We start from the raw sequence: 144,179 nt of genomic DNA, 5'->3' as shown, positions 1-144,179 counted from the left end.
CCCTGAATCCAACCCACAAAATAACTTGATAATATATATAAACTAGTGTAACTTTAAAGATTAATATTCGCACAAAATTGTCCATGATAATTCACAGGACAATGGCATCTTCAAACAATAATTTTAATTGGTAAAGATTAATAACAACACTTTTTACTTCACTCTAACTCCACTCTGCACAAATATATATGTGTGTGTGTGTGTTTGTGTATCAAAACCAAAACCATTCCAATTCAGGCAGTGTCCATCTTTTTTTTCTTCCTACAGTCGACAATCATCTCCTTGGTTTTGGTGGCATTGAGTGCGAGGTTGTTGTTGGTCCATGATTGAACCCTGCTTTCAATCTCCCTCCTGAATGCTGACTCGTTGCCCTCCTCATGCAGCTCATGACTGTGCTATCGTCAGTGAATTTGTAGATGGTGTCGTCATACCAAGCCATGCAGCTATAGATGTAAAGCGAGTCGAGCAGGGGTGAAATATGCAACCCTCTGGTGTTTGGGAGCTGATGGAGATTTTGGAAGAGTTGTTCTTGACAATCCACACTAATTTGGGCCTGGAGATGAAGAAATTCTGGATCCAATTGCACAGTATGTTATGGAGTCCCAGGACTTTGGAATTTGCTCATCAGCTTTGATGGGAGGATGGTATGGAATGCCAGACTCTAGTCAATAAAGAGCATTCTGATGGATGCACCTTTGTCGTCTGGGTGTTTCAGGGTTTTGGCAGAGCCAGTGAAGATGGCATCTGCCATAGGTCTGGTACTGCATTAACCAAATTGGAGTCGATCCATGTTGCCCCTTGGACAGGAGCTGATGTAGTTCAACACCAGCCCCTCAATCCACCTCATCACTGGATGTGAGTGTCACTCGTCAATCATCATTTAGGCAGGTTACCCCACTCTTTGGAACTGGTATGCCACTCCCTGTCGGAGTGAGATGTTGAAGATATCCATAGCCAGTTGGTCAACACAGGTTATCAGTCCTCTGCTGGGTTCTCCATCCAGGCTTGATCCTTTCCTTTGATTCACTCTCCTGAAGGCAGCCCATGTTGTCATCTTTGGTTACTGATAGCAGCGGATCATTAAGAGATGTAGTGGGGGAGGGGAGATTTGCGATGGTTCTTCCCTGTACTAGTGGTCATATCAGGTGTAGAAGGCATTGAGTTCATGTGGAATGAGGCTTTGCCGCCTCCCATTGCACCAGATTTGCTTTTGCACCACTTTATGTCATTTAGGCCCCTGTCACAGCTGATGGGTATCCTTCGTTGTTTCCATTCTTGTGCTGAATCTCCACCACCGGAGAGATGGCTTTCCATGGTTCGTATTGGCTCCTTGTGTATCTCTATCACCAAACTGTGATTTGGCTCTCAGCAATTTCTGGATATTGTTGTTCATCCAGGATTTCTGGTTGAGAAAACTCCCTGAACAATTTAGTGGGGATACCCTTGTCCACAGCTGTTTTGATAAAGTTTGCTATGGTCCTGGTACAGTGATTCTGTTCCTCAGCTGAGTTCTTGAACACGATCCAATCCAGAGACTCGAGGCAGTCCTGCAGCTGGCTTCCCTCACGTGACCACCTTCTGGTTGTCCTGATCTAATAAGTGTTGTGAGCAATTTTAGGCCCCATTTCTAAGAGAGGATGTGATGGCCCAGAGGTGGTTTACAAGAATGATCCTGGGGATGAGAGGAATAATGTTTGAGGAGCATTTGATGGTTCTGGGCCTGTACTCGCCCGAGTTTAGAAAGATGAGGCAGGACCTCATTGAAATCTGAATATTGAAAGGGCTGGATGGAGAGTATTTTGCCAGGAGTGGGAGAGTTTAGGATCAGTGGGCACAACCTCAGAATAAAAGGATGTCTGCTTAAAACTGAGATGGAGAAACCTTTTCATCTAGAGCAGTGATTTTCAAACTCCCCCTCCACCCCACCCCCAACCCCACCCCCTCCCCCCGGATCATATTCTACATAAACCTTATGCCAGAAGTGCTCTGTTAGTAAAGGATTATTTAAAGTGGGAGGTGAGTTGAAAGAAAGTTTGAAAACCACTGTTTTAATTGTACCTCATTGACTTGTTCTGTGCGTGGTTTCATAACTCCAGAGGAAATGGGCCAATGAGAACTTTTCTTAAGCAATTTTTTTCCTTCTTAATTAGGTCAACAGCAGTCTTTCTCAGCGTTTTTTTCCATTCATATGCCACTTTAAGCAATCTTTTACTCATTTTTCAACACTCCAAGGAATAAAGTCCCAACCTGTTCAAACTTTCCCTGTAGCTCAAATCCTGAAGACCTGGCAGCGTCTTAGTAAATCTTCTCTGCACTCTTTCAATCTTACTAATACCCTTCCTGTAGCTAGGTGACCAGAACTGCACACAATACTCCAAATTTGTCCTCACTAACAACTTATGCCACCTCACCATAACTTCCCAACTCTTATTTTCAATATGTTAATTAATGAAGGCCAAGGTAACAAAAGCTCTCTTTAGAACCCTGTCTTCTTGTGACACCACTTTCATGGAATTATGCAACTGTGTTTTATCTCTTGCTGCCGATTTGTATAACTTCTCTGTTCAATTTCATAATGTTGGCTTCTGGACTATTTTATTGTGCCCTTGATGTAGAGCGTTCTGGCAGGGCAAAACAATTTTGTTTTCTTTTGTCAGGTCAAATTTTGTCACATTGATCCAAAAACAAGTATTTTCACCATTCCTTCATTTCAGATTCTCTGCAGCTGTGGTATTGTACCTCACAGTGACGGCATCATGTTTGTCTTGTTTATCCTTTACCCCTCCATCCTGACAGATGTGTTGATCAATGAGTGGACTCCACTCATCCAGCACCACTGCCATTTCTGCTGCTTGGGCATTTCATCCCACATATTCAATTTGTTATTTCCCCTCTTCTTTTTCTCAGTGAAGAGAATCAGGTTTATTTGATCATCTTTCTGAATCCCAGTGAAAGGTTATCGACCTGAAGGTTTCAACTCCGATTATTTTTCCAGTAGATGACCTGCTGAGTATTTCCAGCACTGAGAGTTTATTTTACTTTCTTGGTGTTTTACTGAGTGCTTTGAATGGGAGAAGAAATGTGGGTTGGGTTTAAGTGGAGAAGTCTCGATCATGGAGTGGATTTAGAAAAATAGACATAAAAGGGGAGGGTGCATGGAGATAGTTAATTCATCTTTTGAAATTGTTTTTTGAGCTATGATTATTTTCTGATGTACGCGCAGTGTTCAGAATTAAAAATTTATTGTGATGAACATGTCAGAAAATTTGCCGTTTTGTGGCAACAATTTAGGTGCAAATATTGTTTTAAATTACATTTTAAAAAAAGAAATCCATTTGTGCAAAATGAAGAGTAAGTGAGGGAGTGACTGTGGTTCCTTGTCCATTCAAAAATCTGATGGCAGATGGGGAGAAGCTGTGTTTGTACCATTGGGTGTTCGTCTTCATGCTCCTGGACCTGTTTCCCTGGTGATCACAGTGTGAAGAAGGCCTGGTCTGGGTGGCGAGGGTCCTTGAGGATAGAGGTTGTTTTCTTGAGACTCTGCCTCTTGGAGAAATCCTTAATACATGGGCGAAGGATGAAAGGGGAAAAGTTTAGTGGAAACATGAGGGGGAGCTTCTCCACAAAAGGTGGTGGGAAAGTGGAACAAGCTCGTAGCTGCATGAGGAAATGTGAGCTCAATGTTAGCATTGAAGAGTTTGGACAAGTTCAGGGATACGAAGGAGATGGAGGATGATGGACTGGATGCTTGTCAGTGGGACAAGGCTGAATAAGAGTTTGGCACAGACTAGAAAAGCTGAAGGGCCTGTATCGGTGCTGTAATGTTCTGTGAATCCATGGAGTGATGCACTGGGTCGTACATCTACAACCCAACAAAACTACCATGGTGCCTGCACAAAAGCACACAATATGCAGCACGTAATGACCAAATGAATAATCTAAATAAATATATGTAGAGGGCCAAGCGGGCACACAGCCCACGTTGTGAACCGTCGGTGACGCGGTTCTCCGACGTCTCGCAATACCATAAAACAGACCACTGGGCACTCACCCATTTAATGGACCACACGTGCACGGTGCTGCATGCCGAGGAACGGCACGTTGATCTGTGGTGTCTTCTGCGGGTAGGTGCAGGATATTCACAGGGCTTAATTTAAACCTGCTGGTTCCATGGATCGATAGCAAACTCTTAATAATGTCTCACCATGTCTTATTTGGCAGCCTATAATATACCCCAATAATAGTACCCTCATCCTTCTTATTTTTTCATTTTACCCACACTGCCTCCCTCGATAAGCCCTCCAGTCTCTTTTATCTTTCTCTGGATTCTAGATGTTGTAAGCCAAGAAACATTTTTGTAAATCTTCTCTGCACTCTCTCCACCTATCTCTATCCTTCCTTTGACAAATGAGACCAGAACTGAACACAATACTCCAAACCTGGCCTCACCAATGCCTTCAACAATCGCAGCATCATTTTCCAGCTGTACTTTATGCTATGATATATGAAGGCCAGTTTGCCATAACCACCCTGTCTACCTGGCAATCCACCTTCAAGGAACTCTGTACCGTAACTCCAAGATCCCTCTCTTCCTCTGCATTCCTCGATGCCCTTTCCCTTAACTGCATATGTCTTATTTTGGTTATTTTTTCTGGAATGCAGCAACTCACACTTGTCGACATTAAATTCCTTCTGCCATCTTTCAGTCCACTTTTCCAAACAAACCAAATCCTGTAATCTAAGAAAACCTTCCTCACCATCCACCACTCCCCCTATTTTCATATCATCTGCATATTTGCTTACCCAGTTAACCATCCCATTTCATTCCCCAACCACAGATCGAACATTGCCCCCCCCGTAGTGGGCATCTCCACATACTGCTGCAAAAAGTAGTCCTGAACACATTGTTTAAACTCTAAGCCATCCTGCCCTCTCAGTGACTGTGTTTCCCAATCCATGTTAGGAAAATTGAAATCCCCAACCAACACCACCCTATTCCTACTGCAGATGTCAGCTAATTCCTTGCACATTTGCTCTTCTAGTTCTCCCTTCCCATTTGCCAGACTATAATGTACCCCTATAATAGTAACCTCACCCTTCTTATTTTTTAGTTTTACCCACACTGCCTCCCTTGATGAGACCTGCAGTCTTTTGCCTCAGCACCGCTGTAATATCTTCCCTGACAAGTAATGCGGAATATAAAAGAAGTCTGTAAAGTTTGAATAAAGCCGTCTTGTGTTGACTAACGTGGGTATGTGTATGACTTTAGTAGCTGTACCCAAGTTGCCGCCAGAAATGGTGAGCCCCGAATGCAAGATTCAGCCGAAGCTTGAATCTCCAGTGATCATGGACACAACGACTGCAGCAGCTGCCACCACGGCTGCAGTTCAACCAGGTTCTGCCTATTTCTCCTGGAATTGACTAGACATGAGCTTTTAAATATGGAGGGCCTGAGTGACAGGGATCCATCTGATCTAATGAATGAGATGCTCGTATTAGCAGATGGCCATTCTCATTGTTTACTTTTTGAGATTCTATTCCTGTCCAAACTCCCGGGTCGTGTCGCAATACCAATCGTTAACATGGATTTCTGCCATCCCCATGATGTAGCGTGGGAGGCTGACAGGCTCGATCATTCTCCAACGCAAGCATCTGCTCACAAACAGCCTCTTTGATCAGTAGATCCATCTCCTGTGTCCTACAAGCCTCCTATATCTGCAGTTCAGTTAAAAAAGGATGAATGCACGGACAGGCAGTGAGAATGGTGTTTCTACCATCGCCAATGGGGAAAAAAGCACATAGATGTGTACCGCCATTTATCTATTAGAAAAAAAGGCAGGAAATGAAAAGAACGGCTGCCAGTTGGGGCCTCGACAGCTGGCACAAGTACCGACTGGCCTATTGTATCTTCAAGACGACGCTGGTAAGTACAAATATCCTGCCAACCTATTTTGAAAAAAACATATATATAACAACACCTGGCTCTGCAAGCAGCAAATGGAACTACAATTCCCTGCTTTGGCACAGGACGGGTCGCAATTGGGAAAGGAGGTGCAACATTCCTTTGGAATTGCATATTGTCTTCATTTGCACAGGTCATTTTGGGTGCAGATTTTTGAAGGTCGCATGACTTGCCAGTAGACGTGAAGCGGAGGAAATTGGTTCATGCCACCACTTTGAAAACATACCCACTGGTCTGCAGCCAAGGGAGAGTTTCTCATATTGGGGTGCATATCCTGCACAAAGATGCCTATGCTGCCCTGCTCAATGAATATCCTGCTATTATCTCTCCTAATTTCAACACCTCCAAAACAGTCCCATTACATAGACGCTTCAGACCCGCTGATTTATGCCAGTTCTCGTCATCTTCCAACTGATTCACTGCGGCAGGCAAGGGCAGAGTTTATTGCAAGGGAGAAATAAGGCATCATTCAGTGCTCCAACAGTCCTTGGGCATCACCGTGACACATGGTACCCAAAATAACAGGTGGATGTAGACGCTGCGGTGATTACCGTAGGCTCATTAACTACACCCGACAGATACCCTCTCCCTCATATGCAAAATTTCGCTGCCCATCTGCACATTTTCCATGTTTTCTCCAAAGTTGATCTTGTCAAGGGATACCATCAGATCCCGGTGTATAAGGAAGACATTATTATTCCTTTAAGGCCATTTGAATTTTTTAAGGATACTATTTGGGTTGAAAAACGCCGCTGAAACTTTCCAGCATCTTATAGACGCATTAGGCAGAATCGCTTCCATACACTTGGACGACATCCTCATAGCCAGTCAAACTGAACAGGATATCTCCAACTGCATTTACGCCGGCTGTTCCAATGGCTGGAGGAATTTGGTCTTCCCATCAACCCTAGCAGATGTCAATTTAGCAAGTCCACCATCGATTCCTGGGACCAAGATCACACCTAACGGTGTCTTTCCCTTAGCCAGCAAGGTAGAGGCAGTCCATGCTTTTTCAACACCTATCACGATTCAGGGCCTGCAGAAATTCTTGAGCACGAAAAACTTCTATCACCGGTTCATTCCAGCAGCTGCTGACATTCTTCGACCACGGTTTCCGATCCTCACCACAAAGCACGGGGATGTTCCCTGGACAACAGAAGCAAAGGTTGCGTTTGTGATGCCAAAGACGCTTTAGTCAACGCAGAAATGCTCCCCCATCCTAACCCCAACACATCCTTGACATTTAGTCCTAATGCCTCGAGTACGGCCATGGGTGTGTTTCTTGAGCAGTATGTCGATGGCCATTGCCAACCCCTCACATTCTTTAGCAAACATCTATGGCCATCAGAGATGAAATATCGTGCATTGCATCGAGCCACAAGGCACTCCAATTTGTTTTGGAGGGTTGGCATTTCACTGTGTTCACAGACCACCAGCCACTCGTCTTTACCTTCAGCAAAATAACAGATCCATGGTCGGCAAGACAGCAGGGCCACTCTCATACATTTCAGAATTTACCACGGACATGCGCTATATTTCTGGTAAAAACAATGGCATCACGAATATTCTGTCCAGACTGACTGTATATCATATTCAGGGTGACTTTGATATTCCTGAATTAGCCAGTGTCCAGGCAATGGACCCCGATGTTCAGGCATACAATACGGCCATTACTAACCTGGACATACAGCATGGGGCAGCACAACTGGGTGGCCAACCTTACTTTGTGACATGTCTTTGGGCTACACTCGACCAGTGATTTCACCATCTTGGAGGCAATGCCTTATTGACCAGATACACAGCTGTCTCATCCATCCATCAGAACATCTGTCAAGCTCATGTCAAATAAATATGTAGGTCATGGACTGAAAAAAGGTGTCGCGCCATGGGTCTGCACATGTACCTCCTGCCAGACAGCCAAAATTCAGTGGCACACTAAGACACCTCTTCAAACTTTCACAGCATTATGAAGGCAGTTGGAACACGTTCATGTGGACCAGCTTGGATCATTGCCAGTATCTCAAAACCTGAGATATATTCTAACATAACATAACAATTACAGCACGGAAACAGGCCATTAGGCCCTTCTAGTCCACACCGAACCAAACACCCCTTTCTAGTCCCACCTCCCTGCACAATGCCCATAACCCTCCATCTTCTTCTCATCCATATACCTGTCCAACCTTTTCTTAAATAATACAATTGACTCCGCCGCCTCTATTTCTCCTGGAAGAGCATTCCACACGGCTACCACTCTCTGAGTAAAGAAGATCCCCCTCATGTTACCTCTAAACCTCTGCCCCTTAATTCTTAACTCATGTCCTCTTGTTTTAATCTTTCCTCCTCTTAATGGAAATAGTCTATCCACATCCACTCTGTCTATCCCTTTCATAATCTTAAATACTTCTATCAAATCCCCTCTCAACCTTCTACGCTCCAAAGAATAAAGACCTAATCTGTCCAATCTCTCCCTATACTCTAGATGCTTAAACCCAGGTAACATTCTGGTAAACCTTCTCTGCACTCTCTCCACTCTGTTTATATCCTTCCTATAATTAGGCTACCAGAACTGCACACAGAACTCCAAATTAGGCTGCACCAACGTCTTATACAATCTCAACATCACCTCCCAACTCCTATATTCCATGCAATGATTGATAAAGGCCAGCGTACTAAAAGCCTTCTTCACCACCCTATTCACGTGAGTTTCTACCTTCAGGGAACGATGTACCGTTACTCCTAAATCTTTCTGCTCTTCTGTATTCCTTAATGCTCTCCCATTTACCACGTATGTCCTATTCTGATTCTTCTTACCAAAATGAAGCACCTCACACTTATCAGCATTAAATTCCATCTGCCATTTTTCAGCCCACTTTTCTAAGCAGCCCAAATCCCTCTGCAATCCTTGAAAACCTTCTTCATTATCCACTATTCCACCTATTTTAGTATCGTCTGCATATTTACTAATCCAATTCACCACCCCATCATCTAGATTATTAATGTATATAACAAACAACAATGGGCCCAATACAGATCCTTGAGGCACACCACTGGTCACCGGCCTCCAACCTGACAGACAATTATCCACTACCACTCTCTGGCCTCTCCCTTTCAGCCAATGTTCAATCCATTTGACTATCTTAAAATTTATACCTAAAGACTGCATCTTCCTAACTAACCTTCCATGTGGTACCTTATCGAAAGCCTTACTGAAGTCCATATAGACAACATCCACTGCGCTACCCTCATCCACATTCCTAGTCACCTCTTCAAAAAATTCAATCAGATTGGTCAAACATGACCTTCCTCCCACAAATCCATGTTGAGTGCTCCTGATCAGACCCTGTCTATCCAGATGTTTATAAGTACTATCTCTAAGAATTTTCTCCATTAATTTACCTACCACAGACATCAAACTTACAGGCCGATAGTTGCCAGGCTTCCTCCTTGAACCCTTTTTAAATAACGGAACCACATGCGCAATGCGCCAATCCTCCGGCACTATCCCCATATCTAATGACATTTGGAAAATTACCGCCAGAGCCTCTGCTATTTCCTCCTTCACTTCTCTCAATGTCCTGGGGAAGATCCCGTCTGGTCCCGGAGACTTATCCACCTTTATATTTATATTTATATTGTTGAACGTTTCACGCACTGACCAGAGGCCATCTCGTTGCCATCCAGTGACATTGAGACAAGTGCCAGAGCATTCATTGTCAATTGGATGACTAGATTTGGTTTTCTGACTCACATTACTTCACACCACGGAGCACAATTCACCCACAGTCCAATGGCCTAATAGAACATTTCCACCGGCAACTGAACTCAAACTCAAGGCCTGACTCACCGGTCCCAATTAGGTCAACGAGTTGCCATGGATTCTATTGGGAGCGTGCATGGCTCCAAAGGAAGATATGTCTGCATTGTCCGCAGAGATCGTTTATGGTACGGTCCTTACATTTTCATGGGACATTCATTTCACAGCCAACTCTGATCTGAATGTTCTTCATCAGCTTTGACATGGTGTCATGATCAGCAAACCTTTTCCTACCCACTGGCATGGATCCCCTAAACAGAATATGCCCCCACCACTCCTGGACGCTGATTTTGTTTTTGTGTGCAGACAGATCCCAAGAGCGCCGTTACAATGAACGTATGAAGGCCCTTTTCGCGTGTTGAAGAAGGATGAGGTTGTGTATACATTGGACATTGGGGGACATTCACAGCTGTTTCTGGCGACTGTTCGAGGGGGGGGGGGTGGTTGGTGTAGCAGCTGTCTAGTGGCCGAGCTGGCAAAGTTCTTTGGCAGGCGTGCAAAATAATGAGACAGACAGCTGGAAACTCATCCATTTATTTGACCGCTCATGCATGGTGCTGCGTGCTGTCGAATGGCACCTTCTCTGTAAATTCTCCTGCCAGAAGGTGCAGAACATTCACAGGACTTAGTTTAAATCTGTGGTCCCGTGGATTGGCAGCAAACTCATAATGATATCCCAGCTTGTCCCATGGAGCCCGGGACATGCTGTAAATAAAACAAAGCCTGTAAAGTCTGAATAAAGCAGTCGTGTGTTGACTAAACTGGTGTGTGTATGTGTGTTGCTTTAGTAGCTCTATCAAAGTAGCTGCTACATATATAAATATTTTGGGTGATTATCGCACTTCTAGCTATTCCCTAGCCTGTCAGTCCTGATTTTGATGATGGACATGGTTATAGATGCTGTTCACTGGATGGAAATGGTCATTTTATAATTCCTTGAGCCCTATTTGAACAACGCTCCCAGTAAATGCAATCTAAAGAAGTAAGGGAGACCCCAATGATCCTCACAACTCTGCATAATTCCTGTCTGATGCTTTACAGCAACTAGACCATCCAATGATGCAGCCAGACAGGAGACTCAACTGCACTCCTGTAAAATCTCAAGATAAGAGCTGTTGGCCTTAACCTCCTCAACCTCCTTGGGAAGTGTAGGTACTTCTGACAAATAAGGAGGTGTGATTGTTTTGTGTATTAATACATGTGCGGTATGGATGGGAATTTTACGTGATTGTATTGTCTATTCTTGCTGTTTAACAATCTTTAGTGGATAGAAGTAGTCATTGTACTTTAGGATGTAAAATCATGTACAGATTGTCATAAAATAGCCATTTGGCCCAGATGTCTATTCAGTCGAAGAATACTTTCGACCACAGGCAGATTTTGAACAATAACCCCATTCATTCTGCAACAACTGCCACTTAATTTTGCCAGTTGTTCAAAGTTAAGCTCTATGGGGAAAACACCACTGTCAACTCTTCTACCTTAAAGGAGTAAATATATTGAAATGGGCAGTAGATCAAGAGATGGAAACAGTGAAATCAGACAGAGGTAAATGGCTGCTTAAAATTAGAAACATTCGTGTTCATGCTATAGAGTTTAAGGCTGCCCAGGAGGAATATAATGTGTTTTCTATAAGTTTGTTTGCCCTCACCCTGGCGAAGGATGGGGCCAACAGATATGTTGCTGGAAGGGTTCGGGAATTAATATTTTAGGCCACAGGAAGCTCAAGGTTCGATCCACAGAGCACAGGTGTTTAGCAAAATGGCCACCCAGACTGTATTTGGTCTTGCGGATATCGAGGTCAACTAAGTCTACCAAATATAGTAGATTAGGTTCGATGGGATGCATGTGAAACATTGCCTCACCTCGAAGGTCTGATTGTGACTTTGGATGGAGGTGAAAGGAGATGTAGGGACAAGTTTGGTAATTTCTGCAGTTCCAATGGGGAGTGCGTCAGGTGGTGGTGGGAGGAGAGGGTAGTGCTGTCGAGGGAGTCACAGAAAGACATAACCCTGTGAAAAGAGGATATGAGTGGAGCAGGTTAGATGTAGCAGGTTATAGGATGGTGCTGAAGTTGGAAGTGTCCAAGGATAACATGTCAAATGTGGCAGCTGATGGGTGGTAAGTGAGAAACCTAAGGGATTTTGTCATTGTTCTGCCAGAGCGGAGGTGGGGTAAGGGCAGAAAAAGAATTTGAGATAAGGGTGTAGGCTTTATCAAAGACAGTATGGGGGAATCAGCATTTATTGAAGAAATAACATATTTTGGGTATCCTGGAGTAGAAGTCCTCATCTTGGGATTTTTACAGGCCCAGAGGACCCCAAAACCTAGCAGCAATAGAAAATCACCAAGACAAATGGATACTTAAACAAACATCATTTTTAATTATCTTTGAACACAAAACAGGATCAAACTTTAATTTAACACTATTAACTTAATAGCCTCACATTACCCCCTTCTAATTCTAAGTGCCGGTGTATTTAATGTGTATAAAGTTCTTTGAAACAACTCCAAGTTCACCGGTGTCTATCAATTATTAAACTGTGCACAGAATTCAACATTTATGAATTTTCACCAAGCTCTGGTACTTAAAAGTAAATGTTTACCCCTCCAGGAAGGCTCTTGTTGGTTTCAGAGAGGACTTACTTGGTCATTGGACACACAAAGACTGATTCCCTCTGATCAGCCACTTTGGAGTCTTGCCAATGAAACCCATCAGGGTTTTCCAAATGATAACCTCTTCTGCAGGTCAACATAGAGTTCCCTTTGTTTCCCTTATTTCAGGTGAAACACTCGAGCCAGCTATTTCCTCTTGTATGGATGACAAAGTTTTGCAACAGGCTGAACTGAGAACTCACAACCCGTGTTCAAAATGGGTTTCAACAAGATGCCAGCTTGCCATCTCACTCTCTCTCTCTCTCTCTCTCTCTCTCTCTCTCTCTCTCTCTCTCTCTCTCTCTCTCTCTCTCTCTCTCTCTCTCTCTTAGAAAAAGTCTATTTGGTGTCATCTCTCTGCTTGCAAAACCACATGAACTTCTTAGAACAGCAAACTGGAACATGCTTTTGAAATTCTTTAGCAAAACAGTCTCCTTGTTTTGTCTTTGCAAATGCTCTCAGTACCTGCATGACTCACTCTCAGCAAAGCCTTTGCAATTTAAATAAGAGCTGTTTTGTGGAGTGTTTGTGTTTGTTTGTGACCTAAATGACTCCTACAATCCATCTCTTTCAAAAACATATCTTTGTACAATGTAAAATGTATAATCTGTCACAGGACAAATGCAGTAGAGGAGTTGTGATAAAACCAATGGTGTCCTTGCAAACAAAAAGTGGGAAGAGGTATACAGTTAGTTCTGGTGAGTGGAGTTTGTAATAGTTGAAACGTGAAACTCTCTCTAGTTCAGGAGACAATTTCACATAAAATTGCTTTTTTCCTGCTGTAAGGTAGACAGATTCGCCATTGGCAGAAATTGCTGAAATGACTCTTGCAGTCTGAGAAAGAAGCAAAAGAGAGTAATGCTCTCCCCCCCCCCCCCACCCAACCATCCCAAACCCTGGGCCAAGTCACTGAGGGTCTGTGGATTCTCTTTCAATGCTCACAGACCAATCCAAGTCATTTGCAATGTGAGCTCCACTTTTTAACCTCTGACACGATTAGGAACCATTTAGCACCCACTCGTATCCCAAGTCTGATACCTGATACACTTTTAGCCAGTTTTGAACCAGTCTCTAGCAATCCATAGCCTAGTGTGAGTTCCTTGACTACTTTGTCCAGAAGCCCATAGCCTGCATGGGTTCCTCTCCTCAAGTCACCAACAGCCTGCCACCTTTGTGGGTCCTTCAGCTGCAAAACCCCTCACTGGTCTGCTTCCATAGTCACTGACTCATGGAATGAATCCTCTGCTTCTGAGATGTTGATGGGGTGTGGTCTTTCTGTTTTCTGGTGCCCTGGACTAGTCGTCCGCTTCCCCAGATTTCACAGTGGCGAAGAAATCTAACAAATCTAAATAAAAAAAAATTAACTAAGAGGAGAATCTCACATGTGTGGAGGGATGGAAAGGGCATTATTACAAATTGAAGCCTGATATTTGAATATTCAGGTGCCAAATTTGCAAAAGCATCGAGTATATATTTCTCAACCTATATGTAATTTTTCCTAAAGGAATACAATTTTGAATTTTTGCATGTCATCTTAGCATCTCTAAAAATATATCTGATTTCCAAGTAAGTGCAATACATTTCCTCATCACTGCAAATGCTAATTTAACAAATTTCAATTGATATATGAATAGTTTTAATTTGGGCCTTGTTCCTTCAATATTTCCTAATAAAAAATAAAGTTGAATTTTGCGGAGAAACAACTCCTGTAACTTGTTCCACAAAATTTGTAATTTTCCCCAAAAAGATTTCCATTTGGACAAAGCTAAGTTGAATGCAAAAAAGTTGTAACATCTTCACCACACCTCAAACATTGATCTGATCATTCTGATTTTAGTTTATTCATTTTCTCTGGTGTAAGAAGTAACTGTAGAAGAAAAACTAGTTGTGAATTCCTTCCTCACTGCTGCAGTGTGGAACGATGGTCAATAGTTCCAGACTGCTGAGTTGAAGTGAATTAATACAACTCCCCTGGATCACATGATCTCTGTTTCCAAATCAGCTTCCTGTAGAGCTTTTCAAATCCAAGTGCCTGAGTTACTTGACTCCAGGTGCAGCTTTCAGATAAAATCCTTGCTGACATCTGCTACATGACTGATGTAAAAACAATTATACTGAACTAATTTATATCTTATATTGAGATCCTTATACGGATCTACCCATATTTGCCAATCAATTACAATATTCAGATCCATTTCTCACCTTTGTCTGGACTTATGGACACATCAAAGTAATTTTTTAACAATTCCTCTTTATAAGGAATTTCTATTTCAGTACAACATGGTTGGTCCTAACTTATCCTTCAAATATGCTCTTGGGTGGAAATAACAAAAGAAATTGCTATGAGTTATACGATATTTATTTCTCAGTTGCTCAAATGACATTAATTGACCCCTTTCATAACAATCTTCAACATTTATAATCCCCTTACGAAACCAGCTATTCAGAAATTGATGATGCTTTGAAAAAGGCGAGGATTTTGAATCATAGCCATTCTGGGTGATGTACATCCACTTAAACCAATTTCATCATTTATTTTATTCCATATATTAATCAAATGTTTCAACAATTGTGTATCTTTATCACCAACCATTAATTTCTATTCCCACTTGTCTATAAATTCTTCTGCTTTTCCTCTCTTCTATTTTATTTGATACAATTTTAACCCATGGCAATTATTCCCTTTCAAACAAAGAAGCAAGAAATCTCATTTGAGCAACTGGACACTAATTTTTAAAATGAGGAAGCTGTCGTCGTGTCAATGTAGAATTTGCATTGAGAGAAACGCAGCTGTCTTTAGTTACCTTATTGAATTGGCTAAAATGGCAGAACATGAGAGCAAATGTCCTGGAGGAGTGTGGGTCACTTGTAACATGGGATTAATTCGGAAATGTGTTCACATGAAATAAACTCATGATGCAGACTGTTTTCTAAGAATGGAATGCAAGAGGAAGGTTGACTAGGTCTCCAGCAGAATATAGATTACAAGATATAGGAGCAGAAGTCAGCCCACGGACCAACTTTCTCCCCTTAACCCTTGATTCTTTGATGAATCAAATACCTGTCAATCTCTGTACTAAATACACCCAATTACCTCAGTTCCATAGATTCATGACCCACTGACACAATCAATTTTTCCACATCAGTTTTAAATTGACACCCTTATATCCTGTAATTATGCTCTCTTGTCCAAGCATCCTCCACCATGGGAAACATCTTTGCCAAATGGACTCTGTACAGGCCTTCCATTATTTTAAATGGCTCTGAGGTCCCCCTTATCCTTCTGTACTCCAACTAGTACAGTCAAAGAGTCGACAATTGTTCCTCATACACTAACCCTTTCATTCCTGATATCATTCCAGTAAATCATCTCTGGCCTTCTCCAACACCAGCACATCTTTTCTCAAATATGGCACCCAAAACTCTAAACCTGATTGAATGGAAAGGTAATTCTCTAATAACACAAACACAACAGTTAAATGATATTATGTCTTGTTGAAAATTACAAAAAATTATTAAAGAGTCAAATAAAAATTTCAAAAGATGCCGTGGCTCATTTATGGACTCTTATCATAACCTAAAGAATTCAGGTTGTTCTGCTGTGTTACGAGACCAGAAGATCCCAAAACCCACAGCAATAGATATTCACCAAGGCAAATGGTTACTTAAACAAAAGTTGATTTTAATGATCTTTTAACATGAAAACAGAATTACACTTTAACTTACTTACTTTACCTAACTTATCCCCCTTCTAATTCTAAGTGCACCTGTGTGTAAGTTCAGAAAAGTTCTTTGGTTCACAGTCCAATCTCACTTCTCATTCATCCAAGTTCACTGGTTGCAGGCCATTCTTATACTGTGCACAGAATTTAACATATATAAAGTTCACCAGGTTTGGTGCTAGAAAGGTAAATAATTACTGTTCAGAATGGTTCTTGTTGGTCTTCAAAGAGAGGTGTGTTGTTCAGGGAAGTATTAGGGTGTTTTTGACTCAACGTTACAGCATCTGAGGTCCGTTATCTCTTCAGAAAACCCCTGATAGCTTTAGCATGGAGCAGAGCTGAGCCAGGACTTTGCAGGTGTTTAAGGGAGTGTGAGGGCAGGGTTTGTTCTCACCAAATGTCTCTGCTTGAAATCAAGATTCAAACCATTTTGAGGAATACAACAGGAATTGTTCAACAAGAGCCTGGTGATCCCTGAGGAGTTTTCTTTCAATAGTGGACATTATTTTTTCTTTTAAAAAGTCCATTAATCTTCCTGATGCAGATCTTTGTATTTAACTTTCAGGTTGCTATCTGTTGTTAACTTGGAGGCCTTTAATGGGGTGACGGGGTAGAATCTTAGCTTTAACCAAGCAGTTCGCTTGCAATTTTCCAGCTGTAGGATGCGGTGCAGTTGCTTGCAAGTTTAGCAAGTGGGATTATGATGTGAATCTGCAAGTCACAGTGTCATTTTTGTTTTTGAAAATGCCAAGGTGAAAATTTTAACTTTGGTCTCCTTGGTTTGCCTAAGTTTACAGAGAAGACAGAGTTGGATGCCCATTTGGCGAATCGGCTGGGCAAAGCAGAAAGCACAAAAAATAATGAAGCAGACTGAAGTGACATTGAACCCAAACCCAGGTAAAGAATTTAATTTTGTGCTGTGTACTTAAGAGATCAAATGATTTGGGCTTTTAGTGGTGACCTATTTAAATGAAAAAACTCTGATTAGAATTGAAGTTTATGGAATGTTTGGAAGTTACCAAAAAAAAATGGAGCATATAAATTAGATGTTGTAATTAAGATAAATGAACAATACAATGAGCCTGGTGTCACAGTATCTGCCTCCCTCTACCATACATCACCATTAAACCTTCTCCCCAATATGAACCTGATGTCACAGTATAGGCCAGAATTTATTGTACATCACTGTTAAACCTTCTCACTACAGTGAATCCGGTGTCAGCAGTATCTGTCAAAGTTAACTGTACATCACCTTCAGCATTCTTCCCACTCTGAACCCGGTGTCACAGTTTCTGTCCCAGTCTACTGTACATCACCATTAAACGTTCTTCGCACTGTGAACTTGTTGTCACAGAATGTGCCACAGTTTAATGTACATCTCGTTAAACATTCTCCCCACTGTGAACCTGGTGTCAAAGTATCTGCCACAGTTTATTGTACATCACATTAAACATTCTCCCCACTGTGAACCTGGTGTCACAGTATCTGATACAGTTTATCGTACATTACTGTTAAACCTTCTCACTGCTGTGAAGCCAATGTCACAGTAACTATCTCAGTCGTCCATATATCAGCATCTCTCCACTGTGAATCTGGTGTCACTTTGCCTGCCACAGTTTATTTTACATCACCGTTAAATTTAATCCCAATGTGAAAGTGGTTTTCACATTATCTGACGCAGTTTATAGAACATCACTGTTAAACTTTCTCACGACTGTGAATCCTGTCTCACAGTTTCTGCCTCAGTAAAGTGTACATCAATGTTAAACCTTCTCCCCCCTGTGAACCTGGTGTTACAGTACCTGCCTAAGTCTACTGTTCATCACCGTTAAAACCTACCCACTGTGAACCTGGTGTCACAGTATCTGACACAGTTTATCGTACATTAATGTTAAACATTTTCACTCTCGTGAACCCATTGTCCCAGTGTCTATCTCAGTCCACCGTACATCACCGATAAAAATTCTCCCCCCTGTGAAGCTGGTGTCAGAGTATCTGCGTACGTCTATCGTACGTCACCATTAAACATTCTCCCAACAGTGAAAACAGTGTCACTTTCTCTGTCACAGTTTATCATACAGAACTGTTAAACGTTCTCCCCACCGTCAATCCCGTCAGTGTCCCAGCATCTGCCACAGTTTCTCGTGCATCACCAGTAAATCTTTTCCCCACTGTGAGGCCGGTTTTACTGTACCGACCACAGTTTATTGTACATCATCATTAAACCTTCTCCTCACTGTGCACCTAGAGTCACGGTATCTACCTCAATTCACCATATATCATCATTAAATTTTCTTCCCACTGTGAACACAGTGTTACAGTATTTGCCTCAGTCTACCATACATCACTGTTAAACCTTATTCCCCACTGTGCACCTGGTATCACAATATCTATCTCAATTTACCGTACATCACCGTTAAACCTTATACACAATGTGAACCATTTGTCAAAAGTTCCTGCGAGCATTTATCATACATTAAGTTAAACCTTCTCCCCACTGTGAACACTGTGTCATAGTATCTGCCTCAGTTTCTGTACATTACCAGTAAACCTTTTCCCCACTGTGACCCCTATTTTACTCTACCTACCGTAGTTTATCGTACATCACCATCAAATCTTCTCCGCTCTGTGCACCTAGAGTCACGGTATCTTCCTCAATTCACCATACATCATCGTTAAATCTTCTCCCCACTGAGAACACAGTGTCACAGTATCTGTCTCAGTCTACCGTACTTCACTGTTGATCTATCTCTCAACTGTTAATCCAGTGTCACAGTATTTGCCACATTATATCATACATCACCGTTAAACATTTTCCCCACTGTTGATCTGATGCCACAGCATCTGCTGTAGTTTATTGTACATCACTGTTAAACCAACTAACGACTGCTGTGAACCCGGTCACACAGTATTTTCCTCATTCTTCCGTATAGCAACATTAAACCTTCTCCCCTCTGTGAACCCGGTGTAACAGTATCTGGCTCAATCTGCCGTACATCACCATTAAACCTTCTCCCAACTTTGAACCTGTTGTCACAGCATTAGCCACAGTTTATCGCACATCTGTTTTAAACCTTCTCTCTTCTGTGAACTAATTTTCATGGTATCTGCCAAAGTTTACCATACATCACTGTTAAACCTTCTCACTACTGTGAATGCCGTGACACTGTATCTGCCCCAGTTTAACGTACATCACTTTTAAACCTTCTCCCCACTCTGAACCCAATCTCACAGTATCTGCCACAGTCTCCCTTGTATCAGAACTAAACCTTCTCCCCACTGTGAACCTGTGTCATGCTTTGTGCCGGAGTTCGTTGTACATTACTGTTAAAACTTCTCCCCACTCTGAACCTGGTGTCACAGTATCCACCTCAATATAACTTATATCACCCATAGACCTTCTCCCCACTGTGAACCCGGTGAAATAATATCTGCCTCAGTCTTTTGAAAATCACCATTATAATTTCTCCCCACTGTTAAATCTGTGTCTCTGTATCTGCAACATTGTTTAGCGTGTCACCTTTAAACCTCTTCCGCACTGTGAACCTGGTATCACACTACCTGCCACAGTTCATTGAACCTGAATGTTAAACCTTCTCACTAATGTGAACCCGGTTTCACAGTATCCGTCTCAGTCTCCCATCCCCTCTGTGAATTCGGTATAACAGTATATGCCAGAGTTTATTATACATCACTGATAAACCTCCCCACTGTGAACCGGGTGTCATAATATCTGTCTCCATGCACTGTACATCACCATTAAAGCTTCCCCCCACTGTGAACTGAGTGAAACATTTTCTGACACATTTTATCATACAACACTGTTAATCCTCTCATTGCTATATAACCATAAAACCATATACAGCACAAAACAGGCCAGTTTGGCCCCATTAGTTCGTGCCGGAACAAATCCCCACCCTCCAAGTTCCACTGACCAGCACCTGGTCCATACCCCTCCAATCCTCTCCCCTCCATGTAATTATCCAGTCTTCTTCTTCTTCTTTGGCTTGGCTTCGCGGACGAAGATTTATGGAGGGGGTAAAAGTTCACGTCAGCTGCAGGCTCGTTTGTGGCTGACAAGTCCGATGCGGGACAGGCAGACACGGTTGCAGCGGCTGCAAGGGAAAATTGGTTGGTTGGGGTTGGGTGTTGGGTTTTTCCTCCTTTGCCTTTTGTCAGTGAGGTGGGCTCTGCGGTCTTCTTCAAAGGAGGTTGCTGCCCGCCAAACTGTGAGGTGCCAAAATGCACGGTTTGAGGCGATATCAGCCCACTGGCGGTGGTCAATGTGGCAGTCTTACATTAAATGTAAATAACGTCCCTGCTTCAATCACCTCCGCCGGAAGCTTATTCCACATCCCAACCACCCTTTGTGTCACAAAATTTCCCCTCGTGTTCTCCTTATAATTTTCGCCCTTCAACTCAAACCATGACCTTTGAATATCCCCCACTCTTAACTGAAAAAGCCTATCCACGTTGACACTGTCCCTTTTAAAATCTTGAACACCTCCATCAAATCCCCCCTTAATCTTCTACGCTCCAGAGAAAAAAGCCCCAGCCTGCTCAACTTTTCTCTGTAACTCAAACCCTGACATCCTGTCAACATTCTCGTGAACCTTCTCTGCACTCTCTCTATTTTGTTTATATCTTTCATATAATTTGGTGACCAAAACTGGACACAGTACTCCAAATTTGGCCTCACCAATGCCTTGTACAATTTCATCATAACCTCCCTGCTCTTGAATTCAATACTCCGATTTATGAAGGCCAGCATTCCAAATGCCTTCTTCACCACTCTATCTACCCGAGTATCAACTTTGAGGGTACTATTTACCATAACTCCTAAATCCCTTTGTTGCTTTGCTCTCCTCAATTGTCTACCATTCAATGTATATGACCTATTTAGATTTGCCTTTCCAAAATGCAACACTTCACACTTATCCGTATTAAATTCCATCAGCCATTTCTCAGCCCACTCCTCTAGCTTTCCTATATCTCTTTTTAAGCTATGGTAATCTTCTTCATTGTCCACAATACCACCAATCTTTGTATCATCTGCAAACTTACTTATCCACATCACTACCCCTTCTTCCAGATCGTTAATACATATAACAAACAATAGTGGACCCAGGACTGATCCCTAAGGAACTCCACTAGTTACTGGCCTCCAATTTGACAAACAATTTTCTACCACTACTCTCTGACACCTCCCATCCAACCATTGCTGAATCCATTTCACTACCTCCTTATTTATACCTAATGCCTCTACCTTTTTACCTAACCTCCTATGGGGAACTTTGTCAAAAGCTTGACCAAAGACTAAATAGACACATCCACAGTCTTCCTTTTATCAATCTTTTTTGTAACCCCCTAGAAAAACTCTATAAGGTTTGTTAAGCATGATCTACCCCTGACAAAACCATGCTGACTTCTACCGATCAATCCCTGTTCTTCCAAATATTTGGAAATGCCATCCCTCAGAACACTTTCCATTAACTTCCCCACCACAGACATCAGACTCACATGTCTATAATTTCCAGGCTTACATTTGGACTCTTTCTTAAACAGCGGAACAACATGAGCCACCCACCCTCCAATCCTCTGGCATTACCCCCATGACCAGTGACATCCTAAATATCTCTGTTAATGGCCCCACTATCTGTACACTAGCCTCCCTGAGTGTCCTTGGGAATACTTTGTCCAGACCCAGAGATTTGTCCACCTTTATCTTTTTTAACATTGCCATCACTACCTCCTCGGTTATCCTTATATGATTCATGACCTCCCCACTATTTTTCTTTACTTCAACTGGTACAATATTTTTTTCCCTAGTGAATACCGAGGAAAAGAAATCATTTAAAATTTCCCCCTTCTCCTCTGACTTCTAACAGAGCCTACCCTCCCTATCTAAAGGGGACCAATTCTATCCCTCACTAATCTTTTACTTTTAATGTACCTATAGAAACCCTTTGGATTTATTTTTACTCTGTCTGCCAAAGCCTCTTTGTGCCTCTTTTTGGCCTTTCTAATTTCTTTCTGAAGATTTTTTCTACACTCCTTGTAGTCCTCTTTCAATTTCTCATCACCCTGCTGTTTATACCTCTTGTACACCTCCCTCTTTCTCCTAACCAAATTTCTAATATTCCTCGAAAACCAAGGGCTCCCTATGACTTCCAGCCTTTCCTTTGATCCTCACTGGGACACATCTACTCTGTACTCTCAAAATTTCTTCTTTGAATATTCTCCATTTTTCATTTACTTCCTTTCCTGAAAAAATCATGTCCCAGTCAATACTCCCCAAATCCATTCTTATTCCTTTGAAATTTGCTTTTCTCCAATCCAGAACCTCAACTTTAGGCCCTTCTTTGCTCTTCCCTAAAACTACCCTAAAATTAATAGAGTTGTGATCACTAGACTCAATTTGTTCTTTAACATTAACCTCAGACACCTGACCTATCTCGTTCCCTAACCGGAGATCCAGTATTACACCGTCCTGAGTCGGTTTCTCTACGTATTGATTAAAAAAACTATCTTGTACACATTTGACAAACTCTAGCCCTTCCAGCCTCTTACTGTATGGGTATCCCAATCAATGTGAGGGAAGTTAAAATCTCCCATGATCACTACCTTATGTTTATTACACATATATGCTATCTCCTTACAAATATGTTCCTCCAATTTTCTTGTCCCATTTGGTGGTCTATAATACACTCCTATTCGTGCCCTCATGCCTCCTCCACCCCTCAATTCCACCCAAACAGCCTCACTGGACGATCCCTCCAAACCATCCTGCCACCTCACAGCAGTAATGTCCTCCTTCACAAGTAGAGCAACTCCTCCCCCTTTTTACCCCCTGTTCTATCACATCTAAAACATTTGTATTCTGGAATATTGAGTTGCCAGTCCTGTCCCTCCCATAACCAGGTTTCACTAATTGCCACCACATCATAATTCCAAGTGCCAATCCAGGCTCTAAGCTCGTCTACCTTGTCACTCTGCTTTTTGCATTGAATGACATGCATTTCAGTATCTGTCTCAGCCCACTGTACAACCACATTAAACCTTCTCCCCACTGTGAAACTGATGTCACAGTATCTGACACAGTTTATTGGACATCAGTATTAAACATTCTCACTACTGTGAAACAGGTATCACTGTATCTGCAACATTGAATCGTGTATCACTGTTTAACCTCCATCCCACTGTGAACCTGGTGTCAAATTATCTGTCTCAGTCTACTGTACATCACCGTTGATCTATCTCTCAACTCTGAATCCATTGTCACAGTATTTGCCACATTATATCATACATCACCATGAAATCTTTTTCCCCACTGTTGACCTGATGCCACACCATCTGCTGTAGTTTATTGTACATCACTGTTAAACCTTCTAACTACTGCTGTGAACCCGGTCACACAGTATCTTCCTCATTCCTCCGTTTATCACCGTTAAACCTTCTCCCCACTGTGAACCCGGTGTAACAGTATCTTCCTCAGTCTGCCGTACAGCGCTGTTAAACATTCTCACCTCCATTAACCTTGTGTCTCAGTATTTGCCACAGTTTATCTTATATCACCGTGAAACCTTATTCCCACTGGAAACCTGTTGTCAGATTTTCTGCCCCAGTTCAACATACATCAAATATAAACCTTCTCCCCACTGAGAACCCGTTGTAACTGTGTCTGCCTCAGTCTGCCGTACATCACCATTAAACCTTCTCCCAACTGATAACCTGGTGTCACAGTATCAGCCAGAGTTAATCGTGCATCAATATTAAACCGTTTCACTTCAGTGAACTCATTTTCCTGGTATCTGCCAACATTTACCAAACATCACTGATAAACCTTCTCACTACTGTGAACCCTGTGTCATAGAATCAGTCTCAATCTACCGAAAATCACTGTTAAACCTTCTCCCTAATGTGAACCCACTGTCACAGAATCTGCCTAATTCTACCATACATTAATGTTAAACCTTCTACCTACTGTGAAACCGGTATCACTGTATCTGCAAAATTGAATCGCATATCACCATTAAACCCCCTTCCCACTGTGAACCTGGTGTCACAGTATCTGCCCCAGTTTATCTTACATCACTGATAAACCTTCTCCCGACTGTGAACCCGGTGTCACAGTATCTGCCCCAGTTTTTCTTACATCACTGATAAACCTTCTCCCCACTGTGAACCTGGTTTCACAATATCTGACACAGTTTATCGTACATTAGTGTTAAACCTTCTCACTGCTGTTAACCCAGTGTCACAGTGTTTGTGACAGTTTTTCGTACATCTCCGTGAAACATTCTCCCCACTGTGAAGCTGAGGTCAGATTACCTGCCTCAGTCTGCCAGATACAGCACCGATTGCTCTCAGCCAAAGGTGCTGTAGTTGAGTTCAGGTGGCCAGAGGTATCTGCTCAAGAAGGCCAGGGGCTGCCATTGCCCTTCAATGAATTGCTCCAGTGCGCCCCCTACTGCTGTGCTGGAAGCATCTACTGTGAGAGTGGTGGGTGTCTCTGGCCTGGCGTGTACCAGAAGGGTGGTGTTGGCCAGTGAGTCCTTGGCCCTCTGGAACACCTCCTGGATGTCTCTGGATGCTCTGCTCAGTGGACCACCCCACAGTATCCCATCAAGCCTAGAGTCTCTGTGTCAGCAATTCTCTGCTGACCACTGGCTGATGGCTTTGTGGTCAAATGTGTTTGTCTATGAAACCATTCCCAGGAAGGTGAAGGGGCAAAGTCTTGCTGACTGGGACATTGAGTGGCACCCGGGCCAGACCAATCTTTCGCAACACCTGAGCCAGGTAGAACCTCAGCACATAGCGCCATTTGGTGCCCTTGCACTTTGGTTCCATGCACAGCCACACACAATGATGGCCATGCTGGTTACACCCTTGCCCCCATTGATTGACCATGTACATGGACCCCCACATGAATAGGAAAACTGTTTTGAGAATTGCCAGGGTGGAGGTGTGGGGATGCCCCACATGTAGCAGTACCGAGAGTTCCTTGTACCTTGCAACTGATCATCAGGTTTTATCTGATTGACAGAGTTGGGCATCTTTGTGGTTCTCCCTGTCTCCTGGAGCTGGGGGTCTCTGTACTGCTCCCCATCTCCTTGAGTTGGTGCATTGTTCTCCACCAGCCCCACAAGACAACCAAGACCCTTGGATGGAGGGCAGAGGTGCAGAGAGATCAGTGAGAACATGGGTAGTTTCAACAGTGTGGGGACCATCCAGGTGCCTGATAACAGGAGGAAACCAAGGGGAAGGCGAATGCAGGACATTTATTCGCAAGACATTGCGAGAGAGTGGATTCCTCGAACTCCTGAGGGGAGAAGGTGCTGATCGATCCATTGGTTTAGCTGGGCCAGGGTCTTGATATGGCAGCTGACTGGAATTGTCAGCGGGATACTGAGACTTGGGAGAGGAGGGGAAGGAGGGTGCAGTAGTGTTCTGACGAGAGAGTGCTGAGGGAGATGCAACATGGGTGGAAACTCAAGGCAAGGGACCCCTGATTGTTTGCAGGGATGGGATTTGTAAATAGACTCATAGATATCCAGCACAGAGCATCTTTGTCCCCCTGCCATCAGGAAGGAGATATGGAATAAAAGCAGGACAGCCAGGCAGCTTCTTACACAGGCCATGAGATTGACAAGGCAACATGAACTGGATGGGAGCAAAGAATAAAAACGGGGAGAGGAATATGGACTGAATACAACAACTCAGCCAGCAGGAGAGAGGGGCCGAAGAGCCTAATTCTGTGTTGTCTATCTGGACCAGCCTTTTGCATTCTAGCTTTAAAAAACCCAACCATTTTTAAATTTAATAATAATGGTACAGAATGAATCAAGAGACAAGATATCTGTCCAGCAGCGAACGTCTAAAGCACTTCCTGAAACGGAGGCTCTGAAACCACAGGGAGGTTCTGGCCGGAATGAGGCCCGACTTCTGCTAGAAGGAGGAGAAAAGAAGCAGGGATAATGTGGGGAAAGGGGTGGGGAGGGGAAGGGGTAGGGATGGCTTCCTCCGTTTACCTCTCCTTACCTCCACCCCGTTCCCTGTCTTGCGTAAACTTGTACTTCTCACTTTGTTCGTTTGAGATTGGTCACAGTGTTTGAGCTACCGAAATAAAATAGACACCCACACCGAGAGCAGTTCAGTTTAAACAAATGTTTATTACAAATTCAAAAGCGGATTTCAAACTACAATATGCAAGCCCTTCCCAATTATACTTATCAACGCCTGGACTGGTCCCAACTGCCGAAGCGAGGCAACGACTGCACACTTGTCGTAGGTTGTCGGTCGCCGGTAGCAGCTTCTCCACCTCCCTCGACTGGGACGTTAGCTGGACTCCAGAAATTCTTCTTCTTGCTGACGGATGTTGCCACTTCTCAGAGAGTCTCAAACTTCAGCAGCGGGACCATAGCTTATATTACCCGAAAACTGCTTACCCAAGCATCTATTCCCAGCACAGTAAGAAAGATAAGCGAGTAAGCTAGCATGTTAGGCTTCGATTGAATAACATAATTCTCAGCTTATCACTTTGAATACAATGGTTATTTTGCATCAAGGCAAGGCCTCTGACAGTCTGTGACCAAAACAAGCAGGAAGATTAAATGTTCTTGGTACACAGATGTCCTTTTGTCAGATAACTGCATCTCTGGCCCCTTGGTGGAATTTAGCTTATGTCTGCTGATTGTAAAAAACAAGCAGGTTCTCAGCCTTGCAGAAGCAAAGTCTGCAAAAGTATAAAACATGGTTTAAATCTTCCATTACATTCCCCTCCCCCTTTCCTTCCCCGCTCGCCTCCCGGTTCCCCTCCCCCTTCCCATTCCCCTACTCCTAACCTTAACCCCTAACAAACCTTAACCTTAACACTACCGATACCCCCTATCACTACTCTTCGTCCCCTAACTCTACCCCTACTCCGTCCCCTAACTCGATCTCTACCCCTATGCCGTCCCCTCACCCCAACCCTAATCCAACCCACCTTCTCCTAACCCTCACCCTACCACTACCTCCTACTCCCTTCCCCTTAACCCAACACAAACCCACATCCCCGAACTCTAAATCTCACCCTTAACCTACACCTAATCCGAGCCCATGTCTCCTAACCCTAACCATAATGCTACCTCTATCCCAGCCCTCTCTAACTCTAACTCTACCCACCTTCCCCAACCCAAACGTAAACCCTACCCCTATCCCCTACACCTATCCCCTTCCCCTAACCATACCCCTCACCCATACCCACACCCCCAACACTACCCCTTACTCTTACCCTTACCCCCTTCCATTACCCCCTTTCTCCTACCCCCTTCCCCTACCCCTCCTTCCCCTAGATTAAGGTTGGAAGGAGAAAGGGGAGGGGGAAGGGGGAGGGGGAAGGGGAGGTGAAGGGAGGAGGGCTGGGGTTAGGGCAGAGGTGTGAGGGAAGGGCAAGGTGAGCGGGAGGGGGTTGGGATCGAGGAGGGGTAGGGGAGAAGGGGGGGTGGGTGAAGGGACATGGAAGATGCAGGGAATGGGGTTGGCAGGGCCAGAGGGAGAAGAAGGGGGAGGAATTCAGGACATCATGATGTTATCTGACCTCTGATCAGCTGGGATACGAGGTTCTTCTGGACTTGTGTCTTGTCTCTGAGATCGCTCCTTCTCCTGGGAAGAGAAATATGGGTGATAGAGATGCTGTCTGCAAAGCCTGATCACGATGACTTTGGAGGGTCCCAACTCTTCCCCTATCACCCCCCTCCCTACCCCTGCACACTAGGGCCTTCCCCCTTCCTCTGCTTTACCTGAGGAAGTGTGTTTTGGAGAAAACCACGATCTATCTCTGCAGAGCTCAAAGCACCGTGTCTCCATCAGGCAACACCCTGGTTCACCACGACATGGCAGCAAATGCTGGACAAATCATAGATGGATTGGTTGAATCCCTTCAGCTGACCCATATGAACCTACCCCACAACGATATTACCCTTTCCTCCCTCACACCAGTACCTTCTGTTTTTCATTTATTCCTGACCCCATATTAAAATCATTTTCATGCCTTTTATGGACCAGCCTCCACTACTACCCCTGGCAATGCATTCCAGGCACCCACTATTTTCTGTGTGAATAAAATATACCCCTCACATCTTGACTAAAGTTCCCTCCTTATTTAGACGTCCTCTGGTATTCTCGCTCCAGGAATGCAAACAATATTCCAAGTGTGGTCTGACTTGAATTTTATACGTCTGCAACGTTACCTCTCAGTTCTTGAACTCAATCCCCTGACTCCTGAAGGCCAGCACACAATACACCATCTTAAACTCCCACTCAATTTTCATAGCAACATTGAGCGATTAATGGAGCAGGATCTAAATATTTCTCTGTCCTGCACACTGTTCATAATCCTGTCACTAACCAAGTGCTCTGCCCTCACGTTCTTGTAATCCGCATTCAATAAAGAAATTGGTCTATATGAAGCTACTTTTATGGGTATCCAACCTTCTTTGGAATAACTTTTATTCGTGCCCTTGAAAATGACTCTGGAAATAAACCTGGACCAGTTGCTTATTTAAGTACATCTGTATTTACAGGATTGAACTCCATCTGCCAATTATCTGAAAACTGGATGACCTATGACAACCTTCTACACTGTCTACAACATCTCTACCTCTGTGTCATCCCCTGACGTACCCACCCTTTCACTCCCATCATCATTCATAAAAATCACAAAGAGCAGGGGTCCCAGAGCAGATCCCTTTGGAGAGCCACTAGTCATTGTTCCATCTACTACTACCCTCTGTTTACTGCAGATAAGCCAATTCTGAATCCACACAGCCAAGGCTCCATGGATCCCATGCCTCCTGACATTCTAAATGAGGCCACTGTGAGGACCTTGTCAAGCACCTTACTAAAATCCACATGCAGCGCATACACACCTTTACCTTCATCTATTTCCTTTGACATCTCCTCGAAATACTCAATTTGACTCGTGATGCAGGACCTGCTCCTCAGAAAACTATCCATGAGTTTCCCCAGCATGTTTGTGCATTGCCCTCGGACCCAGCATCTGCAGACTTCCTGGCCAGTCCCTCCCTTACCCCTTCCCAGAGCTTCCGCATCCATTACAACATCAAACATTGCTGCCCAGTACAGGCCCTTTGGCCCATAAAGGCTGGACTGACCTTTGTAAACGTTCTCCACAACCAACTAACCCTTACCCGTACCACACCCATAACTATGGGTGGATAAAATATCCAATTAACTTCTTTCTGAAATAATGCATCATGAATTTTATGTTGATTCCAATTTTGAATAACTTTTCATAATTCTAGTTGAGCTCCTGTAAAGTTAGATCCATTATCAGAACATAATTCTTTGACTTGACCAGGTCTAAGAATAAAACGCTAAAGAACATTAATAAAAGAGTCTCTGTCAAGCAATGACGCTACTTCAAAATGAATTGCTCTCATAGTCAAACACGTGAAAATAACTCCATATCGTTTTTCAACACTTCGTCCTCACTTTACTTGCAAAGGACCAAAATAATCAACTTCCACGGATGTAAATGGGAATTCATCAGGTGAAACTCTGTCCTGTGGTAAATCTGCCATTTGTTGTTGTCTAGGTTTTCATTATCTCTGTCAGTCACAAAGAGATGAAACTTCATGATTTCATTATTAATATATTTAAGCACTGATGGGTAGACGTGTGGTTCCACCCTTCCCCAGTTAGACTATTAAATGCTTGTAAAAGTGGTTAAAAATACTGTTTATAGACTTTGGAATAGTGGAGGATCGAAATGGCTGCAAATGTGAAAAAATCGAAAACTCAGTTACAGAAGAAATTACCTTACAAAGTGTTCAAGAATCGAGGCCTAGTTCAAGTTGAAGCAACGGAGTTGTCAACTGGAGTCCCCAAGTCTCAGAGGACTCCTGCCCGGCTAAGTATCTCGTCGGTACCACTTGCGCTATCGCAGGATGGCGCCAGCTCAGTGATGTGTTCAGCGGTTTCGACTCATGCACTCGTGAGGGCGGGCCAGCAGAACACAGGCGTGAGGGCGGGCCAGCTGAGCGAGGACAGGCCCGTGAGCCTGCAGCATTGCCTGGTGGTCAGGAGAGGTACAGTGTAGCATCAGAAGACGCACCTGCGCAGTCGGTGGCCCTACCAGGCATGCACAGTGCGTCGAGGGTCCACAAACCTTTGGAGAAGGTGTGGGCTGTGGGGGAGCCTGAGCGACGGTGAACTGACGAGGTCGACACACTGTTGTCGGGTGTCCAGACCTGCAGCAGCACCGGAAGAGGACCTATTGCTATGGAGGAAGAGGATGCTCAACTTCATTAGAACTTGAAGAACTGGGGACTGAGGCAAAAGAAGGTCGGCCTCAAATGGAGGTTATGGATCCTGGACTGGATTCTGTGTTTCCAATTCTGGAAGGGATTGCTCAGCTCATGGAAGTTATGTCAAATATGTCAATGCAGATGACTCATCAGATGACTCAAGGATTTTTGGAAATGAAAACTCAAATGAACACTGTGTGTGAAGAAATAACTTTCATGAAGCAAGATATTAATGTAGTTAAGAGTGATGTTACGAGATGGACACGATCAGTGGATACTGTGCAAGATCATTTTAAAAAGATTGTGGAGGCTTTTTTGAATGCAAGAGTCAAGTGGAGCGTAATAGAGATAAAATGGAAATAGTGGAAGATCCTTTTGTAGATTGGGGGATTCAGAAGAAGGAATTATTGAAGTTTGACATTAGAAAACCAAAGTCGTAGAAATAATGTTAAGATAGTAGGTCTTCCGGAAGATATGGAAGGTTCGGATCCGGAGAAGATTTTGAAGAAATGGAACCCAGAAGTGTAGGGCAGGTAATTCATTCCGGATGGACTGGAATTAGATCGAGCAAACAGAGCGTTAAGGAAGAAACCGTTTCCAGGCCAATTACCACGAGCAGTTTTGATTCGCTGTTTTAAATATCAAGACAGAGAGGTGATCCTTCGATTGGTGGTGCAGAAAACACGGCAAAATCAGGATCCACTGATGGTTCAAAATAATAGGGTTTGTTTAATGCAGATCTGAGTCAAGAAATTATCAGAAGAGACCGAGAATTTAATTCAGCCTAAGAAGTATTGTGGCGAAAGGGATATAAATTTGCTTTTAGTTATGCGGCAGTATTGAAAGATTTTTATGGGAATTTTCAATCTCAGTTTTTTGAAAATGACCACGATGCTTTAATATTTGCAAATTCATTGCCAGATGTACGAGGAAATGGGCGATCTTCACCATTGTCACCGAAAGGAAGGGTCAATGGGAATGGAAATGGGAAGATTGGAAAATATGGAAAGAATGGGAAAAAAGTTGAATTGACGCAAAGTCTTCTCGATATTGATGATCCGGAACAATCATTGGGATTGGAATCACTGGGTTGAATGTTTTTGTTTCAGGACTTTGTAAAAGTCTGACTGGGGATGGGTGACACTGAGTCCTTTAGTCACCTGCCACTTGTGGACTTTACCACACCCAGATTTTTAGGGGACTGCTACTTTTGAGCAACTTGTTTTGGGATTGATTTTTCTCTATTTTTGGAATTTTTTAAATAGGTGGGATTCAATACAGTGAGACTTAGAAGGGGAGTATTATTTTATAGTGGGATTCACATTTGTGAGAAGGTTTAACAGTGATATACTATGAACTGTGTCAGATACTGTGACACCAGGTTGACAGTGGGGAGAAGGTTTAACAGTAATGTACGATAAACTGTGAGATACAGTGACACCCATTCACAGATGTGTAAAGGTTTAATGATGATGTATGGTAGACTGATAAGAGATACTGAGACAATGGGTTCACAACATTAACAAGGTTTAACAGTAATGTACGATAAACTGTGTGAGATACTGTGACACCAGGTTCACAATTTGAATAAGATTTAACGGTGAAGTAAAATAAACTGTGACAGATACTATGACACCATGTTCACAATGGGAATAAGGTTTAACACTGATGTAAAATAAAATGTGGCAGGCAAAGTGACACCAGATTCACAGTGGAGAGAGGTTTAATGCTGATGTGTGGACGAATGAGATCGTTACTGTGACATTGGCTTCACAGCAGTGAGAAGGTTTAACAGTAATGTACAATAAACTGTGTCAGATACTGTGACACCAGGTTCACAGTGGGGAGAAAGTTTAACGAGATGTACGATAAACTGTGTCAGATACTGTGACACCCATTCACAGATGTGTAAAGGTTTAACGATGATGTATGGTCGACTGATAAGAGATACTGAGACAATGGGTTCACAACATTAACAAGGTTTAACAGTAATGTACGATAAACTGTGTGAGATACTGTGACACCAGGTTCACAATTTGAATAAGATTTAACGGTGAAGTAAAATAAACTGTGACAGATACTATGACACCATGTTCACAATGGGAATAAGGTTTAACGCTGATGTAAAATAAAATGTGGCAGGCAAAGTGACACCAGATTCACAGTGGAGAGAGGTTTAATGCTGATGTGTGGACGAATGAGATCGTTACTGTGACATTGGCTTCACAGCAGTAAGAAGGTTTAACAGTAATGTACAATAAACTGTGTCAGATACTGTGACACCAGGTTCACAGTGGGGAGAAAGTTTAACGAGATGTACGATAAACTGTGTCAGATACTGTGACACCCATTCACAGATGTGTAAAGGTTTAACGATGATGTATGGTCGACTGATAAGAGATACTGAGACAATGGGTTCACAACATTAACAAGGTTTAACAGTAATGTACGATAAACTGTGTGAGATACTGTGACACCAGGTTCACAATTTGAATAAGATTTAACGGTGAAGTAAAATAAACTGTGACAGATACTATGACACCATGTTCACAATGGGAATAAGGTTTAACGCTGATGTAAAATAAAATGTGGCAGGCAAAGTGACACCAGATTCACAGTGGAGAGAGGTTTAATGCTGATGTGTGGACGAATGAGATCGTTACTGTGACATTGGCTTCACAGCAGTAAGAAGGTTTAACAGTAATGTACAATAAACTGTGTCAGATACTGTGACACCAGGTTCACAGTGGGGAGAAAGTTTAACGAGATGTACGATAAACTGTGTCAGATACTGTGACACCCATTCACAGATGTGTAAAGGTTTAACGATGATGTATGGTCGACTGATAAGAGATACTGAGACAATGGGTTCACAACATTAACAAGGTTTAACCGTAATGTACGATAAACTGTGTGAGATACTGTGACACCAGGTTCACAATTTGAATAAGATTTAATGGTGAAGTAAAATAAACTGTGACAGATACTATGACACCATGTTCACAATGGGAATAAGGTTTAACGCTGATGTAAAATAAAATGTGGCAGGCAAAGTGACACCAGATTCACAGTGGAGAGAGGTTTAATGCTGATGTGTGGACGAATGAGATCGTTACTGTGACATTGGCTTCACAGCAGTGAGAAGGTTTAACAATAATGTACAATAAACTGTGTCAGATACTGTGACACCAGGTTCATGGTGGGGAGAAAGTTTAACGAGATGTACGATAAACTGTGTCAGATACTGTGACACCAGGTTTACAGTGGGGAGAATGTTTAACAGTAATGTACGATAAAATGTGTGAGATACTGTGACACCAGGTTCACAGTGGGGAGAATGTTTAACAGTCATGTACGATAAACTGTGTCAGATACAGTGACACCAGGTTCACAGTGGGGAGAAGGTTTAACAGTAATGTACGATAAACTGTGTCAAATACAGTGACACCAGGTTCACAGAGGGGAGAAGGTTTAACAGTCAAGTACGATAAACTGTCAGATACAGTGACACCAGGTGCACAGTGGGGAGAATGTTTAACAGTAATGTACGATAAACTGTGTCAGATACTGTGACACCTGGTTCACATGGGGAGAATGTTTAACAGTAATGTACGATAAACTGTGTCACATACAGTGACACCAGGTTCACAGTGGGGAGAAGGTTTAACAGTCATGTACGATATGTTGAGGTAGATAACGTGACACCAGGTTCACAGTGGGGAGAAGGTTTAACAGTAATGTACGATAAACTGTGTCAGATACAGTGACACCAGGTTCACATGGGGAGAAGGTTTAACGGTGATATACGGTAGACTGAGGCAGATACTGTGACACCAGGTTAACGTTGTGGAGAAGGTTTAACGGTGATATAATGTAAATTGAGATATATACCATGACACCATGTTCACAGTGGGGAGAAGGTTTAACGTTGATGGACGGTAGACTGAGGCAGATTCTATTACACCAGGTTCACAGGGGGAGAAAGTTTAACGTTGATCTACGATAGACTGTGGCAGAAACTTTGAGACAGGATTCACATTCTTGAGAAGTTTAACATTGATGTACGATTAACAGTGTCAGATACTTTGACATCAGGTTCATATTGGGGAGAAGGTTTAACGGTGATGTATGGTAGAGGGAGGCAGATACTGTGACACCAAGCTCATTGTATTGTTCATTTATCTTAATTACAACATCTAATTTATATCTCCATTTTTTTGTGACAACTTCCAAACATTCCATAAACTTCTATTCTAATCAGATTTTGTTCATTTAAATAGGTCACCACTAAAAGCCCAAATCGTTAAGTCTCTTAAGTACACAGCACAAAATTAAATTCTTTACCTGGGTTTGGTTCAACGGCACTTCAGTCTCCTTCATTAATTTTTCAGACCCTCATTTTGTGCTTTATGCTTTGCCCAGCCGATTCACCAAATGGGCATCCAACTCTATCTTCTCAGCTTGACCCAACGTCTCCTCTGTAAACTTAAGCAAACCAAGAAGACTAAAGTTAAAATTTTCACATTGGCATTTTTAAACACAAAAATGATGCTACGATTTGCAATTTCACATCAAAATCCCACTTGCTAAACTTGCAAGCAACTGAATCGCATCCTACAGCTGGAAAATTGCAAGAGAACTGCTTGGTTAAAGCAAAGATTCCACCCAGTCACCCCATTAAACGCCTCCAAGTTAACAACAGATAGCAACCTGAAAGTTAAATTCAAAGATCTGTATCAGGAATATTAACGGGCTGTTAAAAAAAAATTATTTCTGTTATTGAAAGAAAACTCCTCAGAGAACAACAGGCTCTTGTTGAACAATTCCTATTGTATTCCTCAAAATGGTTTGAATCTTGATTTCAAGCAGAGTCATTTGGCGAAATTGTTGGTCCAGAACAAACCCTGCCCACACACTCCCTTAAATACCTGCAAAGTCGTGGCTCAGCTCTGCTCCATGCTAAATGTATCAAGCTTTTGTGAAGAGATAACGGACTTTAGATGCTGGTTCGTTGAGTCACAAAAACATTAATGATTCTCTGAACAACACACCTCTATCTGAAAATCAACAAGAACCTTCCCGAGTGGTAAATATCAACAAGACATAATATCATTTCACTGTTGTGTTTGTGTCGTTGGAGAATTCCCTTTCCATTCAATCAGAATTGGAGTTTTGGGTGCCGTATTTGAGAAAAGATGTGCTGGTGTTGGAGAAGGTCAGAGATGATTTACTGGAATTATATCAGGAATGAAAGGGTTAGTGTATGAGGAACAATTGTCGACTCTTCGACTGTACTAGTTGGAGTACAGAAGGATAAGGGGGACCTCAGAGGCATTTCAAATGCTGGAAGGCTTGCACAGAGTACATATGGCAAATATGTTTCCCATGGAAGGGGATTCTAGGACAGGAGAGCATAATTACAGGATATAAGGGTGTCAATTTAAAACAAATGTGGAAAAATTGATTTTGTCAGTGGGTCGTGAAACCGATGTGAGATCATTAAGGCAGAGATTGACAGTTATTTGATTAGTCAAGGAATCAAGGGTTATGGGGATAAAGCTCGGGAGTGTGGGTGAGTGGAAGAATGGTGGAACAGACTCGACGGGCCTACTTCTGCTCCTATATCTTGTGATCTATATCCTGCTGGAGACCTAGACAACCCTCCTCTTGTATTGCATTCTTAGAAAAAAATTCTGCATTGTGGTTTTATGTCATGTGAACCCATTTCCGATTGAATCCCATGTTACAAATAACCCAATGGAAATTCTGCATTGAGAGGACTGCAGCTTCCTTATTTTAAAAATAGTTATGGAGCAGTTCAAATGAGATTTCTTGCTTTTTTTTTTGAAAGGGTTAAAATAGAATCAAATAAAATCGGAGAGGGAAAAGCAGAAGAATTTATATACAAGTGGGAATCAAAATTAATAGTTGGTGATAAAGATACACAATTGTTGAAACATTTGATTAATATATGGAATAAAATAAATGATGAAATTGGTGTAAGTGGATGTACATCACCCAGAATGGCTTTGATTCAAAATCCTCGTATCTTTTTCAAAGGATCATCAATTTCTGGATAGCGAGTTTTGTAAGGGGATTATAAATGTTGAAGATTGTCATGAAAGGTGTCAATTAATGCCATTTGAGCAACTGAGAAATAAATATCATATAACTCATTGCATTCTTTTTTGCTATTTCCAACTAAGAGCATATTTGAAGGGTAAGTTCGGACCAACCATATTGTACTGAAATAGAACTCCTTGTAAGAGGAATTGTTAAAAAAAATTATTTGATGATGTCCTCTTTATTACAAGTAGGAACTTTCAAATGAGGAGTTCATAAGTTGAGACAAAGGTGGGAAATGGATCTGAATAATTTAATTGATAGGCAAATATGGGGAGATCCATATAAGGATCTCAATGAAAGACATAAATTAGTTCAGTGTAATTGTTTTTACATCAGTCATGTAGCAGATGTCAACAAGGATTTTATCTGAAAGCTACACCTGGAGTCAAGTGACTCAGGCAGTTGGATTTGAAAAGCTCTACAGGAAGCTGATTTGGCAATAGAGATCACGTGATCCAGGGGAGTTGTATTAATTCACTTCAACCCAGCAGTCTGGAAGTATTGACTAGAGATCCACACTGCAGCAGTGAGGAAGGAATTCACAACTAGTTTTCCTTCTGCAGTTACTTCTTACACCAGAGAAATTGAATAGAATAAAATCAGAATTATCAGATCAATGTTTTAGGTGTGGTGAAGATGTCGCAACTTTCTTGCATTCAACTTATCTTTGTCCTAATGCAAGATCTTTTTGGGGAGAATTACAATATTAATGGAACAAGTTATCGGAGATTTTTTCCGCAGAATCTGATCTTATTTTATTAGGAAATATTGAAGGAACAAGGCCCAAATTAAATATATAAATATATCAATTGAAATTTGTTAAATTAACGTTAGTGGTGATGAGGAAATATATTGCACTTATTTGGAAATCAGATATATATATATATTTTTACAGATGCCAAGATGACATGCAAAAATTCAAAGTTGTATTCCTATGGAAAAAATTACATATTGATTGAGAAATATATACTCTATGCTTTTGCAAATTTGGCACCTGAATATTCAAATATCAGATTTCAATTTGTAATAATGCCCTTTCCATCCCTCTGGACATGTGCGATTCTCCTGTTAGTTACAATTTTGTTAGATTTCTTCGCCACTGTGAAATCTGGGGAAGTGGACGACTAGTACAGGGCACCAGAAAACAGGAAGACCACACCCCACCAACATCTCAGAAGCAGAGGATTCAATCCATGGGTCAGTGACCAAGGAAGCAGACCAGTGAGGGGTTCTGCAGCTGAAAGACCCACATAGGTGGCAGGCTGTTGGTGTCTTGAGGAGAGGAACCCACGCAGGCTGCGGGCTTCTGAACAAAGAAGTCAAGGAACTCACACCAGGCTGTGGAATGCTAGAGACTGGGTCAAAACTGGCTAAAAGTGTTTCAGGTATCAGACTTGGGAATTGAATAAGTGCTAAATTGTTCCTAATTATGTCAGAGGTTCCAAACTGGAGCTCACATTGCCAATGACTTGGATGGTCTGTGAGCATTGAAAGAGAATCCAGAGACCATCAGTGACTTGGCCCAGCATTTAGGGTGGTGGGGGTTGGGGAGCACTCAGTCTTTCTCTGACTGCAAGAGGCATTTCAGGCAATTTCTGCCAGAGGTGAGTCTGTCTGTCTTACAGCTGGAAAAAAGCAATTTTGTGTGATATGACACTTTTTAATTACATGACAGTAAATTGTCTCCTGAAATAGAGAGAGAGGTTCAAGTTTCAAACTATTACAAACTCCACTCACCAGATTATACCTCTTCCCACTTTTTTTTTGCAAGGACACCATTGATTTTATCACAGCTCTTCTGCTGCATCTGTCCTGTGACAGATTATATATTTTACATTGTATATAGATATGTTTTTGAAAGAGTTGGATTGGACGAGTCGTTTAGGTCACAAACATATACATCCACTTCACAAAACAGCTCTTATTTAAAATGCAAGAGCTTTGCTGAGACTGAGCCAAGAGCCTTTGCAAAGACAAAACAAGGAGACTTTTGCGAAAGAATTTCAAAAGGAGGTGTAAATGGAATATTGTTTTTAAAGCAACAGATGAATGGACTCAGAAGTTTGGGTCTGGTGCAATCATCTGGCTGGTACCAGTTTGCTGTTCTAAGAAGGTCATGTGGTTTTGCAAGCAGAGAGGAGAGACCAAATAGGCTTTTTCTAAAATTGAGAGAGAGAGAGAGAGAGAGAGAGAGAAATGGCAAGCTGGCATCTTGTTTTGAAGACGGTTTGTGAGTTCTCAGTTCAACCTGTTGAAAAACTTTGTTGTCCATACAAGAGGAAATGGCTGGCTAGAAATGATGTTTCACCTGAAATAAGGGAAACAAAAGGAAATCAATGGTGACCTGCAGAAGAGGTTCTCATTTGGAAAACCCTGATGGGTCAAGTTTCTTTGGCAAGACACCAAAGTGGCTGATCAGAGGGAATCAGTCTTTGTGTGTCCAATGTGCATGAAATCCCTCTCTGAAACCAACAAGAGCCTTCCTGGAGGGTAAACATTTACTTCTAACCACCAGAGCTTGGTGAAAATTCATAAATGTTGAATTCTGTGCACAGTATAAGAATTGATAGATACCGGTGAACTTGGAGTCATGTCAAAGAACTTTATGCACATTAAATACACCTGCACTTAAAATTAGAAGGGGGTAATGGAAGGCTGTTAAATTAATAGAGATAAGTTAAAGTTTGATCCTGTTTGTTTTTCTGTTTAAAGAAAATTAAAACCAATGTTTGTTTAAGAACGAATGGTGTTATTGTTCAAAATCTGCCTGTGATTCTAAGTATTCTTGGACTGAATAGACATCTGGGCCAAATGGCTATTTAAAGACAATCTGTACATGATTGTACATCCTAGAGTACAATGACTACTTCTATCCACTAAAGATTGTTAAAGAGCAAGAATGGACAATACAATCACATAAAATTCCCATCCATACAGCACACGTATTAATGCAAAAAACAATCACACCTCCTTATCGGTCAGGAAGTGCCTACACTTCCCAAGGAGGCTGAGGAGGTCAAGGCCAACGGCTCTCATCCTGAGATTTTACAGGAGCGCTGTTGAGTCTCCTGTCTGGCTGCACCATTTGATGATCTAGTTGCTGTAAAGCATCAGACAGGAATGATGCCGAGTTGTGAGGATCACTGGGCTCTCCCTTTTTCTGTAGATGACATTTACTAGGAGTGTTGTTCAAATTGGGCTCAAGGAATAGTGCAAAGACCATTTTGATCTAGTGAACAGCATCTTTAACCACGTCCATCATCAAAATCAGGACTTACAGGCTGGGGAATAGCTTCTTCCCACAGGCTGTTAGATGGATGAAAAGTATCCTGTAAGTGTGATAATCCTCCTAAATATTTATTTATGTAGCGGCTACTTCGATAGAGCTACTAAAGCAACACACACACACACACACACACACACACACACACACAAACACACACACACACACACACACACACACACACACACACACACACACACACACACACACACACACACACACACACCAGGTTAGTCAGGCTTCTTCTATTTACAGCATGTCCCGGGCTCCATGGGTCAAGGTGGGACATCATTATGAGTTTGCTGCCGATCCACGGGACCAGAGCTTTAAATTAAGCCCTGTGAGTGTCCCGCACCTTCCGGCAGGGGAAATCACAGATCAACGTGCTGTTCCTCGGGACGCAGCACCACGTGCATGCGGTCAATTAAATGGATGAGTACCCAGCTGTCTGCCTTATGATTTCATGTGCCCGCCAAAGAACCTTGCCCAGTCGGCCCGCTTCACAGCTGCTACAACCCCCAGAATCGTCACCAGAAAGAAAAACACCAGCTGCATGCACCTTAGGTGGACACCCTCATCGTCTGGGATGGGGGCACTGAATGGGTGAAGCGGGATCCACATGTGCAGTCTGTCCAAACTAAACAGTTGAGAATGTCCCCCAATGTCCAAAGTATACTAAAATCCATCCTTCTTCACCACGCGGAAAAGGCTCTCATACGGTCGTTGTAACAGCACTCCTGTGTACTGTCTGCGCACAAAAACAAAATCAGCGTCCAGGAGTTGTGGGGCACATTCTGTTAAAGGGATCCAAGCCAGTGGGTAGGAAAAGCTTTGCTGATAGCGATACCATGTCGAAGCTGCTGAAGGATATTCAGATCAGAGTTGGTTGTGAAATGAATGTCCCATGAAACTGTAAGGACCGTACAATAAACCATCTCTGCGGACAATGCAAACATATCTTACTTTGGAGCTGTGAGCACTCCCAAAAGAACGCATGGCAACTCATCAACCTAATTGGGACCAGTGAGTCGGGCCTAAAAAGTGGACTTCAGTTGCCAGTGGGAACGTGGGTGAATTGTGTTCCGCGGACTGAATTAATGTGGGAAAACCAAATCTAGCCATCCAGTTGACGATGAATGCTCTGGCCCTTGTCTCAGTGTCACTGGATGGCAACGGGACGGCCTCTGGCCAGCGCGTGAAATGTTCTACAACTGTTAGAATGTATCTCATGTTTTGAGATTCTGGCAATGGTCCAAGCAGGTCCACATGCACGTGTTCCAACTGCCTGCATACCGGCAGGAAATGTTGAAGAGGTGGCTTAGAGTGGCACTGAATCTTGGCAGTCTGGCAGGAGGTACATGTGCAAACCCATTGTATGACACCTTTTCTCAGTCCATGCTATACATATATATTTGACATGAGCTTGACATATGTTCTGATGTATGGATGAGATAAGCTGTGTCTCTGGTCAATAAGGTGTTTCTTCCAAGATGCAGGAAACATTGGTCTAATGTAGCCCAAAGACATGTCACAAAGTAAGGTTGGCCACCCAGTTGTGCTGCCCTCTGCTGTATGTCCAGGTTAGTAATGGCCATACTGTATGCCTGAACATCGGGGTCCATTGCCTGGATACTGGCTAATTCATGAATATCAATGTCACCCTGAATATGATATATAGTCGGTCTGGACAGCATATTCGTGATGAGATTGTTTTTACCAGATGTTATCCAAGTAGATGTAAGGGAACTCTAAATCTCTGTCCAAAGTGTCTATAACCCGCTGGCAGGTTTGAACACCATTCTTCAACTTAAGTCACATCCTAAAACATTCGAAAAGCCCAGAAGGGATAATAATCACCGTTTTAGGAATGTCTTCCTCATGGATGGGATCTGATGGTATCTCATGACAAGATCAACCTTGGAGAAAGCACAGAAATTGTGCAGATGGGAGGCAAAATCTTGCATATGAGGGACGTTAAGACAGTGGGTCTTATCCTGAGATATGGTCTGCTGGCCTTCGTAAATCATAGCATAGACTAGAGTATAGCTGGAAAGTGATGCTGCACTGTTTAAGGAATTGGTGAGGCCAGGTTTGGAGAATTGTTTTCAGTTCTGGTCTCCAAATATAGGAATGAAATAGATAAGGTGGAGATGGTGCAGGAAAGATTTACAAAAATGTTACGTGGCTTACAACATCTAGATTACAGAGAAAGATTAAGGAGACAGCAACTTTATTCATTGGAACGTAGACGGTTGAAGGGGGTTATGATAGAGGTATTCAAAATTATGAAAGGAATAGATAGACTAGACATGAGTAGACTCTTTCCCCTGAGGGCAGGGGAGTTTGGAACAAGAGGGCATGAGTTCAGGGTAAGGGGGCAAAACTTTAGGAGGAATGTTAGAGGATGTTTCTTCACTGAGAGAGTGGTGGCAGAATGGAATGATCTTCCAGAAGAGATAATTGCGGCAGGGTCCTTTCTGTCATTTAAGAGAAGGTTGGATGTGTACATGAATATCAGGGTGTTGGAGGGATGTGGCCAGAGTGTTGGAGGGGAAAACTAGTGGAGTTGTTCATGTGAACTGGCACAGACTCAAAGGGCCGATATGGTCTGTTTCTGTGCCGTAATCTGTCATATGGTTATATGTGCTGGGCTCCACAGGACAAGGTGGGACATCATTAAGAGTTTGCTGCCGACAGGTTTGAATTAAGCTCCGTGAGTATCCCACGCGTTCTGGGAGGAAGAAACGTCCATATCCTCTGCGCATCCAGAGATGCAAGATGTCGCCAAAATCTTTGGCCTGGCGGCGGGCCAGGAGGAGCGCGAGCATGGAATCTGACCCGAGCCTGGCTTGACTAAGGAGATGGGGGGTGGGTGCCCGAATGCGAGCACGGTTTAGCAGGAAGGCGACTGACAGTATGCAGCGGCCCATCTGGAGATGCTCCCCTGCGTGCTACTGAGCCTCTCAGCATGGATGAATGTTATCACATGCAGGAAATTCTGGATCAGAACCACAGTCTGGCTGCCAGGTATGAGGTGAAGGAGGACAACTCAGAAATTCGAGAAGAAGAGGAAGAATTACTACTTGCTGCAGTTGGACTCACTGAAGGAAGGCCTTAGGCTTTCAGAACATCTCCTTCTCCAATGAAAGCTGTTGTTTAACCACAGACACTTTCCCCAGTCTTCAAGGCCCCTGCAACAAGGATGGAAGTCAAGTTCATGTCTACAGAACTGATCCAACCAAATGAAAAGATGATGTCTTCTATGACCTAAAATTTTGAAACTTTAAATGATCAATTTGCTGGTATAAAGGAAATAATGGCTGGTATGTGTGAAGAAATTACATTTATTAGGGGGCGTGGCAAGATGGCGTAGGGAACAGACGTGCCTTCCAGACCTCTCCTGACTCTGATTTATTGTTTTGTCTTTAGGTGCCCGTTAAAGTTCTTTTAAAAGTTCATAAATAATAAGAGGTGTTGGATTAGTGCCTAATCGTTTATATGCAAAGAAAAAGGTAAAAGAAAACATCAACAGACTGTTAAAAAACTACATTTTCCGAAAATGTCTGAGCCTACTTGTTTACAAGAAGCCAGGACTCAGCGTAGAATGGATCCAGAGGAAGACGTACAGAGTTTGGCATTGAAACTCCATTTTATGCCGGTGAGGCACTCTGAAGGTCGCACTCAACAGCTTTCAGAACAAAGGGCTGGACGGGTGCCAGTATTTCACACAACGGCCACTGTGAGTGCTGTTACTGAGACTTTGACAGTTGAATCAGCTGCGGCGCTACCAGCTGGAGAGTTAAAGAGCTGTCATTCAACTGCTACAGTGGTGGCGCTGCAAAATGCATCTTCAATTACAACGGTTTTTCCAGACATTGATTCAGTGAAGATGATTAAAGAGATTTGGCTTAAAGATAACCCTGATCTTCAGTCTCCTGGCATTGCTGGGGGGACTTTGAGAGGGATTTTTATACAAAGTCAAACTGCTAGAAAAGATACTAAATTAAGGGAAGGGACAGAAGATCCCGTGGTCTCTAAGGAACAGCAAGACCCCATTATGCCTGAATCTACTTCTGTTGAAATGTCTGTTAAGGATCTTGAAGATAAGATATATTCTGTATCGAGTCACTTAGCTAATTTTGTGAACCTGTTTATTTCCAAGATTAATGCAATGGCGGAAGTCATTAATGGACCTTTTAAGCTTGAAACCATTGAAAGATTTGAAATGCGTGATCAAGGTTTAGTCGATGCACAGGATCAACTGCAAGATGAAAATAGAATAATTGAAACATTGCAGATCCAAAATAAAAATTTAGCAAAAAAGTTTGATTATTTGGAGAATCAATCTAGACGGAACAATGTGAAAATTGTTGGTTTGCCAGAAGGCATAGAAGGACCAGATCCAAGAAATTTTTTTACTGAATGGATTCCACGAGTGTTAGGACAGGATAAATTCCCTGAAGGTTTAATACTAGAATGTGCTTATAGAGTTTTAAGAAAAAAATCTTTTTCAGGACAGAATCCAAGATCTGTTTTGATCTGTTGTTTAAACTACTGTGACAGAGAGACAATTTTACGTACGGCTATTAGAAATGCCCAGCAAAGTAGATCTCCTTTGATCGTTCAGAATAATCCTGTTTTCTTCTATCAAGATTTGAGTCAAGAAATTATGTTTCAACGATGCGAATTTAATTCTGTGAAAGAACGGTTGTGGAAAAAAAGACATAAGGCAACATTCAGGTATTCTGCGGTACTGAAGATTTTTTAGGATGGAAATTAGCCAAAGTTCTTTGACAATCCTAAAGAGGTTATGGACTTTGCTCAGTCTCTACCAATCATGCAGTTTCAGGAACGATGTAGTCCTTCAAGGTCTCCAAAGAGAGTAGAGATGTAAGGTGGGATCCAGTTTTTTAAAAGAAATGAAAGCAATGGTGATAGAAGTGGTAACATTGATTTAAAAAAATAAATCTTTTATCTTCTATTTTTGAGAAGAGTTTAAATAGTTTAAATAATGATGATAGTTTAATGAAATGGGAGTTGGTAGAGGGAACTGGGTGGGCACTAGTTTCCAGAAGTCATCAGCTACCTGTGAGTTATCTCACACCCAATATTTTGGGGGAGTTACCTCTTTGGACGGTTTAAACAGGAGGAGGTAGTTGTGACCTCTGACCTGTTTTTTTTTTCTTTTTAATTTTTGGGTTAAGAAGTGAAGGTTTTTTTTATTATTTTTTAAAATAAATATTTTTTTAACTCTTTTTGTTTTCTGATTGTATTTGAGAGGGAATTAGGAGGTTTTTTTCTCTCCTTTTTTTCTCTTTTTTTTGGGGACGTTTTCTCTTTTTTCTTTCTTTTTTAAGAGGATGATGTCACAGAAGATAAAAGTCAAAAATTGAGGATGTTGAATTAGATGAAGAGGAAGATGAGGGGAAAGGTGATAAGAATAAAAAGAAGAAAATTAAGTACAAATACATTGAGGGAGAAGAGTTTAATAAAATTAAGTTAATTTCGATGGAGAATTTTGAAGATGTTATAAATGAAGCATATGGAGAATTTTTTTAAGAGTTTGAACTTTTTTATTTTTTTATATAAGGGGAGGGGAAGGGAATAAAAAGTTTATCTGATTGTTTTTCTAAAGGATGCTTTTGTTCTCTCGATGAATTATAAAGGAAACTTGGTATTAATGGAAATTCTGTATTTATGTATTATTAATTATGATTTTTTGTATAACAGGTATGTGGTTGATATATGATTTTAATATTTGAACTTAGTTTTAAAGTGGATTTCATTTGTTAAATACATGTATTATGTTTGATTTAAATATATGTTTAAGGGTATTATTTTAGTATTGATATTTTTTTTTGTTGTTAGTAATTTTTTTGTTGTTAAGTTTTATCCTTTTTTTGTAAGTGGGGTTTTTTCTATTTTATTTACAACATTGTTAATTAATTCTTCACTCTTTTTTTGGGGGGATTGGACTAATTTTAAATTAGATGATTAATGTTGTGTTATAATTATTGGGGGGGGTTAATTTGTGTAGTTTAACGATGTAGTATTCTAATTTTTATTATCTTATCTTTTATTATTTTTTTAAATATAATTTTTATTTTATTCATGTCATAAAATTTTAAATAAAGTTAAAAAAAATGACTATGGAAAGGATATCTTTTTCTGCCTAAAAGTGGACCACCACTCGAGTCCCGACACTCCGCATCATCCCACTACTCATCCATAGACCAAAGAAGTGTTGGTGCAGACTCCCCCACAGACACACCTCCACCCTCCCAGTCGGCAACAGTGATGACCGGCACAGAGGGTACCCGGGCTCTGCACTCACCACCTCCACTGATGTCACCAAGCTGGGGAGCCCCTGGACCTTGAATGGCACCCACTGAGTAGGCGGCCACAGTGCCTACCCCTGGCTTCCTACCACCTGGTAGGGCTGCCATTTCCCCACATACGAGGTGCCCTACATCCACTCTCTCGATGACCTAGGGGAGCACCCAGCCTTTGGCAACCACTGCAACAAGAGGGCCTTTACTGCAGCTGAACTGTTCTGGATGATCGCCTTCCGCAAATATGGCACCGCATGGCTCTCCAACGAAATGACCTGGTTGGCCACCCTCCTGGAGATGTTGGCCAATGAGACAGCAGTGTCCCTGCACCAAACAAAGGACACCCTGACCTGAAGAGTTGTGGAGCTGAAGGAGAGACGTATAGTGGCAATGCCAAATCGGATGGTCCTGGACTACTTGCTGGCAGCTGTGCTGTCATTGGCCAGGAGGGCCGCAGCTACATTCCCAAGGAATCCTCTAACATCACCCAGCTGACTGACCACATTCGGGACTCAGTGGCCAAAATTCAAAAATCCAAGGACCAGATCCACCAGCATCACCACCTCATGGGGACCCTGGGGGCCATTTGGCTCCACGAGGGGCATTTGGGTGACTATCGTTCATTGGGGGATTGCACTTATTTTTGTTATCATAGCTATAGTTATTCCATGATGTGATTGTCAATTTATAGGCACCTTTGCATTGCCCCGTTTGACCTTCTTATTACCTGTCGCACTTTATTGGCAAGCAGCATGTCTTCCGAAGGGGTGGATTGTCATGGAGAGGTAGTGTCCACCACCTGGTGGCGCTGCTGTACTCCTGTTCGGTGGACATACTACCTGTCAATCCAGGTCAAAGACTCACTCCAAGCCATCAAGGTGACCCTTGCGATTGGCCCACCTAAATCACCAGGAGCTGCAGTCCAGGCAGCCCGGCTAGACTCAGCCCTGACCTTCACCCAATTGCCCCACCTAAACCACCAGGAGCTGCAGTCCAGGCAGCCTGGCCAGACTCAGCCCTGACCTTCACCCAATTGGCCCAGGTGAATCACCTCGACTGACCCCTGCCGAGCCCCTGAACTTGGCTTCGAGCATTGGCCACAGCAGTCAATGGGGCCCAGCCTTTCCCGAGTGATCGGCCCTCCCAGCACAGTCCCCCAGAACTATAAAGAACCATGTCCCCCTTTGTTCTGCCTCTTTCAACTCATTGTGGCTAGGAAGTAGCACCTTCCACACTGGGTTGGGGTGAGTCTCGAGGTCAGCGAGGAAGAGCCGTGTCCATATCGGTCAAGGGGTGGGAGCTCACAGTATCACCTTGATCCTGAATGTTGAATGTGTAAGTTCATGTAATTTCCCCCAAGCTCTGTCGGTTTCTCCCTCCTAATTAGAAGTGTATATTTACTCCCTGCGTACTCTGTGTATAGAGGTTTGCCTAACATATCGACCCTGTTGTCATGTTTCCATCCCCGATATAAAAGTGTGCTTTGTACCTCCGCTTTGGTCTGATTCTTAACGTTTGGGACCCACATGAACCCGACAACAATGAAGGAGGGGAAGCAAAGTATTTTATCAGTAAATGGAGAGTCAAATTACTAGAAAAAAAGACAGATAGATCCGATCAGAATGTGGCAAGAAATTAATGTAGGTTTATGGAAAAAAGGTAGGGATCTCAAGAAAAACACCAGTGAGTAAAAATGTGTTATTGCCTATGAACAGAGGGAATAGAATATTAAATTTGTGGGAAGAAGATTTTATAGACATCAAATATAATATGGGGAAAAGGATTTATATTAATCGAAACAAAGGTGGAAAGAAGATTGAAATATACAAATTCAAGAAGAAATAGGGTCAAGATTGTTTCAAGAGTGTTATAAATATGATTTATGTCAATTATAAAAGTACAATTGTCTACATCAATTCTGCTTTACTCCATATAAATTAAATGGACTTATCTCCAATTATTCCGAGAAATGTTTTCAATGTAATCAGGTGATCGGGATTTTTTTTTCCATTCAGTTTGGATCTGTGTAAAAGTGGAAGAATTTTGGAAGGATTTCAGTATATTATTAGGACAAATTATGAAGATAAAAAATCAAAAAGACACAAGAATATTTGTGCTTGGTCAACTTTATGAAGCAGATACAAAACTGAAGTTGGATAAATATCAAACAAACTTTCTGAGTCTAGCAATAGCAGCAGTGAAGAAATGTGCAGCACTAACATGGAGAGCAGAGAGATTTGTAACGAGGGATGGGACATTGAAATGCAAAACTGTGCCACCATGTAACCACATAACCATTTACAGAGCAGAAACAGGCCATGTCAGCCTTTTGACTTCGCAACGATTCACTAGAACAACTCCACTAGCTCAATCCTCCCATTCTCCGCCAATATCCCACCAACCCCTTCACCTCCATGTACACATCCAACCTTCTCTTAAATGACAGAAGGGACCCTGCTGCAACTATCTCATTCGGAAGAACATTCCATTCTGCCACCAGTCTCTGAGTGAAGAAGCATCCTCTAATATTTCTCCTAAAGTTTTGCCCTCTTACCCTTAACTCATGGCCTCTTGTTCCAACCTTCCCTATCCTCAGGGGAATGAGTCTGTTTATGTCTAGTCTATCTATTCCTTTCATAATTTTAAATACCTCCATCAAGTCCCCTCTCAGTCGTCGACATTCCAATGAATAAAGTCCCAGTCTCCTTAATCTCTCCCTGTAATCCAGATGCTGTAAACCAGGCAACATCCTTGTAAATCTTCTCTGCACACTCTCCACCTTATCTATATCCTTCCTATAGTTCGGAGACTAGAACTGAGCACAATACTCCAAACCTGACCTCACCAATGCCTTTAACAGCTGCAGCATCACCTCCCAGCTCCTGCACTCTTTCTTTGGCTTGGCTTCGCGGATGAAGATTTATGGAGGGGTAATGTCCACATCAGCTGCAGGCTCGTTTGCGGCTGACAAGTCTGATGCGGGACAGGCTGACATGGTTGCAGCGGTTGCAAGGGAAAATTGGTTGGTTGTGGTTGGGTGTTGGGTTTTTCCTCCTTTGTCTTTTGTCAGTGAGGTGGGCTCTGCGGACTTCTTCAAAGGAGGTTGCTGCCCGCCGAACTGTGAGGCACCAAGATGCATGATTTGAGGCGATATCAGCATACTGGCGGTGGTCAATGTGGCAGGCACCAAGAGATTTCTTTAGGCAGTCCTTGTACCTCTTCTTTGGTGCACCTCTGTCTCGGTGGCCAGTGGAGAGCTCGCCATATAACACGATCTTGGGGAGGCGATGGTCCTCCTTTCTGGAGAAGTGACCTACCCAGCACAGTTGGATCTTCAACAGCGTGGATTCGATGCTGTCGGCCTCTGCCATCTCGAGTTCTTTGATGTTGGAGATGAAGTTGCTCCAATGAATGTTGAGGATGCAGCAGAGACAACGCTGGTGGAAGCGTTCTAGGAGCCATAAGTGATGTCGGTAGAGGACCCATGATTCAGAGCCGAACAGGAGTGTGGGTATGACAACAGCTCTGTATACGCTAATCTTTGTGAGGTTTTTCAGTTGGTTGTTTTTCCAGACACTTTTGTGTAGTCTTCCAAAGGCGCTATTTGCCTTGGCGAGTCAGTTTTCTATCTCGTTGTCTATCCTTGCATCCGATGAAATGGTGTAGCCGAGATAGGTAAACTAGTTGACCGTTTTGAGTTTTGTGTAGCCGATGGAAATGTGGGGGGGGGGGGCTGGTAGTCATGGTGGGGAGTTGGCTGATGGAGGACCTCAGTTTTCTTCAGGCTGACTTCCAGGCCAAACATTTTGGCAGTTTCCGCAAAACAGGACGTCATGCGCTGGAGAGCTGGCTCTGAATGGGCAACTAAAGCGGCATCGTCTGCAAAGAGTGGTTCACGGATAAGTTGCTCTTGTGTCTTGGTGTGAGCTTACAGTACTCCAAACCTGGCCTTACCAATGCCTTTAACAGCTGAAGCATCACCTCCCAGCTCCTACACCCTACACTATGATTTATGAAGGCCAGCAGACCATATGTCTTCTTAACTACCATGTCTACCTGGGAATCCACCTTCAGTGAACTCTGTACCATAACTCCAAGATCCCTGTTCCTCTGCATTCCTCGACCCCCTCCCCTTAACTGCATAGGTCCTATTTTGGTTATTTTTTCCAGAATGCAGCACCTCTAACTTGTCAACATTAAATTCCATCTTCCATCTTTCAGTTCACTTTTCAAAACAAACCAAATCCTGTAATCCAAGAAAACCTTCCTCACCATCCACAACTCCCCCTATTTTTGTATCGTCTGCATATTTGCTTTCCCAGTTCGCCATCCCCTCATCCAAATCATGAATATAAATGATAAACAACAGGGGACGCAGCACCAATCCCTGAGGCACACTGCTCGTCACAGGCTTCCATCCTAATAGAGAGTTGTCCACCATGACTCTCTGCTGTCTTTCTCCCAGCCACCTCTGAATCCATCTCACTATCTATTAATCCATAGTGATGAACCTTCCTAACTAACCTTACATGCAGTACTTTATCAAAAGCTTTACTAAAATTTAAATAGATCTTGTCAACCGCCCTACCTTCATCCACATTTCTTATCACCTCTTCAAAAAACTCAACAAGATTCATCAAACATGATTTTCCCTTCACTAACACATGCTGGGTGCTCCCAATCAATCCCTGCCTATCCAGATATTTGTACATACTATCTCGAAGAATACCCTCCATAACCATCCCCACCACCGAACTCAAACTTACTGGCCGATAATTACTTGGCCTACACCTACTGCCTTTTTTGAACAACAGAACTACATTTGCAACCCTCCAATCCCGCGGCACCACACCCTCCTCCAGTGAAATTTGAAAAATCGCTGTCAGTGCCCCTGCTATTTGTTCCCTGACCTCGCTTAAAGTCCGGCGAAAAATCCCATCAGGACCATGAGACTTATCCACCTTAATTGACCCCAGAAGCTCCAAATCTCTCGCTTTACTAATCCCTATCCTTTCCATAACTAAACCATTTACCTCTCTGATCTTGTATAGCCCAATGTCCGTTTCCCTCGTGAATACAGATGAGAAAAATTTGTTCAATATTTCTCCATCTCATACGGTTCCTGACATAGTTCACTGGTCCCATCATCCAGTCGACCTTTTCTATGTTTAACCCTCCTTTTACTGTTCACATATGTGAACAAACCCTGAGGATTCACCTTCGCCTTATTAGCTATAGACACATCCCTTTTTACCTATCTGCTTAATCCCTTGTTTTTTATATTTGGTGTAGATCTACCTCTTGTCCCGTACCAACTTCTTAATTTCACCAGAAAACTATGGCTCCCTCAAACCTTTAGTCTTCCCCTTTGGCCTGATTGGAACATAAAGATCCTGTACTCTCAAAATCTCACCACTAAATGTCCCCCAAATTTTTTCTACATCCTTTCCAGGAAAAAGTTCAACCCACACAACTCTCTGCAAATCCCTTCTCATTTCTCCAAATCTGGCCTTCCCCTACTCGAAGACCATCAACCTCGGACCCGACCTATCCCTTTCCATCATTAAGCTAAAGCTAATGGACCCATGATCACTGGATCCGCAGTTCTCCCTAACGCACACCTCTGTCACCTGCCTCATTGCATTCGTAAACAACAGATCGAACACTGCTCCCCCTCTAATTGGCGTCTCAACATATTGCTGCAGAAAGCAATCCTGAACACAATGCTTAGCCATCCTGCCCTTTTACTGACTGCGTTTCCCAATTGATGTTTGGAAAATTGAAATTCCCAACCAACACCACCCTATTTCACTTGCATATCTCACCTATTTGCACATTAACTCTCCTAGCTCCCTTTCTCCATTTGGAGGCTTATAATATACCCCCATAATAGTAACCTCACCCTTCTTATTTTTCAGCTCTACCCACACTGCCTCTCTTGACGAGCCCTCCAGTCTACCTTGCCTCAGCATTGCTGTAATATCCTCCCTGACATTTAATGCCACACCTCCCCCTCTTAATCCACCAACTCTGTCACATCTCAAGCAGTGAAATCCTGGAACATTCAACTGCCAGTCACAACCTTCTTTCAACCACGTCTCGCTAATGGCCACAACATCATAATGCCGCATGTCAATCCACACCTTTAGCTCATCCAGCTTCCTTACTACGCTCCTCACATTAAAATAAATACAACTCAGGGATCTCCTACATCCTACCTTCTGAATATCCTCCTTTCTACTATTCTCACAATTTTCACTGCAACATCTGTTTACGACTTCCTGCTTTTCTTCCCTCAAATTATTTAAACTTGTCCCTTTCCTTATCCTACTAACCCTCACCCTATAACTCTTGCCCTTTTTCTTTTTTCCCTACAGAGGTTGACACCACACCTCTGCCCACCATGGTCTGACTATCCCCCTCCTCAGTATTCAAGGTGGAGTACTGATTTCTGAAGATTACAGACTCGGGTGCTTGCACATGAATTTGCCCCCTTCCTTTCCTCCTCCTAACGGTAACCCACTTCCCCTCATCCCGTGAGCCCCTGGGCGACCACCTGCCTGTAGCTCTTGTCTACGATAGCCTCATTTTCCCTAACCAGAGTAAGGTCATCGAGCTACAGCTCATGTTCCTTGACCTGGTCCTTCAGGCCACACTCCTTGTCCGTGATGGCCTCACTCTCCTTAACCAGAGGGAGGTCTGGTTGTCTGTCTCTGGATTCTCTGCTCAGAGGATCACCCCGCATTATCCATCAAGTCCTGGTATCTCTGTGTCAGCAGGAATTCCGTGCTGACCACTACCTGATGGCTTTGTGGTCAAAATGTTTGTCTATGAAAACTTTTCCACAAAGGTGATGTGGCAAAGTCTAGCTGACTGGAACATTGCACCAATCTTTCAGAACATCTGAGACAGGTAGATCCTTGGTTCATAGCGGCACTCGATGCCCTTGTACTTAGTTTCTATGCTCAGTCTGATGCAACCTCACACGATGAAGGCCACATTGGTTACGCCCTTAACCCCATTGTCATGGAATATATATTTGGGAGAATCTGGTAAAATTAGAGTAGGTTAAAGACATACACACATTTTAAAACATATTTTATTTGAAATACTGAAGAATTCATATTCAGTTACATCACAGAAACTATGGAGAATGCTATGCACATTTCACAAGTAGCTGCAAATTGAAATGAGGTCATGAAATAACTAGACCATTGTTTTGGTTTGGAGACAGGCTGGCTGGTTGAATATCTACAAAGTGCTGAAAGAAAGGTCACCCCTGGGTTTTGTTTAGCTAAGACAACAGCTTGACCAAGAAGGATAACTTCTGTTGTTTTCTGAAAAAGGTGGGGGGGGGGTGGTTTTCAAGTGAGAGAGTCACATGCAATCTCAGTTGGAGTGAGAGAGAGAGAGAAAGGGGTGAAACAAGCTCTCTCAGCCAGAGTGTGCATGGCATTGAAAGCAGTTGAACAGTGCAAGCCAGGAGAATATTGTAGGAAACAGAAATCTCAAGAGTGGCGGATGGCTGGAAGTGCTATCTGTCTGATGTTTCTCTCGGAATAAGTGCAACAGGAAGGAACACTGTGGTAGCCTGAAAGAAAGAGGTTATCATTTGGAAAACCCTGATGGGCCAAGTTTTATCAGCGAGACATTGAGGTGACTAATGGTGGTAGCTCAGTTGTGGAAATCCTGGAACAACAAATCTCTCTCTGCAAACCCTACGGAACTTTCTTGAGTGGCAAAGCCTGATGAACTTTATACATGTTCAATTGTGTGCACAGTATTAGAATTGCCTACAACAAATGAACTTGGAAGAATGAGAAGTGAGATTGAACTGTAAACCAAATAACTTTTCTTAAATTTACACACACATCATACACGTGCACTTAGACTTAGAAGGCGATTAAGGTTAGTTAGGTAAATAGAGATAAGTTAAAGTTTGATTCTGTTTTCATATTAAAAGATAAATAAAACAACTTATTTTTAAATAACGACTTGTCTTGGTGAATGTCCATTGCTGCTGGGTTTTGGGGTCCTTTGGGCTCATAACACCATAGTCTGGTGACGTACATGGATCTCCTTCCCACTCCATCCATTTTGGATCCCCACATGAAGAGGGAAACTGCTCTGGTAATCGCCAGGGCAGAGGTATGTGGGATGGGCCACGCCTGCATCACATGCGGCAGTACCGAGAGCACCTTGCACCTGATAACCAGGTTCTTCCCCATTTCTGAGAGGGAATGTCATTCCCACACACCCAATTTCTGGTGGACCTTTACAATCGGCTCTGACCAATTCTTGTTGCATGCCTTGGCCCCTCCAAGCCAGTTCCCCGACACCTTCAGGTAGTCAGATCTGACTGTGAAGAGGACAGCGGACTAATTTACCAAAGTGCATTGCCTCGCGTTTGTTCCAGTTTACCCTGGAAAATAGCATTGTATACTTCTGGGCCCAGCCACTTCCAGACTTGTGTACAACTCAGCCGTTCTCCCAGAACTGTGGGTCTCTGTGCTAGTCCCTGTCTCCTGGAGTTGGGAGTCTCTGCAATGTTCCCCATCTCACAGAGCTGGGGGTCTCTACATTGCTCCCTGTCTCCTGATATTGGTGCTTTGTTCTCCACCAGTCCCACAATACAACGCTGACCCCTGGACGGAATGTTGAATTACAGAGGGATCAGTGAAAATATGGGTAGTTTTGCCAGGGTGGGGTCCATACAGGAGCCTGATAACAGCAGGGAACCTGTGGAAGGGGGATGGAGGGCATTCGATGGTGCACCAGCAGGACACTGCTGAGGGTGCGGATTCCCTCGGGCTCTCGAGGGTAGAAGGCGCTGGTTATTCCAATATTTTAGGTGAGGCAGTGTCCAAATTAGAGCTGGCGCGGGTCAGCAAGGGTCGACATAACAGGTGCCTGGAACTGTCATGAGGATTCTAAGGGCTGGTAGAGGTAGGTAAGGAGGGGGTAGTTGTGTACCGACGAGGGATTGCTGAGTGAGAGGCCACATGCATGGGACTTCGAGACAAGGAGCCTCTGATTGTACAGGGATGGGGCCTGTAAATAGACCCGCAGACATCCAGCACACAGCATCTTTGACCCACTACCATCAGGAAGGAGATATGGAGGAACAAAATCAGGCTGCCAGACAGGGAAATAACTTCTTCCAACAGGCCGTGAAATTGACAATGCAATGCGAGTTGAATGGGTCCGTGGAATGAAAAGGATGAGAGGGATATGGACTGTTTGCAAGCAGCTTGGCCATCAGAAAAGAAGGGCCAAAAGGATGGTTTCGGAGTTGTCTATCTTGTCCACACTTTTGAGTTGAATCCTTAAATAATTCATGACAGGCTGGACTATCATTTTAGATGGAAATTTTAGATTGACACATGCAGCCCGGGAACAGGCCCTTTCAGCCTCTGAGCCACAACCACTCAATTACACCAATGACCTACAAACCCCGGTATGTTTTAAATGGTGGAAGGACCAGGAGCAACTTGTGGAAATGCACGCAGACACAGGAAGAATGTACAACTCCCCAGAGACAGTGTCAAATTTGAACCCGGCTCGCTGGCCCCTTATCAGCGTTTTTCTAACCGCGGCACTAACCTCGCCACTCTCAATTATTCCCAGGGTTCTTCCTCCTACTTTCCATGAGCTGTGATTGCTTCCAATTCCAGTGCCCATGTTTCCCTGAGACTCTGACCCCTGCCCAGTGACTCTGTCCCTAATGCCTCTCCCTGGACAGATGATCACCAGTCTCTCCTGGCTCTCACCCAAATTTTCTTGCCCAATTCCACCACCTACAACCCCCTCGTCATGGCCCACCCACTCGCCCACAGGGCCAAGGGTAGCAAGGTGGGGGAAGGTCCAGCCTGTAGTCACAAAGCTTGTCGAAGGACAAGTGAGAGCAGGAGTCCTGGGGCAAGAGGTGAAGGGCAGTGTGTACTGTAGCAGCCAGCTACACAGGGTCACAGCCTCCAGGGTGGGGGGAGAGAGAGAACTGGCTCAGATGGGACAGATGTCCCGGTGCCAAGGGTCAGGGAATTCCCGGCTCGCTGGCCCCTTATCAGCGTTTTTCTAACCGCGGCACTAACCTCGCCACTCTCAATTATTCCCAGGGTTCTTCCTCCTACTTTCCATGAGCTGTGATTGCTTCCAATTCCAGTGCCCATGTTTCCCTGAGACTCTGACCCCTGCCCAGTGACTCTGTCCCTAATGCCTCTCCCTGGACAGATGATCACCAGTCTCTCCTGGCTCTCACCCAAATTTTCTTGCCCAATTCCACCACCTACAACCCCCTCGTCATGGCCCACCCACTCGCCCACAGGGCCAAGGGTAGCAAGGTGGGGGAAGGTCCAGCCTGTAGTCACAAAGCTTGTCGAAGGACAAGTGAGAGCAGGAGTCCTGGGGCAAGAGGTGAAGGGCAGTGTGTACTGTAGCAGCCAGCTACACAGGGTCACAGCCTCCAGGGTGGGGGGAGAGAGAGAACTGGCTCAGATGGGACAGATGTCCCGGTGCCAAGGGTCAGGGAATTCCCGGCTCGCTGGCCCCTTATCAGCGTTTTTCTAACCGCGGCACTAACCTCGCCACTCTCAATTATTCCCAGGGTTCTTCCTCCTACTTTCCATGAGTGTCTGGGACACTGCCACCGGCAAGGAGACTGGACCACTGCCCTCCCCACATCACCACCAAATGGGGGTCTCAGGAGCAGCTCAGGTTCCAAGGCCTGTCAGTGGGGGAAGGGGGAGGTTTGGGAATTGGGGAGGGGTAGTTCTGAATGGTGATCGAGAGGATCGGTCCAGTGGGAGGACAGTCATGACAGACATGAGGGCTGGGGCTTCAGGACAGATCCCGTGGGGAGGCAGGAGCTTTGGGGACCAGCCGGTGGGGGACAATGGCTTTGGAAATGGACCTGGTGGGGGTCAGGGGCTTTGGGGAGAGACCAGTGGGTTTGTCGGAGGACCTGTCGGGCAAAAGAATTAGTGACAGACCAAGTTGGGAATGGCATTGGGGATGGACTCAGCAGGAGATGGGCTGTTGATGGACCCGGCGGGGATGCGTTTGGGAATGGATCCGGTGGGGGATGTTATTGGGATGGATCAGGTAGGGGACGGTATTGGGGTTGGACCCAGTGGGGGACAAGATTGGGGATGGACCCAGCGGGGGGTGGGATTGGGGATGGACTCGGAGGGAGACGGGATTTTGGATGGACCCGGCGTGCACAGAATTGGGGATGGACCCGGCGGGGGACGGTATTGGGGACAGATTCAGCGGGGGACGGTTTTGGGGTTGGACCCAGCAGGGGACGGGATTGTGGATGGACCCGGCAGGGGATGATATTGAGGATGGACCTGGCGATGTCAGTTTTGGAGATAGACATGCTGGGGGATGGACCCGGCAGGGGACTGCCCATTGACTCCGTCTTCAATGCCTCACACCGGCCGGATTATCACCGTTCTCTTTCCCAGGTCTCACCCAAACTTTCTTACCCCAATTCCACCACCTACAAACCCTTGTCATGTCCCACCCACTCACCCACAGGGCCAAGGTTAACTAGGAGGGGGAAGCTCCTGGCTGTGGGCACACAGCTCGTTGAAGGACAAGTGGGAGCAGAAGTCCTGGGGAAGAGGTGAAGGGCAGTGTGTACTGTAGCAGCTAGCTGAACTGGGCCACATTCTCCAGGATGGTGGGGGGAGAGAGAGAGAGAGAGAGAGAGGACTGGCTCAGATGGGATAGATATCTGTGTGCCAAGGGTCAGGGGATTCCCCAGCTTTGTGAAGGTATGGGACACTGTCAACGGGAAGGAGATGGAGCACTGCCCTCCCCACATCTCCACTGTCTAGGGGTCCTAGGAGCAGCTCAGATACCAAGGCCTGTGGGTGGGGGAAGGGGAAGGTTAAAGAACTTTGGTGGGGTAGTTGTGATGGGTAATCGATTGGAGAGAGTCCCAGTGAGGGAACTGGTCTGGTGGGAGGACAGACCTGATGTTGGGCCTTTGGATACAGGTGAATTGGCGTGGGGGACGGGGACAGGGACTTTTGGCTGGGCATGTTGTGGGACAGGGGCTTGTTGAAAGCCCTGGTGGGAGACAGGAGCTCTGGAGACGGTCCAAGCAATGGGTGGAGCATTGGGGATGGGCCCAGTGGGGAATAGGGGCTTTGTTGACAGGCCTGACAGTATTTTGGGGATGATCTCAGCAGGGGGAGGGGTTTGGGGACAGGCCTGGTGGGAGATGAGGGCTTTGGGGAAGGGCCAGGTGGGTGACAGGGGACAGTATTAGGGAAGGACCCAGAGGACAAACCACCCCTGGAGCTCTGGTTCACCTCGGGTCACTCACCTTGGCCCACGGACGTGCTTTCAGAGATCTGCGGGAAGCTGAATTCGTTGCAGTTTGGGTTCATCTCCCGGATCTGCTCCCTGGATGAGGTCCGCCACACCTGTTGGGACAGAAATCACCTTCACTACTGGCTCGGGGTGGGGGGAGCAGGAGGGTGACAAAGGGAGGGAATGCAGTGTATGTGTACCAGGTCATGGACATGGGACGAGCCCTAGAACTGGGGTAGTGGTGAAGGCTGAAACGTTAGGGGCATTTAAGAGGCTCTGAGTCACGTGGATGAAAGAAAAATAGAGGGTTATGAGGGAGGAAGGGGTTAGTTATTTTTATTTTGGTATGAATACATCGGTCGGCACAACATCGCGGGCTGAAGTGCTTGTACTGTGCTCTCATGTTCTATGTTAAACGTGTCCTGTCAGTCTTTCAGCAAGCGGATATGTCGGGGAAGGACCGCTGCCGACTGGCATATTCCAGGCTGCAGGGGTAGATGCTGAGGGATGCACGGAGGCTTGGCATAGCCAACACGAAGGCACTATGGGGATGGATCATAATCCTTCCATAACCGTGCACTGAGAGGCTGAGACCAAGGGGAACTCCTCCAACAGCAGAGGGGGGCAGTAACCACACGGTATCAAAGTGGTGGCAATGAAGGTAAACAGAGACGTATGCAGCAATGTGCAGTGAAGGGAATATCTGGATACAACAGGAGGAGGAGAAAAGACTTGGAATGGTCTTCCTCTTTGGAAATAATTTGTAAATAAAGTCTATTTTGCGGGGTTGGGGGGAGGGGAAGAGAAAAGCCCTACTCAGTCAACTTTGCTTCATGAGATACATTCTCCGATCCAGAAAATCTATTCTGCACCCGCTCCAGAGTACAACATCAAATTTATTACCCTTGGATAGCACAAGTACGACCTGATAAAACAGAGTTCTTGGGATAAACATACGCAAACACACAACCAAGCCCTCACACAACAGACAAATGATACATGAGCAGCACGTCCAGAAAAAATTACTCGATATTGTTGAATAAATAGCAGAGTCGAGGAGTATTTGTATGAGCAGCTCATCAATCGTTCCACGTTCTCCCTGCCTGGAGGAAGAGGCTGTTCCTGGGCCTAGTGGTACTGGCTCTGAAATTCCTGGATCTCTTTCCCGACGGGAATAGCTGGATGATGCTGTTGGCCGTGTGAATGGGTGCTCGATGATTTTGTCAATGATCATAGTGGATCACATTGATATTTGGGGTGGTGAGGGGGTGGGGCAGTGTTGCTCTAGCCCACTTTACGTCCTGTGGATTGACCTCTGATCATTTTTTAAAAATATTATTTATAAATAAAATCCACAAAGGATTCACAAAATTAATAATAACACAAATAATATATAAATACACTTGTCATAGTTAAAAGAAAGAATAAAAAAATCCCCCCCCCCATTAAACCACCCCATCTCCCCTCCATCCCCTTTCTAAAAGAAAAAGAAGAAAAATGAGGACAAGGGACCCCCAACAGGAGAACCAATTACTTTAACGTTCCTTTTCAAAAACTGAGGCCTTAAGGAGAAAGGGAATGTTAGAGCCACCTTTGTAAATATGGGGTCCATATTCTTCCACAATATATGGTTGAGGCGGCCTGCTCACCAGGACGAAAGCCAGTACACAAGATGGATGACGAATGCGGTGACTACACAGATCCTGTGGCAACCAATCATCTTCGTCCCAGGTGACATCCCGCACAGTGGGAAGCAATGAGCAATGACGAGAACACCCACCAATCCGAGGCTGGCTTTGCCATCTCGAAAGACCTGTCATCAGTAGCGGGAGAGTATATAAGCAGAGCTGCCAGTTCAACGAACCAGTCTTCGACTTCGACCACGGGTGTGTATCATTCATTCCACACATCATGGTGAGTGTGCTGGATATCGGTGCGAAGGAAGAGACTTTCACCATTGACCACCTCAAACCAGCACATCTGGACATTAGCAAATTCACCCCCCACGACCCAGATATAGGCGACCGAAAGCAGCGAACAGCGCTGGTTCTAGGGAGGTGGGGCATCATGCTAACTGGGATGCCACCCTGTACACAAGATGGCCGACGAATGTGGCAACTGTTCAGAGTCCACGGGGACCAACAACTTTCATACCAGGGGACAACGCACACGGCAGGAATCAACAAAGAAGGGAACACCGAACAATTGGAGGCCGGCATGGATGTGACATCACTCCAGTCGACAGCAGCAGGGAGAGAATAGAAGCAGAGCTGCGAGTGTAATAAAGGAGTCTTTGACTTTGAATGTTTGGGCGTGTGTCCGCCTTTCCACCCATCACAGTAGCGCGCACGCTCAAATTTCACATCGAATGGTCTTGCTCATCTTACATCGGGAGTCACGTGTACAGTTTCCTTACCTGAAGCATGAGAAGTGCACAAAGATCGTCAGATTTGTTTCTGGGGTGTTTTAAGCAGGTGATAGAAGGAAAGTTTGAATGTGGATCTCTTGGTCGTTGGTAAAAAGGGAGATGACCTTACAACATTATGAGAGGACACAGCAGCACGGATCGAGAGAGGATAATGCAAAGGAGCCGAACACCAAGTGTCACAATTTCCCAATAACCGATCAGCTGCTTAGACTTTAAGAAATGTCTTCAATGAAAATGTAATATCCTTGGAATTCTCTCCGCTTTTGAAGGTGCATTTGAAATTGGGATCCATGGACTTGTGATGAGTTTATTGCCGTACCCACTCGTAGAGGGATCATATGCATTGAACTTAGATGTAGATACTTTAAAAAAAGTAGCACACATTAAATTGGAAACGGTAATAAATATGAAGGAAAGATTGAGAATAAAGTCTCCCTTGCAGTTGGGGTACAATGTATTTCTTGAAATCAGAGGAATCCTCGAGCCAGGACAAAGTGATCCTGTGTTTCCCAAGGATTTGATTGTTGTTGGATTAGTAAAAAGTGGAAGGGCCGAAGGGTCTTCTGATCCTTCGACTGCTTGATTTGTCTTCTGATGCTCATTGGGTTCACCTGTGTATTCGCTCGCTCGCTCGCTGATTGGTTGCTTCAGTTACGCGAGGCAACGGGTTGATTCGGTGAGGCCGCTATTTGATTGGACGCTGAAGTCGGGTTGGATTGATGGGCGGTTTCGCGGGCTGATTGGCTCTTGCTGTGAGGAGGCGGGACATTTGCGGCAGCGTCGTCTGCTCGGGGTCCGTCGTGTCGCTTCTGGCGCGAATGGGAGTAAGTTGGCGGAGGCGCCGGAACCTTCCACAGCCGCGCGGTCCAGGGAAAGCGGGCGACCCGCACCCCACCGGCCCCACCCGGGAGCGGCCGGTACCGGCGGGGTGTTTGGGTGGAGCCGAGGTGTCGGTGCGAGGCTTGATGCCGCCGACAGTGCGAGGCTGGAGGCCGCGGGGTTACTTGCAGCGGGAAGGGGCGGGGCTAGGTGATTGGCATGTCTGGTTTGCGCATGCGTGGTGAGTTCGCGCATATGTTGCAGATACGCATGTGCCGATTGAGGGCGACGAAGCGAACCCTTTGCGCAAGCGGCAACTGAACACTGGCGCATGCGCACAGAAATTAAGATGGCTGCGCCCAGCTAATGGACCCTGAGTCACAAAGTCAATCCTATGACTGTTCTCGTTTGTCAAATCATTTGATTTTAAAAATAGGCTCTAAGACTTCAGGGCTCCTCGCACGGGGGCAAAACCCCGACTTGCGATCATTGTGGGGTCTGATTGAACCTTAGGTCTACACTATGGTCGCAGGTCCGGGAGGACCTGTCGGGGTCATTGGGTCGCTGAGGAAGGGATGGAAAACCAATCCATTTTTTGCTTCCCAATGCTCATAGAATGTGTCTGATTCCATCCGTTTTTCCTGTTGTTGTATCACATTCTTCATAAAGTTAGATGTTATTTTTTAAAGTTGTGTCACCTGAACAATAATGCTCCAATCCTTCTGATCCTGACGTACCATGTGTTTTAATGTTTCTCAGTTACTTGATCGAATGCCTTAAAAAAATAGGGACTTTGGTGTTAAAAATACAGAGTAAAGATTTCACCAATCCTTTTGAATTTATGATCTCTGGGATTTCTCGTCAAGTTTTCTATTTAGGTTGGTGTATCCATTCGTAGCATCCGCTGCGGCAGCGCTACCAAATAAAGAGACATCCAACCAAGGTGAGTGTAAAACAAAGACTGGCTTTTCTGGTTTAAATTCCCCACGTGTGCTCACTGGCCCACCCACTTCTGGTGACGTACCCCTGACTTCCAGCTGGCTGGCCGCTACGCGGAAGTGAAGGGCATCTCAGCCTGCACATGGTGCAAGGCCCAGGCTCCTTCTCAGTGGTAAAGGGGACTCTGTGCCATCTTGGACTGTCCAAGTGTTGCAGTGATTTGGCCTTTTTTGCTTGCCCAGTTGCCTGGTGCGCTACAATATCAGTGTTGATAAGGGGGAAATTCTTTCAAAGTTTTATTCACTTTTATTACAGAATTCTTCCTAGTATATCTGTGTAACATTGAAAGTTATGGGTTTTCATGAACAGGGATCATGATTTTACTCATAATTTGGTGAGCCAATGGATAGGACAGTTTTTGCTCATGCCCCATGGGAAGCAAAATAAAAATGAAGTGACAAAATTAGAAAGGTTTGTTGACCCTTCCTTTTAAGCAGGATGTCAGGATAACCTTCATGTTGCTTGCTGAATTAAAATGTGATTTGTCAGTTCTTAATGGCAGCTGCCATATTGGCATTGCAAGGAGAGATGGGAAATGGGTCAGGTCCTTGCTGGTCCCAGTAATGCAACGTAGAAAGATGTCACGGGGCTGAATGTGGTTTAGGGAGGGAGAGGGTATTAATTTTTAGGAAAAGTATGTGGCCAGCCACCTATCAATATTTTTTTATCAAATAGAAATTCCTGCTGGTAGAAGCCATTTCCTACTTTGAACAGGCCCAATGTCATTATCCAAGCAGATATTGTTAAGAGCCCAAAGGATCCCAAAACTGTTAGGTCTGCTTTGTTCATGAATGAGTGAGACAAACACCAGGCTGAGTCGAAATCAGGGTTCTTTGTTCTTTATTACCGGATTGCAACACTTGCGACTAACAAAGTTAGTCGGAGAATGCATTCTGCCGTTATCAGCAAAATGGTGATTTTTTATACCCTTGGATACATGCTTAGAACATCATCATATCATTACTTGTCCAATGACTAAAACTGTTGCTATCCTTTCCCTGCTAGCTTCCTGCCTCTCAATCCATCAATGTCTCTCTTATCTTATAAGTACAAGGATGCATTCTGTTACTCCTTAGTACTGGGTGACTCCTTCTCCGGTCCCATCTCATGATGTTTTACCTAACAGGAGTACAAGGACACCTCCCCTTCTTGTTACTGCCCTGTACAGGGTAACTCCCTACACATTCCCATCTCATGATGTTTTACCTTACAATCCCTCCTTTGTCCTCTTTAGAGGACAATCTCGCCCTGACTATGCTACCACCGCGTTACATTAGTTCGCCTATTATTGCCAAGCTCTATACGGGTTCTGTTCACAGGGCAGTTCGGCTGGTGGGCGAGGGCTCCCCCAACCCTCCTTTGCGTACACCCCCCATCCGTCACCCCGATCCCATTGCCCGTTTACAAGTTTCATCCCATTTGCCCCCAAGCAAAAAACTAGCTAACCCCCCGTACATTAGTAAATTCCCAAGTTAACATATGGTCTACAATCTAATTCATAATACTTGTTCTACAATCTGATTAATGATGTTTGTGTTACAATCAATGTTATAATATTTAGGTTACAAGCAAGGTTAAAATTATATGTGTAACAATCTAATTCACAATCCCTCCTTTCCATCACATTCCCCTTCAGACTCAAGATCGATCTCAGCAACTTTCTCCGCCTCCTGTAATGTGAGATAGTCTTGCTCCACAGCCTGCACAGCTTGATATTTCCGAGGCAGTTCATCACGGTCAGCAAAGGCTCTCTCTATGGTCCTCGTGACCAGCGTTCGAATGCATGGAATACAACAACAGCCACAAGTGATAAAAATTGATACAGAAATGAACAAACCCAGCAAAAGTTGTCCTAACAATGTGCTCCATCTCCCAAACACTCCCTGTAACCAGGATAAAACAGGATTGGAGACTCCAGACTGGGCTTTTAATTCTTTCGCCAATGCCCTAAGTTTCGTTAACCCCTTAGTGAGTGATCCATCTGGCCCTGTGTTATTAGAGATAGAAGTGCAGCATAGATCTCCAAACATAGCACACACTCCACCTTTCTCTGCCAGGACCATATCAATCGCTATCCTATTCTGAAGTGTCATAAGGGAAGTTTCTGACAGTTGTTGATGTATTGCCTCAACAACGTCCCTGGTCAAATTTGCAAGGCGCTGGACATTATAGTGAATAAGGTTGATCCTATTAACATTCTTATTTACAGTGATGGGAAATATTGCACTAAAAACAGGAAAGCTTTCAAACCCAGCTGCAATCTCATCGGCTAATTTAAATTCGTCCGGAATATTCCGGGCTTGGCCAATGGCATCAATCCATACCCCATCAGGGTTCCTTCCTCCCGGCCCCAAGAGTCCAACACTCCTCCTTTTTCTCCACAGCCAACTCTCTGTGTGGCGCAATTCTAGGGAATCCTCGTCTCCCTCCTGCCTTTTGACAATCAGCACTGGCGCATTAAGGGTTACTAGAGCACACCGACCATCCTAGTTAGCGGGGAGCCAGTTGTACAGCACTCTTCCTCCACAAAACTCATCTGTGTAGTCATTCAATCTGCTACAAGTCTCCTTAGTTTCAGATTCATTTTTTTTGTTATGGGACCTCAAAATCATCCCCTGTATATGTTCATGATAACCAGTAACCTGTTTGGCTGCCCTGTCAGGCACCCATGTGGCGTTTTCCCTGCTAATAGTAGGTCGTCTACATACTGAATCAGTGTAACATCTTCCGGGAGCTTTAATTTCATTAGGATTTCGATAAGGGCCTGATTGAACAGTCCTGGACTGTCCTTATAACCCTGAGGTAATCTAGTGTATGTGTACCGATGTGCTTGGTAAGTGAAAGTTAACCAGTCTTGGCATTCCTCAGCTAAATTCAAGCAGAAGAATGCGTTTGCCAGATCAATGACAGTATAGTATTCGTGCTCCGGACTCAGAGCCCTAAGTGCTACATATGGGTCTGGGACTGGTCTCCCGATGGTCTTGGTAGCCAAGTTAATCTCCCGGAGGTCGTGTACCATCCTCCAGTCTTTTCTACCCTGTTTGGGAACAGGCATGATGGGCGTGTTCCACATACTGTCAGGTGCCGCCCTTAAAACCCCTGACTCCATTAACCCTTCTATCGTTCCTTTAATACCCTCCTCCTGACTGGGCGACAAGCGGTATTGTTTTCTCCATATTGGTTTCTGCCCGGGGTTGGCCAATTCTAGAAATACCTCTCCTTTTATTACTCCCACATCATAGGGCCCCGTTGTCCATATATGTGGACTCAGATTAGAAAGATATTTGTCTGAGTCTCTGTGATCAATATTTTCTCCTTCTATGGCTCGGTCTCTTTCTACTTTCTCATTCACTACCTGGTCCCATGCTTCAATATTCAGTCTGACAAATTTTCCTCCCTCCGGGGTGGAATATCCCGGGATTTCTGTCTACCTGTATTCACACCCTATCGCTTCCTTTACCATCGGACCCAGCTGTCGAGCGTGATGATCTTTGTCAATACCCAAGGTCACATGAGGCACACTTTCTACTCCTAAGCAGAACCACTCCATTTGTTCTTCTGTCATGACAACCATAGCAGCTATTCCCTCCTTACCTACAAAGATAAATGGACAATGTATCGTTTCTGTCTTCCCTTCTTTTAGAGAGTCCCACCTCTCCTCATATTCCTGGTCCGGGTGGATGGTGTAGTTTAATGTAACATGCATAGGATCTAGTGGATAATGGTAATCCCCATACCGAGGAATACTGGCCCTCCACTCAAAAAACTGTTTAATCAGCCCTGGGCCTGGTTCATCATACAGTAGCCGACTCCAGAAAATACTAACCTCCACAGAGTCTTCTGAAGCGTTAGATGGGGTCATTACTATAAACTGTCCTCCCCTTCTTATTGTATCCCCTGGGTATGTTAACCGAAGGCCCTTCTCAGAACATTGTATGGTTATTCCTAGTTTGGTAAGAATGTCCCTTGCTAATATATTAATAGGGCAACTTGGCACAACCAGGACAGGCGTTTTAACCCTTTGTCGTCCAAATGTCATGTCGATGTTATCTGTATAGGGCTGTGTTTCCCTTATCCCGGAGAATCCTATTGTAGATAATGTTTTGCCCGAAAATGTGCTCCCTGGGGGTTTTTTAATCACTGTCGTAACTGCTGCCCCTGTGTCAACCATAAATTCAATTTTTTCTCCATTTACCGTCCCCCAAATTTTTGGTGGCTCCCAGGGAGGCGTGATTTTTGATTCTCCAGGGCACCTTCAATAATCAACTTCAGCACCTTCCTCAATATAGTCATTACACTGAGGTGCCTGGACTTGTTGATCACTCTGCCACCCCCCGATTCTCTGGGGCCCATCAATGTGTCCACCCCTACCCCTTGCTTGTCCTCTTAAGTTTCCTCCTCTTCCCCGATAGCCTCTCATAGAGGGTAATCTTTTTCCCCTTGCTCTCCCAGCCTCCGGACAGTTCCGCTGGTAGTGTCCAGGATTTTGGCAGTACCAGCATACTGCATGTTCCCCTCTATACATTGTACCTAGCTGTCTTTCCCAACCATTTCTTACTTGGGGTCCCGGATTTATCACTGGCCCCATGACCTGTGGGACTATCTGTTGGGCCGCTAATTTAACCCCTATATGTTCTATGGCTCTCACCAATTTATCGGTTGTCTTGTCCACCTCCTTCTGGGACGCACTTTCTGACTTAGCATGCTCTGATTGACGATGTCGTTTGATTGCATGTGTCAGGTGTCTTTTCCACAAATCCTCTGACATTGTCTCTAATCCCACAATGTCCCTTAATTTTGCTTGAACCGTAGCAGGTAGTCCGTTTATTATCCCATTACGAAAGTGAGCCCTTCCTAAGGGGCTGTGGTCGGGTCTTTCTCCAGTCCCTGTTTCCCATAAGTCCCATGCTCGAGTGAAATACTCGTGTGCAGTCTCTCCTTCCTTTAGTTGAAGGGTTACCAAGGCATCCAAACTATAGGGTGTAGGAAATGTTTCTCTAAGTGCTTCCCAAAATTTATTCCGAAGTGGGTTAAATTCTATTTCATCCCCCAATTTACTGCTTCTTACAATTTTCTCTATTTGCTTCAGGGCCCCTTCTGCCTTTAATTTTATCATGATAGTTCTGACATCTGCGAGTGCTAATTGTTCTTGGCAGGTTTCTCGCTCAAAACAAGAAATCCATGGACTAGCCCCATTACTCAACGGAGGTAGTTTTTTCATTAAACTCTCTAAGTCCATTCATGACCAGGGTACATATTTTTGAGTTCCCCGTCCCGTGATCAGTAATGGGCATTGATATCTCAATTTTGGGGATTTCTGCTCCTTCTTTACTCTTGGCATGCATTTATTTATCCCACCTTGTTCTGACTCTTCTTCGTCACTGTCACTGTCCCTATCAGCTTCCAATGTCTCAGGGTCAAAGGTATATTGGTCACGTTCATCTCTAAGATAATCTTTTCGGCCATAGTTTAGTTGTTTCACATCTTTCTCTTTTGTTCTAACTATGTCCAGGTAGGCATGTCTATTTTTCTCCCTCCCGAGTCTTTTCCTTTTACTTTCCTCCCATGGTGGATCGTATCTCGTTTCCTCATCTGTACTACACTTTTCGTCCTTTACTCCTATTACCATTCCTTCAGCTTTAATTTCTCCTGACAGTGTTGTAGTTATCTTTTCCACTTCCTTAAATACACCTACCATTAATTCTTTTTGATCCTCACTGATCTGCCCCAGCACATTAATATCTCTGTTTAAGTTTTTAATGTTATCCTGAACCTTTTTCATGTTCCATTTCTGTATCTCTAACTCCTTTTCTATTTTCTTGGACTCCAGAGGGGTCTCTACATCTATTACTCCCCCTTCTATTTTTATTAAAGGGGCCTGTACCTCGTCTGATGTGTCCCTATTCCCGAGGTTCTTGTCACACCCCAGTGTCTCAATATCTGGATATAAGGGACGTGACTCCAGTGTCCCATCTGGGGTGCCAGAGAGAGAGAGAGAGAGAGAGAGAGAGCATAGCGAGAGAAAGAGATAGAGAGGCAGATACACAGAGCACAAGAGATAGAGAGAAAATGTCTTCAGATTAACACTTTCGTTTCAAAGGTTTTAAAAGGTTCTCATCCTGTGATCACTGGTCTGGATCAGATTGGGTCTCCCACCACTGGGAACTATCACTCCTTCCTTCCCTCCCACCTCGAGTGAGCTACACGTCAGCCCACAATGTCTGCCCTGATCCTGCAATGGTGGGGGTGCGGGAAAGAGGGAGGGAGAGAGGATAAAACAGGATCCCATTTGATGCGGAGCTGGAATTGTGGGCACAAAATTAAAACCAAATTGTATTTCTCTGCCCTGCCCAACCTGGGGATTTCAGGGCAGCACCGCCACAGATTGGGATTGGGAGGGGGAGTGGGTGAGAGAGGAGGGGGGGGAGAAGAGAGAGAGGGGGAGAGAAGAGAGAGGGGGGAGGGTGAAAGGAGGGAGGGAGAGAGCAAACCCGGACACTTCGTGGCTGGAAACTGGAAACAGGCACTTTTCCTTTCCCTTCTGTGTTTTGTTTCTTCCAGCTTATCTAAGACACTACGTTTTAAAATTTTTTTTTTTCTCTCACCTGTCAGGAACATCTCAGTGCCCCCGGGTAACCAACCCCTCTTCCTCCAGCGGTCTACACATTTTCGGAGCATTTTTTGTTTTTCCAATGCCGCATTACTGGTATTTCGCTCCTCTAATTCCTGATTAATTTCCTTAATAACTTGGTCAAAAGTCTTAGCAGGCAACTGTACAGCCATAGCTGCAGGACCGCTTTCTAATGCCTGTTTTAATTTAGGTTCTTGTCCGTTTAGGGGATCTATGTCAACGAAAATTGCTTTTAAAAATGTCTCCTTGCAAGCTGGATGACTAATATCTTTTAAAGGAACAGTCTCTAAGTCTTGTCCTCCAATTGACTTCAGACTGTCCTGTATACTCTGATTGCTCGTTTTCCACTCTCTGTTTTCCCAAAGGGGTCTGAAAGTTAAATTACAACTAGAAAACCAAATATTTGGGCTATACTTTTGTCCTGTTTCCCTGTACCAATCTATGAATTTACGTAACTTTATCTCCTTGGTGATGTTGGGAATACCCTCATTTAACTTATCAAAAGTATTTCGAATAAACTGGGTGTCTCTTAGGAGTTTGTCAACTTTTTCATTAATATCTCCTACCTGATCCGGACACAGCTGTCGCAGCCTTCTGTCGTCGTTCTTGTTCACCAGGCAGGCGTCCCTGAGTACTTTTTTTGTTGTCTCAAGGTCTCTAGTGTCTGCTGTGGTATTCCACCACGGCGAATTGGGGAAATAAATTCTTAACTTCTCAAGTGTACAGACATTATCATACCTACCGGACATTTATAAGTCAGTCTCTCAGATACAATTGAGGCCAATAAGCCTGAACCTTTGTTTTCTTTCAAAGCCCAACCTTCACGTGGGAGATTTCTCCTCTTAATAACCAGTTTAGGGCAGAAAACTCAGGTCCTCAATTGTTTATAGACCACCTTCTCACTCTATTGGACTTTGCAACGACACAATAAAGACTTTTAAACTCTAGTAGTTTCTTGCGAAGCACTTAATAAATGTCATTCAAACACCTTAAGGACTTTTATCTTGTCTGTAATCACTTACGTGTTACAATCCTGGCATGCGACCTTCAATTGTGGTCGTCTAATTTGTCCGATCTCCAATTCTTACTGACAATCATAAAGATTTTAAAAAAAAGAGAATTTTGTTAAAACAGGCTTCTCTGGACCTTTTTATCAGCCGGCTGAGATGATTGTCAGAAAAAACAGAAACCGTCGTCCAGTGTTCACTCACCCATCACGTCGGGGTCACCAAATTGTTAGGTCTGCTTTGTTCATGAATGAGTGAGACAAACACCAGACTGAGTCGAAATCAGGGTTCTTTGTTCTTTATTACCGGATTGTAACACTTGCGACTAACAAAGTTAGTCGGAGAATGCATTCTGCCGTTATCAGCAAAATGGTGATTTTTTATACCCTTGGATACATGCTTAGAACATCATCATATCATTACTTGTCCAATGACTAAAACTGTTGCTATCCTTTCCCTGCTAGCTTCCTGCCTCTCAATCCATCAATGTCTCTCTTATCTTGTAAGTACAAGGATGCATTCTGTTACTCCTTAGTACTGGGTGACTCCTTCTCCGGTCCCATCTCATGATGTTTTACCTAACAGGAGTACAAGGACACCTCCCCTTCTTGTTACTGCCCTGTACAGGGTAACTCCCTACACATTCCCATCTCATGATGTTTTACCTTACAGAAGTCAAACATACTGGCCGATAATTACTTGGCCTACACCTACTGCCTTTTTTGACCAACAGAACTATATTTGCAACCCTCCAATCCCACGGCACCACACCCTCCTCCAGTGATCTTTGAAAAATCGCTGTCAGTGCCCCCGCTATTTGTTCCCTGACCTCCCTTAAAGTCCTGGGAAAAATCCCATCAGGACCAGGAGACTTATCCACTTGAATTGACCCAAGAAGCTCCAAACCTCTCACTTTACTAATCCTTATCCTTTCCATAACTAACCCCTTTGCCTCTCTTATCTTGTATAGCCCAATGTCTGTTTCCCTCGTGAATACAGACGAGAAAAAAATGTTCAATATTTCTCCCATCTCATACGGTTCCTGACATAGTTCACTGGTCCCATCATCCAGTCGACCTATTCTATGTTTAACCCTCCTTTTACTGTTCCCATACCTGAACAAACCCTGAGGATTCACCTTCGCCTTATTATCTATGGACACCTCATCCCTTCTTTTTGTCTTTCTAATTTCCCTCTTCAAGTTCTTAAGAGTATGTCAAAATGATCACTGGATCCGAAGTTCTCCCTAACGCTCACCTCTGTCACCTGCCCCACTGCATTCCCAAACAACAGATCGAACACTGCTCCCACTCTAGTTGACGTCTCAACATATTGCTGCAAAAAGCAATCCTGAACACAATGCATAAATACTAAGCCATCCTGCCCTTTTACTGACTGCGTTTCCCAATCGATGTTTGGAAAATTGAAATCCCCAACCAACACCAACCTATTTCACCTGCATATCCCACCTATTTCCTTGCACATTTGCTCTCCTCGTTCCCTTTCCCCATTTGGAGGCCTATAATATACCCCATAATAGTAACCTCACCCTTCTTATTTTTCAGCTCTACCCACACTGACTCTCTTGACGAGCCCTCCAGTCTATCTTGCCTCAGCATTGCTGTAATATCCTCCCTGACATTTAATGCCACACCTCCCCCTCTTAATCCACCAACTCTGTCACATCTAAAGCAGCGAAATCCTGGAACATTCAACTGCCAGTCACAACCTTCTTTCAACCATGTCTCGCTAATGGCCACACATCATAATGCCACATGTCAATCCACACCTTTAGCTCATCCAGCTTTCTTACTACGCTCCTTGCGTTAAAATAAATACAACTCAGGGATCTCCTACATCCTACCTTCTGCATATCCTCCTCTCTTCCATTCTCACAATTTTCACTGCAACATCAGTTTACTACTTCCTGCTTTTCCTCCCTCAAATTATTTAAACTTGTCTCTTTCCTTATCCTACTAACCCTCACCCTACTGTCCTGGCTGACCTGAAACTCTGTCCCCAACCATATCAGTTTAAATCCCTCCTGACAGCCCTAGCAAATGCCCCCACCAGGAGAGTGGTCCCTCTGGGATTAAAATTTCACCGATCATTATGGTATAGGTCCCAGCTTTCCCAAAAAAGGTCCCAGTAGTCCAAGAACTTTCTCTCGAAATAAGTGGAACAGGAAGGAAAACTGTGCTAGCCTAAAAGGAAGAGGTTATTATCTGGAGAACCCTGATGGGCCAAGTTTTATCAGCGAAACATTGAGGTGACTAATGGTTGTAGCTCAGTTGTGGAAATTCTGGAACAACAAATCTCTCTCTGAAAAACCAACGGAACTTTCCTGAGTGGCAAAGCCTGATGAACTTTATACATGTTCAATTCTGTGCACAGTATCAGAATTGCCTACAACCAGTGAATTTAGAAGAATGAGAAGTGAGATTGAACTGTGAACCAAATAACTTTTCTTAAATTTACAAACACATCATACACGTGCGCTTAGACTTAGAAGGGGATTAAGGTTAGTTAATAGAGATAAGTTAAAGTTTGATTTTCTTTTCATGTTTAAAGATAATTAAAAACAACTTATCTTTATATAACTACTTGTCCTGGTGAATGTCTATTGCTGCTGGGTTTTGGGATCCTTTGGGCTCATAACACCATAGTCTGGCAACGTACATGGACCTCCTTCCCACTCCATTCATTTTGGACCCCCACATGAAGAGGGAAACTTCTCTGGTAACTGCCAGGGCAGAGGTGTGTGGGATGGGCCACACCTGCATCTCATGCAGCAGTACCGAGAGCACCTTGCACCTGATGACCTTGTTCTTTCCCATTACGGAGAGGGAGTGTCATTCCCACAGACCCAATTTCTGGTGGACATTTACAATTGTCTCTGACCAATTCTTGTAGCATGCCTCAGCCCCTCCAAGCCAGTTTCCCGACACCTTCAGGTAGTCAGATCTGACTGTGAAGAGGACAGCGGATTGATTTACCAAAGTGCATTGCCTCGCTTTTGTTCCAGTTTACCCTGGAACATAGCATTGTATTCTTCCAGGCCCAGCCACTTCCAGACGTGTAAAACTCAGCCGTTCTCCCAAAGCTGGGGGTTTCTGTGCTGGTCCCTGTCTCCTGGAGTTGGAATTCTCTACACTGCTCCCTGTCTCCTGATATTGGTGCTTTGTTCTCCACCAGTCCCACAGCACAACACTGATCCCTGGATGGAATGTAGAGGTACAGAGGGATCAGTGAAAATATGGGTAATTTTGCCAGGGTCGGGTCCATCCAGGAGCCTGATAACAGCAGTGAACCTGTGGAAGGGAGTGATAGAGGACATTCGATGGTGCACCAGCAGGACACTGCTTAAGGTGCGGATTCCCTCGGGCTCTCGAGGGGAGAAGGCGCTGGTTATTCCAATATTTTAGGTGAGGCAGGGTCCAAATTAGAGCTGGCGCAGGTCATCAACGGTCGATATAACAGGTGCCTGGAACTGTCATGAAGATACTAAGGGCTGGTTGAGGTTGGTAAGGAGGGGGTAGTTGTGTTCCAATGAGGGATTGATGAGTGAGGGGCCACATGGATGGGACTTTGAGACAAGGAGCCACTGATTGTCCAGGGATAGGGCCTATAAATAGACCTGCAGATATCCAGCAGACAGCATCTTTGACCCACTACCATCAGGAAGGAGATATGGAGGAACAAAATCAAGCTGCGAGGCAGGGAAATAACTTCTTCCCACAGGCCCACAGATTGACAATGTAATGTGAGTTGAATGCGTCCGTGGAATGAAAAGGTTGAGAGGGATATGGACTGTTTGCAAGCAGCTTGGCCAGCAGAAAAGAAGGGCCGAAAGGACTGCTTCAGAGTTGTCTATCTAGACCAGTCATTTGAGTTGAATCTTTAAAAAATTCATGATAGGCTGGACTATCATTTTAGATGGAGATTTTACATTGACACATGCAGCCCGGGAACAGGCCCTTTTCAGCCTATGAGCCACAACCACTCAATTACACCAATGATCTACAAACCCCGGTACATTTTAAATGGTGGAAGGACCAAGAGCAACTGATGGAAAACCACGCAGACACGGGAAGAATGAACAACTTCCCACAGACTGTGTCAAATTTGAACCCGGCTCGCTGGCCCCTTAACAGCGTTGTTCTAACCGCGACGCTAATCTCGCCACTCTCAATGATTCCCAGGGTTCTTCCTCTGACTTTCCATGAACTGTGATTGCTTCCAATTCCAGTGTCCTTGTTTCCCTGAGGCTCTGACACCTGCCCAGTGACTCTGTCCCCAATGCCTCTCCCTGGCCGGATGATCATCGCTCTCTTTCTCGGCTCTCACCCAAACTTTCTTACCCCATTTCCACCACCTACAACCCCCCTGTCATGTCCCACCCACTCACCCACAGGGCCAAGGGTAATGAGGTGGGGGCAGGTCCAGGCTGTACTCACACAGCTTGTCGAAGGACAAGTGAGAGCAGGAGTCCTGGAGCAAGAGGTGAAGGGCAGAGTTTACTGTAGCAACCAGCTGAACTGGGCTACATTCTCCAGGGTGGGGGAAGAGAGAGGACTGGCTCAGATGGGACAGATATCCCTGTGCCAAGGGTCGGGAGATTTTCCAGCTTGGTGAAGGTATGGGACGCTGCCACTGGCAAGGAGACTGGACCACTGCCCTCCCCACATCTCCACCATCTGGGGGTTCCTGGAGCAGCAGGTTCCAAGGCCTGTCGGTGGGGGAAGGGGGAGGTTCAGTAACTGGGGTGGGGCAGTTCCAATGCATGATCGATTGGAGATGAGCCTAGTGAGAGGATCGGTCCAGTGGGAGGACAGACATGATGGGGAATGGGCCTTTGAGGCAGGCCCATTGGAGGGCTGGGGCTTCAAGATGGGTCTAGTGGGGAGGCAGGGGCTTTGGGCACCAGCCAGTGGGAGACAATGGCTTTGGGAATGGACTTGGTGGGGGTCAGGGGCTTTGGGGTGGGACCTGTGGGGAATTGCGTTTGTGGGAGGACCTATCGGGCAAAATAATTAGTGACAGGCCGAGTTGGGAACTGTATTGGGGACAGAATCGGTAGGAGTTGGGAGGACCCAGTGGGGATGCGATTGGGATTGGATCCAGTGGGGGATGGTATTGGGGTGTGATCTGGCGGGGGACGGTATTGGGGTTGGATGCAGTGGGGGAATGGATTGGGGATGGACGCAGCGGGGGATGGGATTGGGACAGATTCGTCTGGAGACGGGATTTTGGATGAAATCGGCAGGGACAGGATTGGGGACGGACCCGGCGGGGGGTGGGATTGGGGACGGACTCGTCGGGAGACAGGATTTTGGATGGAGCCGGTGGGAACAGGATTGGCGATGGACCCGGCGGGGTATGGTATTTGGGTTGGACCCAGTGGGGACGTGATTGGAGATGGACCCGGCGAGGGATAATATTGAGGATGGACCTGGCAGAGGAAAGTTTTGGAGATGGACCCAGTGGGGGATGGACCCAGCAGGGGACTGCCCACTGACTCTATCTTCAATGCCTCACACCATCTTTGCCGGATGATCACAGCCGGATGATCACCGCTCTCTTTCCCAGGACTCACCCGAACTTTCCTACCCCAATTCAACCACCTACTACCTCGTCGTCATGTCCCACCCACTCACCCACAGGGTCATGAGGAGGGGGAAGCTCCTGGCTGTGGTCACATAGCTCATTGAAGGACAAGTGGGAGCAGGATTCCTGGGGCAAGAGGTGAAGGGCAGTGTCTACTGTAGCAGCCAGCTGAACTGGGCCACATTCTCCAGGGTGGGGGGAGAGAGAGGACTGGCTCAGATGGGACAGATATCCCTGTGCAAAGGGTCAAGGGATTCCCCAGCTTGGTGAAGGTATGGGATGCTGCCACCAGGAAGGAGATGGACCTCTCTGCCCTCCCCACATCTCCATTGTCTGGGGGTCCAAGGAACAGCTCAGATTCCAAGGCCTGTGGGTGGCAGAAGGGGGAGAACTGGGGTGGGGTAGTTGTGATGGGTGATCGATTGGAGAGGGTCCCAGTGAGGGAGGACAGACCTGATGGGGGATGGGCCTTTGGGTACAGGCAAATAAGGGAGTGGGGTGGGGATGGGGACTTTGGGCTGGGCATGTTGGGGGACAGGGGCTGGGTGAAGGCCCTGGTGGGAGTCAGGAGCTCTGGGAACAGTCCAAGCAATGGGTGGAGCATTGGGGACGGGCCCATTGGGGGTCAGAGGCTTTGGAGATGGGACCGGTGGGGGATAGGTGCTTTGTTGACAGGCCCGGTGGTGAACAGGGTTTTAGGGATGATCTCAGCAGGGGGGAGGGGTATGGGGACGGGCCTGGTGGGAGATGGGGGCTTTGGGGATGGGTCTGGTGGGTGACAGGGGACAGTATTGGGGATGGACCCAGAGGACGGAGACAACCCCTGGAGCTCCGGTTCACCATAGGGTCACTCACCTTGGCCCACGGTCATGCATTGATCTGCGGGAATGTGAATTCAGAGCAGTTTCGGTTCATCTCCCGGATCTGCTCCCTGGTTGAGGTCCCCAACACCTGTTGGGACAGAAACCACCTTCACCACTGCCTCAGGGTGGGGCAGCAGGAGGGTGACAAGGGGAGGGGATGCAGTGTATGTGTACCAGGTCAGGGACATGGGACGAGCCCTAGAACTGGGGTGGTGGTGAAGGCTGAAACGTTAGGGGCCTTTAAGAGGCTCTGAGTCACATGGATGAAAGAAAAATGGAGGGTTATGAGGGAGGAAGGGGTTAGTTATTTTTATTTTGGTAGGAATACATCGGTCGGCACAATATCGAGGGCCGAAGTGCTTGTACTGTGCTCTCGTGTTGTACGTTAAACCTGTCGGTCTTTCAGCAAGTGGAGATGTCAGGGCGGCAACACTGCCGACTGGCACATTCCATGCTGCAGGAGTACATGCTGAGGGATGGATGGAGGCTTGGCACAGCCAAAACGAAGGCACTATGGGGATGGATCATAACCCTCTCATTACCGGGCATTGAGAGGCTGAGACCAAAGGGAACTCCTCCAACAGCAGAGGGGGGCAGTAACTACAGGGTATCAAAGTGGTGGCAATGAAGGTAACCAGAGACGTATGCAGCAATGTGCAGTGAAGGGAATATCTGGATACAACAGGAGGAGGAGAAAAGACTTGGAACAGTCTTCCTCTTTGGAAATAATTTGTAAATAAAGTCAATTTTGCGGGGTTGGGGGGAGGGGAAGAGAAAAGCCCTACTCAGTCAACTTTGCTTCATGAGATACATTCTCCGATCCAGGAAATCTCTTCTGCACCCGCTCCAAAGTACAAGGACAAATTTATTACCATTGGATAGCACAAGTACGACCTGATAAAACAGCGTTCTTGGGGTAAACATATGTAAACACACAACCAAGCCCTCACACAACAGACAAATGATACATGTGGAGCACGTCCAGAAAAATAACTCCATATTGTTGAATAAATAGCAGAGTCGAGGAGTATTTGTATGAGCAGCTCATCAATCATTCCACGTTCTCTGTGCCTGGAGGAAGAGGCTGTTCCTGGGCCTGGTGGTACTGGCTCTGAAATTCCTGGATCTCTTTCCCGACGGGAATAGCTGGATGATGCTGTTGGCCGGGTGAAGGGGTCCTCGATGATTTAGTCAATGATCTTAGTGGATCACATTGATATATGGGGTGGTGGGGGGCAGGATGGTGTCCCCAGTGTTGCTCTTGGCCTCTTTAGGTCCCGTGGATTGATCTCTGATCATTTTAAAAATATATTAATTATAAATTAAATGCACAAAAATTAACACAATTAATAATAATACAAATGAAATACAAATATACGTGGCATTTATAAAAGAAAGAATAAAGAAATCCCCCCATAAACCACCTCATCCCCCCTCTATCTGGACATGAGCAAACTGGCCTCCACTCAGCCCCCACGACACAGATATAGGTGACCGAAAGCAGCGAACAGCACTCCAATCACTGGTTCTGGGGAGGTGGGGATCATGCTAACTCAGAATCTACCCTATGCACAAGATGGCTGACAAACGTGGTGACCATGCAGAGTCCATGGGGACCAACAACTTTCATCCCAGGGGACAACCCGTAAGGAAGGAATCAACAAGGACAGGAATACTGAACAATCGGAGGCCGGCACGGATATGACATCACTCCTGTCGACAGCAGCAGGGAGAGAATAGAAGTAGAGCTGTCAGTGCAATGAAGCATCTTTGACTTTGATTTCTTGGGCGTGTGTCCTTCTTTCCACCCTTCACAGCAGCGTGCACGCTCCAATTTCACATCGGGAGTCATGTGTCCATTTTCCTGATATGAAGAATGAGAAGTGCACACATATTGTCAAATTTGTTTCTGGGATGTTTTAACCGGGTGATAGAAGGAAAGTTTGAATATGGATCTCTTTGTCATTGGAAAAAAGGGAGATGACCTTACAACATTATGAGAGGACACAGCAGCAGGGATCGAGAGAGGATAATGCAAAGGAGCCGAACACCAAGTGTCACAATTTCCCAATAACCGATCGGCTGCTTAGACTTTAAGAAATGTCTTCAATGAAAATTAAATATCCTTGGAATTCTCTCCCGTATTGAAGGTTAATTTGAAATTAGGATCCATGGACTTATGATGAATTTATTGCTGTACACATTTCTAGTGGGATCATATGCATTTAACTTAGATGCAGATACTTTGAAAAAAGTAACAGACATTAAATTGGAAGCAGTAATAAATTTGAAGGAAAGATTGAGAATAAATAGTCTCCCTTGCAGTTGGGGTACAATGTATTTCTTGAGATCAGAGGAATCCTGGAGCCAGGACAAAGTGATCCTATGAAATCTAAGGATTTGATTGAGTTGTTGGGGTAGCTGGAAATGGAAGGGCTGAGGGTTCTCCTGTTCCTTCGACTGCCTGTCTTCTGTCTTGCGATGCTGATTGGGTGCGACTTTGTGTTCGCACGCTTGCTGATTGGTTGCTTCAGTTGTACGAGCCAATGGGCTGATTCGGTGAGGCCGCTATTGGATTGGACGCTGAAGTCGGGTTGGATTGATAGGCGGATTCGCGGGCTGATTGGCTCGTGCTGTGAGGAGGCGGGACGTTGGCGGGGGCCTCGCCTGCTCGGAGTCCGTCGCGTCGCCGCAAGCTCAAAATGGAAGAAGTTAGTGGCAGCGCTGTGACCTTCCTCAGCCGCGCGGTCCGCGGGGTAACTCGCAGCTGGAGGGGGCGGGGGCAGGAGATTGGCAAGTCTGGTTGGCGCATGCGTGGTGAGTTCGCGCATATGTTGCAGATACGCATGTGCCGATTGTGGGCTACGAAGTGAAACATTTGCGCAAGTGCCAACTGACGACAGGCGCATGCGCACAGAAATTAAGATGGCTACCCCCAGCCAATGGACCCTTGGTCTTTTGTGCATTGTGTCTGTGTTCTCGTTTATCAAATCATTTGATTTTAAAAATAGGCTCTAAGACTTCAGGGCTCCTCGCACGAGGGCAAAACTCCGACTTGCGTCCATTATGGGATTTGACTCCATTACGGTCGCAAGTTGGGGAGGACCTGTCGGGGTCATTGGGTCGCTTAGGAAGGGAGGGAAAACCAATCCATTTTTCTTTGCTTCCCAATGCTCATAGAATGTGTCTGATTCCATCCGTTGTTCCTGTTGTAGCATCACATTCTTCATAAAGTTAGATGTTATTTTTTTAAAGTTGTGTCACTTGAACAATAATGCTCCAACCCTTCTGATCCTGACGTACCATGTGTCTAAAATGTAATGTTTCTCAGTTACTTGTCCAAATGCCTTGGGAAAAAAAGAGGGACTTTGGTGTTAACAATAGAGAGTAAAGATTTCACCAATCCTTTTGAATTTATGATCTCTGGGATTTCCGGTCATGTTTTCTATTTAGGTTGGTGTTTCTTGCAGACCTGTTTGGTTGCAGCAAGTAAGAAGTTATCGATTTGTAGCATCCACTGCAGCAGTGCTACCAAATAAAGAGACGTCCCCACAAGGTGAGTGTAAACAAAGACTGGCTTTACTGGTTTAAATTCCCCACGTGTGCTCATGGCCCACCCACTTCTGGTGACGTGCCCCTGACTTCCAGCAGTGACGTCATTGCATTGTGGCATCACTCTCCAGCTGGCTGGTCGCTACGCGGAAGTGAAGGGCATCTCAGCCCGCACATGGTGCTAGGCCCAGGCTCCTTCTCAGTGGTAAAGGGGTCTCTGTGCCATCTTGGACTGTCCAAGTGTTGCAGTCATTTAGCCTTTTTTGCTTGCCTGGTCACCTGGTGCACTACAATCTCAGCGTTGATAAGGGGGAAATTCTTTCAATGCTTTATTCACTTTTATTACAGAATTCTTCCTTGATTATCTGTGTAACATTGAAAATTATGGGTTTTCATGAACAGGGATCATGATTTTACTCATAATTTGGTGAGCAAATGGATGGGACATTTTTGCTAATGTCCCATGGGAAGCAAAATAAAAATGAAGTGACAAAATTAGGAAGGTTTGTTGACCCTTCCTTTTAAGCAGGATGTCAGGATAACCTTCATGTTACTTGCTGAATTAAAATGTGATTTGACAGTTCTTAATGGCAGCTGCCATATTGGCATTGCAAGGAGAGATGGGAAATGGATCAGGTCCTTGGTGGTCCCAGTAATGCAACGTAGAAAGATGTCGCAGGGCTGAATGTGGTTTAGGGAGGGAGAGGGTATTAATTTTTAGGAAACGTATGTGGCCAGACACCTATCAATATTTTTTTTGTCAAATAGAAACTCCTGCTGGTAGAAGCCATTTCCTACTTTGAACAGGCCCAATGTCATTATCCAAACAGATATTGTTAAGAGCCCAAAAGATCCCAAAACCCAGCAGCAAGAGACATTCACCAAGACAAGTGGTTTTTAAAACAGAAGTTATTTTTAATCAAATTTAATCATGAAAATAGAATTAAACTTTCACTTAACTCTATACTTAACAAACCCAGATTAACCCCCTTTCAATTCTAAGTGCACATGTTTGTAATGTGTTTAAATTTAAGAAAAGTTATTTGGTTCACAGATCAATCTTACTATTCCTTCTTCCAAGTTCTCTGGATGCAGGCAATTCTGCTGTGCACAGAATGGAATGTGTATAAATTTCACCAGGATTTGGTGCTCGAAAGGTAAATGTTTACCGCTCAGGATAGTTCTTGTAGGGTTTTTAGAGAGAGATTTGTTGTTCCAGGATTTCCACATCTGAGGTACCACCATTAGTCACCTCAATGTCTCACTGATGAACCTTGCCCCGTTAGGGTTTTCCAGATGGTAGTTATTTCTGCAAGCTACTACAGAGTTCCATTCCTCTTATTCCAAACAACAGGAGTTCTTTCTTCTGCTCAAGCTGTTGTTAGATAAACAAAACCCAGGTGTGACTTTCCTCTAAGCACCCTGCAGAAAAGTACTTGTAGCCATCCTGGCTCCATTTCCAAACAATGGTCATTCATTTTATGACATCTCTTTGATTAACATCAACTTGTGAATGTGAATAACATTCTCCAGAGATCTTCAATATTTCTTCAGTCTTTCAAATAAGATGTTTTATAATGTATGTGTGTGTATGTATGTACCCTACTCTAAATCTTACCAAAATCCCAAATATTACCAAATTCTCCAAATATATTTATCCATTACAATATCACGTAAGGAGCATTTAAGAGACTCTTAGACTGGCATACATGGGTGAAAGAAAAACAGGGTTGTAGCGGATGCACAGCGCGGTATTACAAACCACGATCATCAGTTCACAGACTTACCTGACACGTCGCGGGCTAACAGTGCTGGGTACCAAAGTACAGTGATTGGATCAGATGAAGTCCCTGCCTAAAGGCATGGGGCACTCATGGCTCGTAGCTTTAACCAGCTGGTCCTGTGGACCAGAAGGTGTTCACTAATATTCTCATTGACAGGCAGGGAATAAAAGGTCTGTGTATGTCTGCAATAAACCAGTCTTGAGATGACTACCTTTGTATGTGTTTGCCTTTATTGAGTAGCATCTACTGCAGTAGCTGCTACAGGGTATTTTTTTTTTGTTAGAAATATCTAGAACAGCACAACATCGTGGGCCAAAGGGCTTGTACCGTGCTGTAATATTCTGTTATTTCTGTTATTGCTTGATTTTGAATATCTGTTGTAAGCTCTGTGAGACTTCAATAATGTAGCAAATGTGCTCAGCAACATTGCAGTCGGGAGTTTGAATCTCCTGGTTGACTTGAGCTTTTCTCTTTTTTACACAATGCTTTATAGTTCTGGTCAGTAAGAAAAGAAATATTGTGCATGTTGAATATGTCATTATGTCTGAAAGTAACACTGGAAAAGAGTCAGTAACACCAAGGTAAATAGCACCCTGAAGTGGCTGGTGCAGTTTCCTGATGGGCAGAAGTTATCCCTCAGTGGCGACAGTGATGTGAAAATGTGGGTAAATTATTTTGTATATGATTTATACATGGAAAAATTAGTTGTTGTTTCTTCCAATTTCAGGTCGGTGTGGTTGCAAAGTGGGTAAGGGTAGAAAATACTTGGGAATCAACAACTGGGGCTTGCATTTGATGGTGTGAAAGTTAAAATGGAAACTCACAATAGGCTCATCTGATTAAGCAAGCCACTGGCTCTCATACTTCCACCAGAAGTGAATCTAGAATTGAATTTTGAGTCATTTATGGTAGGTAACTTCAAAGTCTGTTGATTGTAAGTCTAAATTAAGAGCCCTTTTGCCCCTGGCTGTGCTGAAAGATTGTTTTGTTCATTAACTAAATCTTTCTGAGAGGGAGAATAGAGTGAAGCTGCTTTCCTACTCGTTGGTGATGAATCTTGCAGTAAGATCTTTCAAATAATTACATATTCCTAATTCCTCCCAGTCCTCGGGCATTTTCCCCTGCAATCTACATCAGTTACCACCATCCAGGAATTCTCATGCAGGGTAAAGTTTCAAATTCACTTCCTCCAACCATGTCCGTGCCCTTTGTGGCAGGAAACCCAATCAAGAGTAAATGACAGATTGACTGAGGACCTCCACTTGGATCACAATGGCCATCTTGGCTCATGGTCACAAGCTGTTTTAAGTTCCATTCCATTCCCACACTGATCTTTGTATTTCACCTCACCCAGACAATGGAGGAGGCAGAAGACAGAGGAACCATCTCTTATTGAATTTGTGAATTGATGGTATGAATATGGAATTTTCCAAGTTCATGTAACCTACGCACACCCCCCCATATTTTTCTCTCTGTCCTGTTGATCCACCCAGTTCCCCTCATATTTTCCCTTCCAAACCAGATGACTTATAAATGTGGGCAGAGAAATGGCAGATGGAGTTTAATCTGGACAAGTGTCTTGCACTTGGAGAGGACTTGTAGTAGTATTGCAATGAGGGATCTTGGGGTGCAAGCGCGAGCTCCTTGAAAGTGGCAACAAAAGTGTAGGGTGTTAAAGAAAGTATTCTTCATTGAGCAGGGCATTAAGTATAAATGTGGTTATACCACATTTTGAGTGTTTTCTGCAATTCTAGTTGCTGCATGACAAAAAGAGTTCATCAGGGGGTTGCTTGGGGTAGAGCATTGGCTCTGAGGAGAGGGTGGACAAATTTGGATAGTTTTCTCTGGAACATTGGAAGCTGAGTGATGACCTGGTTGAAATTTATCCAATTATTGTGGTCCTGGAGAAGGTAGATTTCTTCTTCCCCCGCCGCCGTGGGAGATGTAAAAATACTACGATGCCTATATTGAACATGAGAGGGGAAAAGGAGAGAAGTGAGGCAGGTTTTTGCACAGTGCGGTGGGGGTCTGGTTCACTCTGCCAGGATAGTGGTGAAATCACCACGATTTAAGAGGCATTTGGTTGGGCACATGAACAAGATGGAATGGGTGATGTGTATGGACCATGTGCTGATAGATGGGATTAATTTAAATGAGCATCATGGTCACCACAGACATTGTTCACCAAATGGCCTATTCCTGGGCTGCTCTGTTGGGTGATGATTCATCTCTTTTCAAGGATTGTTGCCGATGGGCAGTAAAATTTTCACAGAGGTCTATCTCCAATGAATGTATTTAGAACATTTCCATGAGTTAATTCCCTGTAGAAACAGCAGTTTATTATAGAAACATGGAAGATAGGAGCAGGAGTAGGTCATTCGACCCTTCGAGCCTGCTCCGCCATTCAACGAGATTATGGCTGATCTTAAAGTTCAGTACCTCGTCCCCGCCTTCTCTCCGTAACCTTTAATACCCTTATACTGAAGAAATAAATCTAATTCCCTCTTAAATATATTTAATGAACCTGCCTCTACTGCCCTCTGTGGCAATGAATTCCACAGATTCACCACCCTCTGGGTAAAGAAATTCCTCCTCATCTTGGTCCTAAATGGTTTGCCTATTATCCTCAAACCATGGCCCCGGGTTCTGGATTTTCCCATCCTTGGAAACATCCCATCTGCATCCATTCTGTCCAGTCCTGCCAGAATTTTATATGTCTCTATGAGATCCCCTCTCAATCTTCCAAAATTTGAAGGACATCATTACTGAATCCATTTTAATCAGCCTTCACCTTGTACAATGTTCAGTTGAGACAAGAAAAACAAAATGCAACTTTTAACCTCGAGGAAAGATTAGTAATCCTCTGTACCATAGAATTATTTCTGAAAAAATATTTGGAAAATTTTGTGAATTCAGCTTCCAAAGAGGAACCACAACAAGATTTTTAAAAATTAAACACAGAACATTTATTAGAAGATGTTTATCACTTTCAACATGTTCAGGTTCAGTAATGATCGATTCTAGAATGGCATGTGGCCGTAATAAAAGGAATGCAGGATAGATATATTCCAAGGAAATATAAATTAATGATTTGGATTGTGGTTTAAATGGTTTTGTGGCCAAATTTATGGAGGTCACCAAGATAGGGGACAGAGTAGGAAGTGTAGAAACCGTAAAGTTGCATAAGGATATAGACAGATTAGGAAACTGGGCAAAATTATGGCAGATGAGATTTAACATCGAGAAATGTACAGTTGTACATTTTGGCAGTGGAAATAAACAGGAAGCATACTATTTGGATGGGATGAAAATTCAGACCTTGGATGTGCAAAGGGACCTGGGTGTCCTTGTGCAAGGAAACCTAAAAGTTAATGACCAGGTGAAATTGGTAATGAAGAAAGCGAATGCTATGTTGGCATTCATTTCAAGAGGAATGGTGTACAAGAGTAAAGAGGTGTTGATGAGGCTCTATGGGGCACTGGTGAGACCTCATTTCGAGTACTGGGTGCAGTTTTGGGCCCCCTATGTGAGAAAGGATGTGATGTTTTTGGTGAGGGTGCAGAGGAGAATGACGAGGATGATTCCCAGAATGCAAAATATAATGTACAAGGAGTGTTTGACAGCTCTAGGGTTGTATTCATTGGGGTATCGTAAATTAAAGAAGAAAGCTCATGGAGACATTTTGTATTTTGAAAGGTTTAGATAGGGTGGATGCGGGTAAGATGTTTCCCTCGGTGGGTGAATCGAGGACAAGAAAATTAGAGGTTATCCATATAAAACAGGGATTGGGAAGAACTTCTTTCACCAGTGTCATGGAGCTGTGGAACTTACTGCCTCATACAGCAGTGGATGCCAGATCACTGGGAGTATTTAAACAAGAAATAGACAAGTAACTCGTTAGTGATGGCATGAAGGGATATGGGGAAAAGGCTGGAAATTTGAAGGAGTGTAGAGTAGCTCAGTGTGTATTTACAGAATAGACTCAATGGACCTGGTGGCCTGGTTCTGTTCTTTTGTCTTGGGATCTTGTTCTCATTTGAGAGAGATTATCGAAGGCAACTGAGAAAAATGGAAACATTCGAGGCAATTGTTGGAGTAGGTTATTTGTTTGCCATCTCTATGTAAAATTCCAAAATTATCTGTCACTTTGGATCGGTGCCGATCCCTCCAATCCCTGAGGAACATAGTCTTTCTAATATGTCATGTGTTCTTTCAGCTACAAATGATTCTCTTTTTCAAACATGGCCACAGGTTACTCGTGCTTCATTTCTGTCTTGCAATTTTTTGGGTGGTTTTTCAGTTGTAAATGTGGCAAATTCCATTTTGGGAGTGGATTTCTTGTCACATTTTTCCGTGATGTATTTGAAAAAACGTTGTGTGGACTGCAGCTCTTGAATGGAAGTGAGCTGCATTTGTTGTCCTTCCAATGCCATCTGCTGCCTGACAAGCCTTCAATCTGATTCCTGCCTTTCCAAGCCTTGCTCAAGTGTTTTCCTCGCCTCGTGACCCCATCGTAACGGTGTACAGACATGCAATAAGCCACCATATAAAGGCAGGGTCTGAGACACAGGCTCGTAATACCCCAGATTATCTTAAAATCTCAAGATTGGATTGGCAAGAGTTGGGCGTAGTCCACAGATCTGACAGCAGCTGGGATTCACAGTTGCATATGGTTCTGAAAAAAACTAGGGATTGGCGGCATTGCAGAGATGATGGTACCGTGAACAATTCCACCGTGCCTGACTGATACAATATTCCAAGTTTACAAGACTTCTCAGCAAACCTCCACGGCAAATATGCATTTGCTAAAATAGATCTAGAACGTGCTTACTATTAGATTCCATTTGAGTCTCCGGATGTTTCAAAGAGAGCAGTGATGCTCCCATTCGGCATGTTTGAGTTTCTGAGAATACCATTCGGTCCATGGAATGCAGCTCAGACATTCCAGTGGTTCATGGACCACGAACTCACTGGCCTTGGGTTTGTTTGGTGCTTGTGTTCATCAATTAGATTCTGGTTGTAAGTGTGGATGAAGCGGAGCACAAGAGCCACCTTATCTCATTGTTTCCAAGGCTTGAGGAATGCGGCATCGTGATCAATCCCAGGAAATTGTTTCTGGTGCTTCTGATCTTGTATTTTTGAGGCCTAGAGTTATGCAACATGGTATTTTGCCTGATGAATGGGAAGTACGTGAATTTTGAGAATTTCCTCCCCCCGTTATGGTTGGCCAGTTGTGATGGTTTTTAAGTTGGAGGAATTTTTATTGCTGTTCCCTGGTGAATGCCACAGCATCTCTATTACCTCTTGCTGAATGACTCAAAGGATCTGATGCCTGTTTCAAAAAGACCTTAACTTTGAAAGACGATGCCGTGTATGCTTTCCATGATGTGAACACTGTTCTTACAAAGGCCACTAAGCTTGTACATCAAATGCCCAAGGCCTTGCTCTCTTACCACAGATGCATCTGTCAGTGCTGTGGGACCAGTGTTCGAACAACGAGTCTGTGGGCAATTGGAAACTTTGACATTTTTTTTCCAGCCAAGTGGTCACCAGCTCAGGAAAATATAGTACATTTGGGCAAGAACTCTTAGCTATCTATCTCGCAGTGAAACATTTCAGTTTTTAAAAAAATATATTTATAGTTTTGTATACAGTTCAATATAATAATAGAATCCTATCCAAATGATACTTTCAATTATGAAAATGGAATAAAAAAATAAATGTTGTACTGTACATAAAAGTGAGAAGAGAAAAAAGTATAAAAGAAAAATAATACAGATCTAGGTGCAAAGCTCCTGTGATAACTATTCCCTCCCAAAAGGAAAGGCAGGATATTAATAAAATAGTAGAATTAAACCAACATTATAAGGTTCAACCATTAAGATTATAGAAAAGTGGTGGTGGGGTGGAGAAGTGAAAACATTAGATATCCAAACCCATATCTAAATATGGTTTCCATATTTTGAAGTAGGTATCATACCCAGTTCTAATATTATAAGTCACCTTTGCTAAGGGAATACAATTTTGCATTTCCCCACAATCAATTTTAAGATGGGATTGAGCTCTAAAACATGAATTTGAAAAATTAGGAATAAATTAATTGATATGGCATTAAATATAATTGATGAATAAGTTATAATTAACTAATCTATCAAAAACATGAATTACTGTCCCAACAAATGTCAGACCAGAAAAAAGGGTTAATTTCAGTTCCCAAATCCAATTCCCATCTTTCTTTTGATTTATTCAAGTCTGGGTTTGGAGATTCCTCTTGAAGTAGAAGATAAAATTTGGAAAGGTTTATTTGTAATTCCCTCATGAATCCCAATTTCCAATCCAATATTTCAGCTTTTTTACTGGAAGGTCATCCTTTGACCATTTGTACAGACCACCAGTCTCTTATGCATACTGTATCTCTACTTGCGAAGGGAGATTCGGCACTTGGACTTCATCCTTCAATTTTCATCGGACACACATGACATCTGAGAGAAAGCGAATGCTGTGGTTGGTGCCCAATCCAGGTGCGACATTACATACAACTACTGGCATCAATTTCAATGCCATGGCTCATGCACGGTGCACTGATCCCGATTTCATCCGGTGTAACCAGATCAACTCTGGTTTCCATCTTCAAGATGTGACCCTGGATGAATCGGCTGAAATGTTGGTCTGATTTTTTTTTCCCCAACAGGAAGCATTAGGCTGTATGTATGGGCGGCTATGAGGCAGGAGATTTTCTCTTCACAATCTATCTCTTCCTGGTAGAAGAACATCAATCAAACAGGTTAAGGAACATCTTACCTGGCTTCGTGTTAAACAGAATGTTGGATTATAGGCAAGGACTTGCTTGCTGGGTCAACGCCCTAAAGTCTCCAGGCACATGAAATTAAAGCTGGGGGATTTTGTTGCTTTGGTTTCCTATTTCCAGCATGTGCACCTTGTGGCTTGGAAGGTCCACTTCTGCCATCTCGGCAATGTACTTATCTGCTCACGTGTGAGGACAGAACTACCAGGTGGAAGGATGAAATTCCTATCATCGGCATCTCTGCAGAGACAATTGTTTGGACTTTTCTGGATAATTGGATTCCATCTTTTTGTGTTCTGGGCACTATTACAACAGATCGAAGGTCTCAGTTCGAGTCAGCATTGGTCTGAGCTCTCACTGATCCTCTGGGCACTACCTGAATTATGACGAAGCATTTCAGGGCCAACAATTGAAAGCACCATTGACAGCAGGTGGTAAATCATCGACATGGATCAAACGTTTAACCATGGTTCTCCTTTGCGTGACTACAGCTCTTAGGGCAGATCATGGATGTTTAGTGGTAGAGCTAGTCTATGGCTGTATGCTGACCTTGCCAGGGAGTTTGTGAATCTGAGTCCAGACACAGTGCTCATGAACAGGTCAGTTAACTTGACCGTCTTCAAGAAAATGAGATTACTCTGATGTTCTCCTATGTGGCAGCATCATCTGCAGTGGATGTGCCAAATGATTCACTACAGTGTTCTCGTGTGTTTCTTTGACATGATGTTGTTTGTAAACCACTTTAGCCCATTTACGATGGTTCTTTCCAGGTCTTATGGCACCATCCATAGTGTTTTTTGATTGACAGGAATGGAAAAGGTAACACTGTTTCCATCAACAGGTTGAAGCCAGTGTATTTCGAATATCCACGTTCTGCATCAGGGCCAGAGCGAAAGGACCAGTCATGCACCTGCATCCCTTGTCTTCCAGAATCATATGAGATCAGGCTGAACTGTCAACCCTCCAGACCGTTACACTGGGGACAGTTCCATTCAGTCGCCTCCTTGCATGGATCGGAGGCTGGAGGTGGGAGTGGGGGGAGGGTGCTGTCACGGTGATGCATCTGCCTGCTTTGGGAATGGTGCCAGTTGCCGCTGATGATGTAATTTGATCATCGCACTAGAGGAATAGCCCACGTGCGCAGGTGCATTAAGCGTCAGTATATGGGTGATGGATCTCGGATGCAGGAGTGGGGGAGAGGGAGAGCGTCAGGATCACCATGTGGCACTGAGCTAAGGAGAAGGTCAAAGGGGTTTGGCTGGGTGATGTTTGGGGAGTTGAAGAATGCAATGTTGTGTCTGAGGAGGATAAAGAAGGTCGACTGCATTGTCTTCTGGAGGAAACGAGTGAGGGTATTCTTTAATTGTTTGTAAACGATGGTATATCAGTGCCGTTACAAATCTAACCCTTCCCTACCTCACACTCATTACCCTCTATTATTTTTCCATCCATGTATCTTAGAGTGTTTTGAATGTCCTTATTGTACCAGCCCCCACCTCCACCCCAGCAATGCATCCCAGACACTCACTGCTCTGTATTTTTTTTAAACTTGTTTAGACGATCAAATCAAAAGATGAATGAAGTTCTATTGATTCATCTCATGATCTCATCATCATTTCTTTGCAGATTATGGGCAAATTGAGAGAAAAATGTTTGTCTTAAATAGACACTATGAAGGAGAGGGGGAAGGATGGATCCCTTATTATATCTGCCGTGCAAATACTGCGAGCTGCATTGTTCCACCTCATAACAACACATGTAACACCTCATCATCAGATTTTTAGGAATTCAGGGGAATATTAATGATCTAAAATGCCCAAACTGAATAAATAAGTCGAGATGAATGCCTCGTATTCCCAAATCGGAATGCACTTTGGAAGGCACCATTGGGTTTTCGTGACTTGCTCATGAACCAGAATTTCTCTCACATGGGTTCTTGCTCCTGAGACCATTCTCTTGCTTCCATTTCAATGAAGTGGCTACTTTCCCTTCCTGGCTCCCATGCAAGCTCCCTGTGGCTTCTTTTGTACTGACTGTCATTATGTTGTTGCAAAGTACTGTCCATCCATCTTTTCTCAAAATCTGGACTAATCCGTACCAATTCATGAAATATTGATGCTCTCCATTTATTGACTTTCTTGATTTGAGTTTCTTCCTGTCCAACATGGTTCGACAGTGGATGGCGCAATCGCAACTCTGTTGCGCTGCCAGTGATAGGGATGGGGTTCAAATCTTGCTCTCTCTGTAAGGAGTTTTTATGTTCTCCCTGTGTGTGTGTGTAGGTTTTCTCTGGGGTGGGGGAGGGGGCTCCAGATTTTTCCCACTGTTCAAAAAGTATGGGGGGGCTTGAAGGTCAATCGGGAGGCACAGGCTTGTGGGCCTAAAGGGTCTGTTACTGTGCTGTAACTAATCTTAAAGTATCGCATTGACTCTGATATGTCACTAATGTAAATCTTGGTAGTAATGGTGTGTATGATTCAGCTGTGTCTTGATCTCTGCGGCTATTGGCCTCGTCTCTCATATGGAACCCTATAACTTGGGTGTTTTGGAATTACCTCGTTGAGAGGAGTATATCTGAATGAATAGCTTCGCTAATTACTCACCATGTTCATGTTTAAAGTCCATCTATCCTTGTCTGCCAAGTCTGGACTGGAAAATTGCAAATGTTACTCCACTCCTTAAGAGGGAATAGAGGCAAAAGACTGTAAATTTTAGACCATGTCTTCACATAAAAAAAATAATTATCACGTAAATTTAACAAATAATTCTGAAAATGAGGCCATTGTAGATGCTAATACAAATTGCCATGTCAATTTTTGCAACAATACTCTAGCCAAAGTACCTTTCTATAAAAATATTCTGATGCCTGCATAACTCTTTAAAGAATATCTTTGGAAGCGAACATGGAATTGATTGAAAAAGATATTGAATACAAGGAAAAATATTCACTTCAACACAATTCACATCTACCATTCATGTCAAAGGTAGATCTTTCCATTTAATTGAATCAGCTTTAATTTTATCAATAGAGAAACATAGTTCAAATTTATCACAAATGTTGATAATCCACATCAACCATTACCCCTAAATATTTAATTTTCTTAGTCCATCTAAGCTGTGTAATCTGTTTACAAGCAGGATAATCTTCCTCGTAATTGGTAACATGTTCCTCTTATCCTGATTAACCTTATAACCAGACATTTCTCCATATTGTACCAAACAGGTTTGCAGATGTCATAATGATTCTGAGGATTTGTTAAATATATTGGTACAAAGGAACCTTATATTCTCTTCATTTATTTTAATCCCACTAATTTTATCATTTTGTCTTATAGCTTGGGCTAGCGGTTCTATCACCAATGGTGACAAAGGACAACCTTGCCCAGTGAAGCGTGTTAAATTAAACGTATCTGAAATTTGTCCATTTGTCACCATCCTCACCAAGGGATTTTTATACAAGTCTTTAACCCAACCAGGCAAAAAAGGTCCAAACTTAAATCTTTCAAGTATTTAAATAAAAAGTACCTTTCAACTCGATCAAAGGCTTTTTCTGCATCTAATGCCACTATCATTGATTGATTCAAACAATGTCTTGACACAGGAATCAACGTCAACAGTCTAACAATATTTTCAGAAGAAAATCTATTCTTAATGAAACCTGCTTAATCAACATGTATTAAACGTGATAAATACTTTGCAAGTCTATTAGCTACTATTTTATAATCTACATTTAATAAAGATACTACTCGATATGAGGCAACTTTCAATGGGGCACTTCCTTTTTTGCAATAACTAAGTCTAGCTCTAGAAAAGAATTCTGGAAATGCGTTTGCTCTTCTGTAGCTTGTTTAAGAACATCCATGAAAACAGGAGACAAGACTTCATAAAATTCTTTATAAAACCCTCCCGTAAACCCATCTTCTCCAGGTGATATTCAATATCGCTTCTTCAATTTCTAAATCACTGAAAGGAACTTCCAATTCTGTCCTATCTTTATCGTCCAAAACTGATAACTCCAAACTACCTAAAAAAGACTCAACACGTTCCTCATGCTGACTTACATCAAAAGGATATAAATTTTGGTAAAATGAGTGAAATTCATCATTCATTTCCTGAGGTTTAAAAGTGACTCCTGTATTATTTCTTATCACATTTATTGTCCTTGATGCCTGTTCAGTCTTTATTTGCCGAGCAAAAACCTTATACACTCTTTCTCCTTACTCATAGTAATGCTATTTGGATCATTGTATTAATTTTTCATATTTATATGTTTGCATTATATTATAACAGTTTCAACTGAATCAAAAAAGTCTTTTTATCCACAGTCGAATTTCGTTGGAATTCCTTCTCTCAAATTGTTATTTCCTTCTCCAAATTTTGCCTCTCTGCCAAATGCTGTGTCTTAATTCTTGCAGAATAATTGATTATCAGACATCTTAAATAAGCTTTTAAAGCATCTCACAAAACAAATTTACTTTGTACTGAATATGTATTAATTTGCAAATAAGACTGAATATGGTCTTTGATATAACTTAGAAACTTTGGTTGCTTCAACAACATCCTATGAAATTTTCACCGATAAGGGTCTCTACATTATGCAAACCAGAACATGTGCAGGTGCACAACCCTTTATCCAGAACCCTCGAGGTGGGGCAGGGGTCACTGTGTTCCGAATTTCAGATTTTTCTGGATTTCGCGAAGACAGATTTAAGCCCACCAAATTTGTGCTGCTGTATCCACCCCCACTCCCTTCTAGTTGCGCTGCCTTTTTCCCCCACCCCTCGTCCGCCTGATTCGCGCTGCATCTCTCTCCCCACTTGCTGGTGTTTGGATCTTTCCGGATTTTAGATGTCCGGATAAATGATTGTGTACTTCTACTTAACAATGAAGAATGATCAGACAAAATCCTACTCTTATACTCTATATGTATAAATCAACCCTGTAATTGTACTGACATTAAGCAAAACTCAATTCTCGAAAAAGAATCATGTCTGGGTGAATAAAAAGAAAAGTATTTTTCTGTCAGTATTAATTTCCTCCAGATTTCCACCAAATTCAAATCTTTCATTGAGTCTAACATCCATTTAGCTATTTTGGTTCTTTGTACAGTTTTTTGAAATTTATCCAACTCTCAATTAAAATCCCCACCAACCAAAATATTTTCATTAGCTTGACCCAGATTCAAAAAAGTTACAGAAATAACATCTTCATCATCTTCATTGGGTGGATAAACATTCATCAAAGTCCATGCTTCAGCAAAAATTTGACAATTCACCAACAGCTCTCTACCCAATGTGGCAGAGAATGATTCCAACTGAAACGTTATCTTCATATGAACCAAAGTTGCAACTCACCTCTAGCTTTTGAATTAAATGAAGATGCAAAAACATGTCCTACCCAATCTCTTTTCAATTTCTTTCTCAGACAAACGAGTTTCTTGCAAAAAAGCAACATCAACCTTCATTTTCTTTATATATACCAATATTCCCTTCCTTTTAAGTGGATTATTAAGTCCTTTAACATTAAAGGTCAAAAAATTTAAAAGAGCCATAACTTGATTTCCTCTTGAGATTGACACTTCACACAGCAATTACATATTTAAATAAACCCAACCCCCCCTTTCAAACAATAAGAAAACCCTGAAAAAGTGTAAAAACCTACAAGAACCGGACCCCCCTCTGTGGACCAGGTGTAGTTCATACCACAAGTGGCAGATGACTTTAGAAGTAGTAGAGTCAACCACCACCCCCCAACCGAAATTTAAAACCCATCAGTCATCCTAGTGATAACAACCACATTGAGCTTGAGCTTCATCTTCAACATCACTCACCAATTCTGATTCCAACTTCTTTACCCCATTCCCTTCCCAATCTTATCCCAGGACATTTTCCCCATCGATTCCTTCAAATCTGGGAAGGAATTCGCAAACGGGAATGCACCATAAGGACTCTCAAAACATTGAGACTGATCTGGCCCGTAAATCACCTTAAATACCTTTGGATTCCGAAAAGTAAACTTATATCCTTTCTTCCACAGCACTGCTTTGACCAGATTAAACTCTTTCTGTCACTTAATAATCTCCTGACTTAAATCAGCATAAAATAAAACCCTATTGCCTTGAACCATCATTGGGCTTTGATCAAGGCGAGCTTTCTGAACTGCAAGCCACAATATCATTTCTCTATCCTGATATCACAAACATCTTCAAAGAACCGCTCTTAGCATTTGACCCGGAAATGGTTTTCTCCTTAATGGCCTATGAGGCCTATCAAAAAAACACGACTCCAAACATCTCTGGAATCCATTTCCAAAAATAATTTTACAGGATCTTCTGGCAGACCAACTATCTTAATATTATTACGACAACTTTGATTTTCCAACAAATATCTCTTCTGGACATACCAGCGTGTAAACAAATCCTCAATTTGATCCATTATCTCCACATAATGGTCCACACGGTCCTTACAGAGAAATAAAAATGTTACCTATCCTCTTAAATTGATCTTGTCCAGTGTCCACTGCTGTTGAACTCTTATTAATATCAACTTGAATAGATGTAATTTCTTCACACATACCAGCCATTTTTCTCTTCATACCAGCAAATTGATCATTTAAAGTTTCAAAACCTTAGGTCATAGAAGACATCATCTTTTCATTTGGTTGGATCAGTTCTGTAGACATGAGGTTGACTTCCATCCCTGTTGCAGGGGCCTTGAAGTCTGGGGAAGGCCTCTGTGGTGAAATGACAGTTTTCATTGGAGAAGGAGATGTTCTTAAATCCTTAGGCGTCCCTTCAGTGAGTCCAACTGCAGCAAGTAGTCATTCTTGCTCTTCTTCTTCTTGAACTTCTAAGTTGTCCTCCTCCACCTCTTCTCTGCCACCTCATACCTGGCAGCCCAACTGCGGATCTGATCCAGAATTTCCTGAATGCGATAACTTCTACCCATGCTGAGAAGCTCAGTAGAACACAGGGGAGCATCTCCAGATGCATACAGGCAGTTCCCTTCCCGCTAACTCATGCTGGCATTTGGGCACCAACACCCCGCTCTCCTTAGTCAAGCCGGCTCATGTCGGATTCCATACTCGCGCTCCTCCTGGCCTGCCACCAGGCCAAAGATCTCAGCGCCATCTTGCGTCTGAGGATGCGGACGTTTCTTCCAGCTTCTCCTGAGTTCCACGTTGAGGATTCGGATCTATCTCTAACTGCTCCTGAGGTTCCTTCTGGAAGGTCGGCCTTGCTTCTTCTGTACTTTTCACAGGTTGAAAACCGAGGTTTTTTCTAAGTTGCTGGTAATGAAATGGTATTGTGTGAACTGACCAGTACAGGCATGGGTTGGCCCACCCTCCTGATGACATCCTCTCCGAGACTCCTCCCTGGACTCCTCCCCTGTAACCCAGGCCATAAAGTTCGAGGCACCTCTTCCTTCCCTTCACTTTCTTGCTTGGACCCAGGCCTGCAGTCTTGTGTGTAATAAAGGCTATCGTTCCCCTTATTCTTTGTCTCTGTGATTATTGGGCCAACTGGTCGTGCCCAACCCTGCTTTTTTCCTTTCTTCATTTCCAGAATCCTACTGTAGTAAATTACTGTTTAAAACATTGATAAAGTCAAAAAAGTCACTACAGTTCGAGTATTGAACAGTTCAGTCAGGGAGAGGTGTCTTCTCACATCTTTTTCCGACGCCATCTTGCCATGACAACCCCCCCCCCCCCCTCAGCTGACTCCTTGAACACCATCCAATCCATAGAATCTAGGCAGTCCTGCAGCTGTCTTCCCTGACGTGACCACCTTCTGGTTGTCCTGATCTAGTAAGTGTTGTGAGCAATTTTAGGCCCCATTTCTAAGAGAGGATGTGATGCCCAGAGGTGGTTTACAAGAATGATCCTGGGGATGAGAGGAATAATGTTTGAGGAGCATTTGATGGTTCTGGGCCTCTACTTGCCCGAGTTTAGAAGGATGAGGCAGGACCTCATTGAAATCTGATGAATAGTGAAAGAGCTGGATTGAGAGGATTTTGCCAGTAGTGGGAGAGTTTAGGACCAGTGGGCACAACCTCAGAATAAAAGGATGTCTGCTTAAAAAGAAGATGGAGAAACCTTTTCATCTGAAGCAGTGATTTTCAAACTCCTCCTCCACACCCCCACCCCGGATCATATTCCACTTAATCTCTGTGCCAGAAGTTCTCTGTTAGTAAGGGATTACTTAAGGTGGAATGTTATTGGAAAGAAAATGTTTGAAAACCTCTGTTTTAATTGTACCTCATTGACTGTTTCTATGCGTGGTTTCATATCTCCAGAGGAAATGGGCCAATGACAATTTTTCTCAAGCAAAATATTTCCTTCACAATTGCGTCCACTGCAGTCTTTCTCAGCCTTTTTTCCCATTCATATGCCACTTTAAGCAATCTCTTACTCATTTTTCGACACTCCAAGGAATAAAGTCCCAACCTGTTCAACCTTTCCCTGTAGCTCAACTCCTGAAGACCTGGCAGCGTCCTGGTAAATCTTCTCTGCACTCTTTCAATCTTACTAATACCCTTCCTGTAGCTAGGTGACCAGAACTGCACACAATACTCCAAATTTGGCCTGACCAACATCTTATCCAACCTCACCATAACTTCCCAACTCCTATTTTCCATATGTTAATTAATGAAGGCCAAGATGACAAAAGCTGTCTTTAGAACCCTGTCGTCCTGTGACACCACTTTCATGGTATTATGTAACTGTGTTTTATCTCTTGCTGCCAATTTGTATAACTTCTCTGTTCAATTTCATAAGGTTGGCTTCTGGAGTATTTTATTGTGCCCCTTGATCTAGAGAGTCTGGCAGAGCAAAGCAATTTTGTTTTCTTTTGTCGGCTCAAATTTTGTCACATTGATCCAAAAACAAGTATTTTCACCATTCCTTCATTTCAGATTATCTGCAGCTGTCGTATTGAACCTCATCATGACGGCATCATGTTTGTCTTGTTTATCTTTTACCTCTCCATCCAGACACAACGAGTCGACTCCACTCATCCAGCATCACTGCCATTTCTGCTGCTCGGTTTTTCATCCCATGTATTCAGTTTGTTATTTCCCTTCTTCTTTTTCTCAGCAAAGAGAATCAGGTTTGTTTGATCATCTTTCTGAATCCCAGTGAAAGGTTATCGACCTGAAGGTTTTAACTCTGATTATTTTTCCAGTAGATGACCTGCTGAGTATTTCCAGCATTAAGTTTTTATTTTACTGCCTTGGTGTATTACTGAGTGCTTTGAATGGGAGAAGAAATATGGGTTGGGTTAAGTGGAGATGTTTCGATCATGGAGTGCGTTTAGAAAAATAAACATAAAAGGGGAGGGCTCATGGAAATAGTTAATTCATCTTTTAAAATTGTTTTTTGAGCTATGATTGTTTTCCGATGTACGTGCAGTGTTCAGAATTAAAAATTTATTGTGATGAACATGTCAGAAAATTTGTCATTTTGTGGCAACAATACAGGTGCAAATATTGTTCTAAATTACATTTTAAAAAAAGAAATCCATTTGTGAAAAATGAAGAGTAAGTGAGGGAGTGACTGTGGTTCCTTGAACATTCAAAAATCTGATTGCAGAGGGGGAGAAGCTATGTTTGTATCATTGAGTGTTCGTCTTCATGCTCCTGGACCTGTTTCCCTGGTGATAGCAGGGTGAAGAAGGCCTGGTCTGGGTGGTAAGGGGGAGGATAGAGGTTGTTTTCTTGAGACTCCACCTCTTGGAGAAGCCCTTAATACATGGGCTAAGGATGAAAGGGGAAAAGTTTAGTGGAAACATGAGGGGGAGCTTCTCCACACAAGGTGGTGGGAGAGTGGAACAAGCTGCCAGCTGCATGAGGAAATGTGAGCTCAATGTTTGTATTGAAGAACTTGGACAAGTTGAGGGATACGAGGGTGTTGACAGGCTCTGGACTGGATGCTGGTCAGTGTGATAAGGCAGGATAAGAGTTCTTCAGTTGGCGCGTTAAACCATAAGACAGACAGCTGTGTTCTCACCCATTTAATGGACTGTGCGTGGTGCAGCGGGCCGAGGAATGGCACGTTGATCTGTGGAGTCTCCTGCCGGAAAGCACGGGATACTCACGGGGCTTAATTTAAACCTGCTGGCAGCAAACTCTTAATGATGTCCCACCTTGTCCCGTGGAGCCAGGCACATATAACCATATGACAGTTTACTGCATGGAAACAGGCCATGTCGGCCCTTCGATTCCGTGCCGGTTCACATGAACCTCCCCACTAGTTTCCCCCTCCCACACTCCACCCATATCCTTCCAACCCCCTCATATCCATGTACACATCCCACATTCTCTTCAATGACAGAAAGGACCCTGCCGCAACTATCTCTTCTGCCACCACCACAGAAGCCTCTTATAACATTTCTCCTAAAGTTTTGCCCCCTTACCCTTAACTCATGCCTTCTTGTTCCAACCTCCCCCACCCTCAGGGGAAAGAGTCTACTCATGTCGAGTCTATCTATTCCCTTTATAATTTTAAATACTTCGATCATAACTCCCTTCAACCATCGACGTTCCAATGAATAAAGTCGCAGTCTCCTTAATCTTTCTTTGTACTCTAGATGTTGTAAGTCAGGCAACATTTTTGTAAATCTTCTCTGCACCCTCTCCACCTTATCTATATCATTCCTATAATTTGGAAACCAGAGCTGAACACAATTCTCCAAACCTGGCCTCACCAATGCCTTAAACGCTAGTCTATGGTATGATTTATGAAGGCCAGCATGCCATACCCCTTCTTAACTACCCTGTCTTCATGGGAATCCACCTTCAGTGAACTCTGTACCATAATTCCAAGATCCCTCTGTTCCTCTTCATTTCTCGACCCCCTCCCCTTAACTGCATAGGTCCTATTAAGATTATTTTTTCTGGAATGCAGCACCTCACACTTGTCAACATTAAATTCCATCTGCCATCTTTTCCAAACAAACCAAATCCTGTAATCCAAGAAAACCTTCCTCACCATCCACCACTCCCCCTATTTTCATATAGTCTGCATATTTGCTTACCCAGTTAACCACACCCTCATCCAAATCATGAATATAAACAACAGGGAACCCAGCACCAATCCCTGAGGCACACCACTCGTCATAAGCTTCCATCCTGGCAGACAGTTGTCCACCATGACTCTCTGCTGTCTATGTCCCAGCCACCTCTGAACCCATCTCACTATCTATTAATCCCTAGTGACTGAACCTTGCTAGCTAACATTACATGTGGAACCTTATCAAAAGCCTGACTAAAATTCAAATAGATCTCGTCAACTGCCCTACCTTCATCCACTTTTCTTGTCACCTCTTCAAAAAATTCAACAAGATTCGTTAAAATGATTTTCCCTTCACAAACCCATGCTGGGTGCAACTGATCAATCCCTGTCTATCCAGATATTTGTACATACTATCTCTAAGAATACCCTCCATATCTTTCGCCACCACCAAAGTCAAACTTACTGGCCAATAATTACTTGGCCTGCACCTTGTGCTTTTTTTAAACAGCGGAACTACATTTGCAACCCTTCAATCCTGCGACACCACACCCTTCTCCAGTGATCTTTGAAAAATCACTGTCTGAGCCCCCGCTATTTTCTCCCTGACCTCCCTTAACGTCCTGGGAAAAATCCAATCAGGACCAGGAGACTTATCCTCCTCTATTGACCCTGGAAGCTCCAAAACCCTCTCTTTACTAATCCCTATTCTTTCCATAACTAAGCTATTCACCTCATTTATCTCACATAGTCCAGTGACACTTTCCCTTGTGAATACAGAAGAGCAAAATATTGTTCAATATCTCCCCCATCTCATGCAGCTCCTCACATACACATCGTCCACCGTTCCCATTTTCCAGTGGACCTACCCTATCTTTAACCCTCCTTTTACTGTTGACATATATGTAAAAACCCCAAGGATTCATGTTCACCTTATTAGCTATTGACACCTCATACCTTCTTTTTGCCTTTCTAATTTCCCTCTTGACGTTCTTTCTGCAATCTAAGTAAGGATCATACATCTCCTCAATCTTTTGTTTCTTATATTTAGCATGGGCCTCCCTTTTATCCTGAACCGTTCCTAATTTTTCTTGAAAACCACGGCTCCCTTGAACTTTTAGTCTTGCCTTTCGGCCGATCTGGAACATAAAGATCCTGTACTCTCAAAATCTCACCTTTTAAATACCCTCCAATTTTCCTCTTCATCATTTCCAGCTAAAAGATCAGCCCACACAACTCTCTACAAATCCCTTCTCATTTCCTCAAATCTGGCATTCCCCCACTCGAAGACCTTCAACTTCACACCCAACCTATCCGCTTCCATAATTAAGCTCAATCTAATGAACCCATGATCACTGGATCTGAAGTTCTCCCTAACGCTCACTCCACCACATGCTCATTCCCTAACCACAGATCGAACATTGCCCCCCCCTCTAGTGGGCATCTCCACATACTGCTGCAAAAAGCAGTCCTGAACACATTGTTTGAACTCTAAGCCATGCTGAACTCTCACTGACTGTGTTTCCCAATTGATGTTAGGACTTCACTTGCCTCCTTTCTGGACCAATCAACCTCGGGTATTGCTTAATCAGGCTGAAACCTAGATTTTCCTTGTGGCATAATGGCAGAGGACATGAAATTCTGGCATATAGTAGGTGCATTGGATGCTGCTACAGCATCTCAAGTAAGAGAATTTGTTGCCAATACCCTGGCAGAAAACCAGTACACCAGGTTCTGCCAATTTTTCCTGGATATGCTGGAATTGACAAGACATGAGTGCGGCTTGCGGCTTTTAAATATGGAGGGTCTGGGTGACAGGAATCCATCCGATTTAATGAATGAGATGCTCACATTAACAGATGGTCATTCTCATTGTTTACTTTTTGAGACTCTATTCCTGACCAAACTCCCAGGTCATGTTGCAATACCAATCATTCACATGGATTTCCACCATCCCCATGACATAGCACAGGAGGCTGACAGGCTCCATCATACTCCAATGCAAGAGTCTGCTCACGTCCAGACTGTTTTCGCAGCAGATCCATCTCCCGTGTCCCATGAGCCTCCTATATCTGAAGTTCAGTCAAAGAAGGATGAACACGGTGATGGGCGGTGAGAATGGTGTTTTTACCATGGCCATTGGGGTAAAAATGCCCATAAATGTGTCCCACCATTTACCTATTTCAGCAAAAAGGCAGGAAACAAAAAAGCCGGCTACCATTAATGGCCTCGGCAGCTGGGACAAGTATGGGCCTATTGTATCTACAAGATGACGCTGGTAAGCACAAGTTTCTTGTAGACACAAGTGCTGAGGTCGGTTTGCTCCTGCCAACCTATTTTGAAATAAAAACCACAATAAATAACATCACCCGGCTCTTCAAACAGCAAATGGGAAGACAATTCCCTGCTTTGGCACATGATGGGTCATGATTGGGATAGGAGATGTGACATTCCATTGGAATTGTGTATTGGCTTCCATTGCCCAGCCCATTATGGGTGCAGATTTTTTAAGGTCCCATGACTTGCCAGTAGACGTGGAGGAAATTGGTTCATGCTACCAGTTTTCAAATATACCCACTGGTATGTAGCAAATGGAGAGTTGCCCTTCTAGGGGTGCAAACCCTGCACAAAGATGCCTATGCTGCTCTTCTCAATGAATTTATCTGTATTTTCTCACTTAATTTCAATACCTCCTAAACAGCCCAGGATGTGTCCCATTACATAGACACTTCAGGCCAGCTGAATTACACCAGGGCTCTTCGTCTTCCACCTGATAAACTGCTCAGGCAAGGGCAGAGTTTAGTGCAATGGAGGAATTAGGTATCATTCAGCACTCCAACAGACCTTGGGCATCACAGTTACACATGGCACCCAAGAAAACAGGTGGATGAAGACTCTATGGCGATTACCGTAGGCCAGGGGTGTCAAAATCAAATTCGCAGAGGGCCAAAATTAAAAACTTTTACTAAGTCGTGGGCCAAACTAAATATTTATTGAAAATTTTCAACAACATCTGCATGTTTTCTCTTCTTTCAACATATGTAATGTTAAACTTTTTCTCATTAAAATAAATGTTTAATAATATTTTTGGTTAAACTCTTTCCAGACGAAGCATTAACAAATGAGAAATAAAATATAAAATAAAGTTTGCTGTAAAACCAGACTTCTTTTCATCTCCTCCACCTTCTGGAGCTTTTGCTTCTCGTTCAGATCCTTAAACATGTCCTGGTGTTTCGTTTCATAGTGTCGCCGTATGTTATATTCTTTAACTACAGACACGTTGGCTCCACACACAAGACAAACAGGTTTGTCTTTTAAAATGATGAACATATAGTCTGCCTCCCACCTGTCTTAAAAGGTCCTGTTTTCTGTCTTTCTTTTGGCCATTTTTCGTAAGAGGTTTATTACATGTGAGTTAGGCGACAGATCGCAGATCCTAATGCAAGTAAACAGAGGAGATGGGGGCGATTAACGGGCTGACGGGTCGGCGCCAACGCATTTGCAAAGCATTCTGGGACTTGTAGTATTAGCTGTGCTTGCGCTATATTGGCGCGGCGACCAGCGGGCCAGCTCTAATACATATTTGATATGATCTTGCGAGCCAAATATAATTATATCAAGGGCCAAATTTGGCCCACGGGTCTGAGTTTGATATGTGTGCCGTGGGCTCATTAACTACATCCGACAGATACCCTCTCTCTCATATTCAAGATTTCGCTGCCCAACCGCACAATTTCTGTGCTTTCTCCAAGGTTGATCTTGTCATGAGACACCATCAGATCCCAGTCCATAAGGATGACATTCCTAAAATGGTGATTATTACCCCTTCTGGGCTTTTTGAATTTCTTAGGATGCCACTTGAGTTGAAGAATGATGTTCAAACCTGCCAGCGGGTTATAGGCACTTTGGACAGAGATTTAGAGTTCCCTTACATCTACTTTGATAACATCTGGTAAAAACAATCTCATCACGAATATTCTGTCCAGACCGACTGTATAACATATTCAGTGTGACATTGATATTCCTGAATTAGCCAGTGGAGCCTGATGTTCAGGCATACAGTACGGCCATTACTAACTTGGACATACAGCAGTTGGCACCACAACTGGGTGGCCAACCTTACTTTGTGACATGTCTTTGGGCTACACTCAATCAGTGATTCTGCCATCTTGGGGGCAACACCTTTTTGACCAGATACACAGCTTGTCTCATCCGTCCATCAGAACATCTGTCAAGCTCATGTCAAATAAATATGTATGGCATGGTCTGCAAAAAGGCGTCGCACAATGGGTCTGCACATGTACCTCCTGCAAGACTGCTAAAATTTTGTGGCACACTAAGGCACCTCTTCAACCTTTCCCAGTGGTACGCAGGTGGTTGGAACACGTGCATGTGGACCTGCTCGAACAATTGCCAGTATCTCAAAACATGAGATACATTCTAACAGTCGCAGAATGTTTCACGCGCTTGCCAGAGGCCATCTCGTTTCCATCCAGTGACACTGAGACAAGGGCCAGAACATTCATCATCAATTGGATGGCTAGATTTGTTTTCCGGCCCACATTACTTCAGACCGTGGAACACAATTCAGCCACAATCCAACGGCCTTGTGGAATATTTCCACTGGCAACTGAAGGCACTCCTCAATTAGGTCAATGAGTTGCCATGGGTTCTATTGGGAGTGCGCATGGCTCCAAAGGAAGATATGTCTGCATTGTCTGCAGAGATGGTTTATGGTACGGTCCTTACATTTTCTTGGGACATTCATTTCACAACCAACTCTGATCTGAATGTCCTTCAGCAACTTCAACATGGTGTTGCAATCAGCAAACCTTTTCCTACCCACTAGCATGGATCCCCTAAACAGAATGTGCCCCCACCACTCCTGGATGTTAATTTTGTTTTTATGCACAGACAGGTCCCAGGAGTCCCGTTACAATGACCGTATGAGGGCCCTTGCCGCGTGGTGAAGAAGGATGGGGTTGTTTATACTTTGGACATTGGGGGACATTCACAGCTGTTTAGTGTGGATAGACTCAAGCCTGCCCATGTGGATCCAGCTTCACCCATTCAGTACCCCCAGCCCAGATGGTGAGGGGGTCCAGCTAAGGTGCATGCAGCTGCTGCTTTAGTTTCTGGTGACGGTTCTGGGTGGGGGGTGGGGGGTGGTTGGTGTAGCAGCTGTCTAATGGGCCGAGTGGGCATGGTTCTTTGCCGGGTGTGCAAAATCATAAGACAGAGAGCTGGGTACTCATCCATTTAATTGACCACCCTCACGTGGTGCTGCTTGCCGAGGAATGGCACGCTGATCTGTGGATTCTCCTGCCGGAAGGAATAACATAACATAACATAACATAACAATTACAGCACGGAATCAGGCCATTAGGCCCTTCTAGTCTGCACCGAACCAAACACCCCTTTCTAGTCCCACCTCCCTGCACAATGCCCATAACCCTCCATCTTCTTCTCATCCATATACCTGTCCAACCTTTTCTTAAATAATACAATTGACTCCGCCGCCACTATTTCTCCCGGAAGATCATTCCACACAGCTACCACTCTCTGAGTAAAGAAGTTCCCCCTCATGTTACCTCTAAACCTCTGCCCCTTAATTCTTAACTCATGTCCTCTTGTTTTAAACTTTCCTCCTCTTAACGGAAATAGTCTATCCACATCCTTCTGTCTATCCCTTTCATAATCTTAAATACTTCTATCAAATCCCCTCTCAACCTTCTACGCTCCAAAGAATAAAGACCCAATCTGTCCAATCTCTCCCCATACTCCAGATGCTTAAACCCAGGCAACATTCTGGTAAACCTTCTCTGCATTCTCTCCACTCTGTTTATATCCTTCCTATAATTAGGCGACCAGAACTGCACACAGAACTCCAAATTAGGCCGCACCAACGTCTTATACAATCTCAACATCACCTCCCAACTCCTATATTCCATGCAATGATTGATAAAGGCCAGCATACTAAAAGCCTTCTTCACCACCCTATTCACGTGAGTTTCTACTTTCAGGGAACGATGTACCGTCACTCCTAAATCTTTCTGCTCTTCTGTATTCCTCAATGCTCTCCCATTTACCACATATGTCCTATTCTGATTCTTCTTACCAAAATGAAGCACCTCACACTTATCAGCATTAAATTCCATCTGCCATTTTTCAGCCCACTTTTCTAAGCAGCCCAAATCCCTCTGCAATCCTTGAAAACCTTCTTCATTATCCACTATTCCACCTATCTTAGTATCGTCTGCATATTTACTAATCCAATTCACCACCCCATCATCTAGATCATTAATGTATATAACGAACAACAATGGGCCCAATACAGATCCTTGAGGCACACCACTGGTCACCGGCCTCCAACCTGACAGACAATTATCCACTACCACTCTCTGGCCTCTCCCTTTCAGCCAATGTTCAATCCATTTGACTATCTCAAAATTTATACCTAAAGACTGCACCTTCCTAACTAACCTTCCATGTGGTACCTTATCGAAGGCCTTACTGAAGTCCATATAGACAACATCCACTGTGCTACCCTCATCCACATTCCTAGTCACCTCTTCAAAAAATTCAATCAGATTGGTCAAACATGACCTTCCTCCCACAAATCCATGTTGAGTGCTCCTGATCAGACCCTGTCTATCCAGATGTTTATAAGTACTATCTCTAAGAATTTTCTCCATTAATTTACCTACCATAGACGTCAAACTTACAGGCCGATAGTTGCCAGGCTTCCTCCTTGAACCCTTTTTAAATAACGGAACCACATGCGCAATGCGCCAATCCTCCGGCACTATCCCCATATCTAATGACATTTGAAAAATTACGGCCAGAGCCTCTGCTATTTCCTCCTTCACTTCTCTCAATGTCCTGGGGAAGATCCCGTCTGGTCCCGGAGACTTATCCACCTTTATATTCTTCAAAAGCCTTAAAACTACACCTTTTGTAATCTCTATATTCCCCATATTTACCCAATTTGCTTTTTTTTATCCCACATCTCCCAATATCCTTCTCCTTAGTGAATACTGAAGAAAAGAAACTGTTCAATATCTCCCCCATTTCTCTAGGTTCCACACACAGTTTTCCACTCTGATTTTCTAAGGGGCCAATTTTGTCTCTAGCTTTCCTCTTACCATTAACATATTTGTAGAACTCTTTTGGATTAGTTTTCACCCTGCTTGCCATAGTTTTCTCGTACCTTCTTTTAGCTTTCCTAATTCCTCTCTTAAGATTCCTCTTACATTCAATGTATCTTTCAAACATCTCCTTAACTCCATGCTTCTTATATCTAATGTACGCCTCCCTTTTTCTTCAAACCAAGTTTCCAATATTCCTTGAAAACCACGGCTCTCTCAAACCTTTTGCCCCTCCTTTTAACCTAACAGGAACATAAAGCTTTTGCACTCTCAAAATCTGATCTTTAAAAGACTTCCATCTCTCTACTACATCCTGCCCATAAAACAAATTGTCCCAATGCACACCCTGCAAGTCCTTTCGCATCTCCTCAAATCTAGATTTTCCCCAATCAAAAACCTCAATCCTTGGCCCTGATTTCTCTCTTTCCATAATGACATTGAAGCTGATGGCATTATGATCACTGGACCCGAAGTGCTCGCCAACACTAACCTCCGTCACTTGACCCATCCCATTTGCCAACAGTAGATCTAACACTGCTCCTTATCTGGTCGGCACCTCTACATATTGTTGTAAAAAACTATCTTGCACACATTTCACAAACTCTAACCCATCCATTCCTTTCACAGAATGTGTTTCCCAATCTATATGTGGAAAATTAAAATCTCCCATAATTACAACCCTGTGCTTATCACAAATATCTACTATCTCCCTACAGATTTGCTCCTCCAGGTCTCGGTCCCCTCCGGGTGGTCTATAATACACCCCTACAAGTGTAACCTCTCCTTTCCTACTCCTCAGTTCCATCCAAATAGCCTCCGTGGATGTGCCCTCTAATCTATCCTTCCTAGGCACCGCTGTAATATTTTCCCTGACAAGCAATGCAACCCCACCTCCTCTTGCCCCTCCGACTCTATCACACCTAAAACAACGAAACCCAGGGATATTCAGTTGCAAATCACATCTTACCATTAACATACTCACAGGGCTTAATTTAAACCTGTGGTCCCGTGGATTGGCAGGAAACTCAGAATGATGTCCCACCTTCTCCCATGGAGCCCGGGACATGCAGAAAATGAAAGAAGCCTGTAAAGTCTGAATTAAGCAGTCTTGTGTTGACGAACCTGGTGTGTGTGTGTGTGTGCGTGTGTGTGTGTGTGTTTGTGTTGCTTTAGTAGCTCTATCGAAGTAGCTGCTACATATTTAAATATTTGGGGTGATTATCGTACTTATAGGATACTTTTCATCCATCTCACAGCCTGTGGGAAGAAGCTATTCCCCAGCCTGGCAGTCCTGATTTTGATGATGGACGTGGTTAAAGATGCTGTGCACTGGATGGAAATGGTCTGTTTACAATTCCTTGAGTCCTATTTGAAAAACAATCCCAGTAAATGTCATCTACAGAAGAAAGGGAGACCCCAGTGATACTCACAACTCTTTGCATCATTCCTGTCTGATGCTTTACAGCTACTGGACCATCCAATGATGCAGCCAGACAGGAAACTCAATTGCGCCTGTGTAAAATCTCAAGATGAGAGCCGTTGTCCTTGACCACCTCAGCCTCCTTGGGAAGTGTAGGCACTTCCTGACCAATAAGGAGGTGTAATTGTTTTGTGTATTAATATGTGTCTTCCATCAGCCAGCTCCCCACCATGACTACCAGCCCCCCCACCCACATCATCATCGGGCACACAAAACTCAAAACAGTCAACCAGTTTACCTATCTCGGCTGCACCATTTCATCAGATGCAAGGATCGACAATGAGATAGACAACAGACTCGCCAAGACAAATAGTGCCTTTGGAAGACTACACAAAAGAGTCTGGAGAAACAACCAACTGAAAAACCTTAAAAAGGTTACCGTATACAGAGCCATTGTCATACCCACACTCCTGTTCGGCTCCAAATCATGGGTCCTCTACCGGCATCAAATATGGCTCCTAGAACGCTTCCACCAGCGTTGTCTCCACTCCATCCTCAACATTCATTGGAGCAACTTCATCACCAACATCGAAGTACTCGAGATGGCAGAGGCCGACAGCATCGAATCCACGCTGCTGAAGATTCAACTGCGCTGGGTAGGTCACGTCTCCAGAATGGAGGACCATCGCCTTCCCAAGATCGTGTTATATGGCGAGCTGGCCACTGGCCACCGAGACAGAGGTGCACCAAAGAAGAGGTACAAGGACTGCCTAAAGAAATCTCTTGGTGCCTGCCACAATGACCACCGCCAGTGGGCTGATATCACCTCAAACCACGCATCTTGGCACCTCACAGTTTGGCAGGCAGCAACCTCCTTTGAAGAAGACCACAGAGCTCACCTCACTGACAAAAGAGAAAGGAGGAAAAACACAACACCCAACCCCAACCAACCAATTTTCCCTTGCAACCGCTGCAACCGTGTCTGCTTGTCCCGCATCGGACTTTTCAGCCACAAACGAGCCTGCAGCTGACGTGGACATTACCCCTCCATTAATCTTCGTCCGTGAAGCCAAACCAAAGAAGAAGAAAAGTATGGATGGGAATTTTATGTGATTGTATTGTCTATTCTTGCTCTTTAACAATCTTTAGTGGATAGAAGTAGTCATTGTACTTTAGGATGTACAATCATGTACAGATTGTCCTTCAATAGCCATTTGGCCCAGATGTCTATTCAGTCCAAGAATACTTTCAATCACAGGCACCATTCATTTTGCAACAACTGCCACTTAATTTTGCCAGTTGTTCAATGACAAACTATATGGGGAAAACACCACTGTCAACTCTTCTACCTTAAAGGAGTAAATATATTCAAATGGGCAGTAGATCAAGAGATGGAAACAGTGAAATCAGACAGAGGTGAGTGGCTGCTTAAATTAGAAACATTCGTGTTCATCCTATAGAATTTAAGGCTGCCCAGGAGGAATATAATGTGTTTTCTTTAAGATTGTTTGCCCTCACCCTGGTGAGGGATGGGGCTAACAGACATGTTGCGGGAAGGGTTCGAGAATTGATATGGTAGGTCACAGGAAGCACAAGTTTAGATCCATAGAGCACATGTATTTAGCAAAATGGCCACCCAGTCTGTATTTGGTCTTGCTGATATTGAGGTCAACTGAGTCTACCAAATGTAGGAGATTATGTACCAGGTTAAAGGATGGTGCTGAAGTTGGAAGTATTCAAGGATAATGTGTCAGATGTGGCAGCTGATGGGTGGTAAGTGAGAAACCTAAGGGATTCTGTCCTTTTTCTGCCAGAGAGGAGGTGGGGAAAGAGCAGAAAGAGAATTAGAGATACGGGTGCAGACCTTATCAAAGACAGGATGGGGGGATCTGCATTTATTGAAGAAAGAAGATATTTTGGGTGTCCTGGAGTAGAAGACCTCATTTTGGAACTGTTACAGGCTCAGAGGACACCAAAACCTAGCAGCAATAAAAATCACCAAGACAAATGGATACTTAAACAAATGTTATTTTTAATTTCCTTGAAACAAAAAACAGGATCAAACTTTAACTTATCACTATTAACAGCTTTCCATTACCACCTTCTAATTCTAAGCGCAGGTGTATTTAATGTGCATAAAGTTCTTTGACACAACTCAAAGTTCACCGGTGTCTATCAATTCTTATACTGTGCACAGAATTCAACATTTATGAATTTTCACCAAGCTCTGGTACTTAAAAGTAAATGTTTACCCTCCAGGAAGGCGCTTGTTGGTTTCAGAGAGGAATTTCTTGCTCATTAGACACACAAAAACTGATTCCCTCTGATCAGCCACTTTGGGGTCTTGCCAAAGAAATTTGACCCATCAGGGTTTTCCAAACGATAACCTCTTCTGCAGGTCACCATTGAGTTCCTTTTGTTTCCTTTATTTCAGGTGAAATACCATTTCTAGCCAGCCATTTCCTCTTGTATGGACAACAAAGTTTTTCAACAGGCTGAACTGAGAACTCACAACCCGCCTTCAAAATGGGGTTTCAACAAGATGCCAGCTTGACATTTCTCTCTCTCTCCCTCTCTCTCTCTCTCTCTCTCTCTCTCTCTCTCTCTCTCTCTCTCTCTCTCTCTCTCTCTCTCTCTCTTTTAGAAAAAGCCTATTTGATCTCTCTGCTTGCAAAACCACATGATCTTCTTCGAACAGCAAACAGGTACAAGCCAGATGACTGCACTGGGCCCAAACTTTTGAATCCAATCATCTCTTGCTTTAAAAACAATAATCCATTTACACCTGCTTTTGAAATTATTCAGCAAAACAGTCTCCTTGTTTTGTCTTTGCAAAGGCTCTCGGCGCCTGCATGACTCACTCTCAACAAAGCTCTTGCATTTTAAATAAAAGCTGTTTTGTGAAGTGTTTATGTTTGTTTGTAACCAACACAACTCCTATAATCCATCTCTTTCAAAAACATATCTATATACAATGTAAAATATATAATCTGTCACAGGACAGATGCAGCAGAGGAGTTGTGATAAAATCAATGGTGTCCTTGCAAAAGAAAAAAGTGGGAAGAGATATAATCCACTTGGCTCTGGTGAGTGGAGTTTGTAATAATTTGAAACTTGAACCTCTCTCTCTATTCCAGGAGACAATTTACTGTTATTTAATTAAAAAGTGTCATATCACACAAAATTGATTTTTTCCTGCTGTAAGACAGATAGATTCGCCATTGGCAGAAATTGCCTGAAATGCCTCTGGCAGACAGAGAAAGACTGAGTGCTCCCCCACCAACGCCACCCCGAACCCTGGGCCAAGTCACTGAGCATCTGTGGATTCTCTTTCAATGCTCACAGACCAATCCATGTCATTGGCAATGCGAGGTCCAGGTTTGAACCTCTGACATGATGAGGAACCATTTAGCACCCACTCGTATCCCAGATCTGATACCTAACACCCTTTTAGCCAGTTTTGAACCAGTCTCTAGCAATCCATGGGCTGGTGTGAGTTCCTTGACTGCTTTGTCCAGAAGCCCACAGCCTGCGTGGGTTCCTCTCCTCAAGTCACCAACAGCCTGCCACCTATGTGGGTCTTTCAGCTGCAGAACCCCTCACTGGTCTGCTTCCTTGGTCACTGACCCATGGATTGAATCCTCTGCTTCTGAGATGTTGGTGGGGTGTGGTCTTTCTGTTTTCTGGTGCCCTGCACTAGTCCTCCACTTCCACAGAGTTTGCGGTGTCGAGGAAATCTAACAAATCTAAATAAAAAAAATTCACCTGAGAGGAGAATCTCCCATGTCTAGAGGGATGGAAAGGGCATTATTACAAATTGAAGCCTAATATTTGAATAGTCAGGTGCCAAATTTGCAAAAGCATAGAGTATATATTTCTCAAGCTATATGTATTTTTTTTTCCAAAGGAATACAACTTTGAATATTTCCATGTCATATTGGCATGCCTAAAAAGTTAACATCTGATTTCCAAGAAAGTGCAAAACATTTCCTCATCATCGCTAACATAATTTGACAAATTTCAATTGATACATTAGTAGTTTTAATTTGGGGCTTGTTCCTTCAGCATTTCCTAATACAAATAAGGTTGGATTTTGCGGAAAAACATCTCCTGTAACTTGTTCCAAAAATTTTGTAATTTTCCCCAAAAAGATCTTGCATTAGGACAAAGATAAGTTGAATACAAGAAAGTTGCGACATCTTCACCACACCTAAAAGATTGATCTGATAATTCTGATTTTATTCTATTCAATTTCACTGGTGTAAGAAGTAACTGTAGAAGAAAAACTAGTTGTGAATTCCTTCCTCACTGCTGCAGAGTGGATCTCTGGTCAATAGTTTCAGACTGCTGAGTTGAAGTGAATTAATACAACTCCCCTGGATCAAGTGATCTCTATTGGAAATCAGCTTCTTGAGGAGCTTTTCAAATCCAACAGCCTGAGTCACCTGACTCCAGGTGCAGCTTTCAGAAAAAATCCTTGCTGACATCTGCTACATGACTGATGTAAAAACAATAATACTGAACTAATTTATATCTTTCATTGAGATCCTTAGATGGATCTCCCCATATTTGACAATCAATTACAATATTCAGATCCATTTCCCACGTTTGTCTAGACTTATGATCTCCTCATTTAAAAGTTCCTACTTGTAATCAAGAGGACAAAATCGAAGTAAACTTTTTAACAATTCCTCTTTATAAGGAATTTTTATTTCAGTACAAACATGGTTGGTCCTAACTGATCCTTCAAATATGCTCTGAGTTGGAAATAGCAAAAAAGATTGCGATGAGTTATACGATATTTATTTCTCAGTTGCTCAAATGACATTAATTGACTCCTTTTATCACAATCTTCAACATTTATAATCCCCTTACGAAACCCGCTATCCAGAAATTGATGATCCTTTGAAAAAGAGACGAGGATTTTGAATCAAAGCCATTCTGGGTGATGTACATCCACTTACACCAATCTCATCATTTATTTTATTCCATATGATAATCAAATGTTTCAACAATTGTGTATCTTTATCATCAACCATTAATTTCGTTTCCCACTTGTATATAAATTCTTCTGCTTTTCTCTCTCCTATTTTATTTGATTCTATTTTAACCCTTTCAAAAAAAGAAGCAAGAAATCTCATTTGAGCTGTTCCATAATATATTTTTTTAATTTGGAAGCTGCAGTCCTCTCAATGCAGAATTTGCATTGGGTTACTTAACATGGAATTCAATCAGAAATGGGTTCACGTGACATAAACTCATGATGCAGACTGTTTTCTGAGAATGGAATACAAGAGGAGGGTTGTCTAGGTCTTCTGCAGGATATAGATCACAAGATATAGGAGCATAAGTTGGCCCGTCGAGTCTGTTCCACCATTCTTCCACTCAGCCCCATTGCCCAGCTCTCTCCCCTTAATCCTTGATTCCTTGACTAATCAAATACTTGTCAATCTCTGCCTGAAATACACCCAGTGATCATAGTTCCACAGATTCACGACCCACTGACAAATAAATTTTTCCACATCTGTTTTAAATTGACACCCTTTTATCCTGAAATTATGTCCCTTGTTCTAGAATCTCCTACCATGGGAAATATCTTTGCCATATGTACTATGTCCAGGCCTTCCAGCATTTGAAATGCCGCTGAGGTCTCTCTTATCCTTCTGTACTCCAACTAGTACAGTCGAAGAGTCGACAATTGTTCCTCATACACTAACCCTTTCATTCCTGATATCATTCCAGTAAATCATCTCTGACCTTCTCCAACACCAGCACATCTTTTCTCAAATACGGCACCCAAAACTCTAAACCTGATTGAATGTAAAGGGAATTATCCAACGACACATACACAACAGTGAAATGATATTATGTCTTGTTGATATTTACAAAAAATTAATGAACAGTCAATTAATAATTTTCAAAAGATGCCGGGACCCATTAATGGACTATTATCATAACCTAAAGAATTCGGGTTGTTCTGAAGCTTGATGCTGTGTTACAAGACCAGAGGATCCCAAAACCCAGCAGCAGTAGATATTCACCAAGAAAAATGGGGACTTAAACAAAAGCTGATTTTAAATATCTTTAAACATGAAAATGGAATTACACTTTAACTTATCACTATTTTACTAACTTACTTTACCTAACTTACCTCCCCCCCTCTAATTCTAAGTGCACATGTGTGTAATGTGTGTGTGAGTTCAGGAAAGTTCTTTGGTTCATTGTTCAATCTCACTTCTCATTCCTCCAAGTTCACTGGTTGCACGCCATTCTTCTACTCTGCACAGAAACCAGGTTTGGTGCTCAAAAGGTAAATAATTACTGTTCTGGAAGGTTCTTGTTGGTTTTCAGAGAGAGGCGTGTTGTTCAAGGAAGTATTAGGGTGTTTTTGACTCAACGTACCAGCATCTGAAGTCCGTTATCTCTTCAGAAAAGCTCTGATCGCTTTAGCATGGAGCAGAGCTGGACCAGGACTTTGCAGGTATTTAGGGGAGAGTGTGGGCAGGGTTTGTTCTGGACCAACAATCTCACCAAATGACTCTGTTTGAAATCAAGATTCAAACCATTTTGAGGAATACAACAGGAATTGTTCAACAAGAGCCTGGTGTTCCCTGAGGAGTTTTCTTTCAATAACAGAAATAATTTTTTTTTAACAGCCCGTTAATATTCCTGATACAGATCTTTGTATTTAACTTTCAGGTTGCTATCTGTTGTTCACTTGGAGGCCTTTAATGGGGTGACGGGGTAGAATCTTTGCTTTAACCAAGCAGTTCTCTTGCAATTTTCCAGCTGTAGGATGCGGTGCAGTTGCTTGCAAGTTTAGCAAGTGGGATTATGATGTGAAACTGCAAGTCACAGCGTCATTTTTGTGTTTGAAAATGCAAATGTGAAAATTTTAACTTTGGTCTCCTTGGTTTCCTTAAGTTTACAGAGGAGACGTTGGGTCAAGCTGAGAAGACAGAGTTGGATGCCCATTTGGCGAATCGGCTGGGCAAAGCAGAAAGCTCAAAACGAGGGTCTGAAAAAATAATGAAGGAGACTGAAGTGGCGTTGAACCAAACCCAGGTAAAGAATTTAATTTTGTGCTGTGTACTTAAGAGACCAAACGATTTGGGGTTTTAGTGGTGACCTATTTAAATGAACAAAATCTGATTAGAATTGAAGTTCATGGAATGTTTAGAAATTGCCACAAAAAAATGGAGCATATAAATTAGATGTTGTAATTAAGATAAATGAACAATACAATGAGCCTGATGTCACAGCATCTGCCTCCCTCTACCGTACATCACTGTTAAACTTTCTCCCCAATATGAACCTGATGTCAAAGTATCTGATACAGTTAATTGAACATCACTATTAAACCTTCTCACGAATATGAATCCTGTCTCATAGTTTCTGATTCAGTCTATAGTCCATCAACGTTAAACTTTCTCCCCCCTGTGAACCTGGTGTAATACTATATGCCTCAGTCTACCGTCCATCACCGCTAAACATTCTCCCCACTGTAAACCTGGTGTCACAGTATCTACCTCAGTCTCCCATACATCACCCTTAAATCTCCTCCCTACTGTGAACCCACTGTCAATGTATCTGCAATAGTGTAATGGGCATCATTTTTTAAAAATTCTTCCCATTGTAAACATAACATAACATAACAATTACAGCACGGAAACAGGCCATTAGGCCCTTCTAGTCCGCACCGAACCAAACACCCCTTTCTAGTCCCACCTCCCTGCACAATGCCCATAACCCTCCATCTTCTTCTCATCCATATACCTGTCCAACCTTTTCTTAAATAATACAATTGACTCCGCCGCCACTATTTCTCCCAGAAGATGATTCCACACAGCTATCACTCTCTGAGTAAAGAAGTTCCCCCTCATGTTACCTCTAAACCTCTGCCCCTTAATTCTTAACTCATGTCCTCTTGTTTTAATCTTTCCTCCTCTTAACGGAAATAGTCTATCCACATCCATTCTGTCTATCCCTTTCATAATCTTAAATACTTCTATCAAATCCCCTCTCAACCTTCTACGCTCCAAAGAATAAAGACCCAATCTGTCCAATCTCTCCCCATACTCCAGATGCTTAAACCCAGGCAACATTCTGGTAAACCTTCTCTGCACTCTCTCCACTCTGTTTATATCCTTCCTGTAATTAGGCGACCAGAACTGCACACAGAACTCCATATTAAATTAGGCCGCACCAACGTCTTATACAATCTCAACATCACCTCCCAACTCCTATATTCCATGCAATGATTGATAAAGGCCAGCATACTAAAAGCCTTCTTCACCACCCTATTCACGTGAGTTTCTACCTTCAGGGAACGATGTACCGTTACTCCTAAATCTTTCTGCTCTTCTGTATTCCTCAATGCTCTCCCATTTACCACGTATGTCCTATTCTGATTCTTCTTACCAAAATGAAGCACCTCACACTTATCAGCATTAAATTCCATCTGCCATTTTTCAGCCCACTTTTCTAAGCAGCCCAAATCCCTCTGCAATCCTTGAAAACCCGGAGTCCAGTATCTGCCTCAATCTACCGTACATCACTGTGTAACATTCTCCCCAATGTGAACTTGGTGTCACAGTATCTATCATAGTTTATCGTATATTACTGTTAAACTTTCTCACTGTTGTGAAGGCATAATCTTAATATCTGTCTCAGTTTCCCATACATCATTGTTAAACCTTCTCCCCCTGTCAACCTGGTGTCACTTTATCTACCACAGTTCATTTCACATCATCGTTAAACCTTCTTCCTACCGTGGTGAACATGGTGTCACAGTATCTGTCACAGCTTATTGTAAATCACTGTTAAACCTTCTCTCTAATGTGAACTCGGTGTCCCAGTATCTGACAAAATCTAACGTACATTACTGTTAAACATTCTCCCCACTGTGACATTATCTGCCTCAGTCAACTGTACATCACTGTTAAACCTTCTCCTCACTGTGAACCTGGTGTCACAGTATCTGACACAGTTCATCACTGTTTTCTCCCCACTGTGGTCTACCGTCACATCAAAAATAAAATTCTTCCCTCAATGAACCCAGTGTCACTGAATCTGCTGCAGTTTTCCTTACACAACTATTAAACCTTCTCCACTCTATGAACCTGGTGTCACAGTATCTACCTCAGTCAATCATACATCACTTTTAAACCTTCTCCCCACTGTGAACCCAGTGTAACAGTATCTTCCTCAGTCTGCTGTACATCACCGTTAAACCTTCTCACTACTGTGAGCCCGGGTCAGAGTACTTGCCTCAGTCAACCATACATCACCGTTAAACATTCTCACTTCTGTGAACCTGGTGTCTCAGTATCTGCCACAGTTTATCTTACATCACTCTTAAACCTTATCTCCACTGGAAACCTTTTGTCAGAGTTTCTGCCACCGTTTATCGTACATCACTGTTAAACCTTTTCATAGCTCTGAACCAGTGTCACAATTTCTCTCTAAGTTCACCGGACATCAGCAATAAACTTTCTCCCCACTGTGAACCCAATGTCTCAGTATCTGTTTCAGTCTCCCGTGTATCAACATTAAACCTTCTCCCCACTGTGAACCTGTGTGGCAGTTTGTGCCAGAGTTCGTTGTACATCACCGTTAAACCTTCTCCCCACTGTGAACCTGTTGTCACAGTATCTGCCTCTGTTTATCTTACATCACTGATAAACCTTCTACCGAACACGGTGTCACAATATCTACCTCAGTCCACTGTATATCACTGCTAAATCCTCTCCCCACTGTTTACCCGGTTTCACAGTATCTGCCTCATTCTACTGTACATCACTGTTAAACCTTCTCACCACTGTGTGTCCAGTTTCACAAATCTGTTTCAGTCTCCCGAAAATTACCATTAAAATTTCTCCCCACTGTGAACTCTGTGTCACTGTATCTGCAACAATGTATCTATCGTGTGTCACCATTAAACCTCCTCCCCACTGTTAACCCGGAGTCACAGTATCTGCCTCAGTCTACTCTACATTACCGTTAATCTATCTCTCAACTGTGAATCCAGTGTCACAGTATTTGCCACATTATACCATACATCACCGTTAAACCTTTTCCCCACTGTTGACCTGATACCACAGCATCTGCTGTAGTTTATTGTACATCACTGTTAAACCTTTTTAATACTGCTGTGAACCCAGTCTCACTGTATCTTCCTCTTTCTTCTGTATATCACCGTTAAACCTTCTCCCCACTGTGAACCCGGTGTAACAGTATCTGCCTCAGTCTGCTGTACATCACTGTTAAACCTTCTCACTACTGTACGCCTGGGGTCTGAGTACCTGCCTCAGTCAACCATCCATCACAGTTAAACATTCTCACCTCTTTGAACCTGGTGTCTCGGTATCTGCCACAGTTAAATCACTGTTAAACCTTATCTCCACTGGAAACCTGTTTTCAGAGGTTCTGCCAAAGTTTATCATACATCACTGATAAACCTCCCCACTGAGATCCCGGTGTAACTGTATCTTGCTCAGTCTGCCGTACATCACCATTAAACCTTCTCCCAACTGTGAATCTGGTAGCACAGTATCTACCACAGTTTATCGTACATCACTATTAAACCTTCTCACTTCTGTGAACTCATTTTCATGGTTTCTGCCAACATTTACCGAACATCACTGTTAAACCTTCTCACTACTGTGAACCCTGTGTCATAGTATCAGTATCAATCTACCGAAAATCACCGTTAAACCTTCTCCCTAATGTGAACCCACTGTCACAGGATCTGCCTAAGTCTACCGTACATTAATGCAAACCTTCTCCCTACTGTGAACCCGGTGTCGCTGTATCTGCCCCAGTTTAACATACATCACTTTTAAACCTTCTCCCCATTGTGAACCCAGTGTTTCAGTATCAGTCTCAGTCTCCCATGTATCACCATTAAACCTTCTCCGCACTGTGAAACTGATGTCACAGTATATGCCAGAGTTTTTTGGACGTCACTATTAAACCCTCTCCCCACTGTGAACCCAATGTAACTGTATCTGCCTCAGTCTCCCGTATATCACTTTTAAACTTAGTCCCCACTGTGATCCTGGTGTCACAGTGTATGCTAAAGTTTTATGCCCATCACTGTTTAACCTTCTCACTGCTCTGAACCCAGTGTCACAGTTTCTGTCCCAGTCTACCGTACATCACCATTAAACATCTCCACACTGTGAATGTAGTGTCAATGTATGTGCAACAGTGTGACGTGAATCACCGTTAAACTTCCTCCCCACTGTGAACCTGTTGTCACCGTATCTGCCACAGTTTATTGTACATCACTGTTAATCCTTCTCCCGACTGTGAACCCAGTGCCACAGTATCTGTCTCAATCCACCACACATCTGAGTTAAACCTTCTATTCACTGTGAACCTAGTGTTATAGTCTCTGCCACAGTTTATTGTACATCACTGTTATACCTTCTCAATAGTCTGAACTCGGTGTCACAGTATCTTCCAAGTTCTACCAAACTTACCATAAACATTCTCCCCAATGTGAACCTGGTGTCAATGTACATGACACAATTTATCGTACATTACTGTTAAACATTATCCCCACTGTAAACTTGGTGTCACAGTATCTGTCTCAGTCTACCATACATCACCATATTACCTTCTCCCCACTATGAACCTGGGTCACAGTATCTTCCTCTGTCTTTAGTACATCACCATTAAACATTTCCCAACTGTGAAACTTGTGTCACTTTATCTGCCACAGTTTTTTTTACATCACCATTAAATCTTCTTCCAACGGTGAACATAGTGTCTCAGTATATGCCAGAGCTTATCGTAAATCTCTGTTCAACCTTCTCACTCCTGTGAACTCGGTCTCACAGTTTCTGCCAAAGTCTACCGTACAGCACCCTTAAATATTCTCCCCACTGTGAACCTCAATATACTGTACATCACTGGTAAACCTTATCCTCACTGTTAACCTGGTATCAAAGTATCTGGCACAGTTTATCGTACATTGCTGTTAGATTTTCTCACTGCTGTGCACCCAGTGTAACAGTGTCTGTCTCAGTCAACCATACATGATCATTAAAGCTTCTCCCCCTGTGAACCTAGTGTCACAGTATCTGACTCCGTCTTCCGTACAACACTGTTAAACCTTATCCCAACTGTACACTTGGTGTTATGGTATCTTCCTCAATTTACCATACATCACCTTTAAACCTCCTCCCCACTGTGAACACAGTGTCACAGTATCTGCCTCAGTCTACTGTACATGACCATTAAACTTTCTCCTCACTGTGAACCTGGTGTCACATTATCTGACACAGTTTATCGTACATTACTTTTAAACCTTCTCACTGCTGTTAACCCAATGTCACAGTGTTTGTGAAAATTTATCGTACATCTCCGTGAAACATTCTCCCCACTGTGAAGCTGGGGTCAGGTTACCTGCCTCAGTCTGCCAGGTACAGCACCAATTGCTCTCAGCCAAAGGTGCTGTAGTTGAGTTTGGGTGACCAGAGGTTACTGCTCAAGAAGGCCAGGGGCTGCCATTGCCCTTCAATGAATTGCTCCAGTGCGCCCCTTACTGCTGTGCTGGATGCATCTACTGTGAGAGTGGTGGGTGTCTCTGGCCTGGCGTGTACCACAAGGATTGTGTTGGCCAGTGTGTCCTTGGCCCTCTGAAACACCTCCAAATCCTCATTGTCCCAGGTAATGTCTTTACCTTTCTCCGCATGATGTGGGCCACTACCAGTATGGATTGGTTATAAAAACTAATTGTACCGGTGAATTCCTGCAGCCCCTTCATTATGGGGGGTTTGGGGAAGCACTGAACAGCCTCTACCATTTCAAGCAGGGGTTTAGTTCCATGCCTGTTGATTTGATACCCCAGGAAGTCGAACGTTTCCAACCTGAACTGGCACTAAGTAAGGTTTATAGTGTCCAAATTGCTGCAGTCGAGTGCACAGACGCCTTAGATCACACATGTCAAACTCAGGCCCGCGGGCCAAATTTGGCCCGTGATATAATTATATTTGGCCCGCAAGATCATATCAAATATGTATTAGAGCTGGCCCGCTGGCCGCCGTGCCAGTATAGCGCATGCACAGCTAATACTACAAATCCCAGAATGCTTTGCAAATGCATTGGCACTGACCCGTCAGCCCGCTAATCGTCCCCACCTCCTCTCTTTACTTTCATTAGGATCTGCGACCTGTCGCCAAACTCACGTGTAATAAACCCCTTACGAAAAATGGCCAAACGAAAGACAGAAAACAGGACCTTTCAAGACAGGTGGAAGGCAAACTCTGACCCCACAGTTTGATGAATTTGTATTTTTTTCCTATATCTGACATGATCATCTCTAATCTATTCATTTTTTCTTCTGTACTTTTAATTCTTCTTTTTATTTCATTAAATTCTTGTAATTGCCATTCTTTTACTGATTCCATATATTCTTTAAAAAAATATATCCATTGTCTTGCCCTTCCCTTCTTCTTCCATTTCTCTGTGTTCTTCTACTTCTTCTTCCTCTGGGTTGCTCATCTGTTGTTTCCTCGATTTATTTTTACTCTTCTTTCTTGTTCTCGTTGTTTTCTATGTTCTCTTCTTGATGTTGTGCTGTGGCTGTCATTCTCAGCTGTGGAGATCGACTCCTCAGCTGATCCCCCCTCCCGTCAGTGTTTTTTTTTTGTCTTGCGCATCGCGCATGTGCGAGGAGTCGCGCCAGCGCAGTTGTGCACTTTTGCTTGGCTCCGCGAGCCATTTTTGTAGTCCCGAGCTCGGGACTTTGACTGACCTGAGGTAGCGGGCTTCTCTCTCCACAGCGGGCTTCCTCGGACAGGTAAGGCCTTCACCTTCTTCTTCTGATGTCTTTTCTTCTTCTCTTCTTCCCGTTGCTTTCGACTTTTCTTTCTTCGCTGCCATTTTCTTCCCACCTTTACTTTCACTTTATTTTAATTTTTGTGTTTGTGCCTTTGTGTTTTCTGTGTTTTATTTAAACTTTTCCAGAAAGGGCTGGAGTTCCCCGACTGGCCACTACTCCATCACGTGACTCCTCCATGTGACACAGTTTATCGAACATTACTGTTGAACATTCTCCCTAATGTGAACCTGGCGTCACAGTATCTGCTACAGTTTATTGTACATCATGTTAAACATTCTCCCTACTGTGAACCTCGTGTCACAGTATCTTACACAGTTTGTCGTACATTACTGTTAAACATTCTCCCCTCTGTGAACCTGGTGTCACAGTATCTGACACAGTTTATCGTACATTACTGTTAAACATTCTCCCCACTGTGAACCTGGTGTCACAGTGTCTGACACAGTTTATCGTACATTACTGTTAAACCTTCACCCCACTGTGAACCTGGTGTCACAGTATCTGACACAGTTTATTGTACATCATGTTAAACATTCTCCCTACTGTGAACCTGGTGTCACAGTATCTGACACAATTTATCGTACATTACTATTAAACATTCTCCCCAATGTGAACCTGGTGTCACAGTATCTGACACAGTTTATTGTACATCATGTTAAACATTCTCCCTACTGTGAACCTGGTGTCACAGTATCTGACACATTTTATCGTACATTACTGTTAAACATTCTCCCCAATGTGAACCTGGTGTCACAGTATCTGACACAGTTAATTGTGCATTAGGTTAAACCTTCTTCCCGCTGTGAACCTGGTGTTACAGTACCTACTTAAGTCTACTGTTTATCAACGTTAAAACTTCTACCCACTGTGAATCGAGTGTCACAGTATCTGACACAATTTATTGTACATTAATGTGAAACATTTTCACTCCCGTGAACCCATTGTCTCAGTATCTATCTCAGTCCACCGTACATCACCGATAAACATTCTCCCCACTGTGAAGCTGGTGTCAGAGTATCTGCGTACGTCTATCGTACATCACCATGAAACCTTCTCCGCGCTGTGTACCTAGAGCCATGGTATCTACCTCAATTCACCGTATATCATCGTTAAATCTTCTTCCCACTGTGAACACAGTGTCACAGTATTTGCCTCAGTCTACTGTACATCACCGTTAAACTTTATCCCCAATGTAAACCATTTGTTAAAGTTTCTGCGAGCATTTATCATACATTACAGTTAAACCTTCTCTCCATTGTGAACACTGTATCATAGTTTCTGCCTCAGTCTACCATACATCACTTTTAAAACTTATCCCCACTGTGCACCTGGTGACACAGTATCTATCTCAATTTACCATACATCAGCGTTGAACCTTATCCCCCAATGTGAACAATTTGTCAAAGTTTATGCCAGCGTTTATTGTACATCACAGTTAATCCTTCTCCCCACTGTGAACACTGTGTCATAGTATCTGACACAGTTTATTGGACATGAGTACTAAACATTCTCACTACTGTGAAACATGTATCACTGTATCTGCAACAATGAATCGTGTATCACTGTTTACCCTCCTTCCCACTGTGAACCTGGTGTCAAATTATCTGTCTCAGTCTATCGTACATCACCGTTGATCTATATCTCAACTGTGAATCCATTGTCACAGTATTTGCCACATTATATCATACATCACTGTTAAACCTTCTCCCTAATGTGAACCCACTGTCACAGAATCTACCTAATTCTACCGTACATTAATGTTAAACCATCTACCTACTGTGAAACCGGTATCACTGTATCTGCAACATTGAATTGTGTATCACCGTTAAACCTCTTTCCCACTGTGAACCTGGTGTCACAGTATCTGCCCCAGTTTATCTTACATCACTGATAAACCTTCTTCCGACTGTGAACCCGGTGTCACAATATCTACCTCAGTTTACCATATATCACCAATAATTCCTCTCCCCACTGTTTACCCAGTTTCACAGTATCTATCTCAGTCAACCATACATCAGCGTTAAACCTTCTCCCCACTGTGAACCCGGTGAAATAGTATCTGCCTCAGTCTCCCGAAAATCACCATTAAAATTTCTCCCCACTGTTAAATCTGTGTCTCTGTATCTGCACCAATGTATCATGTGTCACCTTTACACCTCCTCCACACTGTGAACCCGGTGTCACAGTACCTGCCACAGTTCATTGAACCTCACTATTAAACCATCTCACTAATGTGCACCCGGTTTCACAGTATCCATCACAGTCCACCGTACATCTCCGTTAAACCTTCTCACTACTGTGAACTTGTTGTCACAATATCTGCCATGTCTATCGTACATTAAGTTAAACGTTCTCCCCAATGTGAACCATTTGTCACTGCTTCTGCCATAGTTTATTGTACATCACAGTTAAACCTTTTCACTGCTGTAAACCCATTGTCTCAGTATCTATCTCATTATCATTAAACCTTCTCCCGACAGTTTATCTTACATTAGTGTTAAACCTTCTCCCTGCCGTTAACCCAGTGTCACAATGTTTTTGCACAGTTTTTTCGTACATCTCCGTGAAACATTCTCCCCACTGTGAAGTTGTGGTCAGAATACCTGCCTCAGTCTGCCAGATACAACACCGATTGCACTCAGCCAAAGGTGCTGTAGTTGAGTTCAGGTGGCCAGAGGTGTCTGCTCAAGAAGGCCAGGGGCTGCCATTGCCCTTCAATGAATTGCTCCATTGCGCCCCCTACTGCTGTGCTGGAAGCATCTACTGTGAGAGTGGTGGGTGCATCTGGCCTGGCGTGTACCAGAAGGATGGTGTTGGCCAGTGCGTCCTTGGCCCTCTGGAACACCTCCAAATCCTCATTGTCCCAGGTAATGTCTTTACCTTTCTCCGCATGATGTGGGCCACTACTGGTATGAATTGGTTATAAAAATTAATTGTACTGGTGAATTTATGGTGTGTTTGGGTAAGCACTGAACAGCCTCTACCTTTTCAAGCAGGGGCTTAGTTCTGTGCCTGTTGATTTGATGCCCCAGGAAGTCAAACGTTTCCAGCCTGAACTGGCAATAAGTAAGGTTTATAGTAAGTCCAAATTCCTGCAGCCGGGTGCACAGTCGCCTTAGGTGGTCTCTGTTTAGCTTCATTGCCACCATCTTGATATCTTGTGGTTACTGCCACCCTCTGCTGTTGGAGAATATATTCCTTGGTCTCAGCCCTTCAATGTGACTAAGAGCCCCTTAAATGCCCCAAATGTTTTGGCCTTCACTCCTGGCAAGGCATTCCTGGCATCCACAACTTTGGGTAAAAGAAAATACCCCTGATATCTCCCCTAAATCTTCCTCTCTTTGCTTTAGACAGATGTCTTCTAGTGTTTGCTACTCCCATCTGGGTTTCAGGCAAACTGAAGGGCATCTTTCACTGAGTTTCTGGTTTTCCAGCAGTTCTGGATGTCTGTCTCTGGATGCTCTGCTCCGTGGACCACCCCGCAGTATCCCATCAAGTCCTGGAGTCTCTGTGTCAGCAATTCTCTGCTGACCACTGCCTGACAGACTTGTGGTCAAAAGTGTTTGTCTATGAAACCGTTCCCAGGAAGGTGAAGGGGCAAAGTCCTGTTGACTGGGTCATTGAGCAGCACCAGGGCCAGACCACTCTTTCGCAACATCTGAGCCAGGTAGAACCTCAGCACATAGCGGCATTTGGTGCCCTTGCACTTTGGTTCAATGGACAGCCACACACAATGATGGCCATGCTGGTTACACCCTTGTCCCCATTGATTGAACATACATGGTCCTTCTCCAGACTCTATCCATTTTGGACCCCCACATGAATAGGAAATCTGTTTTGGGAATTGCCAGGGTGGAGGTGTGGGGATGGGCCACACCTGCCCCACGTGCAGCAGGACCGAGAGTTCCTTGCACCTTGCAACTGATGATCCGATTGACAGAGTTGGGCATCTCTGTGGTTCTCCCTGTCTCCTGGAGCTGGGGGTCTCTGTACTGCTCCCCATCTCCTTGAGTTGGTGCTTTGTTCTCCACCAGCCCCACAAGACAACCAAGACCCTTGGATGGAGAGCAGAGGTGCAGAGAGATCAGTGAGAACATGGGTAGTTTCAACAGGGTGGGGTCCATCCAGGTGCCTGATAACAGGAGGAAACCAAGGGGGAAGGAGGATGCAGGACATTCATTAGCAGGACATTGCGAGAGAGTGGGGACCATTAGCGAAAGTGACAGTAAATGGACATGTATCAAAACAATTTAACTTAAGCAGGTCAACACGACAGGGATGCCCACTATCACCTTTATTGTTTGCGTTAGCTATAGAACCACTAGCAGAATTGATAAGAACAGAAAATAATATAAAAGGGATAAAAATAAAAGACAAGGAATATAAAATCAGTTTATTTGCGGATGATGTTATAGTATACTTAACAGAACCAGAACTATCAATAAAAGAATTATATAAGAAATTGAAGGAATATGGAGAAGTGTCAGGTTACAAGATCAACGTAAATAAAAGTGAAGCAATGCCTATGAATGATGCGGATTTCTCAAAATTTAAGAAAGAATCACCATTTAGATGGCAAATGCAAGCAATAAAATACCTAGGTGTACAAATAAACAAAAATCTCGGCCAACTATATAAACTCAGTTATTATCCACTAATGAAAAAATTACAGGATGATTTAGAGCATTGGAAAGATTTACCATTAACACTAATAGGAAGGATAAACTGTATTAAAATGAACATTTTTCCAAGGATATTATACCTATTTCAGGCATTGCCAATACAACTGACAGAGAAATTCTTCAAGGAGTTAAAGAAAATAATAAGGAAATTTTTATGGAAAGGGGGAAACCGAGGATAGCACTAGATAAATTAACAGAATGGTATAAACAAGGTCGAGTGAGGCAGGCGGAGGCCCTGGTCCGGACAGGGAGTGGGAGGCGGCGGCCCCAGTCCGGGCACAGGGAGAGCAGCAGTGGCCCCGGACACGGTCCGGGCGAAGGGTATACGGCGGCGGCCCCGATCCGGGCAGGAGCAAGGGGGAGACGGCGGCCCCGGCCTCGGTCGAGTGGGGCAGGCGAAGGCCCCGATCCGGGCAGAGAGTGGGAGGCGGCGGCCCCAATCCAGGCACAGGGTGAACTGCAGCGGCCTCGGCCCCGGTCCGGGCAGTATGGACCAACCTAGGAGGGGAGGCAGGCCCCTCCAGCCCGGGTAAGAAACCTGCATAGGAGAAGGCCACTCCGATATAAAACCTACAACCCAAGGACCTCGCTGCCACGTCCCAGCTTGCTTGGCCACGGCACACGAACCATGGGTGTAAAGGGTGGGGCCAGTACTGCGCGCACTGCACTCCACCTAAAAGCTCCTTTGCGCAGGCCCGAGGACAGGTCCACGTCCTCCCTCTCCACGTCCTCCCCCTCCACGTCCGCCCCCTCCACGTCCTCCTCCTCCACGTCCTCCCCCTCCACGTCCTCCCCCTCCACGTCCTCCCCCTCAAAAGATGCTCACAAACTCAAGCTAGCATGCTGGAACATTAGAACCATGCTAGACAAGGCTGACAGCCACCGACCTGAACGTCGGTCTGCTCTCATTGCACATGAACTCCTCAGACTTGACATCGACATAGCCGCTCTCAGTGAAGTCCGCCTGGCAGATGTAGGCAGCCTCCAAGAACGCGGCGCGGGCTACACACTCTACTGGTCTGGCAAGCCTTCGGATGAACGACGCCTATCTGGTGTAGGCTTCATGTTCAAGAGCTTCATTGCCTCCAAACTCGAAAACCTTCCGACAGGCCTCTCGGACCGAATCATGTCCATGCGACTCCCACTTCAAAACAAGCGTCACATCACCCTCATCAGTGTCTATGCTCCAACCCTCCAGGCGGAACCAGCAGAAAAGAACAAGTTCTACACCGACCTGCGCAACCTCATCCAACGTACCCCTACAGCCGACAAGGTTGTCATCCTGGGCGACTTCAACGCTCGTGTCGGCAAAGACTCAGAAACCTGGCCAGGAATCCTGGGCAAGCATGGCGTCGGCAAGTGCAACGACAATGGGCACCTCCTGTTGGAGCTCTGCGCAGAACAGCGACTTGTCATTACAAACACCCTTTTTCAGCAGAGGGACAGCCTTAAGACCACCTGGATGCATCCCCGATCCAAACACTGGCACCTCCTGGACTACATCCTGGTGTGAGAAAGAGACAAACAAGATGTGCTCCACACCAGGGTCATGCCTAACGCGGAATGCCACACTGACCACCGGCTGGTTCGCTGCAAGCTCAACCTTCACTTCAAGCCAAAGCCCAGGAACAATAAAGCCCCCAGAAAGAGGTTCAATGTTGGAAAACTGCAGTCAGATGAAGCGAGAGGAAACTTCCAGGCAAACCTCAAAGCAAAGCTCGACGTTGCAACCGCCTCACGGACCCGTCCCCTGAAACCCTCTGGGATCAGTTGAAAACTACCATACTGCAATCCACTGAAGAGGTACTGGGCTTCTCCTCCAGGAAAAACAAGGACTGGTTTGACGAAAACAGCCAGGAAATCCAGGAGCTGCTGGCAAAGAAGCGAGCTGCCCACCAGGCTCACCTTACAAAGCCGTCCTGTCCAGAGAAGAAACAAGCCTTCCGTCGCGCATGCAGCCATCTTCAGCGCAAACTCCGGGAGATCCAAAATGAGTGGTGGACTAGCCTCGCCAAACGAACCCAGCTCAGCGCGGACATTGGCGACTTCAGGGGTTTCTACGAGGCTCTAAAGGCTGTGTACGGCCCCTCACCCCAAGTCCAAAGCCCGCTGCGCAGCTCAGACGGCAAATTCCTCCTCAGCGACAAGATCTCCATCCTCAACCGATGGTCAGAACACTTCCAATCTCTTTTCAGTGCCAACCGCTCAGTCCAAGATTCCGCCCTGCTCCAGCTCCCTCAACAGCCCCTAAGGCTAGAGCTGGATGAGGTTCCCACCCTGGATGAGACATATAAGGCAATCGAACAACTGAAAAGTGGCAAAGCAGCAGGTATGGATGGAATCCCCCCAGAAGTCTGGAAGGCTGGCGGCAAAACTCTGCATGCCAAACTGCATGAGTTTTTCAAGCTTTGTTGGGACCAAGGTAAACTGCTTCAGGATCTTCGTGATGCCACCATCATCACCCTGTACAAAAACAAAGGCGAGAAATCAGACTGCTCAAACTACAGGGGAATCACGTTGCTCTCCATTGCAGGCAAAATCTTCGCTAGGATTCTACTAAATAGAATAATACCTAGTGTCGCCGAGAATATTCTCCCAGAATCACAGTGCGGCTTTCGCGCAAACAGAGGAACCACTGACATGGTCTTTGCCCTCAGACAGCTCCAAGAAAAGTGCAGAGAACATAACAAAGGACTCTACATCACCTTTGTTGACCTCACCAAAGCCTTCGACACCGTGAGCAGGAAAGGGCTTTGGCAAATACTAGAGCGCATCGGATGTCCCCCAAAGTTCCTCAACATGATTATCCAACTGCACGAAAACCAACAAGGTCGGGTCAGATACAGCAATGAGCTCTCTGAACCCTTCTCCATTAACAATGGTGTGAAGCAAGGCTGTGTTCTCGCACCAACCCTCTTTTCAATCTTCTTCAGCATGATGCTGAACCAAGCCATGAAAGACCCCAACAATGAAGACGCTGTTTACATCCGGTACCGCACGGATGGCAGTCTCTTCAATCTGAGGCGCCTGCAAGCTCACACCAAGACACAAGAGAAACTTGTCCGTGAACTACTCTTTGCAGATGATGCCGCTTTAGTTGCCCATTCAGAGCCAGCTCTTCAGCGCTTGACGTCCTGCTTTGCGGAAACTGCCAAAATGTTTGGCCTGGAAGTCAGCCTGAAGAAAACTGAGGTCCTCCATCAGCCAGCTCCCCACCATGACTACCAGCCCCCCCACATCTCCATCGGGCACACAAAACTCAAAACGGTCAACCAGTTTACCTATCTCGGCTGCACCATTTCATCAGATGCAAGGATCGACAATGAGATAGACAACAGACTCGCCAAGGCAAATAGCGCCTTTGGAAGACTACACAAAAGAGTCTGGAAAAACAACCAACTGAAAAACCTCACAAAGATAAGCGTATACAGAGCCGTTGTCATACCCACACTCCTGTTCGGCTCCGAATTATGGGTCCTCTACCGGCACCACCTACGGCTCCTAGAACGCTTCCACCAGCGTTGTCTCCGCTCCATCCTCAACATCCATTGGAGCGCTTACACCCCTAACGTCGAAGTACTCGAGATGGCAGAGGTCGACAGCATCAAGTCCACGCTGCTGACGATCCAGCTGCGCTGGATGGGTCACGTCTCCAGAATGGAGGACCATCGCCTTCCCAAGATCGTGTTATATGGCGAGCTCTCCACTGGCCACCGTGACAGAGGTGCACCAAAGAAAAGGTACAAGGACTGCCTAAAGAAATCTCTTGGTGCCTGCCACATTGACCACCGCCAGTGGGCTGATAACGCCTCAAACAGTGCATCTTGGCGCCTCACAGTTTGGCGGGCAGCAACCTCCTTTGAAGAAGACTGCAGAGCCCACCTCACTGACAAAAGGCAAAGGAGGAAAAACCCAACACCCAACCCCAACCAACAAATTTTCCCTTGCAACCGCTGCAATCGTGTCTGCCTGTCCCGCATCGGACTTGTCAGCCACAAACGAGCCTGCAGCTGACGTGGACTTTTTACCCCCTCCATAAATCTTCGTCCGCGAAGCCAAGCCAAAGAAGATAAACAAGGAGGCCTACAACTGCCAAACTTTAAAAATTATTATAGAGCCGCACAATTAAGATACCTATCAGATTTTTATCAAACAAGGGAAAAGCCAGATTGGACTAGATTAGAATTAGATAAAATAGGGGAAAAGACACCTAAACACATATTATATAAATGGGATGAAAAATTGGTACAACATAGAAGTTCTCCAGTATTACATCATCTAATCAATATTTGGAAGAAGATTCATGTAGAAAGAAATAAAACAAATTATCAATTACCAAAACTAATATTGATGCAAAACAAGTTACTCCCTTTTACAATAGATAACCTTTCCTTTAGAGAATGGGAGAAAAAAGGGATTAAAAGAATAGAAAATTGTTTTTCAGAAAATAGATTATTATCCTTTGAACAAATGAAAGATAAATACAATATAACTCAGGATACAGCACTGGCATATTACCAATTGAGATCCTACTTGAAGGATAAATTAGGAAGCAGTTTGAGTTTGCCAGAGGGAAGTAACTTTGAATATGTGATTACAGATACAATGATAATCAAAAGATTTATAACAAATATGTATATTAAACTGCAAGAAAAGGAGAATGAGGAAACTAATGGTAAAACTAAACAAAAATGGTACCAGGATTTAAATATAAAGATAAAAAAGGAAACATGGGAGAAGTAATGCTCTGGAACGATGAGAAATACAATAAATACGAGGTTACGTATGATACAATATAATTGGATACACAGGCTATACATTACACCTCAAAAGTTAAATAAATGGGACCCAACAGTATCTGATAGATGTTTTCGATGTAAAAAAGAAATGGGAACAACAATTCATGCAATCTGGACATGTGAAAAAGTAGAAAAATTTTGGGAAGATCTCAATCAGATATTAAATAAAATAACAGAAAACAATATACCAAAGAATCCAGAGATCTTTCTCCTAAGTAACATAAAAAACAAAGAATTTGGAATTGATTTGGAGGATGCACAAAAAAGATTTGTTAAGATAGCTCTAGCCGTAGCAAAAAAAATGTATTATGTCAACCTGGAAATTGGAAGATAATTTGAAAATACAACAATGGTATATAGAAATGAATAAATGTATTCCATTAGAAAAAATAACATATAGTTTAAGAAATAATATTGAAATATTCGAACAAATATGGGAGCCTTATATTAAACACAATTGCGAAAACCTACCGGGGACAATTACTACCTAAGTTAACGGAAGGAAAAGGAAATGAAAAGAATGGACTCAGTGGAATTTCTGGTGTATTTTTATTGAATGACAACATTGTCTGACTTCTTTAATGTATCCTAGATTTTATACCTTAAATGGACGGGAGGGGGTAGGTGGGGAGGGTGGGAGAGGAGGAGGGAGGGGGGGGGGTGAGAAAATGACATTGTATATGTGTGAAAAGGAAAAAATGTGTATCATGGTTAATGTGATTTATGGTGTGAAAAATAAAAAAATATAAATAAAAAAAAACGAATGTTTCTAATTTAAGCAGCCACTCACCTCTGTCTGATTTCACTGTTTCCATCTCTTGATCTACTGCCCATTTGAATATAATTACTCCTTTAAGGCAGAATAGTTGACAGTGGTGTTTTCCCCATATAGCTTACATAAATACATAGAAGATAGGAGCAGGAGTAGGTCATTTGGCCCTTCGAGCCTGCTCTGCCATTCAGTGAGATCATGGCTGATCTTAAAGTTTAGTACCCCATCCCCGCCTTCTCTCTGTAACCCCTAATTCCCTTATACTGAAGAAATATATCTAATTCCCTCTTAAATATATTCAATGAACCTGCCTCTACTGCCCTCTGTGGCAATGAATTCCACAGATTCACCACCCTCATGGTAAATAAATTCCTCCTCATCTCAGTCATAAATGGTTTGCCTATTATCCTCGAACCATGGCCCCAGGTTCTGGACTCCCCCACCATTTGAAACAGCCCTTCTGCATCCATTCTGTCCAGTCCTGCCAGAATTTTATATGTCTCTATGAGATCCCCTCTCAATCTTCTAAACTACAGCGAGTACAATCCCAATTTGCGCAATCTTTCCTCATAAGTTATTCCTGCCATTCCAGGTATCAGCCTCGTGAATTGCCTCTGCACTCCCTCCATTGCAAGAACATCCTTCCTTAGATAAGGTGACCAAAACTGCACACAATACTCCAGGTGGGGTCTCACCAAGGCTCTGTACAGCTGCAGTAAGGTATCCTTATTCCTATACTCAAACCCTCTTGATATGAAGGCCAACATACCATTTGCCTTTTTAACCACCTGCTGTACCTGCATGCTCACCTTCAGTGACTGGTGCTCAAGAACCCCTAGGTCTCTCTGCACTTCCCCATCTCCCAATCTATTGCCATTCAAATAGTAATCTGCCCTCCGGTTTGTATTACCAAAGTGGATAACCTCACATTTATCCACATTGTAGTGCATTTGCCATGTATCTGCCCAGTCCCCCAATTTATCCAAATCACACTGGAGCTTCCTGACCCCCTCTTCTATCCACACAACCCCTCCTAGCTTAGTGACATCTGCAAATTTGGAGATATTACATCTAATCCCCTCATCTAGATCATTAATGTAAATTGTGAACAGCTGGGGTCCCAATACAGATCCCTGTGGCACCCCACTGGTCACCGCCTGCCACTCAGAAAATGAGCCATTTATCCCAACACTCTGTCTTCTATCTGCCAGCCAGTTCTCAATCCACATCAATACCTTGCCCCTAATCCCATGAGGCTTGATTTTGCATGCCAGACATTTATGTGGGACCTTATCGAAGGCCTTTGGAAGTCCAGGTACACCACATCCATTGGCTCTCCCCCATCTATATTACCTGTCACCATCTCAAAGAATTCCAATAGATTTGTCAAGCACGATTTTCCTTTTGTAAATCCATGTTGACTCTGTCCGATCCCTTCTCTGCTAGTCATAGGCTCCGCTATTACATCCTTAATAATGGATTCCATCATTTTGCCCACTACTGATGTAAGCCTCACCGGCCTATAATTCCCTGCTTTTTCTCTACCCCCCTTTTTAAATAGTGGGATAACATTAGCTACCCTCCAATCCATGGGCACTGATCCTGAGTCCATTGAGTTCTGGAAAATAATTCAGAATGTCCACTTCCTTAAGTACACTAGGATGTAGATTATCAGGCCCTTGGGATTTATCGGCCTTCAATCCCTTCAATTTCCCCAAGACTATGTCCTTAGAGATACTGATTTCTTTCACCTCCCTTACATTAGTCTCTATGTTTCCCAACATCCTTGGGAGGTTATTTGTATCCTCTCTTGTGAAAACAGAACTAAAGTAAGAATTTAATTGGTCTGCCATTTCCTTATTCCCCATTATATATTCCCCGGATTCTGACTGCAAGGGACTGTTGGAGATGAGAAAAACTGAAATTGCAATATGAACATGAAGAAATGAAGAAAATAAAATTGATACATAAGTAAATGAATGAAGCCAGTGCAAACAACATGAGACATGGATATTAGAAGGCAGGAAGCTGACACTGTCTGAGTAAGATAAGAATCTCCTCCACCAGCAAGTTCACTGAATGAAGGAGAGAAGGACAGACAATTGAGAATAGAAGTAGAGTTAGTCTGAACGAGATAAGGGTGGCCAAGCCCCAGATAGAATTAGCAAGGCTTGCATAAATAATTAGAAGACCTTAGACAGTATTAGCAAGTTATACAAATATAATTAGTAAGCCATACAACAGATTTATCAAGTATGCATATTTAACTAGTAAATCCTAGACAAGATTAACGAACCCTGCAGATGAAGGGACTGTAGCCCTGAGAGTGGGGAAGGTGTGAATGGGGACAAGGGCTAGGATGTGAATAAGGACAATGAGAATAATGGCATACGAAGACACCGACAGGATACCCCCTGGTCCTCCAAGTCTACTGAAACTGCATGTAGGCAGGAAGGATTGCCTCTGCCAAACCCATCCAGGGGGCAGAAGAATGTAAGGGGGAGGGTATTCTGATACTGAAATTTACTGTATAAAAGTTGGGTGAGCCCCAGTGTATGTGTGTATTCCCAGGGTAAGGGGAAGCACCCAACTTTGCATTGTTGCTGTAATAAATGTTCTTTGTTCTCAATATTTGTCTCAAGCAATTTCTTTAAAGGTACTTCTATTTCTAAAAGGACCTACTCTGGATTTCACCAATCTTTTCCTCTTGACATATCTATAAAAGCTTTTGCAGTTGGTTTTTATGTTTGGCACAAGCTTACTCTTGTAATTTATTTTTACCCTCTTGATTAATCCCTTTGTCCTCCTTTGCTGCATCTTGAACTGTTCCCAGTCTTCGGATTTGGTACTTTTTTGGCCAATTGATATGCTCTCTCTTTGGACCTAATGCTGTCTCTAATTTCCCTTGTTATACACGGTTGAGTCACCTTTTTTGGTTTATTTTTATGCCAAACTGGTATAAACGATTTCTGCAATTCTTCCATTAGATCTGTGAATGCTTTCCATTGTCTATCCACGGTCAACCCCCCCCCCCCCCCCACCATAAACACCACCCAATCAATCTTACTCAACTCCCATCACATACCATCATAATTCCCTTTATTTAAATTCAGGACCTTAGTCTCGGTTTTAATTTCTTCACTCTCCATGTCGAGTATGAATTCGATCATATTGTGATCGCTCCTACCCAAAGGACCTCGTACAACAAGATTGCTGATTAGCCCCTTTTCATTGCATAATACCCAGTCTAAAATGGCCTGCTCCTGAGCTGGTTCCTCGACATATTGGTCTAGATAACCGTCCCGTAAACATTCAAGGAACTCCTCCTCCTCAGTATTTTTACAAATTTGGCTAGTCCAATCAATATGTAAATTAAAGTCTCCGACAGCTGTTCCCTTATCTAATTTCTTTTTAAGCCTTCCCTCACCTCTACATTACTATTTGGAGGCCTATATACCACCCCCACTAACGTTTTCCGCCCCTTGCTATTCCTCAGTTCTACTCATATAGATTCGGTACCTTCCGAGTTAATATCCTTTCTGTCAATCGTGTCGGTCCCTTCTCTCACCATCAATGCTACCCCACCCCCTTTTCTTTCTTGCCGATCCCTCCTAAATATCGTATACCCCGGGATGTTAAGTTTCCAGGCTTGCCCACCTTGCAGTCATGTTTCTGTAATCCCAATCAAATCGTATTTGTTTGTCTCAATGTCCACAGCCAATTCATCTACCTTGTTCCGAATGCTTCTTGCATTAAGATATAAAGCATTCAAATGAGCTTTTTTTACCTTCCCTGCTCTTTCTGATTTTTTTACTTTCCCTGCCCAACCTAACTTTTCCTATTTTATCTTTCCTGTCCTTTGCCCTATCATACAGGTTCCCATCCCCCTGCCAAATTAGTTTAAACCACATCCGACGGCTGTACCAAACCTAGCTGCCAATATATTGACGCCTTTTGGGTCTAGGTGTAACCCATCCTTCTTGTAAAGGTCATGACTTCCCCAAAAGAGATCCCAATGATTCAAGAAGCCAAAACCCTGTCTTTTACACCAGCCCCTGAGCCACACATTCATTTGTCTTAACCTTCCATTTTTGTCCTCAGTTGCACTTGGCACAGGTAGCAATCCAGAGATCACCACCCTGGCGGTCCTTTTTCTTAGCTTCTGTCCCAGCTCTCTGTAATCCTTTTTTAGTACCTCCTCCCTCTTTTTATCTATGTCATTGGTACCCAATAAGGCATGTACCAAGACATCAGGCTGCTCACAGTCTCCTTTCAGAATACTCTGGACCCGATTTGAGATATTCCCGTACCCTTGCACCAGGGAGGCAGCACGCCATGCGGGTATACCTATCTGGCTCACAGAATCTCTTGTCTGTACCTCTGACAATGACCACTGCATTCCTCCTCACCTTTTATCACCTTGATCCTGAATGTTGAATGTGTATGTTCATGTAATTTCCCCGTCTCTGTCGGTTTCTCCCTCCTAATTAGAAGTGTAGAGGCTTGCCTAACATATCAACCCTGTTCTGTTTCCATCCCCGAAATAAATGTGTGCTTTGTACCTCCGCTTTGGTCTGGTTCTTAATCTGTGGGACCCACACGAATGTGACAACAATGGAGGAGGGGAAGCAAAGTATGTCAAAATGTGTTATTGCCTATGAACAGAGGCAATAGAATATTAAATTTATGTTATGACAGAGTATAAGATATTTTGAAGACGCTACATGGAAGAAATTCTTCAAACAATTAAACACAAATACGGAGAGGCAAGTGGGACCTTCTGTTTTCTCCCGCTTAGATCATTCTTAAGAGAAAGATAGGGACCAACATTGACTCCACCTAAAATTAGTGAAATGGAACAAAGAATTGGATGGGAAATACACCCAAAGTTATCAATGAAATGTACGATGCTCTCCAGAGAGAAAATCCAAAACCAGGATAGCAGAGGTCAGGAGAAAGATGGGAGTCGGGCTTGGATGTGACGATTTCAGAAAGAAGCTGTTCAGAGTGGTGTGAAGATTGAAATATACAAATTCAAGAAGAAATAGGGTCAGGATTGTGTCAAGAGTGTTACAAATATGATTAATGCCAGATATAAAAATAAAAATCTCCACATCAATTCTGCTATACTACATATAAATGATGGCAGAGGTCGACAGCATCGAGTCCACGCTGCTGAAGATCCAGCTGCGCTGGATGGGTCACGTCTCCAGAATGGAGGACCATCGCCTTCCCAAGATCGTATTATATGGCGAGCTCTCCACTGGCCACCGTGACAGAGGTGCACCAAAGAAAAGGTACAAGGACTGCCTAAAGAAATCTCTTGGTGCCTGCCACATTGACCACCGCCAGTGGGCTGATAACGCCTCAAACCGTGCATCGTGGCGCCTCACAGTTTGGCGGGCAGCAGCCTCCTTTGAAGAAGACCGCAGAGCCCACCTCACTGACAAAAGGCAAAGGAGGAAAAACCCAACACCCAACCCCAACCAACCAATTTTCCCTTGCAACCGCTGCAATCGTGTCTGCCTGTCCCGCATCGGACTGGTCAGCCACAAACGAGCCTGCAGCTGACGTGGACTTTTTACCCCCTCCATAAATCTTCGTCCGCGAAGCCAAGCCAAAGACATATAAATTAAATGGACTTATCTCCAATTATTCCGAGAAATGTTTTCAATGTAATCAGGTGATTGAGACTTTTCTTTCCATTCGGTTTGGACCTGTGCAAAAGTGGAAGGATTTCAGTCTATTATTAGGACAAATTATGAAGATTAAAATACAAAAGGATGTGAGAATATTTGTGCTTGGTCAGAGATATGAAGCAGATACAAAACTGAAGTTGAATAAATATCAAAAACATTTTCTGAGTCCAGCCATAACAGCAGTGAAGAAATGTGCAGCATGAACGTGGAGAGCAGAGAGTTGTGTAATGAGAGACGGGACATTGAAATGAAAACTGTGTCACTATGTAACCATATAACCATTTACAGAGCAGAAACAGGCCATGTTGGCCTTTTGAGACTGCACCGGTTCACTAGAACAACTCCACTAGCTCAATCCTCCCGATTTCCGCCAATATCCCTCCAACCCCCTCACCTCCATTTACACATCCAACCTTCTCTTAAATGACAGAAGGGACCCTGCCGCAACTATCTCATTCGGAAGATCATTCCATTCTGCCTCCACTCCCTGAGTGAAGAAGCATCCTCTAAAATTTCTCCAGAAGTTTTGCCTCCTTACCTTTAACTCATGGCCTCTTGTTCCAACCTTCCCTTCCCTCACGGGAAGGTATCTGTCTATGTCTCGTCTATCTATTCCTTTCATAATTTTAAATAGCTATATTGTCCCCTCTCATTCGTCTACGTCCCAATGAATAAAGTCCCAGTCTCCTTAATCTCTCCCTGTAATCCAGATGCTGTAAGCCAGGCAACATTCTTATAAATCTCTGCACCTTCTCCACCTTATCTATATTCTTCGTATAATTTGGAGACCAGAACAGAACACAATTCTCCAAACATGGCCTCACCAATGCCTTAAACAGCTGCACTCTAGCCTATGCTATGATTTATGAAGGCCAGCATGTCATATGCCTTCTTAACCACCCTGTCTACCTGGGAACCCACCTTCAGTGAACTCTGTTCCATAACTCCAAGATCCCTCTGTTCCTCTTCATTCCTCTACCCCCTCCCCTTAACTGCATATGTTCTATTTGTATTTTTTTTTCCGGAATGCAGCACCTCACACTTGTCAACATTAAATTCCATCTGCCATCTTTTACAAACAAACCAAATCCTTTATTCAAAGAAAATCTACCTCACTGTCCACCACTCCCCCTATTTTCGTATCGTCTGCATATTTGCTTACCCAGTTAACCACACCCTCCTCTAAATCATTAATATTAATGATAAACAACAAGGGACCCAGCATCGATCCCTGAGGCACTCCACTTGTCACAGGCTTCCAACATGACATATAGTTGTCCACCATGACTCTCTGCTGTCTATCTCCCAGCCACTTCTGAACCCATCCCACTATCTATTAATCCCTAATGACTGAACCTTCCTAAATAACCTTACATGCAGAACCTTATCAAAAGCCTTACTAAAATTCAAATAGATCTCATCAACCACCCAACCTTCGTCCAATATTCTTGTCAACTCTTCAAAAAAATTCAACAAGATTCATCAAACATGACTTTCCTTTCACAAACCCATGCTGGGTGCCCCTGATCTATCCCTGCCTATCCAGATATTTGTACATACTATCTCGAAGTATACCATCCATAATCTTCCCCACTCGGAAGTCAAACTTACTGGCCGATAATTACTTGGACTCCACCTACTGCCTTTTTTGAACAACAGAACTATATTTGCAACCCTCCAATCCCGCGGCACCACACCCTCCTCCAGTGATCTTTGAAAAATCGTTGTCAGTGCCCCCGCTATTTGTTCCCTGACCTCCCTTAAAGTCCTGGGAAAAATCCCATCAGGACCAAGAGACTTATCCACTTGAATTGACCCAAGAAGCTCCAAACCTCTCACTTTACTAATCCTTATCCTTTCCATAACTAACCCCTTTGCCTCTCTTATCTTGTATTGCCCATTGTCCGTTTCCCTCATGAATACAGATGAGAAAAATTTGTTCAATATTTCTCCATCTCATACGGTTCCTGAAATAGTTCACTGGTCCCATCATCCAGTCAACCTATTCTATGTTTAACCCTCCGTTTACTGTTCACATATCAGTAAAAACCCAGAGGATTCACCTTCGCCTTATTAGCTATGGACACCTCATCCCTTCTTTTTGCCTCTCTAATTTCCATTTTAAGGTTCTTAAGAGTATGTCAAAATGATCACTGGATCCGAAGTTCTCCCTAACGCTCACCTCTGTCACCTGCCCCATTGCATTCCCAAACAACAGATCGAACACTGCTCCCACTCTAGTTGGCGTCTCAACATATTGCTGCAAAAAGCAATCCTGAACAAAATGCATAAATACTAAGCCATCCTGCCCTTTTACTGACTGCATTTCCCAATCAATATTTGGAAAATTGAAATCCCCAACCAACACCACCCTATTTCACTTGCATATCTTACCTATTTGCACATTTGCTCTCCTAGTTCCCTTTCCCCATTTGGAGGCCTTTAATAATCCCCATAATAATAACCTCACCCTTCTTATTTTTCAGCTCTACCCACACTGCCTCTCTTGACGAGCCCTCCAGTCTATCTTGCCTCAGCACTGCTGTAATATCCTCCCTGACATGTAATGCCCACCTCCCCCTCTTAATCCACCAACTCTGTCACATCTAAAGCAGCGAAATCCTGGAACATTCAACTGCCAGTCACAACCTTCTTTCAACCATGTCTCGCTAATGGCCTCACATCATAATGCCACATGTCAATCCACATTAATCCTCGCATTAAAATAAATACAACTCAGGGATCTCCAACATCCTACCTTCTGCATATCTTCCTATCTACCATTCTCACAATTTTCACTGCAGTATCTGTTTACTACTTCCTGCTTTTCCTCCCTCAAATTATTTAAACTTGTCTCTTTCCTTACCCTACTAACCCTCACCCTACTGTCCTGGCTAACCTGAAACCCTGTCCCTAACCATACTCGTTTAAACACCTCGTGACAGCCCTAGCAAATGCCCCCGCCAGGAGACTGGTCCCTCTGGGATTAAGATGTCACCCATCATTATGGTATAGGTCCCAGCTTCCCCAAAAAAGGTCCCAGTTGTCCAAGAATTGAAACCCAGTCTCTGACTCCACCCCTTGAGCCACATGTTTAACCTCCACCTAATCCTAGGTGCTCGCTGGAAGTGCTAGCTGCCTGATGTTACTCTCGGAATAAATGAAACAGGAAGGACCACAGTGCTAGCCTGAAAGAAAGAAGTTATCATCTGGAGAACCCTGATGGGCCAAGTTTTATCAGCGAGACATTGAGGTGACTAATGGTGGTAGCTCAGTTGTGGAAATCCTGGAACAACAAAACTCTCTCTGCAAACCTACGGAACTTTCTTGAGTGGAAAAGCCTGATGAACTTTATACGTGTTCAATTCTGTGCACAGTATCAGAATTGCCTAGAACCAATGAACTTAGAAGAATGAGAAGTGAGATTGAACTGTGAACCAAATAACTTTTCTTAAATTTACACACACATCATACACGTGCACTTAGACTTAGAAGGGGATTAAGGTTAGTTAAGTTAATAGAGATAAGTTAAAGTTTGATTCTGTTTTCATGTTTAAAGATAATTAAAAACAACTTATCTTTAAATAACTACTTGTCTTGGTGAATGTCTATTGCTGCTGGGTTTTAGGGACCTTTGGGCTCATAACACCATAGTCTGGTGACGTACATTGACCTCCTTCCCAATCCATCCATTTTGGATCCCCACATGAAGAGGGAAACTGCTCTGGTAATAGGCAGGGCAGAGGTGTGTGGGATGGGCCACGCCTGCATCACACGCAGCAGTACCGAGAGCACCTTGCACCTGATGACCAGGTTCTTCCCCATTACTGAGAGGGAATGTCATTCCCACAGACCCAGTTTCTGGTGGACTTTTACAATCGGCTCTGACCATTTTTTTGTTGCATGCCTCGGCCTCTCCAAGCCAGATCCCCGACACCTTCAGGTAGTCAGATCTGACTGTGAAGAGGACAGCGGACTAATTTACCAAAGTGCATTGCCTCGTGTTTGTTCCAGTTTACCCTGGAAAATAGCATTGTATACTTCTGGGCCCAGCCACTTCCAGACTTGTGTACAACTCAGCCGTTCTCCCAGAACTGGGGGTCTCTGTGCTAGTCCCTGTCTCCTGGAGTTGGGAGTCTCTGCAATGTTCCCCATCTTGCAGATCTGGGGGTTTCTACACTGCTCCCTGTCTCCTGATATTGTTGTTTTATTCTCCACCAGTCCCACAGCACAACCCTGACCCCTGGACAGAATGTAGAGGTACAGAGGGATCAGTGAAAATATGGGTAGTTTTGCCAGGTTGGGGTCCATCCAGGAGCCTGATAACAGCAGGGAACCCGTGGAAGGGGATGGAGGGCATTCGATGGTGCACCAGCAGGACACTGCTGAGGGTGCGGATTCCCTCGGGCTCTCGAGGGTAGAAGGCGCAGGTTATTCCAATGGTTTAGGTGAGGCCAGGGTCCAAATTAGAGCTGGCGCAGGTCATCAAGGGTCGACATAACAGGTGCCTTGAACTGTCATGAGGATACTAAGGGCTGGTAGAGGTAGGTAAGGAGGGGGTAGTTGTATTCCGACGAGGGATTGATGAGTGAGGGGCCACATGGATGGGACTTCGAGACAAGGGGCCTCTGATTGTCCAGGGATGGGGCCTGTAAATAGACCCGCAGACATCCAGCACACAGCATCTTTGACCCACTACCATCAGGAAGGAGATACGGAGGAACAAAATCAGGCTGCCAGACAGGGAAATAACTTCTTCCAACAGGCCATGAGATTGACAATGCAATGCGAGTTGAATGGGTCCGTGGAATGAAAAGGATGAGAGGGATATGGACTGTTTGCAAGGAGCTTGGCCATCAGAAAAGAAGGGCCAAAAGGATGGTTTCGGAGTTGTCTATCTTGTCCACACTTTTGAGTTGAATACTTAAATAATTCATGACAGGCAGGACTATCATTTTGGATGAAGATTTAAGATTGACACATGCAGCCCGGGAACAGGCCCTTTCAGCCTCTGAGCCACAACCACTCAATTACACCAATGACTTACAAACCCCGGTACGTTTTAAATGGTGGAAGGACCAGGAGCAACTGGTGGAAATGCACGCAGACACAGGAAGAATGTACAACTCCCCAGAGACAGTGTCAAATTTGAACCCGGCTCGCTGGCCCCTTATCAGCGTTTTTCTAACCGCGGCACTAACCTCGCCACTCTCAGATATTCCCAGGGTTCTTCCTCCTACTTTCCATGAGCTGTGATTGCTTCCAATTCCAGTGCCCTTGTTTCCCTGAGACTCTGACCCCTGCCCAGTGACTCTGTCCCTAATGCCTCTCCCTGGCCAGATGATCACCATTCTCTCCTGGCTAGCACCCAAATTTTCTTACCCAATTCCAGCACCTACAACCCCCTCGTCATGGCCCACCCACTCGCCCACAGGGCCAAGGGTAGCAAGGTGGGGGAAGGTCCAGCCTGTAGTCACAAAGCTTGTCGAAGGACAAGTGAGAGCAGGAGTCCTGGGGCAAGAGGTGAAGGGCAATGTGTACTGTAGCAGCCAGCTACACAGGGTCACAGCCTCCAGGGTGGGGGGAGAGAGAGAACTGGCTCAGATGGGACAGATGTCCCGGTGCCATGGGTCAGGGAATTCCCCAGCTCGGTGAAGGTCTGGGACACTGCCACCGGCAAGGAGACTGGACCACTGCCCTCCCCACATCTCCACCATCTGGGGGTCCCAGGAGCAGCTCAGGTTCCAAGGCCTGTCAGTGGGGGAAGGGGGAGGT

At 43.8% G+C, this 144,179-nt stretch overlaps 1 protein-coding gene and 1 long non-coding RNA gene across 2 annotated transcripts; one reads left to right on the top strand and one right to left on the bottom strand.

Annotated features, from left to right (window-relative positions):
- Positions 1-26,346: 26,346 nt before the first annotated feature.
- On the bottom strand, positions 26,347-44,802 carry LOC138750429 (uncharacterized). Its single transcript, XR_011349334.1, has 5 exons — positions 44,459-44,802; positions 42,980-43,068; positions 34,813-34,953; positions 27,738-27,802; positions 26,347-26,891 (listed from the first exon to the last, which is right to left on the bottom strand). It is a non-coding gene; the product is annotated as an uncharacterized lncRNA (long non-coding RNA).
- A 16,919-nt stretch (positions 44,803-61,721) lies between these two features.
- Positions 61,722-128,920, top strand: LOC138750428 (craniofacial development protein 2-like). The gene is made up of 3 exons (XM_069912472.1): positions 61,722-61,782; positions 115,525-115,665; positions 128,333-128,920. The coding sequence occupies exons 1-3, from the start codon at positions 61,777-61,779 to the stop codon at positions 128,645-128,647; spliced, it is 462 nt and encodes a 153-aa protein (XP_069768573.1). The 5' UTR covers positions 61,722-61,776; the 3' UTR covers positions 128,648-128,920.
- The last annotated feature ends 15,259 nt before the right edge of the window (positions 128,921-144,179 follow it).

Source organism: Narcine bancroftii, unplaced genomic scaffold (assembly GCF_036971445.1).
Source record: "Narcine bancroftii isolate sNarBan1 unplaced genomic scaffold, sNarBan1.hap1 Scaffold_142, whole genome shotgun sequence".
NCBI classification, from domain to species: domain Eukaryota; kingdom Metazoa; phylum Chordata; class Chondrichthyes; order Torpediniformes; family Narcinidae; genus Narcine; species Narcine bancroftii.
This window is presented reverse-complemented; position numbering and strand designations above follow the sequence as displayed.

Bases quoted from the DNA above. Each gene is read 5' to 3' on its own strand.
- LOC138750428 (XM_069912472.1), top strand. The intron at 115,666-128,332 runs GTAAAGAATTTA...CCAACCCTCCAG, and splicing joins TGGCGTTGAACCAAACCCAG to GCGGAACCAGCAGAAAAGAA.